This window comes from Rhamphochromis sp. 'chilingali' (assembly GCF_963969265.1).
Source record: "Rhamphochromis sp. 'chilingali' genome assembly, chromosome: 2".
Lineage (NCBI taxonomy): Eukaryota > Metazoa > Chordata > Actinopteri > Cichliformes > Cichlidae > Rhamphochromis > Rhamphochromis sp. 'chilingali'.
This window is the reverse complement of record NC_137930.1, coordinates 19,857,862-20,002,040: the sequence shown is the minus strand read 5'-3', so window position 1 is coordinate 20,002,040 and position 144,179 is coordinate 19,857,862. Positions and strand designations below refer to the sequence as shown.

The following is a 144,179-nucleotide window of genomic DNA, read 5'->3' as shown; positions in this document are numbered from 1 at the left end:
CTCTTTCGTGTCTGTCACATGAGCTCAGGGTGAACCTGCTCTCATTTCTGAACTCGACAGACTCGAGCAGTAAGAGCTATAAAAATCTCAAGTAAGCTGCGAGAATTTAACCGATGTCAAAACATCACTAGCATTTATAGAGAGATGAAAACATACATGGAATACTGTACATGTCAGTTCATGTGTCCTCATCACAGAGCTGTAATCAATAAATATAACCTTAGTGCAGTATCCTTGAGATGGCCACATTTCATTGCCTCTCCAAGCCATTATACTCCCATCCCCAGTTGTCCTGGCTGCATTTTTTTTAGTTCATGACAGACACACATCTACATGTACAACTGCACATGTGCAGTGCACTACAACCATCCTTGAATTAATTCTCCTTCTCCATCCTTCTATCAGAGCTAGATATGCATTTGATAAAGGAAGAGATTTACTGACCCCTGTAACAAAGTAATGTCAGGGAAAAGGCAAGATGGTCAAAACAACTTAGAAAATTAACTTTCTAGAAGTGAAGTCGGCAATGCTAAATTGCCTTCAGTAAAATAACTGACATGAATGTTCCAATATCAGATGGATGGTTGAATGTTTTTAAGATATTAAGAGTTCTGGTATTTTTTTTTATATATTTGGGTAACGTGATGCCAGCGAGCAGATGGTTGGACTGTGGCAGCTCATGCAGCAAAAACAGGCAAAAGAAGGATTCTTTTTCATCAGTGGACCCTTAGAACGAATGTGACATTTATAACAAAAGAGAGCTCGATGTTATTATGTTACCACTGTAACTGTACATGTAAACACAGGATTTTAATTTGGCATTCACTTTTGCAGTCAACTACTTAAAAAAAAACCCGGTGTGGGTGTTGTGTTGGTCAGAACGTGTGCTGGTTTCATAATATGGCTCATCAATATTTAAATTAGTTCTGAAGCATTAGGCACTGGGCCTGCATATCACTGATTTTATGGCACAGTTGAGACAACATGCACCACTACACCGAGCCACATTGTTGGGTGGGTGAAACTATTATCACACCCATTTCTTTTCCTGTCATGGTCATGCACTATATTTATTTGCAGCTGTAACACCGCTCACTAGTTTTCCATTCTGTTAGTTAATGATTTCATTTCCTTATAAACATGGTGTTGTGTTCTGAAGTTGCTGTGCCATATTGTGGCTAAAGCCAAAGCCTTAATACCGACCTAAAAATATAATGCAGAGGTGCAGCTATCACTAACACAGTGACCATTCTTGGCAAGGTGTAAGCACAAATGTGGGGGTATTGCCTCAGGAGGCGTTACTTCCCTGTATGTCTTGTCCGGTCTATGTCTGTTAAAAGCAATCTATGTTAACAGTACATGCTTTTCTACTGGAGGGAATCTCAGCATGTGCATATACACCAGAAAGCAAGCCTAAAGCATTAATGGTCAGTTTAAAAACATGTATTTGAAAAAAAGCTAATGCACAATAAACATATTTTCATGCATTTTTTTCTTGTTGCAATCTGTTTATCAACAATACACTACTCTTGAGCTGCTAGTCTGAAACCTTGAAGTCTCCAACCCTATTTGACAAATAATGACATATGTGACATTGTAATTAGCTAAAATGCATTTTTACCATGACTCCATGCAGTCCTGCCAAAAACTAATAATAAGTATAATAATACAGTACTTGTTTTCTGCATGACCTTTTCAGTCGCTCACATTGCTGTGGAGAACCTTTTGCCCACTCTTCGTCACAACGTTGCTTCAGCTCACTGAGGTTTGTGGGCATGCACAGAGAGCTGTGCATAAACTAATTTTAATCATGCTGAGGTCTGGACTTTGACTGGGCCATTGCAACACATTGATTCTTTTCATTTAGAGTCATTTTGTTCTGGATTTTTTTGCTGTGCTTGAGATCATTATCCTGTGTTGGCTGAACTTTAACGGTCGAGCAGATGGGTTAGAAGTCTGGTATACAGAGGAGTTCATGGACATCTCTATGACTGTGAGTGGCCCAGGTCCCGTGGCTGCGAAAAAAAAGAAAAAGCTAAAATCATCAACCCTCAAGCACAACTGTGCTGGGCAGTTTGTAGGAGGTGTTCGTGCTGATACGCTCTGTTTGGTTTTCTATCAACATGGCACTGTGTATTAGGACCAAGCATCTTCGCAATGTGTCAGTAGGACATTACTCCACAAGTCCAGTTTCTTTAGATGCAATTTTACAAACATAAACTGTGAAAAAAACCTCTTATTTTACAAAGAAGAGCTTCTGCATCCCTTCTACAGCCCTGTTATTATCATGATCATTATGATTATTACTAGAAGTGATACTGTAGTAGCAGTGATAGCTATACATGGTGTAACAGTACCAGATGGATAAACATATCTGTATCTCTAAATGACATACTAAGGAGAAGTAATGATCTATAAATGATGAATTAATCACTCGCTACTACCTTAATAATTATTAATGGTGTGACATTATGATAAAGTACTACCAGTTGTTTTTTCACATATGGAGCAACTCTCCAAAGCACCTGAAAACATACTAATAAAATAAGTGCCATTCTCTCTGAATGAAGAATTAGTACTGTGAAATGAAAGCAGTCCTGTTATCAAAGTCTAAGATACTCCATGTTAAGCAAGTTGATACGTGACTTACTTTTGCTTTCTCACTGATGATCTGTTAATGTTTAATGTTGGGGTAAGATGACACCTAACTTTGCCTGGTAGTTGCGCCCAGCACACATTAATCACAGGCTTAGTTATTTGGATGCTAGCCAACTTATTTGTTATTCTACATTTTTAAAAAATAAAAGCAATTTCAAATTAGTCTGTTTTTTTTCTTAAATCATGAGATCCACTTGGCTTAAAATGCTGAAATGATTTGCAGAATGGCCATTAACACTATATACATGTAAACAAGGTTTTCTCCCTATACTTGTCTTGTAAGCAAATGTACGCAAAAGAAATTTACTGTAAACCCGATAATATAATTACAGCCAAAACCTTTTGACAGGTTGGCACTTTGCATCATCTACTCATTTACATTTTTCCTCATCTGGTGTTTTTCTACCTATCCAGCCTTGTGTATTCTTTCAAATGTGTCCTAATGAAACATTTTTCAGTCCAATATCTCATGCAGATTACTGCTATGCTGTCCAAACTGATGTACTGCGAGATGACCTGCTGACTGCATTGGCTAATTCTGTTTCTGACCCCAGCTGACCAACTTGTCAGTCATAGACCACAGTCGACCAAGGCCCTGGCAGTTTTCTTGGCATGCTTGAGAAATGAAATGTAAGTAAGATTGTAATAATTAAACAAAGTTACTTTATCTACATGGGCGATCGTGGCTCAAGTGTTGGGAGTTCGCCTTGTAATCAGAAGTCCCGGCTTGGACAGTCTTGGTCCGTTGTGTCCTTGGGCGAGACACTTCACCCATTGCCTACTGGTGGTGGTCAGAGGGCCCGGTGGCACCAGTGTCCGGCAGCCTCGCCTCTGTCAGTGCGCCCCAGGGTGGCTGTGGCTACAATGTAGCTTGGCATCACCAGTGTGTGACTGTGTGTGTGAATGGGTGGATGACGGGATGTGTAAAGCGCTTTGGGGTCCTTAGGGACTAGTAAAGCGCTATATAAATACAGGCTGTTACATAGTTGTTGGCTATAGTTTGAGACTGCTGTGGGTCTTGCAATGCGTGACTTTGTCCTGCTGTAAGAAACTAATAACCAAAGACAAACATGGCTTATAGCAAGTTAGTGCACATCCACCATTTTATATTAAACAGAAGTATGGGCATGTGATATTAATCATCTATGTACATGAGACCAAAATCGAAGGTTTTGGTCTCATTGTTGGGTTAATGTTTCAGCTGTAGAGTTTTCCCCTTGGTCATTAACTAAGACTGCTTTACTTACGTCATCCCAACTGATCAAGTCAAACATACTGAGTTAATTTTGGGGGGGGGGCTAAAGAGACACATCCTAAAAACAAGCACCATGTTGGCTTGTAAAAAAACTACAGTTAACTAAGCAGTACATGTCTTCACTGCTGCAGAAATATAAAGTATAACTCTTCTGATAGTCTGCAGTCAGTTCAGAACACTTGAAGCCCTCAAGCCTTTTTAATAATGCATTAAACAGTGGCTTTCAGGTCAGTGCTGGGAGGCGGTGATGGTAAATACAGCATCAATATGGATAAGACTCATACAGCATTGTCACTAGAGTCTTGGCCACTTTGCCCTCTCTCTCCCACTTCAGCCACATAATCATCTCAGTCATTCAGCACCTCTCACAAACCAAAGCACATTTTCACATATACACAAACGCACACACAAAAACAAAGTAACACATGATTGCATAGAAATGACACTTTTGGTTTATCACTTATTATTACCTTTTTCACTCACATAATTTGGTTTCCTCTATGTGGACAGTGATAATTAAAATGATGTGCTGTAAAAAGGGGGGATGGAACAGGAAATGGACCTAAGTACATTTTGGAACAGTAAAGACTTTTCTGTCCTTCACTATGCATCAGAAGTGTCAAATTACAACTGAGACACACACTGAGTTTCTAACCATTCTCCATGTAGTCGCAAAGGGTAGAAAAGCTTACAAAGCTATTTGGAAAATAGTGTCGGTCAACTTTTAACTTTTAAAAATATATAAATTGGTTTAAGTACCTGCACATGTCATCTGGCTAATTTAATTATCAAAAGTAGCCAGACTCAAGGACAAGCTTGAAATTCAGAACAAGGCAAAAAGAGACAGAGAGGAGAAAGAGAGAGAAGGGATGCATACTAACAGATGACACAATGAGAAATGTGTTCTTTTTAGTCCTTGACAACCTTTCTTAAAACACAATTAAACATAGAATAAATGAATGGAAGGCATTTTGCTTCTGTACCATATCCATTACTTTAGCTGCAAAGTCTAGCTGCATGACAAAGTACAAGCACGTGAACGGTAATCTGCACTAAATCAGCTGCTAAAAGATAAATGGATGGATGACTTTTACCAGGTCAGAACAAAAACCGCTCCTTTCATCTGTTCATCAAAACAAATAGGTTGTGCACGGGATGCTATTTATCCGGGCTTACAAGCACAGGCATCCCTCGGCAGCTGAGTTCAGGTTTTCCAAGTCTGCTATGTCTCTGTTATGATATAATGCATAGTTATGGTCAAAGGTTTACATACACTCATGTCCCTGAATGTCACTGTAATTTTGGGTCTTCAATGATTTCTTTTTCCAGGGTGGAATGAATGTTCAGGACACAGCTTAAGTTTAGGATTATTTTCTAATCGATGAAGAGTAAAAAAATATACATCCAGGCTCAAATATACAGATACGTTGACCAAATGCCTTCTGGAGAAAAGTTTTATGGTTGCACGAGACATAAATGGAGCTATTTGGCCACAATGACAAGAGGTATGTTTGGAGTACTAAAGGCGAAAATAAGGCTCTCAAACCTAAGAAAACTGGACCAGCTGTTAGGCATGGTGGTGGTAACATCATGATCACAGATCAACATTTTTTTTTCATTTGATGGTCTAACATTAAGCTTCTTGAATTGCTTTTATAAAGTCCTGACTTTAACCCTTTTGAAAATGTCTGGACTCTGCTTAAAAGCTGGGTCCATATTAGGAAGCTCATTGATTTTAAGGAAGTCAAATTCAAAGTTATGCACCCAATTCTCCTTTTTTTTAAGTCACAAAGAGTTATGCTGGGCAAAAATTCCACCCTGGAAAAAGAACAGCTCAAAGAAACCAATAAAAGCCAAAACTTGTTACTTTTGACCACAAATGTTGTAAAATATAAAGTCTTCTGACCACAACTCTGTCTGCTGTATGCAGAAAAGATTCCCCTAACTTAACTTAGAAACTCACTCTGGCTAATATATAAATAAAGGATACAAAGAAATCTTGCTTGGATAAGGTGATTAAAAAAGTTTTGACACAGAAAGTAAAAATATTTCCCAGCTTGACATTTATTTGAAGAACCCAAGCAGAGTCTGTTCTCAGATCTACTGCACTTCTTTGTGGTATCAAATAAATCTCTGTGACTTGCTTGTCACCTTTGCTTGACGCTAAATGAATATCTGATCAACTCCTCGTGGTTAAAGGACATTGGGGGCTGATCTAGAGAAGATGTTGAAAAGGAAAGAGCTTGCATGGAATAAACAACACAATATGTCTGTATCTGGTGATCTTTTCTTTTTTAAACATCCAAAGGGGTAAGGTCATGCTGTGAGTCAGTCTCGTTCAACCAAGTCTTTATACACCACTCAATATACTGACAAGAAAGTTAGTGAGTGGGCTAAAATGTTATGAAATTGAGGATGTTTTATGGACACTTAGGAGCTGTTTTCACTTTCATTTATACAAGGAAAAACTTCTCAGCTGCAAAAAATAAAAAAAAGAACCAGTGAGTATACATAGTCAATGGCATTTTGTGACTTCAAGCAACTAATGGAGAAGAAAATGCTGCCAACATGAGGTGAGCAGACCCTAAGATCAAACTACCAAGGAGTCCAGGATGCTGGTGACTGTCATATCACAAGGCAGCAATGCACAATAAGCGATTCATTCCCTGTGTAGACACAACTTAAAGGGACTTCCACATGTTAATATCTTATATAAAAAACTCTCCTTTTCATGTCATCAATGTTTTCTTTGCCTGTTATTGCTTGAAAATACTAAATTTCATTCACTTTCTATGGTCTCTGGTCAGCATGTTGCTACAAATCACTTCCTGTGTTGACCTGCGTGCCTAGGCAAACCTGTAATGTATTTACCAACCTCTCATATGTCAATCACTGGTATCCTGTGCTCTCATTGGTAGTCACTTCAATTGCTGGCCTTGAAGTTGAAAAAAAAATCTCCAGACCTGCCCAAGTCCAGTTTTCACCTGTTGTTGCTTGAAGTCGCTGCTTATCATTGGCTTCTGGTTCTGGTTGCCACGTTGTTGCAAGTCACTTCCGGTGTGAATGCAACTTCTGTTCACTTTGATATGTGTGGCAAATAATAAAAGTTATAATAGAAAAGAGTAACCCAATCTCTGTAATTGCAATTGTGTATTTCCTCTCCATGAGAAAAACTAAACGAGAGGATAAATGGGTTTATTTTTAGAATTTCACAGGGAAGAGGCACTATATAACCAGAACCAGGGCCAAAGCGCTATCCAGTCTCTCATTTTATGCCTCAGGACATGCAAATAAATAACTAAACAAACAAAAAAAAGCCATGAGGTACATGCCAGGGCCTTTTTCTCCTATAGCCACTTGTCTATTCTGTGTGATTTTAAGATGATAGAAAAAAATGGATATCATTCTATACGGTAGATGAAAGAGGATACTTTGCTGAGCGATGCAATAATGGCAGACAGAACAGGCTTTGAATTGTATTGTGTGTGTTGCAGTAGAAAATGTAAGACCGATGACTCGCTGGACTCAGCATTATAGGAAAACGATGCATCCAAACGATCTCGAGCAGCTTCTATTTCATTTGTAGTTGGTGTTTATAGATGTGTCATGATGAAGGATGTCCATCACAACCATAAAGATGACCATGAACTTTGAGCAAATCTCCGTGTACTATGATCATCAAACAGAGAAACATGGAGGGAGCTGATTATGACATTACTAGCAGAGAAAATGTCTCTCAAGGAATTCAGATTCAGTAACCTCTGTGAAATGCCATTAACCTCAGGGGTAATGCAAGCTTTTAAGAGACAGATCACCACTCAGCTAGTTGTCAGGATTCAGGGACCACAGACCAGCTGTAATTTGACAACAGGGCAAATAGAAGGTTAGATAACTGAAACAACCCTTTTATCTTTGTAGGCCACTCGAGAGAGCAAAAACATCCAAAATTACATTTATCTTGCTCTACCTTTTATGCATTTGTGCCTTTTTATTGTAGACTACAAATGTCTGACTTAATTCTGTCCTCACCAGAGTATCTACAGAGTTCTGTCCTCTCAACACTTCATTAGGTGTACGTGTTCAACTGCTCATATAACACTTAGATGTAATCAACCAATACAACGGCAAGAACTCAGTGTATTTCGGCTTGCTGAAATTAAAACTGAGCATCAGAATGGAGAAGAAAGGTGATTTGGAATGTGGCATGGTTGTTAGTCCCAAGATGGGCTGGCCTGAGTAATTCAGAAAAATGCTAATCTACTGGGATTTTCCCACACAGACATTTCAAGGGTTTACAGGGAGTGAATAAAAATGTTGCATTTAGATGATAGAGTCAGAATTAAAGCAGATCTGAAAGCAAAGAAGGCTCTATCAAAGCCATAAACTATTGTTTTCAAAGTAAGCCACCAACAGAGTGCGGTGAGTTTAAGAGAGGCAAAGACAAATGGTTCACAAAAAGGACATGCGTGTATTTGCATGTATTTGTGAGACAGCAGAATGAATCCAAGTTCTCTAGATAAAATTAAGCTCTGGAATCCATAAGAAACTTTGACTTGTCTACTAAAAAACATTGATTTCTCTCCTCTGCGCTCATTCAGGTCATTGGAGCTTTGGCCAGTAGTTTACGTCAAGTGGCCCAACTGTTTCCCTCCTGTCAATAAACCACCGGGACGCCAAATCAGAATCAACAAAGCACTGATCCAGAAATAGCTCCCTCCTACGATGCTGACAGGAAGAAACTTTGCAGAACAACACGCAACCCACCCTCAAAGTAGGGGAGGGAGAGAGATCATCTGGCCTCTTTGTTATGTAAATTGACTGAATCAATATGACAAATGTACTGTGAAAGGGAAGAAATACAATGCTTTTTCATCCCCACCAGCATTCATCACAAGCCTTGGTCTTATCACCACTCCCAGCCACGTGGAAACACCTGATTAATGACTGTCACGTGCCACCTCCGTGAATCATCAGGGCACGAGTGAATGAATAGAGCATGAATTAGATGGTGACACATAGAAATAAGGCTTTAGGATATACACTTGCAAAGGAGTAGTCTGTGCTAATTAATCTACTCTTTTAGTGATGTAATTTCTATTTGAAATACACCGAGATGGCTGATTATTAGCAAAAACATTGAAAATTTAATAAAAATCATGAGCTCTTTGTTGGACTAAAACATCACTGAAACATAGGCAACATAGTCTTGACTTCAAAGGACTCTATAGCTGCGCTAATCACTTTGAAGGAAACGCTAACATCATTATTATAACATGGACGTAATGACTACACTAGCTATTTTATGGATACAGTCCTGTATACCAGCATTTCATAACGAAACGGAGCCAAGCCTGATAATGCTTTGACAAAATAGTATGGTTTACGGACAGATACTAAATTTTATCCGGAAATGTTTTTTTTTACCATATTTCAGGGAAGTCTACCCTAAAGCTGTTCAAGCATTACTCTTAAATGCAAACCTGATGGTGGCTCCAGAGTAAATGTTAGGAAGAAAACAAAGTTATTTTAAACTTTAGGAACTACTGCACTTCAATACTAAATATCAGCATGTCATTCAAAAGCGGATGCAGAAGATGAAATTCTGCAAAGATACAGTACTGTGAAAAAGTCTTGGGTCACCCCTCATTTCTTCATATTTTGCTCTCGAGGACTGTGAAAGAGAAGCGCTGATCTGACTTCCAAGGAGCCAGATTTCTTATAATGTTTAAACTAGTCCTGAGCAGTAGTTCTTTCAGAGTTTTTTCTTTGTATGTTGGCTGTTTCTTCACTCAGTTTTAGTCCAGTCCTTGTACCTGATCTGTCATGTCTTAAAGATGTCTAAGTTTAGTGGACTCTACAGCGTGACCTAAAAGAGGAAGTTTTCACAGATCACAGATTTATTTACACAAAGGAATAACTTACACAGGGAAGATCACAACAAGAAGTATTTCCAGGAATCAATGCAGGAGATTGGGCGTGAATTCATGCCTAGAGAGGAGAGGGAGATTAGTCCAGGTGAGTCTGTCAGAGGGAATTTCACAGTGCTGCTCCAGAAGTGTTTGGTAAGTGTGAGTGAGGAACAGCTTACTTTAGAGTGTCGAGGGAGAAGCTCCGGAGAGAGGCACTGGTTTTCTCGAGGTAGGTGCTGGAACATAGGAAATTTAGTGGTAGGATGGGCAGCAGGTGGGTGATACCACACAGAAAATTTGGTGGAGACTACATGCAGGAGCTGCCTCTTGACTACAGGCAGATGAGGCACATGTGTGATGGCTGAAGAGCGCTAGCCTGAGGCAAGAGTGGGAACCATGTCTTGAGGAAAGAAAGTCAGAAAGTCATGTCTTAAAGAAATAGGAAAAATGCAGCAAAAACCTGACACAGGACCAGAGAACAGCATCTGGCTGTTCAGTTGATTCATCTACTGTTCACTGAACCCTCATCAGAAATGGTTTCAATAAAAGAGTGGCTGTCAAGAAGCCATTCTTAAGGAAGGGAAACGAAAATAAAATAACCCAAGAACTGAACTGAGGACCTAATACTTATGCACTTTCATAAATAACATAAGAACAGAAAACTCTGAACTGCATTTTGCAATGTAGAAAAAGTAAAGAGACCATTAGTCAAGCTATTAGCTTTCGTTTTCACAAAGAAAAGCACCTTTGTTGATGTGGCTTTAAAAGCCACGTGGCTATCCAGTGTGTAGAGCACTCTTGATCCTTAATTTCTGGTTGAGTACATTTAAATCTGTACATCTGTACATGTCGGTTCATTCTGTGATGTAATACTTTCCTCTAATGAGACTGGAAACCATCTGATTATCACATGGCTTCTGACAGAGTCTGAAGGGCAGGCCTTGGATCATGAGGGCAAACAGATATTTTTCTCTGAACTTTTCAGCTTACTGTTCCCGAGTAAATCTTAGACTTATTTATGCACAAAATGGCAAGATACTTTTATCTGTGCAATGTTGCTTTCCTTTACTCTTCCCTCGTCTTTAGTTTAGTCTGTTTGATTTGGATAAATATATATTTAGAAATGTTATGAAAACAGAAATAAAGCTTTTTGGAACGTAAACAAGATTGCAGCAGAGTGCGGCATCACTTTGCAAAACAAAATATTTATTCTATCTTTTTTAAAATTTACAAATATGTGACCCAGTACTTTACTGCATGTGAAAATATTCACATATGAGGAAAAAGAATCCATAAACCTATGGTATGGCCCTTTAATGTAAACACTTAATTGCCCCTGACAGCAATTCAATATAGGCTCTGAGGAAGGATGCAAATCTGCACTGCAACAGCACTTCTCAAAACCTGCCGAGCTTGTGTGCAAAATAGGCCACAAAGATGTGCTTCTTACAATGATAATGATGATATTAATAGTTGAAAAAGAAAAGGCTCTAGTGGTCCAACTTAAAGCCAGATTATATCAGGATTGCATCACACGTCTGTCATGCAAAGTACGTGGCTGTCACATGATTCTGTTGACTTTAGAATAAAGGAAGAGGTTTAGAATTGTGTTTGTATGTTTGGCATACTATAGCTTGGTAGTGAATGAAGATAGTACTGTCCAGCTTTCCTGCTTCTTGAAGAAAAAGTTATAATAATATAATAAATACATATATAAATATATACAAATGCATATTACTGTTTCAGTGTATGATTTTTAATGTACATTGTAAAGTCAGCGTAACTGAGTTTTAAAAGCAGCACATGGAAAAAGTAAAAACTCAAACTTGTTACTTAAAGTTCAGTGAGCTGGTTTCAGTCATTGTGCAAATGTATCGTTTATAAGATTGGGGAAACCTGCAGTCAGCTGAGACTGAAGACGTCACTTGAATGAGTGACGAAATGTTTCTCCCACTGAAAACGCTACGTCCAGATGAACAGAATCAGGAGGTATTAAAGTTGAGAAGGAAAAAATAATTTATTATTATATTATATGATATTATTTGTATATCCCTTTCATCAGCAGTGTTGCTCATATGTCACCTGCCACTGTTGCAGGGTCAGTACCAAAGTATTTATGGGAATTAAACTTGGTTTAAATGATTCTTTTAGCTAACATATAAAATAAGAACTAGATTAAAAAGGAGAACTAACTGAAACTGGATTGTGGACTCTTGGAAATCCCATAAGCGAATATTTTATTCCCAATAGGAAATTTAAAAAACATTTCAAAAATGTTTAAATTGACGAACTGATAATATTTTAAGAAAAAATAAAGTAATTTTGACTTTGATGTCAGTATCATGTTTCAAAAAAGTTGGGATCAGGGCAGCAAAATGCTGGAAAAGTAAATGGTGCCAAAAAGAAAAACAGCTGGGGGAACTAAAACCTAAGGACTTAAGAAAACACCTAATAAATCACTATAAAAAAATAAATACTGCATTACAATTAACATATCGTCTCAGTTACAGCAGTTTCACCATATTAACCATATTAACGGAGTCGGGTGCACTAGTAATAGCACCACCGGGGGAACTAGCGGTAGTAGCAGGACCATAATAGAATTACATCTGATCCCTTTCATTTTTTATTATGGGGAGGAAAAAAATAAAATAAAAGCTTATGTTGTCTAACAGATGGGTCGGGATTCCACAGCTTAGACTTAACAGGCTGCAGAGGTCATTCGCTCCTTAATCCACAAAATTACAAATACATATTTTTTTATGGATTTGTTTTTATGGCTGGAACTCAGGCTGACATCGCCCATAGCAGTTTTACTACAGTGTGATGGATGTGCAGCTGAGTCTGCTCTATGTGTAACAACCACAACATTTTGTGGTCTATTTGAATTCTTGTCCTGATGAGAAAGCGTGCGGAGAATCACAATATCGTCATTAGTATGGTTATGGAAACTACAACAAAAAGTCAATTCATGAGGGATTTTCTTTAATCCGGATGGCTTTAACGATGGTAGGATTATTTACTGTTACGCAGGAGGCTTTAGGTGTCACATGTCTGCACGGAGTATATGGATAGGACTCTATATCAGAGGGAAACCTCTGACATCCATGTGCCCTCCAGCTGACCAGATTACATTTTGCTTCAGCGATGAATAACTGATACAGAATGAGCGGGGATTTGAGTTCATCTGTGTACACTTTGTAAGAAAATGCATACATGCGACTTTCCTGCAAACCTAAGCACCCATGTTTAGATAATGCATTTGTACAAAATGCTGACAATTTCAAAAAATAGCATCATTTTGTTTGTTGATGAATGGAAAAGTCCTTTTATTTGGAAGAATGCTTTAGACACAACACAACTGCCATGACAGACAAATGCTTCACCAGGAAAGAGGGTGAATGATGATCATGTGACAAGATTGATGAGCATACACGCAGCCCTAAATATTTTCACTTTGCAAATGAGCAAAAACTGAAATGACCTTTCATCAGTACACTGTATTAAAATTGGATGCCCTCACATGTGCCAGATTTTAAGACCAGATTCAGTTCATTCATGCTTGAACACAATGCAGACGTAATTTCCTCAGATCAGATATAATCCAACAGCATTGCGCTGTAGTTATTAATCGTTATGAGTAGTTCTCTGAAAAAAAGGCCTACTGCCTACTGGCTGCTGTGTTCATATGTAAACTGGTGATATAACACATAATGTCATGGTGCGTGGTGTAGTTACGCAGTCATATGTAATATAATCACATGACACGCTGCCTGGGTAAACACCATATGGATAAACCTTTATTTATTTATTTATGTTGGTTGGTATTCTTATGAAAGAATGACCAAGTACTGTACTATGTTTTCAAAGTACTAACGCCACTTTATGGTATTTATTTACAGTACCTCGACTCTTGATTGTTTGTTCATAGGCAAGCAAATAGAGATTTTGAGTACTATACTACAGTACCACAATAGGTATTTCTATAAACTAAGAACTTTTGCCAGCTTTCTTTGCTTCCATCTTATGAAGTGTGAGATCTGCTGCTATTCTGAGTCTATGGCTTACATTTATTCAAGTACAACTGTGGGCTGCTTAGACTTTGTTTCAATATAGCCACATCTACTACTCTCTAACAGACTTTGAGCTGAGGGTCTTTTTTACATATTACTTCCACATGCCTTTGAAAATGCATAAAAATGCATGCCACTTAAAGAAACATCCAGTGCACAATAACAATAACAATATAAGCAACAGTCTTTTCTCTCTTATTCTTCAGCCTCACAAAACTTTATTTCCATCAGTTTGGATTAATAGTTGGCCTAAAGACAAGAAAAAATGTTCAGTATTGCTGTGAGTACAGAGAAAGGGTGATCAATCACCTCGGCCTGGATCAGTAGCTGGAGCTTTTAGTGCTGACGCTTATGTTTGGCCATGTTAAGCCACAGAAGAGTGCACTTAAATGTAAGGAGAAAAAAGACAGATGAAGTGCAGTGATTTTTCTCTTGTCAATGCTGCCCTGTTCAAATGACAGCACACTACAACAGTTTTGCATCACTGCTTCTGAAAAACACTCAATGTTTAATCAGGGATATTCAGTTCGGTTTAATTTGCTGGGTGTGATGCAAACAAATCCAGTAATTATGTAACAGTTACTAGATTTGTTTGATCAGTCAGTGACTGATGCCACATCCTTAAATGATTGTGTGTTAGTGTCGATCACAAATTCAACAATAACTCGCACTCAATTATGTGTCACTGACACATAATTGAGTGCAAGCAGGTGTGACAAAATAACAAAGGGGTTGATTTTCTGCTTAGTGCAGTTTTTACTGCTATTGTCATATAAACTCTTCTCAAAGGACCAGTTTAGTTTCAAAGTCGCCATTTTGGAAAGATGTGAGTAAGGCAGGGCCTTTAAAGCAGTTATACAGTATCTGAATCTTTAGGCGACCTGAGACCTTTCAGACTGTTTGCATTTTGAGCAATGAAGTATCCAATTATCCAAAGAAAGCTTTTCATACAGTCTGCAAATTCAGGCTGTGGATTGCTGGCAACCAGAGGAAGTGCAGGCATGATTTTGAAGCTGATAGGAACTAAATTTGCAAACAGTCAATACAGCAGTTACACTAGCAGCAGTATCTTAAATTTTGGTGACCCTCAGTGACCACAATGGTGACCCTCAGTGACCACAGGGCCCTCCTTCTTAAACGGCTAATGGATGATGTGCGATGGCATCTTTGTAGAAAATATCCCTCTGGCATGTTCAGTGTGCTGTGAACTGAGCCTTTCCATATGTGTGTGTGTGTCTGTATGTGAATGTGTTCAAAGGAGCTTGCAAAGAAAAGCGTCTGGACTTCTTTAAGTTGCTTGAAGACGTTTCACCTCTCATCCGAGAAGCTTCTTCAGTTCTAAGGTCAAATGCTGGGGAGTCCCAGATTTAAACCTAGTGGGAGGACCCCCCACAGAGGGACAAAAGGACCCCCTGATGATCCTCTAATCGCCTGAGCCAAGGTGTGAAACTGGGCGTGGGTCCCAATCAGCCAGAGTTTCGGGTGTGTTCATTGTGAAACCTGGCCCCACCTTATCATGCGAATTCCTGAGATCAGATGGCCAAGGATGTGAGTGGGCGTTAAGGCGTCTGGGGAGGGAACTCAAAACTGGATTATAGATGGCAGAGAGTTGGTGTCGTAAACCACCGCCTCTGTTCTTAGATGGTCGCTCACAGTGGACATAGATGGCTTAATTCACTCCTCTTTCAAACCATCTGTCCTCTCTGTCCAAAATGTGAACATTGGCATCCTCGAAAGAGTGTCCTTTATCCTTAAGATGCAGATGGACTGCTGAGTCTTGTCCTGTGGAGGTGGCTCTTCTATGTTGTGCCATGCGCTTGTGAAGTGGCTGTTTGGTCTCTCCAATGTAGAGGTCTGGGCATTCCTCGCTACACTGTACAGCATACACCACATTGTTAAGTCTGTGTTTTGGAGTTTTGTCTTTCGGGTGAGCCAGTTTTTGTCTGAGTGTGTTGCTGGGTCTGAAATGCACCGGGATGTCATGCTTGGAGAAAACTCTCCTGAGTTTTTCTGATACACCGGCTACATAGGGGATGGCAATGTTGTTGCGTCTGTCCTTCTTATCCTCCCTCGCTGGTGTCTGGTCTTCTTTTCTGTGCCTCTTTGCTGACTTTAAGAACGCCCATTTATGTGAATGTGTATTCAGTAGCACATTCGCTGACTTCATTTCATATTAAACCCAGACTGAACCCAAACTTATTATACCCCTACTGCGAAGTTGTTTTGGACAGCTGCCATTAACTGTGACTATCCTTTACAGTACGGCCCCTTTATTACCGCAGTGACAGCAAAGCATGAAAAAGTGAAGATTCCTTTGGAGTATATAGCAAGTGCTGAGCCGCCAAGTATTAGTTCTGTTTACTGTAGTGACACACTCACATCTGGACTCTTACTCATTTCAGTTATATCTTGGCAGCCTGAATCAGCTGTGTGCTGTTGCTGATACACTCCATGCCTCCTCCAACAAATGACTTAGCAGTTCCACCTGCTTTGAAGAAGCATGTTTTTAGTGGACACTGGATTAAAAAACAAGAGTCAAGGAAACTGCTTTGCAGACAGACATCATGTTTTAAACTTAATTAATTTCACAAATGAACCCAATTTTCATGCTTTCAAACTCAAGCTCACCTTGGTCTGCTGTGTTACTAAAAGTCATGCTATGGGTCTTTTCATTGCAAGAAGGGCCAAATCACTGCATGCAAGTATGTGTGTTTGTGTGTGTGTGACTGTCTTCACACATGATCTTATTTTCTAATTAGCTAAGCCTGCTCAATAACTGTATAATGTAAAACAGTCCAGAAATGCAGTATGTTAGGTTTCCAAAGTTGATTACCACTTTTGCAATTCAATAAGAACCGTTCATCTTTTGAAATTGTCAGTAATTCAATGTGTGTGTGTGGTACTCCACTCACTCACTCTAATGCGAACAACCGAAATTAATCACTACACTTATTCTCTCTAGAGTTAAATGGGACTTTATTATACCTCAAAATTACAGATGACATCAAGATTCCTGACTGGTGAAACTCTCCTTTCTGTCTGTGTCAAGAATTTTAACTGTACAATTTGTCTAAAATAAAGAAATGATGTTGTAGTAGATGAAATTTGATGGCACAACTCAATATTTTTTAAACTGTAAGAAATAAATGTCTAAAGGTTCTGATTGCCCAAACTGTCATGTAATTATAAGTTTTCTTGTCAGCTTTGTGTATGCAATTTTCTGTTTAGTTATTGTTGCTTACTTAGTTTTACATAGTTGTCGTCCATGTCTTGTATTCAGCTGTACTTCCTCACCTGTGATTGTCTTAATTGTGTGGATCTGTGTCTCATTTGTAATCACCATTAGCTCTCAGTGTGTGAGTATATTTCTGTCATTCCTGTGTTCAGTGTTCATCCTTGCGTGCTTGTCTGCTGTTCATGGATTCTTGTGGTTTTACTTTTCTGTTTCATTTCATGGACTTCGTAAATCTGAACCCCGTCATTTTAAAGGTTTGTTTCTTTGTTTACGTTTGTCTGCCTGGGAGTCTGCATTTGCTTATACATTTTGCAGGTTATTGCTGTCTGGTAGGGCTGCCACAAACGATTATTTTGATAGTCGACTAGTCACCGATTATTTTTGCGATTAGTCGACTAATCAGATCATCATCCATTAGACGTAAAACTACAGCTTATTGCACCAGCAGCATCTGCTCTTATATAACTATCATTAGCTTACAGCTTTAAGTGTTTAAGGTCTGTGCTAACTAAAAATAAAGACAAGATGATAGTTTATTAAATTTTAATGAAATTTGCAATTGTTTCGGTGAAGTTTAATAAACTCCTTGCCATCTAAAATATAACAGGACACTGGAGTATATTCTGGAGCATCTCACACTTCTGATAATCAGCTGTCTGCTTGACGTTTATTCAGCTGTGCAAAAACTATAACTTTAATCTCAGACAAACTGATTTACTCAGGAACAAATAAAATACTAAAAAAAAGCCAAACAATAACATTTTAAGTTATCTAAGTGACTCATATATATTTAACCTGAGTAGCGAAAGACAGCGGTGGGTTTGACAACGATTTGCGGGGAGTCCGGTGTTCTCACGGCGCTAGTGAGCCTAGCCCCCGGCTCGCTAACGAGCTAGTGGGTAACAGACGTCTCCGAAAACGTCGGAGCGCTTTTGAAAATATGTGGTGTCCTGATAAACTGAGCAGATATTTGAGGTTTACACAGCTACATTCTCGCCTGAAAATATGTTAAACATTTATTTTGTGACCCAGAAAGAATAATAAGAGTAACATTAAAACTAACTAGCTGCCGCCATTGTTGGAAACTGCGCTGGGCCGCGCTATGAATTCTGGGACACAGCTGCTGCTTCTTCTTCTTCTTCTTCTTCTTCTTCTTCGGGGTTTAACGGTAGCTGGCATCCTTGTACATGCAGTGCTGCCATCTTCTGTTTCAGTCCGTTATTACACTCTTAAATCCTGCTACTTATTCCTGCGTCTTTTGGGATCTTACAAAGCTTCAAACGACGCGTCGACTATTAAATCAGTCGTCGACGATTTTGATAGTCGACGTAATCGTGACTAGTCGACAAATCGTGGCAGCCCTACTGTCTGGTGAAGGGATATTGAATGTTGTCCTTGAAGCAATTGTAAGATAATGATCTGATTGAGAGTGCTTAAGAGAAGACTCAAAAGGTGACTACAGAGAGATGACTAAAGAATATGACAGGCATTTGGCATCATAAATTAAACCAAAAGACAGTGTTTGGATAAAGATCTATGGTTAGTTCTCATTAAAATGTCAGACATTGATTACTACAAAAGATGCAAGATCACAGGAAGGAAGTCACTTCTCAGATACACATTGTTACACACTGAAGGACGACAGGGTTCATTCAGGTGCACATGAAGATTTATTGCGCTGAAACACAGCAAAACAATTCAGTGTTACTGGCAGCTTCCATTGTAATAACTGGCCTGCGTTACTTTTGTAGCATTACGTGTAATGGCCATGTATTAATCAGCCCTTAACACACAGAGAAAATGACCAGTAAACAATAGACAACATAACATGTACTGGCTGGTCTATTTCCTATAACTTTAACTAAAACCAGCTAACAGTTTCCTTTCACCTTACTGATGGAACAACACGGTTACAGAGATTAATGCAGGAGGCTAACACGACTTAGCTAGCGCACAAATGTTACTAGCATTACCCACAGATAACGTGAAACAACTCCCTTATTCGCTCACATTAAACACCATATAAACAAGAATTACACTCCAAACATGTTAAATAAGCATCGACTTTACATAAATGTATGTAGTTCTCGTATATTGCTCTCACCTGAAACACAGCAAAACAATTCAGTGTTACTGGCGGCTTCCATTGTAATAACTGGCCTGCGTTACTTTTGTGAAGGACTATTTTGCCAGTTACCCGTTTGGCTGAGCCGCCACTGCCACCTACTGGCGAAACTAAATATCGCCCTAACATCACATCAGGTGGGAGCAAATGAGCTTTTCGCTCTGTGTTATGATGCAAACTATTGTCACAACAAATAGCAAAAAAAGATGATGGGGGGGTGGGCACGAACACATAAGGAACACATCTGAGACTTGTTCTTAATGCTCAAAATACTCAGGGTGCCACAACATTACTCAAAAATTAGGGCAACACTTAAAGCAAACAAAAGTGACAACAGGTGCACGGACAGACCATAAGAAGATACAGCTCCCTAAAGGCAGCAGTTTGGCAGATGTTGGCCACAGACAATTGCTCTCTCTTTATCCTACTATGTGATTCTGCCTTTGCTTTTTGTCAACGTCCTCATCACCGCTGGTAGCACGAGACGGTACCTGCAGTGCATTTAGGTTGCAGGGTTAGCCCAGCTTAGGATGGCACGTTCATAGGTTTGTTGGGTCTTGCAATCAACAATCTTGAGAGTGTGGAGGAAAAGCCAGCCGATGCGCACAAGGAGTAACAGAACCTCACAAAAGTAGGATAGTAATGCGCATGTTAGTGACCAAACCATCATTGCCAGGCTTCATGAGTGCTGTGCTCACAGCTCACAGGTTGAATGGTATTCTCCAGAGAACACCAGAACCAGCAGATCCACTGTCCTTTTCATAGGTCAGAGCAGGTTTGAATGGTAGCCAGCAGTAATATGTGACTATTGATGCACGTCACCCTAGTGGTGCCACAGACTGAGAGGAGATCCATCAGGACGCCATTCATTCACCATCTCATCGGAAGCATGCCCCTGTTTCAGAGGTGCTTATGGTCACATGGGGGCATACACACTACTGAGCATCATTATAAGACAAAATTTAATCCATGTATGATTTCAATTTTTAGTTTCGCTTTGTGATTTTCAGCCCTCAAAGTTTTGGATAATTTTGTTTTTACTGATTGCTGTTATAGCTTTTTTTTCTTGACAAATCACACAGTATATCTGTAAAGATATCCATCTGCAATAATTGGCTCATCAAGATTCGATGCATGATTGCAGTGTTCTTTTAATTTTTTGGAGCAATTTTCCATGCAATTAGTCAGCAGACTAATATGTGTAGTTTGCGAAGCACAGTTAGACTATAAAAGCCTATGTGCTCAGTAGCTTTCAAAGTATTTGTCTTTTCAATTGAACATGTTGATGGTTCAATTTGTGCTGGTATTAGAAATTCGAATGTTGCTGTAGGTGTTGCATAATAAAAATGGCTGGAAAAGTCCTTTTTTTCTACCTCCACTGTAATTTTACCACTTTTTTCTGTAAATTCCATAATGAAAAATAAATAAACAAACACATAAATAAATGAATAACTCAGTCCCACTGACTGTAAAACTTCTCAACTTCTTAACTTTGCATAAGCTTGCATATTTCCTCAGTTTTCCTCTGTGTTACGAGGACAAGAATGGAAAACAAGGCTGCACTGAAATTGGCTTAGGAAAAAAATTCTCCATGTGTAACTGATGGAGAGATGTGTTGCGTGAAGGAGATGGCAAACACCATCTGCTTACAGTTCATCAATAGGCCTTTGAGTGCTACATTCTAGGCAACATCAGCAACGTAGAAAGCTTTCATAAAAATAAATCCGAGGTAATTTTACCACAGGGCTTCCCCCTGCGTTCTTATTTATCTCTTCTGTCTTTGTTAAGGAATCAGTTTGTGGGTAAGAGAGCATTCAAAAGGCTTTATCTGTCATTCATCATTCAATCGCTAATGCTGCGTATTAAGGGATCCATCCAGGGAGAAACGGGATATGTGTGTTTGTTTCTGCTTGTGTGTGTGTGTGTGCGTGTGTAAGAGTGCATGGGTGACTTACAAGAAACCTCTAACCTCTACCTTAAGGTCAGCACAAATGTCCAGCAGTCAGATTTGAGGTTAAATGCATGTGAAGCAAAGGTTCTTGTGAAAGGCTGAAGTGACTCACAGCACATCTGGGTACCAGAGAGAAGTAAAACAGAGCGGTTTATACAATACTGTACAAAGGTCTTGAGCCACCCATTTATATTTTGCTTAGAAAATAAGTGCAGTGATTTATTGAAACGTGCAAACATACATGGAAGTACAGTATTTGTTAAATCTAATGAGCTTGAAAGTCAAAATTGGGTATAAGCCCCTTTATTCTTCACAGCTGCACAGCCTTAACTCTCTTAGGCAAGACTTCTTGTTGCTTTACAAGATGATCCTACACGGTTTCAGTAATGTTGATGTTTGAGCTCTGGGGAGGCCAATCCATGACTGATAGTGTTCCATTGTGTGCTTTTCTGTCAAGCAGGGAGCCTGAACAAGTGGTAGAGCTAAAAGCCAAGCTTAGGAAAGCCTTCCCTGAATAAAAGCTGATTTTGGGAACAAGGTAAGATTACAAGTGCTTATAGTCTCACTGGTCTCAGAATAAAATAAACTGAGAGGGGAAATAAACAGAGGTTAACATTGTGGTTTTACCACTGATTACTGCTGTCACATTAAGTTGCAGAAGGGCAATGATGTTGTCTTGTAGTAGACGGTGTCTAGTATAACATTAATTATATGTCTGCAATTTCAGCATTTTACACAAACTCACACCAAGACTTTTTTGTCCCATTTGAAACACAGACAGACTCCACACTGTGGCCGTTTGGCTTTTCTTTTGCTACATCCTTTATTGTTGATTTCAAATCACTGCATTGTCTTTGAAAAACATTCGTAATATAATGACTCAATTCCCACTTTAGTGAACAACAGCCACCGACTTTTATTTTCTCTATATTGGATTATATAAGAGGAAACAAAATGTTTTTCCCTAAATTTAGACAAGTGCTCTTTTCTTTTAAACTTCATCTGAACCTTTTTGAGCCAGTTTCATATCTCCATATTTTATTTATTTGCCTACAGACGTGGAGCATCATCACAGCACATTGTTGCAGTGGTTAGCACTGTGCTTCACAGCAGGTTTGGGGTTTGAAACTTGCCTGCTTTCCCTTTTAGAGGTTGCATGTTCTCCCTCTGTGACTTTGATTTCCTCCCACAGTCCACAGCACATTAACTGGTTGTGGAATACACCAGGCACAGACACACGCACACACAGGTAGGTACAGCCAACTTCCACATTTATTCAAGTGTTTGTTGTTTTGACAGCTGACTCAGTCACACAGTCTGACAGCTCACGAGCCCAGCCGATCTCTCTCTTGGCCGCTCCTCCTCGTCTCACTATAAACACAGCGGAGGGAGACCATCATCAGTCCATAAACAACATCAGCTGTTCTTACCGGCCTCGCAGCGCCGCCCTGATGAGCCTTCCGCTCCACTCCTCCCCTGCAGCTGCGCCCGGGGCCACGCCTCCGCCACACTGGTGTTTCTGACACTGACTCTGGATGTGATGTAGCAGAAAAGAGCAAAGAACAAAATGAGACAGGGGCAGAACAGTAACCTTTTTACTGTAAGGCAACAGTGCCCTTTTTTGTAATTGTGCAAAACGTTCATGTTTTATCTCCTTTTCCTTATACTGACGTTTGCATCAGCAATGGAACATAAAACAAGGATGGAAGTGTTAATGATCGGGCTTTAAACTTAAAGCAAGCCTTTGAAATATTAGCTTTTGTTGAACTCAGCACTTGAAAATCTCATGCTTGCCACAGTGCTAGCAAATAGGGCTTGCAAATCTTGTTTTAATAACATTACATGTAAAAAGTTGGGATAAATTTTCTTTTAGTTAAAAGGCTCAGGCAAAAATCCAAAAAATGAACAAAGTAAACTGCATCATTCATCGCCCAGTACTTTGGTGAAATTTTATTTTAAAATTTATTTATTAGGTTGGAATGGGACTGCAGTGCTGTTCAGGGTATATTGTTAAGTTTTTACTGTGCCGACTGTCACGCTATAAATTTCGCATGCACATCTCAACGTTTGCATTCATTTTCTTGCTTGATGGTAGAAAACTGAAAAATGCAATGTGTGTGTACATGTTTAGACATCTTTGTGAGGACAGAAAATCGGCATCCCACTATACAGGGAGTGCAGAATTATTAGGCAAGTTGTGTTTTTGAGGAATAATTTTATTATTGAACAACAACCATGTTCTCAATGAACCCAAAAAACTCATTAATATCAAAGCTGAATGTTTTTGGAAGTAGTTTTTAGTTTGTTTTTAGTTTTAGCTATTTTAGGGGGATATCTGTGTGTGCAGGTGACTATTACTGTGCATAATTATTAGGCAACTTAACAAAAAACAAATATATACCCATTTCAATTATTTATTTTTACCAGTGAAACCAATATAACATCTCCACATTCACAAATATGCATTTCTGACATTCAAAAACAAATCAGCGACCAATATAGCCACCTTTCTTTGCAAGGACACTCAAAAGCCTGCCATCCATGGATTCTGTCAGTGTTTTGATCTGTTCACCATCAACATTGCGTGCAGCAGCAACCACAGCCTCCCAGACACTGTTCAGAGAGGTGTACTGTTTTCCCTCCTTGTAAATCTCACATTTGATGATGGACCACAGGTTCTCAATGGGGTTCAGATCAGGTGAACAAGGTGGCCATGTCATTAGTTTTTCTTCTTTTATACCCTTTCTTGCCAGCCATGCTGTGGAGTACTTGGACGTGTGTGATGGAGCATTGTCCTGCATGGAAATCGTGTTTTTCTTGAAGGATGCAGACTTCTTCCTGTACCACTGCTTGAAGAAGGTGTCTTCCAGAAACTGGCAGTAGGACTGGGAGTTGAGCTTGACTCCATCCTCAACCCGAAAAGGCCCCACAAGCTCATCTTTGATGATACCAGCCCAAACCAGTACTCCACCTCCACCTTGCTGGCGTCTGAGTCGGACTGGAGCTCTCTGCCCTTTACCAATCCAGCCACGGGCCCATCCATCTGGCCCATCAAGACTCACTCTCATTTCATCAGTCCATAAAACCTTAGAAAAACCAGTCTTGAGATATTTCTTGGCCCAGTCTTGACGTTTCAGCTTGTGTGTCTTGTTCAGTGGTGGTCGTCTTTCAGCCTTTCTTACCTTGGCCATGTCTCTGAGTATTGCACACCTTGTGCTTTTGGGCACTCCAGTGATGTTGCAGCTCTGAAATATGGCCAAACTGGTGGCAAGTGGCATCTTGGCAGCTGCACGCTTGACTTTTCTCAGTTCATGGGCAGTTATTTTGCGCCTTGGTTTTTCCACACGCTTCTTGTGACCCTGTTGACTATTTTGAATGAAACGCTTGATTGTTCGATGATCACGCTTCAGAAGCTTTGCAATTTTGAGACTGCTGCATCCCTCTGCAAGATATCTCACTGTTTTTGACTTTTCTGAGCCTGTCAAGTCCTTCTTTTGACCCATTTTGCCAAAGGAAAGGACGTTGCCTAATAATTATGCACACCTGATATAGGGTGTTGATGTCATTAGACCACACCCCTTCTCATTACAGAGATGCACATCACCTAATATGCTTAATTGGTAGTAGGCTTTCGAGCCTATAAAGCTTGGAGTAAGACAACATGCATGAAGAGGATGATGTGGACAAAATACTCATTTGCCTAATAATTCTGCACTCCCTATACTTGTGTTGACCATCATCACTCATGGGGACAAAATGCCTGTTCCCATGAGTCTGAAGGCTTAAAATGTGGCTTTAGTGTCAGAGTTACTATTAGGTTATGGTTAGGTTTAGGCTGAGGGTTAGGACTATACATTCATTTTTGATGGTTAGGGCCCAGGGTAAGCCACTAGGGTAAGCTTCATGTCAATCAGATGCCATCACTAAGATATGAAAATTAGTGTGTGTGTGTTTGTGTGGATTCTTTCTATGAGGCCAAAACAAAAGCAGTAGTAATTTCTATTACAGCTTGGTAATAATGGATGGAAACAAGAATGTGATGATATGGAAAGTTATTACCACTTAGTTAACAAAGTAATCCAAGTAATTACTTGCATCAAAAGTGGTTAAAACTGAGTAACATGAAACATATGCAACTAGTTAACAACAGGCTAGCAATTGAAACAAATACCATGGCTAATGTTTTGGCTTATTACCTAGAGCCATACGTGGTAGTCTTTGTGTAATAACCTTGAATCAGGGCTGAAAAATGCAAAATAGAATAAAATAATAAAATAGCTGTTTCTATCTAGGTCCATGTAAACAAGCTACTAAAACAATCTTTAAGAAGAGTGATAATTAGCTGGAAATGTATGATTGTTTCTGTGTAATAACCTAGAATCAGAATTTGAGGTCAAACCTGGACACCGGGACAGCAGAGTGGTGAGTCCAGTTCCTCAGTTTTGCTGGAGAATATGGCACCAAATTGGTCCCGTAATATTATGCAGGTCATGTAGTTTTGCTGCACAACTACTTTAAATTCATGGTTATAAATAATAAGAAGAAAAAAAATAAAAGCAATTACAATTAAAATAAAGCGACCATCTGGTGTGTGTGTGTGTGTGTGTGTAATCTGTAGCTAAATAGCAGATGCAAACAGAGACAAAACAGCAGCAGGGCAGCACTTGCATTCCAATCGTGTCCACTGTTTTGGCTCCCAGGAAGCTTTCATCCAGCAGTCCAGAACACTGTGCATCTAATCAGTGCTTGCACAAATACTGAGTAAACACAAACATACACACAGACATACACGGGCTGACTGAGCGAAATGAGCCCCGCTCAGAACACAGGAGAAATATCAGATGTGAAAGAAAGGGTAGACCACAGGACAGCGATGACCGTTCTGCGGTGACTTTGAACCGCTCTTCACCGGCGCTGTCCCCTCTTTTTTGTTTGTTTATTCTGACTTCTGTGAAGGCATGCTCAGCATTCGCCTGGATGGCAAAAACACATATTTGACCTTTGCATGGCGGCATGCGCAAACATAGCAATCAGAATGTCAACATAAGAAGACACAGCATGGCCATACTTAAACAAACATGTACTGAGATGCTGACTAGCTCCACAGTTTGTACTTGACAGGTACGTAAGTTGAGACTAGCGACATCATACAGAGTCAAAGCTGACATTTCTTAACTTCGTTCCCATAAATATTGGGTCACTTTGTTTTTTTTTAGTCATGTGTACTTCGGGAATCAGAGGGTCATTTTGCAGTGAATTGTGGAAAATGATGGGGTCATTGTCATTGTTTTTAAAATTTCCAGCAGCGTACTCCAAACTGCTCCAAACTCCAAACCATCATCATTGTAGCTGTTGTGAGCGTCTACTCCGATAGATGTGATGCAGACAGCATACAAAGTAATCTAAAAAGCATCTCTAAATGACCCCAAGCATTATGCAGCTCCTTTGCATTATATTCTGTATGAAAACAGGACAGCACTGGTTGAGCTTAATATCTGTTGGGGACTCAGTCAGGCTGTTCGCTACAGCACTCTGTGCTTCATGCTGTTGTGCCCTTGGTAGAGTTTAATAATGTAGTTTAACTGACATGGCCGTGGACTCGCTTGCTATTGGTTAAACCAAAGACTTTGATATTTAATTCCCCTGTAAATAAATTCAATCAAGTCACGGTCATACCAAGGTTAAGGCACATGTTCTCCCCGTGTAATGCTGAAACTACGGGCATCTGTCATTTATATGGATGTCACTCGCCCTGTTGTGTTTCCTTCTCTTCCCCCTTCTCCTCCTCAGGGGTGGGATTAAGCAGCTCGTGTCATTCATGAATCCTTCTGAGCAACTCCTCAAATCCCATGCCGCTTTCAAAACACAACAATGCTGAGACCAGTGTTTGCAGATAGGAGATTCAGAGCATGACCTGTGAGTAAGTGATGAGGGGCACGCCATACCATCAACTAGTCAGTCCCTGGTTTGATGCCTGACTTATTTGCACCCTTCATGTTAATCTTCCTGCTTTGTGCTGCAGCTAACCTATAAGGCAAATAAATAAATAAGAAAATTGTTATGGAATTTGGTCCTCATATTGAGTCTGATGTAAATAGGACACGTGTTGTTGTCATGGGTGTAGTCTTCTTATTTCTTAATTGAAAAGTCATGTCATGTTATTTGGCCCACGGTGTGGTTCGGAGAGTGCGCACTTGTTTGTCTCTTTGTGTTTGACAGTGACAACAACTCGGCTCCCATAATCATAAGTTTATACCACCTGTTCTTGGATAGTGCCCCAGGTATTGTTCTGTTTACACATTTGTCCACAGTGACAGCACGAGCTATTTAAACATGCATACTGACAATGACTGACTTCAGCAGCAGTGGTGGTCTGGGAGATTACATGAGAAGCGCCTTCAGGGAGCTGTCGTGATTTGGAACTAAACAAATCAGCTCAATTAAACTTGTGTGTGGGACTGTTGTAGACGGCGGCCAAACAAGCTAAACTCAATTCTGCTCAATTAGAATTGTATCTTTTGTAAGTTTATTGATGTGATCCTCCATAGAAGACCCAGTTTTTCATGCAACCCCTTGGTAAAAACTCACTGCACATCCCCTGTTACCGTGACCCTGAACTGGATAAGTGGAAGTAAGTCGACGAATGGATAGGTTATTGCTCTAAAACAGAGAAAAATAATTCATTAAATACCAGGATCACTGCAGATTAGCTTTTGTTTGTTCTACTAGATATACTACAGTTTTAATAAAATGTTATTTAGCCTGCATTAAACACTTTACAGACACATGCTGCATCTGCTTATTCCTGCTCTGTCCAGTCTGCTGCTGTAATAATGTGGAACTAATAAATCCCATCTTACATGAGCATGTATTTAGTAACTCTTCCCCTATGAATAGATACTGAGAAATCTACCTTTGTATTATGATTAGATGACCAGTAGTTTTATTTGTTGGTAATGACACAAAATGTGTTGACAGAAATGTATTCCCTGATGCTCTCAGAGCCTCTCCATCACTGCTTCATCCCTTCTGAATATTTCTCCATTTTCCACATTATCTAACACTTGTTAAAACCTGCGAATGGGCAAAAGCTCAATCGCTGTGAAAACACAACGACACGCACTCAGTTTAAATGACAATATGTTGTTTATTTTCTATATTTTCAAGGTTTATTATTTACAAACAAAATAAACAAAAAAAAAATCAAAAAGATTTTTTGACAAACACTGTTTGTCTGCATATTCTTGTAAGAAAGTTTACATTTATCTTTCTTTCGTCCGTATTAAGTAACCGACTGACAGTTCTTTTTACTCGAAGCCTTGGATTACATGAATGAGCTGAACAGTGATCATGTGAGTGGGGTTTAAGAGGACCGAGCAGCTCACCGTCGCTCCCGCCCCTCCTTCCACTACGCATATCATCAGTAAACATATGAAACCTGTGGTCGTCAAAACCAAATCAAAGATTTGGCTCGTCCTCTCTGGGCATTGTCAGTTCTTTTTGCATCTCTTGTTTTTTTTCTTCTCCAAACCAACAAAACAAGAAACAAAAATATACAAATATATGTGCTGGTTTGTTGAGAGTCTCTATACTGCTAATATGTAAGCTCATTAGTTTGTGTTATACATCACCATTAATGCCCATTCCAGTATGTTAGTTGCGATTGGTATAGTGAAAAAAAAGCACATAGTTGGGAAGCTCTCCCTCCAAAGGCAAGTATCAAAAACAGCACAAACCAACAGTGCCGCTGTCCATCTCGACTGTGAACTAGTTCCTATACACTATGGCGTATTCACGATTAAGCGCTCTTCGTTGTAAATAGAACATCTCCACCCAAATACCCGGAGATATTGCTCCCTCACTGCGACATCTAACCTAGCTGAAAGAATCTACATGTTGTTATTAGTAAGTCAGAAAGTGCAATTCAAAACAAAGACAATGACTTAAAATGTTTTGCTTTGGCCAGTTTCCTTCCACGCGTCGATATTCAACCCAAACGTCAGTGGTTAGCTACAAAGAAAGGTATAAAGGTGCTCAAATTTGTACAATGTCTCACTGGTGTCACTGCAAGTCTAAAGATTGCACTTCTTCTCTATTTATTTTTTTTTAAACTGTACATAAACCTCACTGAATATCTATATAGCTTGACTTAGAATGTTAGAAACACCTGCCTCTAAAAGTTCGTACCGGAAGTAAAGATACCAATTGGATAAACGGAGACATTTGGCCATCTTCATTGCTTACTCCTTTCTCGTCTAAAAACACTGAGACATAGAACACATAGAGTATAGTAAGGATGATTGCGTAGTAGTGTGCAGAAGTGCCCCGGACCACACCCCACCCCAATATGCACCAAGCTCACACTCATAACAAAGGATGGAACATGGCTATAGTTTAGGCACAAATACTTTAGAATGTCCATGTGAAAAGTCAATGCTTCTGTTCACACACAGATAACATCTAGGCAGACAGACAATGAACAAAAACATAATCTAACATTACATTTAACGTCAACATTTTTGAGATAGTATCTTTTTAAGTATTTGTGACAGCGCATGCTTTCGTGATGGGGTTGACTGTATTGGTACACTATCGGCACAACCTGTAGTGAAGAGCCATCTTTTAACATGGTTGCTGTGAGGGCTTAGTCACTTTAACCTGATGGGACACGGGTGCCATGGTGACTCTGACTCTGAGTAGAAATTCTGCATGGCCGAGACGTTTGATCAAGAAGACCGCATAAGCACGGCCGTCTTCTATAAGCAGGAAAACGACTGGTCGTCCTGAGATTTCGTGTAGATTTAAATATTCAAAATATTCCCTTTGACAGATATTAAAATATTGCTTGCTCGACCTTGCGTCCATGCCTCAAAGTCCTGGTCAGTTTAGAGTAGCTAAGCCCACATAATGGATTTACATGAGACAGAAACCTTAATGCAAACCAGCATTTCGTTTTTTCTGTCACTAACAGCGGTTTATAAACAGCTTTCAGTGTAAATGTCCTCCTGCACAACTGAGTGACTGAATACTTGATGTCTTGAAACTAAAACATAGGTACTAGAAATGTTGTGCTTCAACTGATATGACAGCAGTACAGTACAAATGTACACCAGGAGCTGGTTAGCTCAAAATCTAAATTGTGGTTTATATATAAAAGAAAAGGAAATATAATGGGTAAAAAAGGAAAAAGAAAGTCTAATTTTCACACCTAAGCCATACATGTTCATACCAGCTGTGTGGTAAATAATCCCTGGCAGTACTTTGGAGTTACGTTATAGAAAAGAAGCATTTGCTTTTAATAGGATGACACTGAAACGAAGTTGTGTATTGTAGGTAAATACTGTATACTGTATGTCCACTCGATGTTAAATCAGAAACTACGCTAGGACTAAGGGTAGTATACAGAGAGACAGAAAGAGAGAAGATAAGATTTATAAATGTCCTTCAATCAAGTAGTGCTAGCTATTGCATTAAGGTTTGTTTATCTCTCATAAATGATATCCAGGTTCCTGATAGAAGTAAGACATTGTTATGATAGAGAATGCACCACACAGTATCTGTAAATACTAGATCTACAAAACTATTTACAGGACACATATAGTTAATTTTTATGTCACAGTCTATTGCATAATGGTGATAATCTTTAGTTTATAAATACTATAAATATACACAGAAGTTTTAAGCAACATTAAGTAACATCTCAGCCATCAGAAATCAGAAATAGAAAACAATAACATCCATCCATATCTGTGCACACACTTCATTTTCCTCCAAAATAAACAAAGAAAGCAGCATTTCTAATATCTATTCCCTTTGGACCCATAACACTGCCATGGTTTGTGTGTGTGTGCGCCTCTGTGGGGATGTAGTGGTTTATCAGACTGTATTTTCCATCGCAGACAGCAACGGAATAGTTACAGTATTGTTATTTTGTTCTTAGGTGAGTTTCCAGGAAAATGGTTTGAGACCGATTGTGTGCTTGTTAAGATTATTGGTCGGCATTATTTGCATTTATTCTTCCACAGTGGTGCTAAAGCTGCTTAATAGGAGAAGATAAGTTTGCTCTTCTTTTAGTAGAAAATGAAAAAGTCATTGTGAGAGTCCACAATGCAAACAAGTTTTAAAAAAAAATCAAGAGCAAAAACAAACAAAAAAATTCAATGAAAAATAAAAAAACTTAATTTATATATATATATCTATATATATCTATAGATATAGATATATAATTTTTTACATTTCTCAGAAAGGAAGACTCATGTTTATACTACAGATTGAAATTGCCATTGCCAATGTTGTTGGTGTTTTTTTTGACATGGTCCCATGCACACAAACACACACATCCCCGTGCACACACGTGCACACACGCTTTCACATCTATATATACATATCTATATATGTATATATAGATATGATCAAAGAAAGGGCGTGTATCTGTATAATATACATTCTTAAGTTTAGGGAGACAAAATTGTCTAAAATATAATACATGGGTTATATATACAGCATTTCTATGAGGTTACTTTAGAAGAAAATTGGAGAGAAAGAAAACAATGCCAAAGTTCCTCATTTTGACCTCTTTTGTTCTAGCTCCATTAAAAATGATTTGAAACATATTTCTGTTTAAAAAAAGAGAGGGAGGGTAAAATGGGATCATAAATTTGATGCAAAACGCATTTTGTCTTGCTCAGTTTCTGTACTGCTGAGCACTGAATCTCTTCTAGATCCGGGAGAATCCCTGTGCTGGGTTGAGGATGAGGACGCTGCTGCCACTGCTGCTGCAGCTGCCGCTGCTGCAGCTGAGCGCACGGGAGGCAAGGCTCCTGACGACATCTGGCGGAATAAATTGACCCGCTGGGGCACAGTGGTGCGGATGCCACTCTGTAGATTCATTCCCTGGATCACCGCTGCTGTGGGTGGCACGATGGAGGCCAGGGAGTCTCCTGAGGTGGGATGCACTCTGGGCCCCAGAGATGTGTCATGTGGTAGTGATGGTTGGGAGGCTGATAAGTGTCGGATGTCTCGACTCAAGCTGCCTGATTGTAGAGCCTGCGTGCTCTTGTGGATGTCCCCCCGCTGAGGTGAAGGGACCTGCTGCTGCTGAGGTGACGCCTGCTGCTGCTGTTGCTGCGCTGCAGAGGATGTGGCTGCAGTTGGCGCAGCAGGCTGCTGAGCAAGCTGTTGCGTAGACAGAGATGGCTGGGGAATGGGTTGCTGGATAAGGGACAGCTGGGAGGCTGTGGGGGAGCCATACTGGAAGCTCCGGTTAGCCAAAGGGGTCTGCACAGGCGGGCTACACATGGCAGCTGTGAAGGAGCAGGGAGACATGATTGTGCCTTGCTGTAGTGGGGTCTGTGACAAATTTAGGGTTCCACTTTGAGTTTGGTAAAGCCCCTGTGCTGCAGCAGCAGCAACGGCAGCGGCTGGCATCATGCGGGCAGCGGAGGCATTAGCAATAGCTGAAGCGCTGTAGGTCAGGGGTACAGAGGACTGCTGCAGCTGAGTGGTGCCAAAAGCAGTGGAGAAGGGCGGCTGGGCTGGTGAGTTAATAATGGAATTTCCTGACATTGGTGTTGAGTTCATCCCGGTTACCGACTGCTTGCGGTCCACCATCATTACCATCTCCCTGTCCTGACGGATAATCTGCTTCAGCAGCTCGTTCTCCTGTGTGTTGAAAACCCCGGCGTTCAGATCCTTCTGGAACTTCTGCAGCAGCAACGAGTTCTTCTTCCCTGTTGGGGTGCAGTCAGGACACGTGAATACACACAGCCACGGTAAACTTTGGATAAACTATACTGCACCACAGGAATAAACAGGATACGGGTCAGTAAAGACGCAGCTTGTGGGTTTTAATCACACATTAGCTTCTTCCTTTGATCAAGGCCAATTCTTTAACAGAGGCATTTCACTGTATTCATTCCACATTCATTCATAAATGGGCTACTTTTAACCACACAAACTGCATCTTTACACATTCACTAAAGGCTGTTACAGTGAATAAACCTTTGAAAGACATTAAATGGAAATGACTGTGGGAAATATACAGTTTGAAGGGGTGAAGGACACGTAAGGAGACAAAGATTACTGAAAGTGTGACTTGATAGCACAGACTGTGAAGTGGCAGTGAAACACAGAAGAATACTGATGAGTTGTACCCACACATGACATGACTGATTTTAGATATTTTAGAAGAAAAGGGTCTAAGGCTTAATTTAAAGCCACGGTCTAGCTACATGGTCACATTGACATCAAAGCCATAACACATCACAAGGGCATTCTGCGTAACATCTATAGTGTGGAAACAAAGTCAAATAAGAAGAAAATATATCTTATTTTATACATTATGTATCATATACATAATGTATAAAATCTAACTTAATATTAATCATCTAACCACACAATGAATGGGATTCTCTTCAAGTTATATTTTATATTGACTAGTGCAAAGCAGTTTGTCTGCATATTTAAACAAAACACAGTATTCCTTTAATACTGTAAACAAACTGCTTTTAAAAAGTACTCCACTCATATGCACTATAAAGGGCATTTTGAGCCCACATGAAAGTCTTTCCTAGCATGTCACAGGTCTTGAACCGTAATAATAAAAGGCTTGGCAGATGGCTTTTTAAACACCAGCCACTTTTGTGGCTTTGGGAGTTTGAGTAAAAAGAAGAAGCTGTTGTAAATGGGCATATAAAGACATCTTCAAACGAGCCTGTCTTAGAAGGAATTGCCAAATCTAAAGACCTAATAAACATATTTACTTTGAGTGATAGTGTCCAAACGTCTTCATGGGAAGTGTTTCCTGTCATTACTACTGATCGTGTATTGACAAGCAGCAACGCATTGCCGGTAAAGAAGACAAAGTGGACTTTTAGTGTGCTCAGGGCTTTAGCCACAGTCAATCAATCATTCAGCCCTGTCCTTGACTGGCAGAAGATTTTTCCACTGAGTTCACCATTTGGCAGCATATGCTGGATGGCTTTCACCTCTCAAGGCTGCTGGTAAGTCATGCATTCAACTATAAGACAGGACTTTTGCTGCTGTAGCAGCTGAAAATAGATTGCTGTAATATTTTAATGCATTTTTCTCAGGATAAAGGCCTCAGTTTGATGTTTTTCTCCTCGACTGCAGCAATCTCTACAGGGTCGGGTAGCTAAAACAAGCACCACACACTAATTATAAGACTATCGTTAACTTACACGTCTGTTTTCATTGCATATTTAAAGGTGACAGGATTAAACTCTGTAGATTGGAAGGACAACACATGTTCATTGTTTGGTGTGCTTGTCACTCTGACAGAAACATCTGAACACACCAACAAGTTAGAGACAGGGGCAATAACTGGGTTTCAGGGAAACAGGGATTCTTCTGTATACCTCTGAAAAGAAAAGTATCTCATTATCAGTGTTTTGTGCACAGTTAAATAGAGTTAAAGTCAGGCAAACTTAGTTTACTGTACAGTATGTTTACTGCATATTGATACTATACAAGCTAAAAGCACTTACTTTCATTTAATTATATCTGTCATACAGACAGTTTCAAAAAATGCCAATATAGCATTTTGAGCTACACATATGCAGCAACATTTAGGTTATTTTGTTAGAAACAAATGATTTCCGTTCATTACGTGGGGAGCTGTTATTTTCCATGGTGCATCATGGCTACAGCACGTGAAATTCCCATACATTCATATATTTGCTTTACAGTTGATCCTATTGAATAATACAATTTGTAGGTATGAAGAATGATGAAAATTTTAACAATAAACATTTGTTGTGAGCTAACTTGGTTCAGCTGCCCAGACCAGGCTGAATCTACATTGCATCAATAGTTCGTTCAGCTTATATATTATTTACACTCTTTATTTGTACCTAAATAACTTTATTTACTTCATGTTGCACATTTACAGAATTACTGTCTCGCTTTGATCACAGAATTAAACTTACCCCAAAAAACAAATACATTGAGAGGATTGAGAGGCAGACATATTGTATAAGCTCGGCAAAACCTGACATATTGTGTATATTTTCCACTAATACTTTCCGGGCTAATAAATACAACTTGGTAGGAATCCATTTCTCCCTTTCTGTTTCAGCAAGGCACTTTGGGCATATTACTACTAGAACAGTAGCCCATTTCTAAACTTGAATAGAAAGGCTTTGGAAACAATATGCTTTAAAAAAAAATAAAAAGTAAAAGTAAAAACCACTCAGCTTTGACAAAATTAAAATAAATAATAGTAAAAATATCAGATAAGTCCCCAATTCCCACTATTTACATTCAATACACTAAACATAAAACAGCTTGATAGCCAACAAACATCAACCAATAAAAAACAAAACACAGAACACAATATAATGTTTACAGACATCATATATAATAGACAATGAAGACTGTATTAAAAAATGCATATCTTTGAAAGATAACTCCAGATGCATTCATGTTTTTACAGATAGATATCTATGTGTGAAAAAATTACTGTGTTGAGTCAATCTACAGGGAACTCATTCACTTGATGTACTTCCTGTAATGCCATTACACTGAAACCAAGAGGGCACACATGAGATAGTCCTCAATGAACAGCTAAACAGTTAGCTTCAGCTAACAGTTACAAAAATGACTTACATATGCTAGAAAAGCCTTTATTTTAGTTTTGGAAATATGGAGTTTATTATATGTCACAATTGAAATAAGAAAAAATACAGATTTTGCTGTACCAGTTCACTTTTTTTTCTCTTTACTAATTATAATTTGTTTTGTTATATCTATAAGAAACCAAATTTTGCCTATAAAATGTTAAATAATAAAATGTGCATACTACAAACTATATATTCTAGCAGACTTTGGTGGTCAGCAGCAGCTCAAATATCAAATGACAAAAGCTAAGAAAGGGTCTACAGCTAACATTCTATGAATTTTATGTTAGTGGGATTTGGCCTTTTACAGCGACTGAAAACTAGTATAAAATTTATTGTCTTATACCCGGTCTTTTAGCCTGACGTCATTAGCCATTTCCAGGTCCAAACTCCGCTTTAGGTCCCAAAGTCAAAGGAACACCGTGGCATCACTGAGAGTTAAAAACTGTCTAAATTCTTTTATCTGAAATAAAATGATCAGTGTGGCTGCTCTACCAGGTGTAACAATTAAGTTTAACATCCAGACATCCATGAAAACAGAATTTATGACATTTAATGGAGTTAGAAGTTAGCGGGAAGTTAGCTCGCTAGTTTCCACGTAAACATAATATACTATGTTTTGACTGAGGGATTTCTGAAAAATTCAAATGTACAGCTCTGCTATCACTTCCGAAATAAATGAAGACATGAAACTAAATATTACTGATGTTTGTGGGGTTACTGAAGTTGGGCTAGCTGGTATATAATGATGTGCTATGTGATGGCTAGCTGCACAGCTGTGGTTAGCATAATATAAACATATTAGCACAATGAAGCTGGAGAATGGAGAACAACTGAGATAACTGACCCACAATACAAGGTTAGTGATTAATTTACTGCTGCATGGGCAGGTTTTAAAAAGCGAGCTTTAAAATGAACAGTGATAATAAAAACCAAGAGGCCGGCAGTGATCACTGCCTTTTTTAGGGGCTTGTTCAGATTAAAGAGAACAAGATACAAAGCATCAAAACATGTTAAAAACACAACAGCCTTAATAAACGCAGAGTAGTCTGGACCCGGAAACAGGGTTCACACGTCATCACTTAAAGACCGGATAGACATTTCAAGTGTTTACAAAAGTTGATGACATGTTTTGTGGGCGGAGCCCAAGTGGTGGCAAGAAGTGGCAGCTGTTGTTAGCATTGTCACTAGTTAAGCTAATTTTTTACGCTAGGATCTAAATCTTTCTCCAGTTATTTTAATCATTTGCCAAGCCAGAGGCAGGGGAATGCAGAATTCCTGCAGAAAATGTGGACCAACAAATCCAATACTAACATACAGACAGAAACTGCAGTTGCAAGATTAGTATTCATTATTTTTCGGTACAAGTGCAAGGCTCATTGTAAATTTTGGTTGTTGTTACTAGCTACCACCCGGATGTATTTAAAAATGTCATGCATAACTTTAAGGTTATACACAAATGGATTGCATTACTATGTTATATTACATACTTATATTTACAGGCCTGAATATTGGTCAAAGAAGACTGTAAAGTGGCTTAATGGATTTACAACAGGACCATTGTGGACTATTTCGCAGCTGCCCTCTGTGAAAAAGAAACGTCTTTGATTTTAGAAAGTAACATGTTTTAAAGTTTAAGCCAAAAGATAACACTGACTTTCTTATGATCAGTGTCAGTTTTGAAAATTATTAAAAACCCACATACTTCAAGCCAGACAATCAGAAACAAATCTTTTCTGTCGATGATATATGAATAAATAATGAAATGGGATCTCGGCATGTAACAAAGATTGTATGTGCCATTGCATTAGTAAAGGTTTTACTAATCGGCAGACATGATTTCATTTGTGAATACACTTTGAACGAAGCATTCAAAGATTTATTAAAAATGTCTGAGCTGAGTTAATAATCCAGTTGATTATTCTGCGAAAAATCTGTTGCAAATCAAAGATGACATGTAACGCTGAATATGATATCTTTTGTTTCCTTGATTGTCTTATTTACTGACATTGACATGATGCGTTTCATCAAAAGGTTTTCAGCTTTAGTGTGGGTGAATTGAGTTATGTGTCACTGATGCTGGAGTTAAACAGTCAATGTGACTTTGAGTAAAAGTTCTTGGAGGATGAATTTGAGACTGGATCCATTTAGCAAGCTTTAATAGGTCAGTTTGCTCCTGTTCGAATACTGGAATTGGAATAAAGTGTTTACCTGTTGCCTACTCGTCGGCCAGGACACTCTTGAAAACGAGATGAGCTCGTCTCAAGACGGACTCCTGGTCAAATAATTTTTAGATAGATAAAAGATAATGTCAAATGTACAACACGTTATTGGTTTCAAAGCATGGTTACTTCTTTTTCTTTCCTTTTTAGAGCAAGACAGGCATGTAACCAAATGCAGTTCAGATATAGAAACGATACAACCAGCACAGATCATGACAAAGTGTCTTCCCTCGTATGAGACAAAACCCCCTTCATGGCTAGTCTGAAAGGATGGATCGAATCTATATCACTCTGAGAGGTGTCAGTCAGAGTGGTTAACTTTGAGTTTCCAACATTTAGTTATTGGTAGTTATTATAAAAAGGGCAAATGTAAATTAGGCCTTATTGAGGTCAAAGGGCACTCAGTATGTCGTGAAAGCCTCAGCAATGCAAAATTAACACATTTTATCAAAGAAGACTGTAAGACTTTTGAAAAAATATGGTAGTCAAAATAACACAACTTTGTCTCCTGCAAATTATGCTCATATACAACTGAATCACAATTGGTTATTAGTGCTTTATTGCAGGGAGCAGGGTAATGTAAAGTCTTTCTGTTGAGGGCTGACTGGATAGAAATACAGCCCCTTGTCTGATGTAAAATCCATAAACATAACATTACCTAAAGTGCTCAAGATAACACACAACCCCCTAACTAACACCATACCTCAAAGGCTGCTCAGCAACCATCCTCACATTTCAGTCTCTGTTCTGTTCTCCACTGTTGCTTTTATTTACAGAGCTAACATTCTTGTCGTATTAATTTTTTTTCATAAAGCAGCTTGTGTTTATGTACACTGGGTAATTTCTCTTTTTCTTAATCAAACTGAATACCTAGAATCGCGTAATTCTATTGGTATTGGTGCCAGCTACTAAATTTCTGGTACTGTGATATCCATAGTATGGGGGTGCAGTGCTTTCAAGTTCACAGTCACATCTACGTCTTGCTTGTGATCTCTAAGTTTAACTAACTACAAATGGAAAAAAACAAAATGCTAAACTCAAAACTTCAAAACGATAGTCGATCTTCTTTTTGACACACGTGTGTTGTGTGTTTTGTCAGGAATTTTAGAATAATCCAGTCATCAGTCAACATTACCCCCTCTGCCCACCCACCAGCTTATAGTTGAATATGAACATAATTCTGAGGAGCACGTGCCATGACGATGAGATACATCACTTGTTGGAGTTTGATTGATTTCAACACTACGGGATTCCAATTTTGAGTCAACATTTGGGTTACAAAGCAATTTGCAATTATTAATGTGCCTGTCTCAGGCAAAACTAAACCACAGATAGAAAGACATGACAAGGAAAAAACAGCAATATCTGACAGAAATGTAGTTACTGCAAAACTAACATGAGACAACACAGGAAAACTGTGAAGTTGCAAATTCAAGAATTTTTATTTAGTTACTTTTTCCCCCTGTTTTTAGGTGAAACTGTTTCCACGTTAAACAAATCACTAACAACATTACGGCCTCTTTTAGTAATCGATCCACAGACATAAAAAAATTGGACAAGACAAGAAGGTGGCTTTATTAGTAGAGCCAGTAGAGATACAGAGTGAGAGGATTTGGCTTTTTTTTGTTTTTTTTGCATATGTGGTACAATAAAAGCAAAGAAGCAGTGTTGCTTCAAAAAGGTAAAACATTTAACAGTCTTCATATGGGGAACATCGCCCAGGTTTTTTTTTGACAAATAGGCTGCACCTGATTAATTAACTTAATAAACCACCTTCTTTTCAGAGCAGTCATTTAGACACACCATAATATTCAAATACAGGTGTTTCTAGTGACATTAATTAGGGTTCTGTGGTATTTATGTGCAAGCCTTAATTATAGTGATGAGAAACACCTGTGTTTACCTACTGCGTAACGTCAAAATGGCTGCGTTGAAAAAAGGTGTATGGTGCCCTGATTAAATCTGTGGGCAAACCTAGCACATGCTGGAAAAGCTCTAAATGCATTGTGTTTTTAAAGAAAATAGAATTGTACTCTTCAGAGATATTACTGTCTAGATATCATGTCGTTTCTAGCTTGATAATCCTAGAGCATTATATAAGGAGTAAGAACATTCCTGCTAGGCTTTAGAGACTTTACAGTGCAGTAAAATTGAAATTCTTCTACCTAGATAGACATTGGATAACAAGATCACTACATTAATTCAGATATTCTTAGAGTAACTAATGAGATTACCCAGCCCAGCGGTTGGATCAGACTACATAGATACCACATCGTATAAAAAGTATAGTAAAATAATCTGCAGTATATTCGTTAAATATCTTTCCTGCTCCACTGTGACACAAGTGGAAAGTAATGTAACAGTGTGCCTAACTTATACATGAAGCATGCTGAGTTATTACTTTCAAGTCATTCATAATGGAATCTTATAGAAAATGTTAGAGCAGACGTAAGAACTTAACGAAGTTGGAGAATGTGCGACATTAGGATCAGTGCAACCAATTACTGCCCTGTTTGCGTTACATACATGTGCCCCTTTTTTTTAACAAGACTCTGTGTCTGAATTGTGATCACGTATTGAACTATCATCTGTCATGATTGAATTTCTCTTGAAACATTTCTCTACTAGACAGTAAAAATAATGTGATGACTGAATTAAGCTACACAAGGTCCTCGACTGGACCCGGTGAATGTGGGGGCTCTCTTGTTACCTGACCCAGCTCTTTGTTTCTTTTTATGGGGATTTTGAGAACTCTAACATGGGGCGGGGTGCTGCTCATACCCAGGAGTGCAGATGAGTGGAAAGAGGGCCAGACACACATGCATGTGAGGTTAGCTTCGATCCACTCGCTGACATCCAGTGGGGGGGTCAACACCAAACCAACGAGGGGGCGACCTGACTCCCTCCCGGACAGCGACATGCACTGCCTTCCAGTTAATCCAACCACAAAACGCTACTTTGTTTCTTTAGAAGGATTAATGCTGGTAACATCAAAATTTTCTTTAATATGTAATATTTTTTTTAAGGTAAAGAAAGAGACACGAGAAAAAAAGAAATCAATAGAGAGCATACAGGTCATGCAGCACAAGATGGCAGACACAATGCTTTTATGAGGAAAGAAGGCAAACAAATACTGATAAAGACAAGACAACAAGGCACTATGACAGGCAAGAGATCCAAACAATCAGAGAGAAATGAGGCTCGTAGGTCTTACCAATGCGGTCCAATCGGTCAATGGCGACCGTTTCAAAAGCGCGTCGCATCATTGGGTACTCTTCTAGCACCTCATTGAAATGGTCAACAGAGAGGGAGAAGAGTCGACAATAGGTGTCTGCACGCACACTCGCCGTTCGTCTGCCCTTGGTGAGCAGACAGATCTCTATAGGGCAGGTAAAGGAAAACAAAGAGGACACATGATGAAACTGTAACAGGAGTGAAATGTACAGGAAGGAATCATCCTAGTAATTACAGTACATACAGTATTCTCATATAAATGAGCCTTGAGTACAAAAGGTACAGGAGAAGAAGCTAATGTGAATGCAAATAGAATGTGAAGCCCATCAGCAGTGCTGTCACTTGCATTACGCTAAGATAATTCATCATGCTGCGGAGATATAATAGTGCAATAATATGATGCAGTACCAAGCTTTATTAAGAAAAAACAGGGCGGGCTCAATGCACCGCGTTAAGAGGACGAGACCGAAATATTTCTTACTGACATGACAAGATGTGACTAGAACAGAAGAATTCATCAGCATTGGATCATAATTAACTTTGCAGTCTTCTTCACATTAGATAACACAGCATGCTTGTCTTTATGTGTGAAATTAAACACAAGAGTACCATATACACTAAAATTACTCAGATCATCATTATTAATAGTAATTACATTTTATTATTAGCAGTAGTATACTGTAGCTATAGCATTTTTCTTGTTTTGTGTTCTTGTCATCAGTGTGGAAAGAGTACTTATACACCCATATTTTATTTACAGTTAACACGGACAACAAATGCACTACATTTTTAGTCTTTTGTGAAAAAATATGAGCTCATTTCATCTCGGGAGAAGAAACAGATCCAGACACACTGCTGTCTTTCCTGGGCCAAAACTGAGGCGAAGTGTAAAACTGTTCTGTGATCAGATGAAGTGAAATTTGAAATACTTTTTTTGAAAAGATGGATGCCACATCCTCTGAACTTAAGAGGAGAGGGAGCTTGTTATTAGCACACATCTTTGTTGATACAGAGGTCCATTAGTGCCTATGAAATTGGGTATATGGACATCTGAGAAGGCACTGTGAATGCTCAAAGGTGCAGCTGAGGTCAGAGTGTACAGGTTCGTATCATGGGCATGAATGTCGTGCTGGGGCTTCTATTTATTTCTTTTTCCCAGGTAGCTTGATTGTACTGCATACGTCTTTAATGCTTTGAAATACAAGAACAGATTTTCTCTAATTATTAGTGGGTCAAAAGTACACAGTACAGGGTATTTGGTTAAATTTCCATTTGGAAGTAGGAAGTCAACCCGATGCTTTTGGTACCCACCAGGAAGCTTACAGTGCTTAACAGTGTATATGACTGTAAAATCTGACATATACAGTGTCTGAGCTCATCCAGAAGTTGAATGTGAACAATCCTTCCCTTAATTTTCTTTCCCTGAATCTTTAACACCGCTGAACCCACACCCACATTTGTCCAGTCCACTGCACGACTTCCATCTTCATTAAATCGTTAAATGTTAACTTGTTATGGTGTGATCTTTCTGGGCTCTGCCAGGAGCTGTCATGAAAATAGAGCACAGAGAGTGCAAGATGTGTGAGCAACACTCTCAAGCTGTGCGTGCGAATAAGGTGTTAGTGCTGTTTTAATGGAAAAAGATTCACTTTCACTGGTACATCCACTAATGCAAGCAGATGCACACAGAGAGAAAAACCTGCGTCATGTTCAAGGGGATAAACAAACACAAGTAGAGTGAAGTACAAAGAGTGGTTGGTTTATCTTTAAGAAAACGCTCTGGTATACCAGTAAACTGGAGACATCTAGAGACTAATGTGCATGCTTGACACGTAGCAGCCAGTGACTCAGTTAAGAACAAAGGTGAGTTAATCAGCTGAGTGGGCGAACTGAAAATAACTTATACTCTCCAAAGTTTGACCTGCTATGGCACTGAATGAGAACGATATCATAGAGTCTTCACTAAATTCAAAAGCTTGTAAAAATGTTGGGACTCCAAGGTTTGGAGGTCTATCTCCCCCCACCACCACTTCCCCTGCCAGTGGCAGACGCCCTCAGACATCGGTGCGTTGGTGGTTCTTTGTGTCCGGGGGTGGGCGTCCAGGTACACACCGGCTCGCTCCTGGTAGCTGCTTGTTGGGGCCTGGAGCCTGGGGCTCGCTCGGGCCACTTCAGGGGTGGGGTGCCCTCGGCCTCTCGGCCTGGGGCTCGGTCTCTCTGGCACAGCTGGCTGCCGGCGGAGCTCACGGGCACGTCACTGCAACCCCTCCTGGCTTCTGCTCTGCGGCTGCTGAGTGACCCCTCATCTGGGGCTCTCCTCAGCTCTTTCTGGGACAGTGGCGCGGCTGCCCCTCTGTTGGTCTTCCTTGGTCTCTTGTGTTCTGGGGGCGTCTGGATGTCTGGACTTTTGATCTCCTCCATACCTGCTTCATGCCCTGGAGGACGGGGCTGTGGCTCCCCACACCCTCTAGCAGATCATTACATGAAGGAACCTTTTTATACAAGCGCGTCCATGCTCACAGGTGTACACACGGGTGCTCACACACACAAACTACACCCTTTTTGGCTCCTACCTCAAAGCACACTGTGCGCTGTCGATCTTACGTGCTGCACAATAATGTTTAATATTTAGTATTTACTGTTATATTCCCATATATCATCGTGATGTTGTTTATTTTTCTTCTGCTTGTTTTCTCTTTTTTCTTTCTCAACAGGTGATCCAGGTGATTGATTTATGTATTTTATGTCTGCTTATTTTGTTGGTTTTTGTTTTTTGCCCTTTATCCCCGTCCCTCTTCCCCGCTGTTTTTCTTTCCCTCTTTCTTTCTCCCCTTTCTTTTCCCCAGTCAAGTCTGTCCCGTATTTAGCAAGTGAAAATAAAATAAAATAAAGAATAAAAGGTGAATCAAATGGACCATTACGGCAAGGCTGGGTTGGTCCATTTGGTAAAGTAAATCCGTTGGGCATCTTTCTTCACCTTTAGACAATAATTCTGATGGCAAAAGAGCCAAACGGGACAAAAAACAAAGTTGGTTCTGAGCTTTTTTTCCCTCTTTTTTTTTAATTGACCTGAGTCTAGTTACCTGTAGCTTCTCCTCCAGTATAAAGGTAACGCTCTTTTTTTGGCCTAGCATCATATGTCTAACATATGTCTAAGTACAGTTAGGAACATCTGTAAGAGGACTTAGGAGTTTCTGATTATATGTGCATATGCATATGTACAGTGCTCTGGGTTTCTGTGACTTATCTATGCTAAGATGCAGGCCAGAAACACAGTTACTCAGATAAGACACTGCTTAGCTGTCTGCATTTTCTATTTCTACACTGCAGCAGGTGGGTGGAGTCAGCTGGAGACACCTGGACCCAGAGTGTGCTATGTGAAACCATAACCTGCTTCAGACCTCTTCTTCTTCTTGGGCGATCGTGGCTCAAGAGTTGGGAGTTCGCCTTGTAATTGCAAGGTTGCCGGTTCGAGCACCGGCTCAGACAGTCTCGGTCGTTGTGTCCTTGGGCAAGACACTTCACCCGTTGCCTACTGGTGGTGCCAGTGTCCGGCAGCTTCGCCTCTGTCAGTGCACCCCAGGGAGGCTGTGGCTACAATGTAGCTTGCCATCACCAGTGTGTGAATGGATGGATGACTGGATATGTAAAGCGCTTTGGGGTCCTTAGGGACTAGTAAAGCGCTATATAAATATTTACCATTTCTTCATTTTCTGCCTCTCAGCTTTTCCATCACAATGTAAATCAGTTATGATTGGCTTTCATCTGCCATCTCTCTTTCTCTTTTCTCATGGCTTCATACTAAACTTCCATACTAGTATGTTGACAGTATTGTGTAAGCTGCTATAGTTTTTTAAATGTTGTTTGACATTAGGCACACATGAGCCTGTCTTTTCTGAACAAACTTTGTCTCCATTAACATCCTCAGCCCCCCACAGCACAGTTGTAAGTTTAATACCATTTTCTGGAGCCTCAGCGTGCACACGTGGCATTCCTAGGTATGTTTTTTGTGTGTGTGTAAGTTAGAGTCCAGTTAACACTTCCAGTGATGCGGTTTGACACGTGTCTGTTGCCTTGTCACAAAGCATCACTGTTGAACCCTGGGGCATTGCGGATAATTTGTCAACACTTTTTGTGTCACACACTCGAGGCAACGAGCTCTTCTTCCCTCGTCTCTACTTACGGCGGGTGCTGTGGAAATGTCTCATATGACATTAAAGACATTAAAGCCGAATCTGGATTTAAATCTCCTGTCGGTCATTGTCCCTGCACTGTGGTCTCTTTAGTACCTCGGCCTCACAGAGCTGTGTGACGCCAATGTGTACGCTCATTCACCACGCTCACCTGTGATTACTATGATATCTCTTTAGCATGCAGGTGAGTCACTGACCATTGTCAGAGGTGCTTTGTGACCTACTGTTCTCAAAGATGTCCTACTCATTACTATGGTAATAGTTTCCTGTGTCTGGGCTCAGTTTTGTAACTCGCTCTCTCCATCTCTGAAGCTGTCTCAGTCCCCCTCGCTGATTTTTCATTCTGGCCACGATCTGGCCTGGTTGTAAGGGGAGTGTAAATCATCTGAGAAAAGGGGGTAGAGTGAGATGCCGGGCATAGCCAGCTGCTCCCAACGCAAGGCTAATGCCAAACAAATACGAAATAAAAATACCAACAGGGCAGAAGGCAGCAGCTCTGGTGGGGCTGTTCACCCCTTTTTATTGGGTGAACAATTTACAGTGCATCCCTAATTTAATTTATTACATGACTCATTAAATGTTAGTGTATTTTCTTAATTAATATTTTCATTTTTATAATTAGGCTTATATTAGATGCTGATCGTTCACTGTGAACCCTCCATCTTTTTGAAATACTAACTAAACTTGGGGGTGGGCAATCTGATGATCGTACGAGGTCAGTCTTCATAAGAACTGCTTCATCTTAATACTGACTGAACAGTTTGCTATTTGCTACTTATTTCTATTGTACTTTAGGCGAAAGCTCAAATGGTTACTCACACAACTATGTAGCATTATCATTAATTAAAAATGCTAATCACAATCTGTTTCCAGCTTCCTAATTTGTTTTCTTAATTTTCAATTAATGTTTTTTCTTTTTTGAAAATTAATATTTTCTTAGGTGTTTGTGCTGACTGTAGCACAACGCTAGGCTCTAGGGTGTAGAAAAAAAACCCCATCCTATTAACATCCTTTTATTAGAGCCTAGTTGGCCAAAGGCGTTATCCTGACATTTCACCTTAGTTTCATAAACATGATCTGCTTGCTCTGTGTCACTGAGCAAAATGTCTCTGAGTTACAGCCTCAGAGGATACAAAGCCTGAATATGACACATATGCACTTCCAGCAAATCACCACATTACTTAATGCAGAGTTTAAAGCCACCCATATGTGAAACTACATATCTGAAGCAGGTATCTTTTCTAACTGATGTATGTCAGTACTCCTGTGTTTTGAACAAGCAAGGGGAGGAAAAAAAAGTCGATGCATTTCTTTCTTTTCTTTTTTTTTTTTGATTCGCTTCATTCCATGGCTCGCCTCTGAGACGTGAACTGCATGGAACAGACACACCAAAGTGAAGGTATTCTTAGACTCGTCAGCCTCCTTCCATAGTGGGGATGAACTCAGGAGATAAAATATGCAAGAACCTCTAAAATAGGAAACTTTGCTTTGCTTTCTCAGAGATACGACAATGTCTGCCTGCGGATTTTGTCGGAGTAAACAAAGTGCAATGAAATTACATTTGACATTTAAAAAATTAATGATATCTGGAACGCTTTGGATGGGGAGTGGGAACCGTGCCGAGAGAAAGAGAGAGGAAGAAGCAGAGCACAGCAGAGGACAGAACTGGGAAACTGCTCCTTGTTTTACACCGTGGCAAGTGAATGCAGCGGGAACATATAGATAGGGTGAGAGGAGTTCATGCTCATGTATGTGCGCCTAAGTGTGTGTGTGTGTGTGTGTGTGTGTGTGTGTGTGTGTGTGTGTGTGTGTGTGTGTGTGTGAGGATGAGGGAGGGACCTCTGTGTGTCCTAAGGGATGCCTGATCCACGCCTTGGCCCACTCCAGCAACCAGATGAGAGGTTACGTAACAGCGAAAGCTGACTAACATCCAACAGTGGTTAATGAGAATCTACATTTACAATAACTTAATTTCAAAAAGCATTAAAGGCCTCAGGCTAGTCTCATATATATGGTATAACTCTAAGAACACAGTGTGCATTGATGTAAGAAGCACAGTGGAATATGTAGCTAACATTTGGATTTTAATGTGAAAACAAATCAAAATAAGCAACTGAAGTTCAATTTCCAGTGTTTATAGTTACATTTCTTACCTCCAAAATAGGATCCATCAGTCAGCTTCATCTCCTTGTTGAACTTGGTGATGACACTTGCAACGCCATGTTGAATAAAGTACATCTTTTTCCCCACTGTGCCTTCCCTGATAATGTAATCGTTGGGCTGGAAAACTTCAAACTTCAACTTGCTCAGCATCCCCGTCACAAAGTTGGGGTCCGCATTGGCAAACAGAGGCATGGTGGCCACAAGCTTGCGGCAGTTGAAGTTGACAATTTCCTGGTGGAGGGGGGAAAAAAAGAAAAGAGAAAAGTGTTGATTTAACAGATGAGATCATGCCATCAATAATTCAGTTATTTCAACCCAAAAGTGAAAAATGAGCTTCAGTTCGGCAGCCTGACACAGAACACCACCTCAAATCTTTCATCTCTGCCGCCTTCACAGTATCTGCAAACATAAATGAATTGGAATGCATATTGCTGCTTTATCCCTAATGCTCCTAAAGCACTTTCCATTTCTCCTGCGAAGAAACTTTTTGGCACGCAATTCATATCCTGATGAGTTTGCCCTCTGGTGCCGGCTGCAGGCCATCTCTCTGGCCCATCCTGTCCCCTCAGACCCAGCAGCAGATTAGGAGCTTGTTGTCTGTTTACCCACACATCTCTGTTGCTGTGCAGATGGAAAGCTGGGGCACTTGGCATCTGCAGCGATGTGTTGTTGACCCCACATGAGGGATAACTCCCCTCCCCTGACAACAGGACATTAACAGAAAGATAACCAATCTCTGAAATGCTTGCTGGCTCCACGAGGGCAAAAAATATGTTAACTAAGCTTCAGAAGCCGGTGTCAGGTAAAGCCACGGCTCCGACCTCAATCAAGCACCAGAACTAATGAATACGATAGTAAGCACTTTTCATGCACAGTCAGGATTCCTCATGGGAAAACAATGTTTGGCTATGCCTATTTAAAGATTTGTCATATGGCAGAGAATAAAAGGCAGTGAGACAGAGGCGAGGAAGGGAGCAGGGGGGAGAGACAGAGCAGCAAAACAGTCTGCCTATTAGGCTGTGTGGACTCTGGTTTAGCATATTTTAGCCGATTAGCTTCAAACTTCATCTAGTTCAACTGTATTGAATCCCTATACATGCTTCAGATGTTCTTGTTTTACGACAGTCTGAAAGTCACCTTAGAAAAACGTTGATCACAACGTGTTTTTTCTTCTTCTTTTAATATTATTTTTGTCAAGGTTACTTTGTCCTTGTTTTCCTTCGTGTTCATCTTTGCTCGTCTACATTGTACATCAGGTTGTCAGCTACCAGAGATAATCAATGTAATACTGTTTTTAGGAGCTCACAATCAATTATTGGATGTTGCAGTGTCCTTGAATGCAACACATTTTTTTTTCTTTAAAGCGAAGTCTGCCCGTGCTCAATATGTTGATGGATCGCCTGTCTTAGGATGATCTTTACAGTTCACCAAATGAATAAGTTAAAACCAGCAGGGAAATTTGGAAAAGCTCTGCAGATGTAGAAATATTCTGACATAAATGTAAAAATGTATATAGTGGTGGAATCATCTTACATAGGATATACATCTTTTGTTTTTGTAACCCAAGTGAAGTCCGTACAAAATCTGGAGTTCGTTTAAGCCTACAGCAGCAGTAGCAGCATAATTGTTTTGCAGACTTGTGATAACTGGCTTGCCACAATCAGTTATAAGTATGCTTTAACTGATTCGGCATTCTTACCATAGCCTGAGTGGTGCGAAGTGGAGCTAATTCAGTTCCCAAATTGACCTCTAAGTCAGGACCCCACAGATTGTCCATACAATCAGAACCACTTAGGTTTCAGTCTGTCTGAAAGTGTCCTGGCTTTACTGATGATGGTCAGGTTTACAGCCACATTAATTGATTTTCGTTAAATGAGCTGTGGAAAAGCTCTACATTGTTGCTCTTTATCTCCCCAAATTTAACCTCAGCAATTTACCCAATCTCCTACCGAGCTGTTCACTCTGGGTAAAATATACTATACCGTATTTTAAACAGAAGAAGGCAGTGGTCATACCACAATGACAAACAGGACAATAGTTGATATGACTAGACCTTTCTATTTTTAGACTGGAAATTTATTCAAAATATGCTGAGAAAAAAGAAACAAACAAAAAACCCCAAACTTAGTAAGAGCTATAATCTGCTGGTCAGAAGATCCTGAGTGAAAGGGACATTCAGGTACTTTCGGCTAAAAAAACAGCTCACAGAAAGAGATTAATCAAACTAAGTCATTCCGATTATTTCACCAGTTTTTACGTCATCCAAGCATGCCAATGTAGTGGCCTTCAGCAGTTCATCAGAGCACTCAGTGGAATGGAAATCTATGGGAGAAGTTTGCTCCCTCCCACAAAATACTTAATCATCTGGTTTATTACAGCTGAACAGCAAAACATAATTGTACTGTTGCTCTGACAAATGCACACAGATGAGGTGCACAACAGCTTAAACTGTGCGGTGCCCAGCAGACCTAGTGATTATTGTGATAAAGATGTAGGTAAGCTTAATTATTGTTTTTCTTATAGCGTGGTATTTGTTTAAGTGTCTATTAAAGTAATAAAGGGTTATATTACTCTACCAGCAGTAAAGTGACCTACTTTGGTGATGGGAGATCAAATAAAGCGCATACTTTTAGAAACAGAGAGGAAACAGGCTGCACACCTGACATGGGGGAAACCACGGCGCCTCAGTTGTTGGATAGACTGATTAGAACAGAAGTGCAGTCAGCTGACACTAAGTCAAAGCTGCCAAATTACAGATGACGAATCAGACGAACACTGTCTTGTAATGTAATAAAGCTTAGTCAAGTTTTGGTGTCTAATTAGGTTTTCATATTAAAAAATCTCCAGTAATTATCAAATTTATTAGACCGACACTCAGATTGAGGCATATGCCATGAGTGCCTTAAATGAACAGTACTAGTAATCACACATATCATTTTGTTAGCTTCTGTAATGGTTCATCAACCAGTAGATGCAGCTATTTATTTGAAATTGTAATATATAATGTTTCACAAAAAAAGATAAAAAAAAAAAAGTAGTAAAGCCCTTTATTATTTTTGAGATGCCAAATTACAATCATTTACTTACATTCCTGAACAGGAAAATGAGTTTTGGTGATTCAGTGTTATAACTGATTAATTACAAAAAGAAGTTTAAATATGTACAAAAATTTTTTCCACGTAGTTTGTTATATAGTACAACACTAAATGTTACATTTTGTCAAACGAAGCTAAAAATAATTTATTCAATCTGGTTAAATTAAATTTACTCGACTGGTACTCATTCAGTTTATACCAATTAATAATTCATTAATTAAAGAAATAAACCTTGTTCAAAATAATTGCTTCATGGTTTTTGATGATGAAGAATCTGTACTCAATCTAGGCATAAAAATGTGAATTTTGGCAGATTTCTCAAATATTTTAATATTTTTCTAAGATATATGTGTATTATTTCTTGATTGTATAACAGGTGGTCTAACTATTTTTTTTAGCACTGTACATAAAATTACAACAAAATGTAAGACTTACTGAAATTGCTCTGATGTGACCATGTTTGCTATTATCGATCTCTCTCAGTTTAAGCTGGATTTAACCTTTGCTTAGTGCACATATTGAACTAAGCCCATGTTTTACTGTCCCTTTAAATCCCTGCACCTTTCTTGTAAGTGCTTGGGACTATGCAGCAACTCTGCACACCGTAGCATTCATCTCTTGAGCATATAACTTTGCAAGGTGACTTAATGGGGCTTTATGAGAGCTGGTCAGGATTCCTACACTACATTTATCCTACATTCACTTCTTACTCCGCTGCTCCCTAATATCCCTTTGCATAATTACACATGTAATGTGCTTATGGGGGAGGTCGTCCAAGGACCAAAACTGGTGCTTGACGTCACAGTAACCTTTATTGCTCTGTCTCATTACCTCTGTGGCAGTTGTTTAACAGCTCTGTAAATCACAAGCTCTTGGAGTTTATCACAAGTGAAAGAGAGGCACAGGAGGTGCTTCTGTAGGAAATGTTTTCCTATTTTGACTTTCAGCCAGTCAAGTTTCACCTGGGGAGACTCCGTTTTGCTCTTTTTCTTCCTGACCTTGTAAGATGAGATGACAGGTGTTTCAGTTTAATGTGCTGCACCCAAATAAAGATTCACTGCTTATGTTCAGAAAAAAATAAAAATAGATCTAACTTATGTTCCAAAACTAAGACATTGTGACACCTACCTTTCAGTGTCTATTTTTTTTATTAAGGTTCCAAAAATAAAATCAGAGCGTTCGAAAGGAAAAATCTGCAGATTTCTAAATGTTACTCAAGAAGAGAGCTTCTAAAATGTTGTGTCACCTCTTTGAGGGGGTCGTTAAGTTCACTCAGGATGTTTTCCTCATCAAAGATTTTCCCTTGGTAGCGGTGCTCATAGTAGTCATGGATTTTCTGTCTCATGTCTGCTGGAAGCTTGTGGAAGGACATGTATTGCTCCACTTGCTTATACTAGAAGAGACAAAGAAAAACAGTCATCACTTAACAGCTTAACATGTAAAAAAAAAAAAAATCAGATATCTTAAAGCAGCCCCAGTAAAGTCTTGAGTTTTATATTTATTTGGAAATCGCACCTTTAATAAACAGCAAAGCAACAAAAATGTGGTCTACACAGAGTGCATATTTGTGTCTCTGTATTGAGGACAAGGCGTGCTCTCACACAGTCACAGTGCCATGTCCTGGTTCTGCGTGTGGGGAGGGAGAGGCAGAACAAGAGAGGCAGGTGGTGAAGAAAGTAGGAACGAGTACAGGCCCGGGGCTATGTCAGACCAAGGTAGCAGCAGATTATCTCACCGATGCAGGAAGCCCAGTGCTAATAGGCAACCGAGCTATGCTGCAATGTGAACAAGCGAGGCATACCTAGTATCCAGGAGCATAAGAGGATATTGGGTAATTTTCAAAGAAGAATTCTCCTTTTGACCGCGTTATATATCATCATAGGGTCTTTACCTTATAATATAGAGCATCGTGAGGTGACAGGTGTTGTGATTTATTGCTATCCTCTTTCCTTTCCTGTCTTTGTTTTTTCTTGTTTACATTAAAATGTCATTTTTGAGCACCTTAAACTGCTCAAGTTTCATCATTACAATCAACTTAATTTTCACCTACTATCACATTAATATGCAAATAATGTTAAAATAATAATTTTCAAATAATTTGCATTGGTTTTTGGGTTGTTTAATAACTGAGAAGAGAACTGTCTGCACTTTAAATACAGTTCTGACAAATAAGAATATATTTCAAGTCCTTAGATTTAGCTGGACATACAGTGAATAAATCATTTTGAGATGCTACGAATTATAAAAAGTAGAATTTCTTTTTTAAAAAAGTATAATGGTGTGACATTAAAAAGGAGCGAGGAGGGAGTCTGTACACTTGCCATCTCTGTTTTTCTGGCTAACTAAGATAAAAGATCCCGTTTCTACATCCTGTTTCCAGTAATTAACTAAAAATTAGCAGGAGTGTAACGCCCAGCTGCATTATCCTGCAGGCAAGTACTGACCCACAAGAACACAGAAAAAACTTTGGCTCATTTATTTAGAGTAGTCGGCAAGCACGGCCAAAGCCCCAACACCTGAAAATGAACCTCAACAAAGAGAATAGAGGTGAGAGCCAGCAGCAGCTGCGAGGCTGGTAGGACAGTTCAGTTTGAGAGGCTTTGACCAATGTGACGCAGGCAGCCCCATAAAACGATATTTGTTAGCGAGAGGAGCCACTCGAGTCCCAGTGCCTCCCTCATTGATTTCTCACCCGGCTGCAGAAAGGTGATAAGGGACCAGAGCTTTGTTTGCGGGAAATTGATTTATTTTGAGTTCACACAGCTGAAGTCAGAAGGTGTCTGCAGGGGCTCAACCGGTCCATTTCGACTCAGGTGGTCAGGGTGGGGCACAGAGTAAGGCAATGGGGGCACATTTTAGGCTCGATATGGGGCCTTCAGCTTTAACGTCACATTATCTTTTCATTATGACTAATTTCCATTCTCATATTAATTCAGATGTGTAATTTTATTGGTTAATTACTTTCTAAAGGAGCAATTTAGATAAATGCTGACTACATTCCTCATTATCCCACCTCATCCATTTCTCTCTTTATCCCCCCTCTCTCTCTCACTCTCGTTCTCTCTCTAGAAATAGTCAGGGCCCAGTCAGACTAACACCCACACTGGGATGTGCCACTTGGCAGAACCCACTTCTTTCCTGGCTGATGGCACTCCTGGGGCATTCCTGTGGATCTAATTTAACCCAGGCGCACTGCAATTTGCAAAGTTAAACATCACCCATAAATATATGTTTAGCAGCATTATGTAAAATGATGAAACCTCCTCTGTTGCAGAATGTGTCCTAAGACGTGAAGGACAGTTTAAAGAGGGCAGGCAATTAGTGCAAAGACTTGAAATGCTTCATCCACTTTGTATGTGCTCAACGCTTCTTTTATTGAGCAGGAATTGATCTGATACCCGTCTGTGTCACGCAGAGGACGATGCATTTAATTGCAACCCCATTTGTAGTGCTTGCATGACATAAATGTAATTGCAAGATGCTGTGTTTGACATCTGATGGGTGCACGGTCACAGTATTCCTTTACAGAATCATTTATGTTTCAGAAACTTGTTTTGAAACTATTTAATTATCTTTGCAATATTTCAGAGGAGGGAGGTAGTTACATTAGCTTTGCAATGAACCTCAGACCGAAATATGAAATGTGGGACATCTTGGACATATCTTAAAGAGCAACTCAGCTGCACTGTGGCAGCACCAGGGCTTGACAGCAGACATGTCTCTATATCATACATACTTTAAACCCTCATTTCCTTCCCTCTCCTCCCACTATCTCTGTTTCCTCTCTTCTCTATAGCTTTTGCTTGGTCTGTTTTTTCTTTTCTCCTAGTCTGGATAAAATTAGTTTTTGAGTTTTTGGAAATTAAGTAGAACCTATCAACAACAATCACTTTACTTTCTTACTGCTCATCATGTTCTTGTCATAAACATCCTCCGGCCTCAGATAACTTATAACCTCGCATCCCCATCCATCTCTCCATCCATGTTTCCAACCCTCCAGCTGTGGCAGTGATAGATGTAATGGCTAGAGGCTCAGCACCCTGAACCCATCCCTGCTGCTCTGCAGCCTGCTCCACTGATATGCACAGCCATGCAGCAAATCAGCCCCTGCTGAACCTGGCTCCACACTGGAGCTCCGTTACCATGAACATGGCATTCGCGGCCCCGAAGCTGTCAGTTCGATTCCTGGGGTGACGTTAGAGGGACAGAAAGGGATGTAGATTAAAAATAGTGTGTGATGTACATCTGCTTTGGAGCAACTGAGCTGGAGATGTGCCACTAATTCAAACAGTGACTTGGCACGGCTCGCTTGTTTGCTGAGGGCAACCTGCCGTCATGATTTTTAAAAATTTTTTTGCTATGCTGTGAATATAACTCATAATTATATCTGCATATTAATGATCAGTCAGCATACCATTAATTTTTTTTATTATAGCCCTTTTATTTGCTGTCTTGTTCTTCGAATCTGTTTCATCTGATCTGATTTATGTGTCAAACAACACTTTGTATTGATAATGATAAATGTGCATTTTACTAATTTGTGCGGATTTGTGATAACACTTTTGCAAAGACAATAGAAACTGCAGTTTTAATTTCAAGTTTTAGGTGACATGTAAGATTGCAATGTGGTGCCAAAACGCACCGAGGGGGATGTTCCTCTAGATTGGACTGACCATGAGGACAGCTGGCAAGGTCGGGCCATCACACTTGAATAAACCGACAATGGCTAAATGATTTTATAAGCAAGGTGTAAATTAACGAAGAGGTATTTTAGCACGTCCTGTAATAGCCAAGGTGACTTTACCAATGCTCTGATAAGAATTATGACTACATCTCTGGAAGGATAAATAATGTGTGCTTTGTACCTCTGTCCAGTCGTGCCTCTGTGTGTGCGTTTGTGTGGATATGTTCTGATAAACTCAATAGGGATGTAAGCTGCTGGAGGGCTCGCTTAGTGGATGGATATGATCAACATTCATTGAATTCAGGAAGTCAAAAAGTGTGCTGTTAAACCACATGAAATTTTTTATAGATTATTAAAAGATGAATAATTACATGGCGGGAAAAATCAAAGTAATTGGTAATAATATTTTTAACTTCCTGACCCATTATAACCCATTTTCATAATATAATTTTAAAAAATGATGAAAACTTAAAGGGAAAACATCAGTTTTATTTCTTATATTCTAAATTAATCTGTTTAATTGCTTTCTATTTAAATAATATCTAAATAATTTTTCTGAAATCATAGACAAATACTGAAAAATTGTCTTAAATAACAAACTGAACAACTTGTATATGAAGATTTATTGTCTTTAGTTATTTAATTATTGCCACTTCTGATATCTCTTGACACGGAAAAGTAGCAAATGCTTAAAATAAAAAATATACTGAAATGCAGGAATTAGACTCCATTACTGGGTGAAAAATGGCTTGAAGAATAAACCCTGCATTAAACACTGTTAAAGACTTAATTTCTGAGTAATTGTTTCAGCTCTCACACACACAGCATGTCATAGTAAATAAGAATGTACTAAGACAAGATAATTAGCGCTTTCTGTTAATCGCATTTCAGCTGACTCACTGTCTTTATATCATATTTGGAAAAAAAAACTATTTCCTTTGGGAAGAAAAGGAGTGTCTTACAAAATCAGTGTGACCTGATGTAACTGTTCTTACATCATCCTGTAAGTTAAAGATTAAGTTATCTTAATCCTAAACTTGTTTGTGGATGAAGACATACCATAGAGGACTAATCCCCACGCCCAATAGTGTGGTATGTACAATGCGTTCTGCAGCATAAGCACAGGCAAAGTTTGGGAGTTAAACTCTGCTTCTTGCGTGCAAACACAAAGCGCATCAGTCATGGCTGGGTGTTCTGGGAATTGCCCAGGTCCCACAGCGGGATCACAGATGGTGGCTCAGTTGAAATGCTGGATAATCATCCTCTACGTGAAAAAAAAGAAAGAAGATATAATGATGTAATAGGAACTGAAGGAAAAGGGAAAAATAAAATGTGTCCACTGGCAGCATACAGACAGTGAGGTGGCTGCTTATGTCATAGACCTCATCACCCTGTTGACCTTAAGAGATCTGCTTGGGGGTAGGTAGGAAATCCTCTTTCCTAGTCATCGCTGCGGATATATTTAGATTTATATTGTGGGAGCTCAACCTATTGGTCCACAGTGTAATTGAGGGCTAATTTATTTAAATCCAGCTCCAATGAGCAGGACTTTACAGAGTCACAAAAAAAGAAAAAAATCACATTAATACTTTGAGACCATCTCAGTAGTACTTAGCTTAACTTACCTTTAAACAACAAACCATTAAAGATGTGTACGCATACATCATACCATGTATCATACCCAGTGTTCTTTTAAATCTCAGGAATTTAATATTGTGTGTGCCACTGCAGGACTCTTACCTTCTCTTGGTACTGCCTCCGTGAGGAATCCAGTGATTGGATTAGAGCTGTAGCATGGCCAACAAACATGGCGTAGCACGTGGCTCCTACAATCATACTCAGCATGGTGACCCAAAGGTCAGACATGCTGACGGGTGCCCGGGCACCATAACCGATGCACAGCATGTGGCTCATGGCTTTGAAGAGGGCATAGGAGTACTGCTTACCCCAAGAAACGTTCTGAAAGAACCAGAGGGGAAGAAAAAGGGAAGGAGAGACAGAGGAGGTTTGGGGGGAGTTACTGCCAAGCAAGACAAGGAAGAAAGGCTCCGCGGCAGATAAAAATGGAACAACAGACTTTCCTTTGATGGATCACTAACACTCAGCCAACATAATCTTCATGCTTCTGAACCTTATGGGTTTACTGAATGAATGAACTTTCTACCTTTTTACCTTCTCTCTCTGTTTGCATCTACTTTATTCATTTTACAGATTATCAAAGGGTGAGAAGCGGTTCAGCTTTGCAAAGGTTAAAAAAAACAGCTTCTAAACTATGTATCCAGTATCCAGACTATACGGACAAAAGTACTGGGTCACTTACACATTACACCCAAAGGAGCTGCCCTGCCATAGAAATGCTTCTCATGAAGCTCCTGGTGCACTTTTGTGCTGATGTTAATGCCAGAAGATTAACCCTGCTGTGGTTTCTAAACACTTCCACTTTGCAAAAATACCACGTGCAGTTGGCTGTGGAATTTCTACAAGGGAAGAAATTTCACAAACTGACTTGTTGCGATGGTGGCATCCTGTTTGTATTACCTCACCCAAATTCAGTGACCTCTTTAAATGACTCATTCCTTCACAAATGTGACGGCAGACCGCACTGAATCTACTTGATTTTATACCCCCATGGCAATAGGAGTAAAAACACCTGAAGTCAAAGATTAAGAGATTTGGCCCAGTATTTTTGTCCATATAGTGCAACTTGGGTTCATGGGTCCACTGTTATCCGATAATGTGTCCAGAAGGGTTTTTGAGGAGCCACATAATTCAGACTAAGTAGTTTGGAAAGAACTTGCTTGGTGGATGAAGACTGGTGATAAAAGTTTAAATGCATGGAAGCAGAACTTTAAATGGTCATCGTTAGTTTTAGAAAATATGCTTTAATATCATGCAGGTAACCAGTCTATATGCAGAGCAAAAGATGGACATCAGCTATTGATTGACTGATTAATTGAGTGCTTTCTTTCTTTCTTTAAAACTTGTAAATAAAGAGCCAACCTAACTGGCAGTGTTAGGATAGTCACTGACTATTTCTTTTAAAAGTCTTTTTTTTAGTATGAAATCTTATCAGGAGTCGCTTTCAACAGAGATTTATGCAGAGCCTCTTAAATTTTAGTAATCCACATTATCAGGTAGTAGCACAATGCAAGGACATGGCTTGAAAGGCCTTTCATTTGCATTTCAGATTTCCCTCATTTCTGTTTTTCCTGCTTTTTTTTTTAGTCTCAGCATGTCTAATGTGAAAGTATGCCTTTTCCCTCTGGAGATGGGCAAAATCTCTAGTGGGCAACTAAGCGAGCCCATTGCAGTTACTGCATGTCTGTGAAACTCAGTAATCCACTATCTAGAGACAAATGTGACAGACTGCCTGGTACAAAGCTTGTGCTCACAGACATTTTGCTGACACCCCGAAAAGCTTCACCTCCTGCAAAGATGAAGTGCTGAGGAAGCACTCCATGCAGAATACCTATCACACACAGCAGAACAGCTAGTGATAGAAATAGGAAACTTAGATAGTCTCTTTTTTTCCCCATTTGCCTCAGATCCATGTGTCACATGCCATCATGCCCATTTAGTCCCCTTTGCCATGCCATTGCCTGATCTGCTTGAGTCCACTCAGTTATTCAAGTGGGAATTAGTGAATCCCACTTGAATTTGATGACAGATGCACATTTATAGCAAATCATTAGCCCTGGATGACTCATCAGTTCTTATGTCAACACAGATTAGTTGTTTCTTCCAGAACCGATTACAGGATTTGTTATCAATTACAGCGTGTTCAATTTTTATAACATGATACTCAACAGGATAATCAATAAAATATGGTGTGTGTGTGTGTGTGTGTGTGTGTGTGTGTGTGTGTGTGTGTGTGTGTGTGTGTGTGTGTGTGTGTGTGTGTGTGTGTGTGTGTGTGTGTGTGTGTGTGTTAAACCATTGAAATATTACCTTTAGGGTCAAATATTCTATCCATCCATTCATCCATCCATCCATCCACCTAACTCCTTACCCCACTTAGGGATGTAGGAAGCTGGTGCCATCCCAGCTGCGAAAGCTCTGGCAGGTCAGCAGTCCATGACAGGGATCGTGGCTTTCATTGTACTGGAAATATCTGCAGCTAGCATTTCAGCACAAGCACCCGTCCACTGTAGCACACAACACATACACACAATAATGTATTTCCACACAGAGAACAAAGTCACCCAACCATATACCTGGAACTAATGCAGTTTGGGTCCTAGATGTTCTTTCACACGTGTATATTTCACATGGTGGGTGAGTGTTTATTCAGCAACGACGGGCTGTGTTTGTGTTGACATATTTGTATGCATGGAAAAACAGAGGCATGGTTTTGCCAGATGATATCACAAAGTCCGAAATGACTCACTGCACCTTTTGCTGTTTTTCTCTGCATGTAAACTGCTCCAACAAAGAAATCTCTGCAGAGCTTTGGGCATTAAGGGCCTGGGGACTAACCTCACAGTTTCTGTCTGTTCAACTTCGCTGTCCATCCTTATTTCCCATCAATGTTTGTACATAAACCTCTCCAAAATAGCAGAATTAGCTTTATCATCCTCTTGCTTACATTAATCCGCCTACCTAATCAGATTGAAACAGTGGTCTATCACTTGTAACGCACAATTAATTAGGAGTCAAACAATCATGAATGACCTGTAGACAATTTGTAAAATGAATAAAAATGTTTCTTCATATGAGGCAAACTGATCAGCTGAGCTCACATTTATTATATCACGAGGTATAATAACTGCGAATATTTCCTTCTCCCATGTCCAAAGACATATAATAATGAGCAAATAACTCAGGCAGTCAAACGTGGCATTAAATTTATTCCACAGCTGCTTTGTGGAATATACTGATAACATTGGTAAGTTGGCTCTGACAGTGCAGTGTCAGTGAATCTTTAATAAAAAAAAAAGAAGCATGGATCACATGACCAACTTTAGTGATTCCTTAAGCCAAATTTTCACTCTTTCTTTATCTTAAACAGACTGATAGAGACTGAATTGTTCAGAAGTAGCTCAGTTCTGAGTTGACATTTCACTGTAACATTAAAGCAGTGGGGATAATAGCTGCGTGCTTGGGGCACTGCAGGTTATGGAGCTTGTTATGAAGGATTATTGTGAGTCCTCCAAATGTGGAACTGATCGTCACGATCGTTTCCAGCTGCCCATTGTTACGATTTGACATCTGGGAGACACAGAAGCAAAATATCCAAAGGCGGCTTTACCAGGCAGAGGCAGAGAGAAAATTCTCTCCTAACAAATGGAGCAAAGCCCACAAGTTAGTTCAGGCAGTCAGGCTTTAGCCGAACTGCGTCATACACACTCCTCGTTCTCCTCGTGTCGTACACCAAACACAACCTGCCAATTTGCTGGTCTATCTAAGCTGCAAAATTTCCCATCTTTCCCTCTGACACGTCAGTGCTGCTGCAGCCCTGCATCGCTGTCTGCTGTCTCAACCCCTCCATTACCCCAGCATCCCAGCAACCACCTTGTAAGCTGCCCCCCGTTTCTATACGTGACATATTTACGGGAAGTGATGAGCTCGGATCCCAGACGCCAAACTCTATTATGTTCTGCTGCTGTGATAAATAATATCAAACATGAGCTGTCTCACTGAAGTGATACTGTGGTAATGATGTCTGCAAAGTGGACTTTACAGGAGCTTTTTATCGAACATAACAAAACCAACAGCATCACCGCTTTTCACTTCGCTGTTCTTCACTCACTGCTGTTCCTCAGTGTGATTGCTTAAATTTGCATTTTGACTGCCATCACGGCATGTGAGTCACAGCTCTGGGGCAGTGCGCTATGATTACAGCAGGCACTCATGCTCAGCACCCATTTTTTTGTCTGATTAGGTTGGTCACAAAAGGACAGATACATGCACACTTTTATCTAATGCATAAAGAGTGATGAGAACTAGAAATCTCCAGGGCTGGTTCTGTACAGCCTTCCTTTGGGAAGAGTGAGTCATTTCACTCTCAGTGCAGAAAAAGCAGTTTCTAGTTGCTTTCCTATAGTTCACAATGTACAGCCCCCTTGATATAGATTTTGCCAACACAACAAATGTATTCATTTCCTCTAACATTATTCTAAATATAATTAAGCTCTGTTTTTTAGCAGGAAAACACATCAGACACTGCATATTCATCTTTCAGCAGCCCCGTAAGAACAGCAGCGCAGGTTCAGACTTCATTACCACACACATTAAAGCGATCCCAATTCCGCACTATTGTTTAAGCACCAGCAACTTCAAAGTATCTATAATTTAACTGTGCTCGTTGTTTTGACAGCACGCTTGCAACCACTTGCTTGCATTTTAATTAATTAGTCACAGAATCAGCAGTCCTCTCTCTCAAGATGAAACCGGCTACGTGACCAGGAAGGCGGCTGATGATTCACCATTATCCTCGTGTTCAGTGCGACCCAGAGGCTTTGGTTGTTGTTGATACTGACAAACTATGAGACTAACAGGATGTAATGCCTTGCTGCAAAGAACACAATTTTGCAAAAAAAGAGAACAGTCCGAGGACAAATGACAGCAATTAAACTTATTTTTCATCTGGACTCCCAAAGATTTGCACTGATACTTAGTTTCACTGCAGCACAAATTATACTCAATAGAGTGTGTAGCAAGATCTGGTTGCCCTGTAAATATGTTTTAGTTTTATTTAACATTTTATTTTTTTTGTTTGCGCCTGTGCGTGTCTGCAGAGAAAATAAGTGAATGAGCAAATTTGCCTCAACTGATTAATTTAATCACTGATTAACTCCCTAAACCCAACAAACAGTCCTTGAATGGCAAAAAAAAAAGAAGCAATGCGCAATATTCATTTTTCAATTGCATAATCAAACTGCAAGCTGTTCTCCCTGGGAGCGCACAGAAGGCACGGCGGCCTTTAAACACAGATGACAGAGTAAAGGGATGTGCAGGCCTGCATCGACACCAAAAAAAGCGCGCCCAGTGATGTATCTCACTGTGTGCGTTGTCATTGTCTCGTGAGCTTTTATGTTCATCACCTGTAGCAGTACTAATGGACTTCATCTCTCTACAGAAGTTTTTTTATGCACTGGCACCAGTAATGTGGCCCGAGACATATCTTCAGATTCATCTGTGTGTAACTCTGTTTGCTCCTTTCTTGTAAACGCACAATCACTTCAAAGGTTTGAGGGAATTTCCTCATATTTTGGCATTTTGGCAAACTTTAACTTCAGCTCAACCAATCAGATATGTGGTAGTCAAGGGTCAAGGTCACTGTGGCAAGAAAAAAAAACATGTTTTTAACCGTGAAGCCACAATTCAAATGCTAATCATGACCATATTGTATATAACAGTCAAATAGTATGAAATTATGAAGTGATAAGCTGAGAGGGTCTGCTGTGGCGACCCCTAGAGGCAGCAGCTGAAAGAAGAGGCAGCAGATTATTATATCTAATAGGTCAAAGATCAATTCTGGACAATCATGGATCTAAAGTGCAACTTTACTGACTGGCAGTGGTACACGTGCCATTTCTTTTCTTCTTTCTTTTTTAACATTTTCGTGGCAGAAGTCTTCTCAGAGGTTACAGACAAAAAAGCCTTTGGATATCTGAAACTTGGCAATATTTGGCATTCTTGCTTAAACTGGGAACTATTAACCAATTATCAAGATAGTTCCAATTTATAAATGTTTGCTTTTGCGATTTTCCACCCAATCTTTACGATGAATGAGGTACGGTGATTTTTCTTTGTCTTCTCACAAGGCTCTCCTCACAACAGAACTTTATTTTTTAAGATCCCACAACAGCCTCTGAAAGCTCAGCAGCTGTGGTCCAAATACCCTCACACAAGCTTGATTAAACCATCCTACTGTATCAGTTGACAAATAGCACACAATTCTTTCAGCTAACAAAAAATGATTACCAACGAGAGCCAAAAAAAGAATCCAAAAACAAGCTGTTCGCATAGGGACTGAAGCAGTCTTGCATTTTCCTTCCATAAGCCCAATGTGTATGTTGAGGGGAAGTGTGATGTGAAAGAAGGGAAGAGGGTGACACATCTGATTAATTCATAAATTCAGGACTGAGCCCGCCTTTTGAAAGTGACTCATTCAGGGAGATTGAGAAGAAATGGAAGGAAATGAAGTGGGTGGTCCATGGATAAAAGGAGCCAGGAAGGGTGACTGATACTGAAGGGCAGTTGTGCATGGTTAGCCAGGCGTTTCTGTCCTTTTTTCCCTTTTCCCCCTTGTGTCTACCTACAGTATATCCACCTGTCTTTTGGCCTCTAGCTCTCTCTGAGACAGGAGCCCTCAGCAGGGCTACTGCTGTCTCTCTCTTGATATGAGCTTGGCCAGGAACAGTAGGCACACACATACACTCACAAATGCTCCACCACATGCATCTTTAAGCTGTACAACAGCCTATCCAATACCACAGCCCACCACCTTCCAACATGAGCCAACATAGTGACAGCAGCATTATCTTGTTTGGTGATTAAGTAAATGCAGCCTCTAAAGAGTAAGAAGCTACTCTCAGACCATTAGTCAGGAAGATAACAGGCCTAGACTGTGCACAGCACCACTCAGCAGTATCTGCAGCCCTTGCTGCCCTCACTCTTCTACTCACAGCTGGAGACTGAAAGCACGGAGCCAACAACAGAAAAAAATATGATGCAATATATGGCTTTAAAGCTCTCCTTTTTTGGACAGAGACAAAGACAAACCTCTTGATGACAACGTTTAACTGTATTGTTTATTTATACCTGCAGCAAACACAGCAAACGGAGGAAAAGATACCTTATCCTGATTTTCAACTTGTGAATGCTAATGCATTGCGATGGTGTGAGAAGAGGAATCCCATATGCGAGCTGGCCTTATCACTTTGGATTTGCCAGACAGCAGTCAGTGCACAGGCTTGCACTTCTGCACAGATCCACAGGGAAGAGATTCTGCAAATTGCCCATTCTGCCACATCACCATCAGTAACACTATGCTCATGTGCAGATATCTACAGTACCACTGGCTTAAACAGATTTTACCTCTAAAATGCCTCGTGGTTTTCTTTGTGAGTTATTTTTAGGATCGCCCCCTCATAAAACAGAGAAGAAAAAAATCTTAAAGCTATCCAGAAAATTATGAATTTTGAACTTAAATCCAAATATACTTCCACAGTTTCACGTTCTTTGTGGCTTTCTGTCATTGGAGTGTGCATAGCCTTCTCTTCTAAGATTTCAGCATTCTTAGCCTTGTCGTTTAGAAATTTGACAAAGAGTAACAATTATCATGTGTAGGACACCTGCTTTTGGTTAAATGTAAAAGCAAACATAATACTGGCACTCACTGATGAACTCATATGCTCCTTAATGTTTTTTTAAAGGGCAAGATGAATTTGGTTCAGCTGTAAGCGGCTCAGCGGGATAAAAATTGCCCTCATTACTTACAGACAAATACATATTTGATGACCCAAACTAGATTTGCAAATTTGTATGAATATTTGTAAATAATATACAGCACTGTGCAGAATTCAGACGACCCCTTTATTTCTTTATAATTTGTTTCTTTAAAAGTGCTCTTCGACAATAGGTCTCCACGCTTTGGAGACCTATTGTCTCCAAAACTGCTTTTTCCCTGAGTATTTGTGCATGGCCATTTTAAAGCGATTTTTCCATTTGTTCTGTTTGTTAAGCCATCTGAGACTGACTGCAAGAGGAGGTCAGGAGAGAGGTACAACAGTGGTGTTGGAGATCTGATGGAAGCGATGGAATTAATGCAGAAAAGTACCATCAGATTTTGAGCTTGTTTGCAATATCATGCATAAAGCATCTGATTGACAGTGGCTTCATTTATAGAAAGACAATGATCCCAAACACGGTGCTGATACAGTATAAAAGCATATCAGAATGGGAAAACACAAGATGGATTGGTCTCCCTAGAGCTCAGACATTACTGAAGCAGTGTGGGATCATCATAACAGAGAACAGAACAAAAAGGTAGTTAATATCCAAAGAAGAGCTTCAAGAAGCCTGGATATCTATTCCTGAAGAAATATCAAGAAAGCTGCCTGAGAGAGTTTAGGATGTGTCAATTCACCAGCAAGTAGCTAACCCATCAGAGAAAGTGTAAAACAAACATACAAAGCCATCTTTGCAATGTTTTAGCTACATACAAGTGAATACAGCTTGGAGAAAGGGTTTCGTGTCATAACAGCTCACCCACAGGCTTCTAGCACTGATTTATGCCTTATTTGTTTTAGAGGCAATTTTTGCAGGCTGCAGCTATAGCCACACGGGGGGCACCAAATTAGGCTTGTACACCATCTCCCTTTGATATTGATTTGCATAGAAGGAGGATGTACCAGCTTTATTCTCAGTAAGATCAGCAACACGCAGCGTGCATGCAAGGAGATGTTTATCATTAAGTTTTACAGCGACAAGTAATTATGAACCCAGAGTGTTGCTGTTTAAAAGGAAGTTTAAGAATCTGGGTTACTGAGGAGATGTTCGCCCGTAGTTACCATTAACAAGGATGAATTGTGACAGTTCTGTGGGAAATTACATCAGTGCAAATTCCTTTGGTGCGAACAGAGATGGATAATGTCTGTTTGGATGAATAACACATGCTAGCTGGTATCAAACGCACTTGGGCAACTCGTTGCCTCCAAGTAAAGATGAGAGCTGTGACGTTTATAAAAGCTGACATTTGCACCTCCGGTATGATGCCTCTAAACAGTTCGTGCGCTCGTGCAGCACAGAAATGTTTGTCACAGAAAGAGGGAGAGGAGACGGCAAAAGAGCTCCGCGGGGGAGTATTTACAATCAGCATTACCCAGGAGGTCTGCACGCGCTCACATCAGTCCAAAACGGGCAAGCACAGTCCGCTTGACCTCAACTCAAGAGGAGAAGAGGGAAGATGAAAGATACAGAAAAAGTCCAAACGAGGGGACAGTCCCCAAAGAAATCAAACATAAGCTGTGTTGACACTGTCCAGTTGTCCAGCTTTCTACTGTACACAGGGGACATACTGGCTTACATTTTTCATACACTGATACACGTAACTAGAAAGATTACGTCAGCGTGTATATTGTGAATTTTCACCTAGGGCCGCAAGACACTCCACAATCACCACTCACTCTACTGTTACATTTACAGTCACAATCAGTAATACAAAAAACAGTAATACACAAAGTAACGTGTAACATTATGCTACATTTTTACAGTCGTGAAAAGGAAAGCTTTCATTGCTGCGAAAATCACTTGAAGTGCAGCAATAACTTGAAGTGATTGTTTCCGTATGGCTTTGTTAGTCTCTCGCATCGCTGTGGAGGATATTTGGCCCATGCTCCTTAATGACGTTGTTTCAGTTCATTGAGGTTTGCATGTATTTGTTTATGCAACATAAACAAATACAGCAACCATGCTTGCTGTATTCCCTGTCCCTGGTTTAAACTGGTTGCAGTATGACGGCAATAACCAGACTGTGAGAAATACAGATCAGATCGTTGCAAAGAAGAAATGAAATACATGTGTCTTTTTTTATTCGTTTGTTTTTTAACAATGACAACTAATATGTTTAACACGTGTTAGTGAACACAAAGTATTTTCCACATACAGAGACAAGTATTACTGGGGATATTTAAAAAGCAAACAAACAAAAAAAACAGCAACCTTTTTTAGTTATTTACTGTTTTGTACATCCAATTTCTATTTCATATGTGGGATGGTAATCTTAACACATAGGACTCTTACAATGACATATAGTGTCCCTGTCCTATCTCTGATATTAGTCTGACAAATACAGAAATTCTCGTCTTTTCATCTGAAGCTGAATAGCTGGGTAGGATAGGTCTTAATAAGAAAGACTTAAAAGGAAGAGGAAGCGGGTTTGAGTGACACTTAAGATGAGATATTTTGTGTTATTGTGATAGGATAATAGTTATATTAATTCTCAAAGAGAAACTTTCTATTACTAGGAGGGCTAACAATGATGTTGAGGTGACAGATGCCACTGCTGCAACTTTCACTTTGAACCTATTTTGGAACTATAACATGACCAGACATTGTGAAAAGACCACCAGCTGACGATTAATAATACTACTACTACTACTAATAATACATTTCATTTAAAAATAGCACCTTTCAGAGCACCCAAGGACACTGTACAACAAATACACAATATACACAATAATAAGAGTAACAGATAAAAGTTAAAAGCATGCAGAGGTTTAAACATAAGCAATTTTAAACAGGTGAGTTTTAAGGGTGGACTTAAAAAAAACACCTTATTCAAGGTATTGCAATAGCTTGAAGTCTAGACTTCAAGCTATTGCAATACCTTGAATCCTTTCTTTTTCAGCCATTCTGTTGTAGTTGGTGCTTTGCATGGACAGATGGCATCACATCTGACTCTAGAATACTTTTGGTATACAAAGGACTTCACAGTCAACTCAGTGACTGGAGGATACCCAGGTCCTGTAGCTGCAAAACAAGCCCAAACCATCACCCTTTCAGCACCGTGCCTGACAATTGGTATGAGGTGTTTGAGCTGATGTGCTGTGTTTGGCTTTACAACAAATATGGCGCTGTGCATTATCAAACATCTTTCACCTTGTCTTGATAAGATGAAGCTTTGCAAACCTAAGCCATACTGCCGTGTTCTTTTTAGAGACAAGAAGCTTCCTCCTGGCAACTTTTACCATGCTAACTGAGGCCTGTGGAGTTTACTTACCTAGTGAAGCAGTAAAGGTGTGCTGAGGTTTTCACAGGACTGTGAAAACTTTATTTTTCACATGACTGTTTATAAAGTCTATGGGTGGTAATTTAAAGAAATACCAAAGAGGCCAAATCACTGTCAAAAAAGACTAATGTTTCGCTTTGCTGCCCATTTTTTTAACAATGTTTTGCTTTATTTCTATAATCTCTCTCTGTTACAATCTAATGTAATTTTAGGACTAACTAGAGCTGTGCTACAAAAATCTGCAAAAATATATTTGTGTCTCTGTCCTCATGTTGTTTACATACATAATAAAACAGAGTGCTATCTATTTTTGTGGGCCATGTACAGGTGTGGTATTAGCATGATGTAGCAAGTGTATTTTAACGGGGGAAAACAAGGTGGACACATTTCAGTGCTACGAGAAAAGGCCCTTTCAACAAACCCCTGCACTTTTAAATTGTTAGCTGGCTACATCTGATCACATCTGTTCATTTATGGTTTTGATTAAAAAATAAGATTTAGAAAACTGCTGTATAGGAATGAGATTGTTTCCATAGGCTTGACATGTGGCAGGTGTTAAAAAGCGAGTCTGCTGTACAGCTTTTATACAGTAAAAATCCAAAAATAACAAACAAAAGAGAAGAGTGTGTAATACTTACAACCATACCGTTTAGGGACACCCAGCAGTCAGGGGGGAAGTCTTGGAGCAGAGGCACCAGATACTGCAGACAGCCATCCCAGTGACACAGAAGCAGCATCATACCTATCAAATTAAATATTCTTACCACTGCACTAGCCAGGTCATAGGTCATATGGAAAATCTGCCAAAGAGAAAGACAGAAGAAAGGAGAGATAGAGACCTCATCAGCATCTGCTTGGTTGTGCAAAAGCATTTATTCAAACTCTGACATTCGTAAGCCAAATGCAAGCACGGCATTATGAAGAAATATAAACTTCAGTAAGCAACACAGACACAGCGGCCCAGATTTAGATCTGTAAGAGTCTCAAACGTTGGATGCACTGGTATTTCAGGGACACAAAAAGATAAAAAAAAAAGATTAAAAACACTTAAAACGCTCACAAAAGTACAAAGTCACCTTTGAAGCTGAGGGCACAGTGTGCCTGTCTGTCCTCCAAAGTGTTTGGGTGCCTCAGCGTCTGTGTGTGCCTGCACGCGTGTGTGCGCATGTATCTCTGCACTCACAGATGTTGAGCTGCTCATAACTGAACACGGCTGCTTTCCAAAAAAAATAACCTGACCAATAGAGGAGACACATAGAGCTAGAGTAGGTAGCACAGAGCAAGTGAAGTGAATGATGAGGGGAAGTGCAAACTTCTGGAATAATTAGCCCGTAAGTGTGTTTCAATGCTGTGAGCTGGAAAAGGTGTCGGTGCTGGTGTGGCTGTTTAATCAGAGCCCGAAAGTTTCAGAATAGAAAGTCATCAGCGGGGTGAGTAAGCATGTCTGCGGCGCAAAGCGGTTTCATTTACGTCGGATCTGGCCGAAGAGAATTGACTCACGCCTGGTTGGCTGTGGCTTTAATTCAGAGTTTCTCATTAGCATCAGAAACCCATTACTTATTTCCAGGTTAGTTATTCCATAATCTTCCTCACACCGAAGCTCAATCTCTCCTCCCGCCAGCCCCCTGGTTCGTTTTGCATAATAAACCTGCCCCATTCGCCAGTTTGTTGAATTGAGACATTTCAGGTAATTACCATCTATTTTAAGTTCATGTCTTTCCATTCCCCATACATTACCTGTTCTACCTATTATACATATAGTCGCTTCGCTTGTTTTTTAAATGAGAACTGATGAACTTTTTGTTTCGGGGGTTTCCTTTTACTGACAAATGTTTACATTTGTATATAATACAAGAAATCAAGGATTTTCAGGTAAGTAAACATATATGTACAACACACACCAGTATCTTTATCTCTATATCTAAAACCTTGGTCATTTATGGTCTTTTTCTGTCCTTGTGTGCACCTAAACACTAACAAAAACACTACTACTACTGCATATAATTTAGTTCCAAATAAGCCCAAATAAGATCTGCAAGAGCATGGACTTCAGGCTGTGCTGATATGAACCAGTTTTGCCATTTGTATGCAAAATCATCTGTTAAACCCCCACCACCACCAAACCCCAGGTGTTTTAGAGGCTCTTTTAATCTTCCTCTCTCCACCCCGGTCTATTGTGACTGCCCTGTAACCTTTCTGAATAAAGGACAGTGTCCGCACATAGAACAGAGGAGAGAACAAGAGGCTGAGCTGGTGCTCAGATCCCTCTATGGTTCAACTCATCCATGGGGAGATATAGTGCACTGCCATGAAAGGCTAAAATTAGCCACTAGCTTACAGGACGGCTGTCTCAGTGCACCCAGTGTCTCTTCTGCTGCCTATATCTGTACTCTTATTTTAGCAGAATTCGCTCTCCCTCTGTTATGTGCGCATGCATATTTACATATAGCCTGATGACATAATAAGGAAAGCGACAGAGCATAAGGTAGCCGTGAAGTGATAAAGGTATCTATTTCTGGAGGTGCATGCTCCTGAAGGATTGCAACAAGACTAGAAAACAGGAAGTAGTGGGCCCTGTTTGAATTGCAAATGACTCATAGGCAGAAATAGGAAAAGGCTGATCACTCTGTCTCCACTTTCTTTTTTCAGTTAATACATAAGCAAAAGAGTGAAAAATAAGGATGAAGTTTTTTGGGTACATTTCTATGACGCGTGAGGGTTACAGGGAGGTCTCACAAATTCCCAGGGACAGTCTCACTTTGCTGGGAAGCCTCTGTGACCTTTGGGTCACGCTGAGTCAGAGAGGCTAGAGAGGAAATGATGTAGATGCTCATTAACACAATGTGGAGTTTATTTGGGTTTGCATTGCAGCGGCATCACTTTGAAAAGCCTGCAAGCAGCAGGAGGTAGCCACAAGGCAGGAGTGGGGTTTTTTTGTTTTGTTTTTTTCAAATAGGGTTTTAAAGAAGAGGCTGCAGGTGTAGATCGCTGGTCAGGTCACCAGATTACAAAGGATAACCTTCACTGTGATGTGCAGATATGTAAGTGTCATGGTCCTGGGCCGTGTTGGCCCAGTATTCTTAGTTCTCTTGTATTTTTGTATTTAGTTCCCTGTTTAGGTTCTGTTTCCTGAGTTGCCCTGTTATGTTGTTCCCTGTGTGCTTTCCCTTTGTGACTCTCACCCCCTGTGTGCCCCTCTATGTATTCATGAGCCCTTGTCCCCTTTCGTGTTTTATTCCATGTTTTCCCCAGCCTGTTATGTTTGTGTTCTCCCCGTGCTCTCTCCTCCTGTCTGAACCTCTGTGTACTTCCTGTTTGACTCTGCCCGTCTCCCGTCAGTGTTATGTTCACCCCGCCCTGTCTCGTTATGGTTATCTGTGTCAGCTGTGTTCCCCGTGTGTTCCCACTTTCCTCGTTAACCCTCTGTGTATTTCTGTCTGCGTCTTCCTCTGTTCGGCGTCGCGTTCTCCCTCATGTTGTGTGTTATTCTCCCCGTGGTTCCTGGTACAGCTCATGTTTAGTTTTTCCAGTTTAGTTCAGTACTGTTTTGTGTTTCACCTTTAAGCCAGCATTAAAACTGTGATCTTTAAGTTTATCCCCGTGTCTGTGAGTCTGCATCTTGGGTCCTTCTCCTGCCTGCCACACAACGAATCATGACAGTAAGGATAAATTTGAACTGTGTGAGATGGTTCACTGAAGCGCACTCTGCTAATACAAACACAATGTCTCCATATTGCCTTTACAGAGTGTTTCTCATAATTAAAAGAAAGCATTTGCACATACTCGATCATCCAACTTCTCTTTTGAGAATTAACTGTGTTGGACAGCCTCTTTCTTTCTTTTTTTTGTGGTAATCTGTTGTTTTATCTCACTGTAAGGCTTCTAAGAAAACATGAATTGTATCAAATTGGGCAAAGGAAGGAATGCGGAGAGTGTAGGTCCGAATTTACATCTGTTTGACTCAAGCAGACAAAGAAAACACACAACTTGCAAAGCTTTCATGTAGCACACAGCCGGCCCCTTGCTCAGGATATGTGTCACAACTAAGAACCATGCGCTTCAATTTGCTAATATGCACCTACTCGATCACCCATCAGCAACGTTCTGTTTCGTGCAGTCAGCAGTGTGTCTGAGCATCCCGCTGATGGAGAGGAATGATTAATATATGCCTGTGTTCTGTTCAACGTTTACTGTAAGGGAAATCAATCCAGATCTAAAAATAAAAGCAACAGAGTTCTGACAACAGCTGAACAGCTGGTCAAATAAATAAAAAAGTGACTACTGCTGAGGACTTTACTGTATGGCACGAGTTATAAAATGTACTATGCAATCGTTTATCATTGTGGCAAGAAGCAAATTGATCCTTTTACTAAACTCTTTAAAAATGCTTCAGACCAGCATTTAAAAAGTCTAAATTTCTTCTTAATTTTGATAAATCAGCCAGTGCAGAGTGGTTACAGATTGTTAGCTCAAGGCTCAGTGTCTGCCATTTAAGAGATAAGTCTGTTTTCACAAAGACTCGAAGCCTATAGTGTAGGTTTGTTTTCAGTACTGGCCATTTATTTCTATTTTGTTTGTGTCTTGCCCTGCTAGAGGTTTTTTCCTGTTAAAAGAGAGGTTTTTTTTCCCACTTCCGCCAAGTGGCTGCTCATAAGGTGTCCTCTGATTGTTCATGTTTTCCCTCCATTATTGTAGGGTCTTTACCTTACAATCTAAAGTTCTGATTTGGCACTATATAAATAAAATTTAACTGAATGTAAAATGTTTGAAAAATGTTGCTCCAATAGCAACATTAATATAAAGTTTATTCTGTGGTTTAAGACAGTTTTTGCAGTTCGGTGGCAGTGAATCGCTCTGAGATAAACATTTGAAACCAAATTTAGACTCAAATCTGTCATATGACAGATCCGAGTTCATTTTGAGCAACTATAACGTTTTCATAAACCTCGTGCACAGGAAAGGTAGAGCTGACACAGAGCCAAAAGCATATCCAATGCTCTTGTTTGGCTTTGGCAAAATATAGGCTTGGAATTAAATGCATCAAGCTCAAATTTGACTGGGAATTAGGGCATAGGTCAGCATAATCCTGTAATACATTGGAGAAAAACAGCCAAGATTTGATATGATAGTGATAGAAAGTCACACGCTAGCTCTGTCAAGCCAGTAGGTCGCTCATGCACTTGGTCTTTCCGCATCCTTTTGATGGGTTGTTAGAACAGAGCAGAGAACATTTTGAAACTTTGCAGGTATATTTTTATGTAAAGCAGCATGCTGATACATAATACTGCAGGGATTAAAATTCAAATCAATGTTGCCCACAAGGTATGGCACGAAGAGTTTTTGCTTATACAACTGCGAGCTGTCTGGTGGATGTATGCACTGTAGGCAGACATTTTGAATCCTATGCACAGAGAAGGGAGCATGCAAGAGAATTACTCATCACCAAGCATCAAGCTGTGGGCCTGAAACACGCAATTACAAACTGTTCTTTATGCATCTTCAAATTGGACATGAGTGACCTCTGTTTGAGGTTAGCGAGGATTAGCATGGGACTAATTTGAGGAGATTAAATCCACCACTGGCTATTAGATTGAAGGATAACAAAACTGCTTCCAGGAAAATCTGGAATTCTCCTGCTTAGCATCATCTTGTAAATCTCCTGCTGGCTCTCTTTTGGTTTTGCTTAATCACGAAATTACAGTTGAACTTGGATTCTAAAAAATCATACCGGGACGTAATGAGAATTCACTGGGAATTTGCAAGTTTCCTGTTTTCTTTTACTGCCTTTCCTCCTCTGAAGGCTAAAAAGCTTTTGCCCGCTGTACTTGGTCTACTTAAAAAAAGGCAACAGCATGTAAGGCTAAATGAGCAACATTCTATATTTTCTATGGCAAAAAAACATTTCAATGCCGGTCTGTCTCTTTCTGAAAGAAAAGCAGCCTGCTGGAAGTAATCATAAATCCCATCACTGAAATGTGCAATGTGTAATCACATTGGTGTAAGTATAGTTCAGCAATAAATAAATATAAACAGAGCTGGCATTATTTCAGAGCTTCAGGCAACATACTGTATGTGCTGGGACGCTAATCAGTCAGCAGATCTGCTTATCATACAGACTGGGATACTGTGTAAGAGGAGAGGAAAAGCCTTTCTAGCAATGTTGTGCTTGTAACTTGGTTCTTGCCAAATCATGCGTGCAAGTACATAGGCTGCATAAAAAGCTCTGAATCTCAATGCAGAGGAACATTTAGGTAATGAGGCCCAGCAGTAATTAGGAGACAGAGACTTAATTAAGAGCCACATAGTGATCAATAGGATCTTAACACAGGCAGAAAACAAGCGATGATCTATTAATATAGTAAAGGACCCCCTAAACCATCATTGCTTCTTCATCGCAGGCTCTCATGCATGCATTTAAAACTAAAAAAATAGCAGCATTATCAGTAAAATTTATATAAACTGTTGAAGGTAAAAAGTAGCATTAAATAGAAATTCACCAAATAACCTGGTAGGTTGTTTAAGTAGTTGTTATTTCCAACTGATGCATGCAGTTCATCTCTAAGCTATCAGTAAAGACAATAGACAAAAGATTATTAAAAAAAAATCACAGCCTCAGTTACTCTTCCAGATATCGATTTAGTTGTTATGAAAACAAAATATTTTCACCATACGGACTCATCCCACACAGGCCCTGACACACTTAGAGAAGCCGAAGTGTTTCACATAAAAACAAGTCTCAAGAATCATATTGAACTGTATGATTTTAGAGCAGAACTGCAGTAATAACTGCACACGCAGACGTTTGCAGCTAAAACAGTGACACCGTGAATCAGAATTGTCTCCAATTTGAACAGGCCACTGATATTTTTTCCTCTTCTGGAATCACAAATGTTCTCTTTTTATTCCTGTGCACCCACTCTGATATGATTTCTGCAACATATTTCATCTACCAATGCTTGAATGTACCCTCATGACCTCAGCAGATGCAAATTTCTGAGCATCAAATACAACTGCTAACGTGCCTCAAATATCACCAGTGAATGTGTGAAAGCGAAGGGCTCAAACTGGATGTGTGATATCGCAGAAGATCCTGATGCTCTTCCTCACCTCGCAGCTTAACTACCAGCCAATCAGTGGACACATTTAACTAGACAACTCTTCCCCTCGGAACTTGTCGATCACATCTTTCAGTCCAAGGAGATCTTCCTCACGGGAACGCTGCTGATCATCTGCTCTGCTTTCCAGCGTTTCTGTGTCCGTCAGCATTATTCTCTTGTTCTTCCACTAAGCACATCACACTTCACCGCAAGCCGAGCTACTTTGCCCGCTGTCTCACCCGCTCTGCGTCTATTTTGGTCGTGTGAGCGTGATAACCTTAACACTTCTGTTCTGCCTTAATCTGCGCTCTACCATTCACAGATGCATTGGCAGAGGCAGCGTCCTCCGGGGCAGAAGCTCACAGACCCGCAGGGATCAAATTTATGATCTTCTCTGCGTGGACAGCATTGGTGATCCACTCTGTGTGCTAAGCCTTTTTTTTACTGTAATTATATAGACATCAGTCCCAGAGTCTGTAGGGATTCACGTATGCAGTTAATGCATGCGCATTCTTCTAGAAATTTCCTGCAGGGCTTATATTAGCCTGCTCTGCGCAGGACAGGTATGGTGCATTAGGACAACAAGTAAATGTATTTATGGATGAATGTTCTATTGATTTGTACCTGTAACCTGAGCAGTGGTAACAAAATAACATCAGCTCAGGTCTAATAAATCATGTACACAAACACAAGCAGTACTTATAGCTCGGACAGCAGCACCAGTGCATTTATAACTCAGTGCACTCGGTGCAATGAGAAAATTGCTGGGAAGTGAAAGAGGCATGTGTGGACATATTGTCCAAAACATGTTAGTGCCCTCAAGAATAACCGTTTTCCCACATGACCCATTTTTAACGTCATCTGTTCGGTTATGCAAGTCTGTTGACAGTTTCACTGCATCATTATAGGAATCATCATTACGAAGTAAGGCTGAGGGAGGGAAGAAGGAAAAAAGAAAAAGAAAAACGAGCTGTGAGCGGACAATGAGCTGACAGAGAAGCGTGCATCTTTCACACAACAATCCCAGGCCAGAAATAAAAGAAGAAAATACTAATGCTGACATAGTATTACTCTGTTTTGACATTGACCAGGACTTTTTCTCATTCAAATTATCCCAAGGAGCAACTCTCCAGAAATGAAAGCGCACAATGCAGCAATGAAAGAAGAAGCTCAGTAGAGGAGCATTTAAACCTCATATCCTCTGTATGTATGTGCACAGCATAAAGTAGGGTTTACTGCGATTCATTTATGGTTTTTTTAACACTGTTATACAAGAACGTGGGCGGGCTTAATTTTATTAAATTGTTTTATTGCTTCAGAAAAAATAAACTTTTTTTAAAGGAGAAACTACAAAATGATTGTGCAGTCAAATATAGTTCCTGAAAGCAGTGAAAATAGAAATATCTGAATTGACAGATCAGACTTTTAAGAAAAAATCTAATTTAGTCAAGACAATCTGAGCATCTCCGTAGATCTGTATTAATAAAGGCTAGACTGAAAAAGAAAGAAAGAAAGAGGACTGCAAGTTTTTCCTTTGTGCAAATGTCACAGCAGCGCAGTGAAAGAGAGACAGAGAGAGTGCTGTAGTCTGAGTTGTGGTTGTACTAAGAAGGTAGTCAGGGAAGATTAGTGCTCATGTGAGAGCAGGAGGGATTTGACTGGATTGCACAGGGTGACCCGCTGTGCTCATGTAAATATCAGCAAGATGGACGGTATCACAGTGTGCATCGAGGTCACACCCGTCCCGATACACTTGGGGATGGAGGGGTGGAGATTGCCTGGTGATGCAATTTTAGACTGATTTTTATATATTTCTTTTTAATCATCATAATCAAAGTTGCAGCTGAAGCTTGGTTAAAAAAAATATGATGGCATTAACAGTGTGTGTCTTTTCGGGATGATTGTTTTAGGAAGAGAAAAACATAAAAGAGGAAATCAGGAAATGGAAGAGTGAATGCATACACCCTTGAGGGCAGTCTGATGTTATAATTACTCATCTGACTAGCAGTGGAGCAGCATCATACTAACTAGTTCCACATATCTCTTGACTGCATGACTACAGCTGACATGCTACATATAGTCCTGTCCATACTGTAGCCATGGATTTGTTTACCGTCATAGTGGTTCCTCCATGTATGTGCTTAGATTCACATAAACAGCTGGATTTCAGCACATGAGCACATCATCATGACAGATGGATGAAGGGTGCTTCGCTAAGTTGATCCACCGCAACATTAGCTCTTGGGAAGTGAAACCCTAATGCCTCAGTAGTTAGTAATCAATTAATTTGCACACAAAGCATCATTACAGGATGTCTGCAATGAGTGTCGGTGCTTGCCTTTAAACAATCAAGGGATCGTTACGCTCCTCATGCAGAATCAGTCAATAACAAACAGGTTTATAGTGATTGGTCAATTATTCAATAAGTTGGTTGATAAGGACGAATATTCTCAAACCATTTTGTCAATCAACCACTTATTTTTCAAGCTGAACCTTTGATGGTTCAGGTTTTGTTTGATTTTTAGTCATGAAGGCTTAGATCACAGAACAGGAATTTTTCTTTTTGTTACTTTTGTTTCTGGAGAAAATTCTCAAAAGAGCATCAAATAAAATGAACATTTTTGCAGTCGAGTGGATCGTAAAAAACCCAAACAACTGCAGCTAATGACACTCTTCCTCTTGCCGATGCAACACTTGCAATATCAGTGTGTGTGTGTATATATATATATATATTAGGGGTGCAACGATACTCGTATTGATATTGAACCGTTCGATACAGTGCTTTCGGTTCAGTACGTATATGTATCGAACAATACAAATTTTTAATTTATTTTATCAACTTTCCTTCTGACGATGCTGTCTGTGTTGAGCGCTCAGTGGATCTGCGCTCGACAGTGCAGCCTAGGCGGAGTAGTCGAACGCAGATTCACTGAGCGCAGGGCAAGCTAGCCAGACAGAAGCTAAGCTCCTTGCAACATGGCAAATTGAACCTCCCCCACCCTCATTCAGATCTGGCGTTTGGAACTATTTTGGTTTTCATGTGACGTATGACCCTGAAGGTAAGCGCGTCATGGACTAAAGTAAAACAGTATGTTGGATGTGCCACGCAATGCTCAATTACATTGGTGGGAACTAGTGTGTTAGCGCAGTTAGCTCGTTAACGTGTTGGCGGTCCAGCCCCATGCACGGGGCTCGTTAACTTGCCGTGTTGTGGCGTTAACGTCATTTCAACGAGATTAACGCTGACAGCACTAGTGGGAACACAATGAATATGACTGCACATTTACTCCAAAATCACCGATGGGCAAAGACAAGTGGAAGCAGACAAAAACAACAAGCAGGCATGCTACAAACTTTACCAGAGTCATTTAGACAGCTGTTAGCACAGGATTCTCCTTATGGGGACCTGATATGTTTAAAATGCTGCTGAGAGTATACCCCAGAAGAAGCGTATAGTATAGCTTTATTTTGGAAAGAGCCATTTCTCTGTAATAAACTCTCTTTTCCAAAGATGAGTGATTTCTCGATCAGATAGATTTTTTTTATTACTTTGTTGTTTCAGCAATATTACATTTAAAAACTGTACTTTTGAGTTAAAATATATATTTATAATTTTAATAAATGACAAATTAAAAAGGCATGAACATTTTTTTTGTATCGAAAAAATATCGAACCGTGACACCAAAGTATCGAACCGAACCGTGAATTTTGTGTATCGTTGCACCCCTAGTATATATATATATATGTGTGTATATATGTTGCTGAAACAAAAAAGTAATAAAAAATATATATATATCTCAGGGCTCGCAAAATTTCAAAATCCCTGGTAGCCCTTCGGGCAGGGACTCTTCAGTTTTTGGTAGCCCAAAATAAATTTAAGTAGCCCGAATAAAAAAGAGAGCAATTTTTTGATTGATGTTTTGTTTCCTTTACAATATTATACATTAAAGTATAACATTGTATAATTATATAATATTAACTTCTTATCTTGTGCGCGTTTTTTATTTTGACAGCGAATGCGCACCTGCGGACCACTTATGTGCACCCCTGGTTATTTAGCTCGTCATATTGCAGCCACAGAAATTCTTTTGTCCATGAAACCATAAAGCTGCACTTTCTTTTTGCCTTATAGTCTGATTTGTCATAACTTTTCCGTTTTGTGATCACTTCTTGGTCCCCATGTTTGAAACAACCACAAGAAGCACAAGTTGATTGCACGCGGTCACACTTGGTCATAGCACCGTCTCCAACCACTGTTTTCCAGTGTGTGACTATAGCATTACGTACCAGGCATCTCGTCTTTCACTGTGACCCTGGATATGTCACCAAGATACTTCCTACATGCACAGCTACAACACTACCAACCAGTACTCAAAGTATTCTACTGTATTCCTTACACCGATCACTTGCGCCTCTGTTACAGTATTCCAGTAAAAATACAAACCTATACATTAATTGCAAACCAAGAAAATGGAGCTAACATGTGTGTTTTTCAACAGCCACCAGTAGGGCTGGGCGATATATCGAGTTTTTTTAAAATATCGATATATTTTCATACGAGATATAAGATGTGACAATATCGTTTATATCGATATAGTCTATGTTACGTTATAATTATACTTGTGGAGCCGCAGGTTTGCCTCTCTTTCGTCCACTTTTGTCTCTACGCAACGTTACTCGGCCTCGCCTCTCCTTCACTGAACACAACTCCGCCTCCCCCATAGCTTTACCTGCAGGCAATGACAAGATGAAAGCGGAAAATCTCCGTTAGCGAGTTACCGCGGATCGTCCCGTGCGTGGGGCTGGACGGCGTCAACGTGTTAGCGAGCTAACCACGCTAACGAGCTAACCGCGCTAACGACATGCAGCCCGGAGGAGCTGCACGGCCTAAAATCCTTTCATTTTCTCAAAACTCGACAGTGCGCCTTATGTATGAATTCTGGTTGTGCTTACTGACCGCGAACCGATTTTATGTGGTACACAGCGCTCAGCAATCTGTCAAAAAATGTTTTAATATGACTTTGCTAAGCTACGGAGCTGCACTGCTTGATGGATTGTCGGAGGATTACGGCTACCGGGGAGGAGCCTCGCGGAGTGATACGTACTGTGCTTCAACGTAATATTACCGTACTGTGTGTGTATAAGGACCACAAATGGCACCTGTTCAGAGACGTGGTGCAGCTGTGAAATCTGTCTCTTTGTTATTATGCTCAGCGTCTATTAGTTTACATTTTGACTGCACAATTGTGAGCTTTTTGTTATGCACAAAAACAAGATTGTTTTCTTTTATTTATGGACCATGATTATTTAATAAATGCTGATAATTTATTTTTAAGTAATTTCTTCATGTACATCTACGCTGTATGTAAATAAAAGTGCCCGTGTGACATCTGGGACACAGTGTGACTAAGAACTCTCTTTTTGTTCTTAACTTATGGCTTTATAAAAAAAAAAATCGAGATATATATCTTATATCGCCATCCAGCTAAAAAATATCGAGATATGAATTTTGGGTCATATCGCCCAGCCCTAGCCACCAGGATCTTTTTCTGTTCTTAAGTAGTGTTTATGTCTGAACATATGAAAAAAGCAAGTGAAAATGAAACAAAACAATGAGTGACAAGAAAAACGTAACTGTTCACATACAAACCTTGAACCCTTGTACCTGTGCCTGAAAAAATGGACTTTGTTGCCCTTATAGAAACACTGGAGACACTGTAGTATGGCTTACAGCACATGAAGTGCGTTAGGCTGCAGAGACAATCAACCAGCATAGATCATTTGGAGGATTCTTGATGTGTCATGTGACAACTTTCTGTACTGTGCGCACACTGCAGAGGGAAACTAGTCTCCATGAGGGGATATCCCATGGGAAAGGACAGAAGATCAAAGCTGCTTTCGCTGACAGCTTTTTTCTACTCAGAACTCTAGAGAGGGGTAACAGAAATCAGGACTTCTTTTTTGCTAAATACTGAAATACGATGTGTTTTCAAAAACAAAATTATGATAAAAATAAGCCACAGTTGTTGGGATAAAAAGCATCTCTATTTCACTGCTCTGGTGCTGCTGTAACTATTATAAGAAGAGTATGGTGTTTAAGGTGATTGGAAGTATTAATTACTATGAATTATAACCAGAAACAGCTGGTAGTTTGAAAATAATACACACGTGATTCTGTTTCCTGTCGCTTTCAGTCTTGCCGTCTTTACTGTGCAGACATGTCCGTTCATATCTTATATCAAATAAAAGGCTGAGCTGAGAGACGGACTGGCAGCAACAGTAAGAGATGAAAAGAGTCAGAGTATGCAATAAGCAGAAGTACTCCCGACGGAGCAGTATAAAACATTTTGAACATCGTGCACAGCTTACAATGACACCACGATACAAAGCGACCTGTAAAACCAGCCAGCAGTTGTTGGTTAAGAGATGTTGACGTGCAGTATGAAATACAGATACATTTATTATGGATATTCCAGATTCAACACGTATGGTCATCCCCATTTTCAGTTTGTCTTATACCCCAGTGAGATAAGCGAGCTTGTGCACTATCAGCACCCAGACAGGCTGTCCTTGAGCCTCTGGAGGAGCAAAATGAAGGACACCAAACAGAAGACACAAAGGTCATCATGCTCCAGAAGGCTCGTCTGGGCCTGCATCTATCAGGCATTCCTTAAATTGCGACAACCAAAAAGGTCATTCAGCTACAAAATAGCCATAACAGAAAGTATATAATATTACAATTCACACAAAAGTAGATTTTATTACAACACTTGGAAAACTGACACCAACACACGTCGCTGTTAAGTATCAGTCAAATATCTGTAGGGGCTATTAACGGCCCATATTGTGCCTTTTAACTAATATTCATCTGTGGTATTGCAGTAATTGCAGCACATTATTAGTTTTACACATTACAAAATGCTACAGATCCTGAAAGCAAAACATGTGCAGTGTGTCTTTTTTTCCTGTTTCCATTCCTGCAATCCCAACTGGTCACAGCACAGCACACAGTGTCCCTCCCTGGATCTGGTTCTGCCAGAGTTCTTCCTGTTAAAAGGGAGTTTTTCCTTCCCAATGTCGCCAATTACTTGTTCAGAATGTGTTGTCGATAACTGTGGTTTTTCTCTGTCTTTCTCTTTACCTTACAATATAAAGCACCTCGAGGTGACTGTTTTGTAATTTGGTGCTCTATAAATAAAACTGAATTAAATTTTCAGTGTGATGGTTCATTATTTTGATTCAGTTTTCTGCCCTATTTGCAACTCATCTAACTTCACTGCTTCCTAGGCCCCCTCTCCCTCCTGCTGTTCTGTTTATGAGCTGCACAAACTCATTATTTGATACTGCAGGAATAGGGATGGCTATCGAAACCCGGTTCTTGTTGAGAACCGGTTCCCACAGTTTCAATTCCTTGGAATTGTTTGCCATTTTTGCAAACGATTCCCTTATCGATTCCAGTCGCCCTGAATGACGTCACCGCATTGCGGAGAGAAGATATAAAACAAAGTTCTAAGCTAATCGACCTTAGTGTTCTCTTTTTTTAAAAAGAATTGATAAGAGAATCGATAAAGAATCGAATCGTTAAACAGAATCGAAAATGGAATCGGAATCCATCCATCCCATCCATTCGCTTCCGCTTATCCTTTTCAGGGTCGCGGGGGGCGCTGGAGCCTATCCCAGCTGTCATAGGGCGAGAGGCAGGGTACACCCTGGACAGGTCGCCAGTCTGTCGCAGGATCGAAAATGGAATCGGAATCGTGAAAACCTTATCAATACCCACCCATATGCAGGAATGACACCTTGTGTATTTTTTATTTACAGAACCCATGTGTTGAAACCACATATTTGCCATAATCCCTCTGTTTTTATATGTATGCTGTTAAATATGTTATATATGTTATGTATGTTGCAGCATATTGTATTCTAACCAAACCTCTGACTGATTCAATGAATCTTAGCTCTGCCGCAGAGCACTATACATTTGTCTGCTTTCAAATCATTGAGCCTGACAATTAACTCTGTACTCTAAACCATATGGTCTAGCAATTTACTGGAAACAGTCTACTACAGTTAACAAGACCAACTAACAACAGAAGGAGTAATGAGAGACTTGGCAAAGGGGAAATTGGTTAAATCTGCAGGGAACAAGGAGGAAAACGTTCTTTCAAGCGGTGCAATCTGGGATTTTCCACCCTATGGGCCAAGAGCGAGCTTCCCTCTGTGAGCTGAGCAAGAACACAGTTCAAGGCACATTACATTCAACGTCAGAGCTTTGTCTTAAAACAGAGAGGACAAGAACACAGACAGCATGGAGGGGGAAGAAGCACTGTCCTTCATTTTTGTTTGCTTGACAAAATTGGACTGGAGGAGTCCATTAGGCTATTGTGTGGGACTTGACTTGCTTGTTTGTGTGTGTATTTGTGTGTGAGAAAATGGGAAGAAAGAGACGAAGCTAAGAAGATCCCTGTCTGTGCAAGGGAAGATCATTTAACATGTTTAATGTCTGAAGGGCTCAAGCTCTCATTTAAGCGAGTAGAAGGCCCTCTGCACACAAAATATGAAACGTGTGACAGGCACATTGTCACACATGAAAACACGTGACAGAGCTCTTTTGCAGCCTGCAGCCTACGACACCCACACACAACACAAAACAAGTCTGCTTCGCCTCCAGAAACCTAGCATGCTCTGCAGTACAAGGTGGAGTTCACTTGTGTGTTTATGCCAGTGAAAAACAAAATGTGTGGATCCTTCAATAGCAAGACACCCATCCACATGCTATGGAACACGGTTTGATTTGGATAGTCCAAATAAGCATGTGAAAACACTGTAGGCAAGAATTCATAGAAGACTGAGAAGAGTGTTCTCTGGCTAAATGGTTATCAACACTGGACCGAAAATATGCACATGGTTTAGAGTCGTATCCAATATTGTTTGTTCAAGCACTTAATTTAGCTAGCTTTATTATAACCAGACTTGGGAATTGTATGGCCCCGAGCTACATCTGGTCCATTTGGTTATCCCTGACCGGCCTGCATGAGGTCAATGGCAATTAAACAAAATAAGTGTAGTTTTCTCATTTCAGCCAGCAAACCCTCTTTGATAACTCCTCCTCACAGAATGGGTTACTATTTGGGTTATTTCAAAGGGAAATGCTCTTTTTTTAATCAATTATAAAATAATAATAATAATAATAAACTTTATTTATAAAGCACACTTAAAAACCAAGGGTATGCCAAGGTGCTTAACAAGTAAAATAGAGTATATGAGGAGGATAATAGAAATAGGACCAAAGCAAGTACTAAATATGCAAGCAGATAACTGTCACTAATACATAGGAAAGCAACAGGTACAGAGCAAACAAGAATTTAAATGAGCATAAAAGTGCGTGATATAAAATCATAAAAGAAATATTAACTAGAGGGAAAGGCAAGATTGAATAAGTGGGTTTTTAATCGTGATTTGAACAGTGCAATGGAATCAGATGCGCGGAGGTCGAGAGGAAGGGTGTTCCACAGTACCGGGGCAGCCAGAGCAAACGCACGGTCACCCCGAGACTTCAGTCGAGATCTGGGTTGGGTCAGAAGTAGTTGAGTGGCAGATCTGAGTGTTCTAGCAGGAGTATGTGGTTTGAGAAGTTCACTAAGATAACTTGGCGCTAATTTATTAATAGTTTTGAAAGTAAGAAGTAATATTTTAAATAAAAGCAGGTTTGTGCAAGCGGATGCAGCTTCACTGTATTTGAATTAGCACAAACTTTAATGAGATATCTCGGTTTGCTAACCGTGAAGGTTGTTATTCATTTAATGCAGAATGCAGAAGTTTTTAATAAGATATAGACTGAAGACTGAGATAAAGCAGTGTGCTTAGTTTGTGGATGACAATTTAAATCACTCTTGGGACTAAACATGCAGAGCAGAGTTAAAACTTGGCTAATGCAGAGCAAGAACGTACAGTTAAACCTTTACTAGCAAAGCTGCAACAAGGACTTTTTACCAAGTTTCACACATCCAGGGACACAGCAGTCAAGACCAGCTCTGTGATTTCCCATAACAACAATAAGCAGTAAGCATTTCACTGATGGGGAGTTTTCCAAAGTGTAATGCGCTAACATACCCCGCAAAAAAAGAAGCATTTGAGAACCTGCCCCTCTCCAGGCGAATCATAACAACGTGGCTCTAGGATATCAGTCTCTTTTTAAAAATCTTTTTAAAAAATTCTTGATTTTATTTGAAAAGGGACCGTGTACAATATTAACATAGATGTTGCCACTTGAAGCATTGTACCAGCGTTAGCTTAAATTTAAAATCCTTCAGCTTCAATTTTACCTTTTTCTACTTGGCTCTGGATGAGATCTGGGGTTTCCATGACAGCTCAGTGACTCCTCTTTGTACGTGGGATAACCAAAGAGTTTATTAAGGAGCTGGAAGCAATGCATGCCGTGAAAGAGACCACGAGAGGGAGTTCATGGAGTTAACAGCATGTTTGCTGGGGCTAGTGATAAAATGTTGGCGCACTTGCTCCGCTGATTTCACATTTCAGTCACTTAAATGTAGCATATTTTCTTACCAGTGGCAGTTTATAAAGAGATAAAATTGATATTGAGCAGAACTGAATTAATCTCACTGGTACCTTACTCCACAATCTAAGTTTCCCAAATGAGTTACCCACCCCTCATAAACACAGCATTTGGATTTACAGGATGTAGCTATTTCATGTTTATGTTGCCTTTCTTCATTTGCATTAATGCTGCAAATGCTTTATGGTCTATGTTTTTAATTCAATTCATAAAAACAATAGCACTGCCATTTTTATGTAATTAGTCATCAATTTAGCCAAAGTCTGCAGAGTCCATCGGCAACATGACTTTATTCTGACCATGGAAAATGCATAACAGAAGATTGAGCTAAAAGAGCCACTGTTAAGAAAAGAGAAAGCATTAAAGCATATGTTTCAAGAGGCCGAACCCTAGATCCAAGCAGTCCCTAGACTCTCATGTAACAATATCCTAATGCAGACTAGAAATGTCCAGTCAAAATGTCATGGTGCAGTCCAATGGTGCAGTCACAATGAGCATCAGTTTTATCAAAGCTGCAATACGTGAATCTTCTGTTTTCAAATGTCTGTTAAGCTAATGCATTCATCAATATCTTCAGGGGCCTGATCAACTAGCCTCACAGCACATCTCCTCCTTTACTTCACACACAAGCTGTTTCTTAGCTGCTGGCTCAGTTTGATAAATGACATGCACAGAAAACTATGATGCACCATATAAAGTATGCTGTCAAAGTCTTCCTGTCCTGCAGTGTCCTCGACCGAACCTATAAGCAAGAGCAGAGTGTTTTTGTGCTTTGAAAATCAATGCCCCCTGTTCATCTTGGGACATTAAATATAAACAACCAGCTGTGCAGCCTTGGCAATGTTTGCTTCTTGAGTTAGCCCAACAGAAAATCTGGGCTAGCTCACACCTGCGCCACAGTTGGAACATGTTCACGGTTCAACTTCCGCCGCCTCAACTTTCAGTGGTGCTGTCACTTTTAAAGCTTTAATGCTGTTAAATTCATCTCTATAAACAACACTATTGTGCACGTTTTCCTATTTTTTATTTGCAGTGATCCTATCCATGCTATTGGTTCATCAGCATTAAGTATTATAAAAATACTGTACACTGTAGCAATAGTTAGTACAGCATCCATACATCAGAATCCTTCACAGGTATGAAATACACATATAAAAATGAACACATTTGGTAGATATGACACAATCTCACAACAATTCCCAGACTCTCACATCACATCAAGCACTTGTACATCGTCATCAGCCAGTACCTTTGCTCTTTCACAGAGGAGAGAACCGCAGCTGTCCCTCGCCACTATTGCCTGCGCGTCCTGTAACTAAGAGGATGTAATTTTCCTCCAGTAAACACTGTCATAAAAGGATTGTATATCTTCTTTATAGATTCATGTTGTCTTTATTTAAGATAGTTGCTGACAAACTGGCAGACGATGTATCTTATCAGAAGTACTAAAAAACACATTACTGCATCCAGTTTAATTTCTCGTTCACCTTGCATAATCGTTCATCTGTAACTACAGAAAAAAACAGGGTCAGTACAATAATTGTTGTATATAGCATTTGTATTCTATTTTTATCCTATTGTATATATTATTTTATTTTATTCTATTGTATATAGTATTTTATTTTATGCTATTCTATTGTGTACAGTTGTTTACAGTATCTTATCCTTATTGTATTCCAGTGTTCTCTCATTTTTGCTATATAACTTTGCACTGTCCATTTTCTGCTGTGACAAAACAAATTTCCCACGTGTGGGACTAGTAAAGGTTATCTTATCTTATCTTATAAACAAGCGAACAAAGTATTAGAATGGAAAGCTATAACCCCCACCGCCCCACCCCCGGTGCTTTCCTCTATTTGTTTCCTCTCTTTTTCTCTTTATGATCTCTCTTTTAACCTCACAACAAATGAGTCAGCGCTTTATGATTCAGCACACTTTCAGTGTGTGTGCGTGCGATTATGCACCTGTGTCCCTGCATGACACCAGGGCAGAGACCTTAAGGCACCGAATACTTGGCATTGCCTATTCTGAGACAGGTGAATCGGGTCCACGGGACTCTGCAAACACAGTCCCACTAATCTGCTTTGGCACCAAACTATTTGTTGCTATCGTGGCAGACTACAGTACACAATGGCTCACAGAACACTACGGCCTTTTTCACCTTACTGTTTCAGTACCTCGTGTCAGTTTCTATTCATCACTAAGAAGGTTATATCTTAATTTTCAGTGCCTGTAGCACTTAGTTCAATATTCAGCTGTTTATAAAGAATCCTTTATCTAGCAAAGATGCCTTCTTTTTTTATGTTTCATATGTTTATTTGGAGATATTAAACACATTTAATCAAATAAATTGGCTAATATTTAATTTTTGAAAGTTAAGCTGTTTTCTGACTTAATACTTGGCATGGCTGTTTGTTTGTGAGCCTGTGTTTAATTTACTGTGCATTATTTGAAGTGAGCTACAGACAGAGGTCCGATGATCTGCTCTGGCTTTAATTTAGCATACCGATCAAACTGAAACATAAGCCACTGATGTAAACACAAACTGACAAACATCAGTGCGTTCACATATTTTGTCTGACGATGGCAGGGTATAAAAGGGCATGCTGTCAGGCTGTCATACAAATAGCATGGGATATTTCAGTGGAGACCAAATATAGCCAGGGAAATGTAGTTAAAGCCTCTTCTTCAGTGAACTGGACACTCGGGTCAGTTGGCTCACATTTTCTCCCATTTCAGATCAATTTACCGACAGTGAATTAAGCACCTTTGCTTAGGACGACATCTCTATCCCTACAGGCAGATTCTAATTAATCAGATCACTTGCATCACGTTCTGCAGTCATCTGTAGCAGATACTACTGTTTTTGTTTTTAAAGTATGCAACTAAAAAGCCTGAACCAGCAGTGTTTGCAGATAAAGTGCATTATTAATAATACCAGGTTAAATGTTTTTAGAAGGCAAATAAAAGGACAATTTGACTTATTCAGTAACACGGATACTCACAGAAACAGGTTGTACTATTAGTCTGTGACTACAGTGACGACAAAGTGAAGGTGCACATGGGAGCTGACGCTTCCTACAAGCAGCTGGTTAGTGTCTCAGCACTTGGACGCCATCAGCCAACAGATCAAAGTAACAGAAGAGGAGAGGGAGAGGCTTGAAGGCAGCTCAGGGCAGCAAAGTCAACGCTGGTCATGACATATGTGGATGCTCAGCACACACGTGTCAACAGCAGCAATCCAGATGCATTACTAGCAAGTACTGAAAACATAGATACTACTATATAGTCTCCACTGTACCGTACACCACGACCCATCCTTTACTTATCCAGGTAAAAAGTATCACTGAGATTAAAATCTCTTTTCCAAGAGAGACCTGGCCAAAGAGGGCAGCAAAAGGTACGACAAATACAACACATACAAGTTGGGGGGTTTGTGCTAAAACTGAAGCCTATTTAACCACAGATGTAATGGTTATTTAATATCTTAGGTCACATAACAGCAACAGGAGTAGTGGCAGTTTTGTTTTCATAATACAACCAACAACAGTTTTTTATTCTATTTTAAATGTACAATAAACAATAAATATTGTATGACAGATGTTTGGGGGTTTTTTTTGTTTTTGTTTTTGTCTGGTACCCTCAAAAAGGGTACAGTTCCCCTTGGGGGATGGTATGTTGCCACAAGCCCAACCTGAGCCCTCCTGCTTGAGCTGGGATCTGGCGGGAGGCCTGGTGACTGTGATAAGCCAGATGTGGCACTGGGAGCTCTGGGGATTTTCTACAGCAGTTTAAAAATGTTATCCTTTTAGTCTCCTTTTACATTTTCATTAAATAAAACAAACTAAAACCAGCATTGAATAGGATAGTATATAAATCATTTCCCTGTAATACACGTCATTAAGATCTGTCTGACATTAGCACATATCCAAAGGTGCCAACATTCTGAGAGAGCAAAAAACAAAAAAAAAAACCACTACTGTGACTTTAAGGTCATTGGGATAATTAGCTCTGTGTCTGTGAGGGCATGAAGTAATAAGAGAAACATAAGAGAAGCAGGGTTAGAAATGAATAGGAGCAGGGGGCAAAATGCCCTTGAAAGTTAAAACAAAAAAAAAAAATCACATGAAATTAGGTGTAAAATAACCAGATAACTCTTCTCATTTCTCAGTTGTTAAATTGTTAATAATTACACGTAATTCCCTAATGAGGCACTATAGTTGAGAGGTAAGCTAGATGACTTGTAGTTTTCCCAATCCTCTGTTTATGGGAAATAACGACCTGTAGGATTTCTTAACATCATGAATGGCACAGTGCTGAATCAACCAATCACGTGGCAGCGCCTCAGTGCATTTAGGCACGTGGACAAAAGCAGAGCAGAAAGTTACATTTTTAGCTCTGCACTTTTTAGCACTTATGTGCAGAGATGGGCAGTAACGCGTTACTGTAATCCGATTACTTTTTCCAAGTAACAAGTAAAGTAAGGGATTAATATTGCAAAAAAGTAATTCGATTACTGTTACTTTCCAGTAAGCATGCCGCGTTACTGCGTTACTAAACCGTGATTTTATGAGAGTGTCTCATGACAAGGATGTACGAGTGGACAATATGGAGTGCAGGAGAGATTAATCTTCAAATCTTAGCAAGCACCGAGCACGCTGCCACAGGAATGTAACAAAGTAATAAATTAACTAATTCATTTTGAAAATAAGTAATCAGTAAAGTAATGGGATTACTTTCTTAGAAAAGTAATTAGTAACTAATTCCTATTTCAAGTAACTTGACCAACACTGCTGATGTGAATGTATGAAAGATCAGTAGTTACTTTCACATGTGTAAAAAGTGCACAAGCTTCCCTTTGGTTGGTCCCCACTCAGATTGTTTGAGCACACAGAATTTACTGCTCTACGTGACCTTCACGCTGTACACTGCAATTTCCCTAAGTACTGCACATTGTAATAATTATGTTTGCACATGCACATGATGAATGATTTAGAAAACACACAGAGAACCAGACAACTGGATACAGTACAAACAGCAGCATGCACTCTTGAACAAGTAGACGTCTTTTCAGCTACCAAGTCTTAATATCTGTTGCCATGAAACACTAGTAATGGTATTTTTTTTTTACTATTTTTTATTAATTTTCTTCCATCTTTATTACATTTCCAAACTGGCACAGGCAGAGTCATCGAAGTGGAGTTTATAATGTCTTTCTAATGACTGGCAGTTGTGCGAGTTGTTAAATAAGACACGTCAGGTCCTGACTGGGTCCTAATACTGTAGCTGTTCAACTGTTTTACTGCAACCATAATACCCGATATCCACCAAAACTGCCTGTATCAGGATCCTTCTTGCCACAAGCACTTTTAATAAAGGAAAGTGGAGTATTTACTGACAAATTACACAGCTAAATCATTCAGACATACCTGCAGGTGACTCCAAAGACTCATTTTTTATATATTAGATACAGTTTCAGTATCGATCACGCTAAATGGGAAAATTCCGCTCTGAACTAAAAATGAAGATTTTAGGAGGGTAACAACCCTAAAGAATAAGAATAGGTTTTCTCTGATAGAGACCGTGACTAGGACATTAGCAGTGATGGAAAAGTGAAAAAAGACTGAATGGCCAGCCAGCACTGGTGAAATAACAGCCTCCTTTACTCCACAGATGGAGGGAGAAGATGGTGACAGAGTGAAGAGGGCGGGAGGGAGCAAAGACCAGATGAAGGAATGACGGATGGACATACAGTTTGGAGGATGACTTATTGTAGAAACTGACTGAATAACTAGTTGGGTCCATCCCACGGCTGACGTAACGAACGTTCACAGCTTGAAAATCTTTGCAATGGCAGGAGACTACATTCGTCCCTCCATTAAAGCTCTAATCCTGCATCCCACACCTAACATGTTACGACAGCTTGGAATGTTTCCACCGAGTGCCTTTTCTTCCCCTCTCGCATCTCCAGTGGATGTGTTTGTTTCGCCGTTGTTTTATTATTCGGTGTGCTCGTTTAATATGGTTACAGCGAAATAAGTAAATTGATGCAAGCTTCATATACTAAACTATCTTCTTAAGTGCACAGGGGTTGGACATGTCTTAAAGAAAGACAACATGCCGAAGGAGGACATGCCGTGCGAGGGAGAGGGTGAGAAAAGGCATGCAACTGGGGGGAAGGGGGCGAACCAGAGGGAAAGAAGGAGCCACGGAGTTTGATAAGCAGCGAAACGATTGGAGGCAAAGACGAATGACGTGAGAGAGATGAACTGAGAGTAGCGCAGGCCTGTAAGCTGTGCTGTTGCAGCCAGGCATTATGACACATCCCTGTGTACTTTGTACTGCACTGGCTGCCTGCATCCTCACTGCAGATTCTCATTAACCTTGCAGCACTGAATATTTATGCTTCTGTCCTGGTCCAACGTTGTCTCATCCTCCCAATGTATACAAGTCTGCAAACTACGCTGAACCTCACAATCAGCTTCCCACATAGTGTACATACCAAGATAATAACACCAAGCAACCACCATCTATAGTGCGCTCACTTTCAGAGTGTGTTGTGTGACGTATGTGTGCTCGTATGTGTGTGTGAGAATCCTGAACCAGAGACCATATTCAGCAAAGCTTTAATAATGCTTTACTGAAGCATGAATAATGGTTTTGTTTTTCAAATGCCACATTACACAGTAAGGATAATAAAAAATTTTTAAAGCACACACTGACAGAAAGCTATAAGCTACCATAAACACTTTAAAAGTCAGCTGCCTCGCTGGTACTTAAGCAGAAAGATGATCTTTTTCTGTATTATAAAAGTTCACTGATCCGTAGTATGGGTACCAGGAATCAGGCACAGTTCTGACTGGAGCTTATGTTTACACGGGCACAACAGCAGCTTTTATATAAAAGCCAGATGTGGCCACCGTGATGTCATCGATTGGTTTATAGCAGGGGTGTAAAATATATAGCCTGCGGGCCAGAATTGGACGCGCAAAGACTCTAATCCGGCCCACTGGAAAGCTTTGGAAATGTGAAGGGCAGGATCAATTTTGGACTTCTAACTGTATTCATTCATTAGTTTTACAGCTTTCCCTCAGATAAAGACCTCCCCCATGGATATAGATACTACACCAAAGTAATTAATAACACAAAAGTTCCTTTTCACTTTCTTATATACAATATTGTGTAATAAAGATGGGCTGAAGCTAGCAAATGAGACACTAGATTAATTAAGAATGTGCTTACCGAACTGTTAAATGACACATGAACAAGCAGCGTCATCTGCTCTCTACAACCTTCCCGTATACCTTCATACAAATTTACTCCACTTTTCAAACCTGGAGGCTGCATCCATCTTTTACATACAGTCCATGCACATAGCACATTATGCCTTGTTGCACTCCTCTTGCTGCTGATATATTTTTAATACACTCCGTGCATATCAAACAATCTAAAACAGCATGGCTAACAGCACGTGTAACAATAAGGGAGGAACGTGTCCCTGACGCTTTGCTGCAAGGACATTTAAAATAAGAGGGAGTCAAGCTGATTAAAAATGACAGCGTTATGTTCACCTATTTACATTTTAACTACGAAATCGTACACACAGTAATGACTTTGGCCGTGATATCTAAACTGGATCCACTAGCTGAAATGACAGGGTCACGATGACGTGTAATTACTTAGTCCTTAGGAGAAGGATGAGAACACTGGATTCAGGTTGGAAAAAGTCTGAGACATGCAGTGACTCAATAGTGGGTAAGTAATGCATCACTCTCTGTTATGTCCTTTGGGTATAACCTTGTGATATTTACACAAAATCCACTACAGTTAAACTATTAAGAAGGTTGCTCACTATGCCTCAGATTCATCTTTTTACACTGGAGACCACTGGAATGGTAAACTGTTAAATGTGTTCCCAAAACGTTGATTCTGTTCATCTGGACGTAGTGATTTCAGTGGCGAAACGTTTCATCACTCATCCAACTTCTCCAGTCTCTGGTCAGGCTTTACCTCTGAAAACGCTACGTCTAGATGAACAGAATCAGCTGTTTGGGATTTCCTTACCTGGTTGACGTGTTGTATTTTTCTCCTAATAAAAGCATCTGCTCTGATTTCACATTTCAAATTAATTTCACACATCAGTGAACTGAAACTGATTACACTAGTTACCTACAGATAAGTAGATAACTCCCAAGCAAGGACCCCACCCAATCACAGTAAGAGACCACACAACTTTGTTAATTTATGTGACAAAGACAAATATATACGCACCTCCTCCCACTGATGTATGTATCTGATGAGTCGGGACAGTCTTAGCAGACGCAGAAGACTGAGGATCTTGGTGAAGCGGACGATTCGCAGGGCGCGAGCTGTTTTATATACCTCTGAGTCAAAGCCTTTCTCCACTATCAAAAATATATAATCCACTGGAATGGAGGAAAGGAAGTCCACGACGAACCAGCTCTTCAGGTAATTCATCTTGATGACTTTGGGATCTAGGATGATCTCTGAGCTCTCCTCATTGACGATCCCCGTTCTGAAGTTCATGACCAGGTCCACCAGGAAGATGGTGTCCGAAGCCACGTTGAAGACCAGCCAGGTGGTGGTAGTCTGCTCTGAGAAGAAGGTTATTCCCACAGGAATGATGATTAGATTCCCCATCATCATGATGAGCATTATCAAGTCCCAGTAGAACCTGTGGAAAAACCGAAACAAATGAGTAATGCAAGCGATAAAACATGCTGTAGCCACAAAACTGAAGTCCACAGGGGAAAAGAAATCATGCTTCTTTTCTGCTTATTCTGCTGATATTGTTTATATGTATAATTCTGTTTATCCCAGTGCACTGCATACGGTCAGAGGTGACTGTTCACTCTGTCACTACATGTCTTATGAAAAGGAAGAACAGTCCCAGAAAAGAGGAGCACTGCACAATGTTGATTTATAAAGCTCTGCTTAAAAAAATGCCCGATCACTCTGCTCTCTTCTGACATTTAAATACGGTATTTACCGTGTCAGGTCACATGACTTTCTAACATTAGCTGGGCCTCTTATTCAATCTGAACTTGCTCAAATACTCTGCTGCCTACAAATAAGATACGCTTCAAGAGCACGAAGCTACATCCCGTTCTTTTATTAGAACATTTAAAAGGTTACGTATCAGCGATAACTCAATTCACTCTGAGGGAAAGTGTGAAACAAGTTTCATTACGATAGCTATAACGCCAGTTTGCTCCAACTCCAACTTCATGTGGGAAGCAGAGAGGTAAGGGGATTATAAAAGTCAGTAGTAGTCACCTTCTGACATCAGTCACTGCCTATGAAACTCTTCACTGCAGCCTATCCAGTGCTTCAGCCTGCAAAGGTACACAGCCTGAAAGATCTTACGTTGCCACTTCTGCTATCAGCAGATAACATGCAACATCTAAACAGCCGACAATATTAGATAATCTTTCAGCTCAGATCTGGAAAGGCTCATACATGCAAGCTTAAGATCTCGCTCCGAGAAGTATATACTTGAGTTCGTACCAAAACTCTCGGGCTCAAAGTTAATTACGATTCAAGGACATCCAGTAATGTACTGCTATCACTTACTATATGTATTCAGGGCCCTTTAGACTGAGACCCTCTCCATCCTTCCTGGCTGTGTTAATGTCCCTGCCCTCTGCCTTTCGATGAACAGAGCCAGAAGTAATTCATCAGCACCCTGCTCTTTTCACAAAGTGTTCTGGGCCCTGAGTAAAGGCCAGACAACCATGAATGAAAATAGATGCTTTCAGCAATCCTATCTCACTCTAAAAACTCTCCGCTGACGTTATCCCCGCTCCGTGCCTGCCTCTGCTCTGCCTTGCTGACCATCACGTTGTTGTTGAAGGTAGAAATGAACTGGCTGGCCGGATGCCTGTCTGGCAGACTTGCCACCCAGTAATGGATCTGTTTCAATAAATTAAGCCGAGGCCTTGGCTTTATAAATACCCACAGATCACATGTCTGATAACTGTCTTCTCTTCAACTAAACATTGAGGTGGCTGATAAGGTCCACAATAGGTATTTTTACCCCAGCAGATATTGAACTGCTGAGCTCGTTGAGTTCATGCTAAACCATGATGCAAACTGAGTCCTCTCAGGTCAGCACAATAACAACAAAGTTACGCAACAAGTACAATGCGCACTAGAACCGAGCTATAGCATTATGAGTAATAAGAGCATTTAAAAAAAACATACGAAAGCTGTGCTTTTATACGCTTTTTAGCACGTGTGTCATTATATCAACCTTTCAATAAGCTGATGCTTATTGACCTGATACGTCATGTTGTGTGTGACTTTTTTTTCTTGTAATTGTTTATACTGTATTTCAGTGTTAAAGAAGAGGCTGCCATGACTAATCTTTTTCAACTTTAATCTAAGGGGATCAAGGATTGTATAATATCAATGAACACAAACATTTATAGCTGAAAAAAAAAAAGAGAGAACAACGGTAGAGCAAAAATAGTTAAATAATAAATAATACACAAAAATGTGAGTTCAAGATGTACAGTCTGTTAATTTGGAGATTAAAAAAAACTAGTCCCTGTGAACTAAGATGTTTTATTTTCCTGCTTTCAGCAAACAGATTTTAATATCAGAATTTAAGTTGAATCACTTTTTGAATTTGGATGTTTTCCACTCATGTTGACAGAGTTCCCACATCTCTAACATATTTATATTTCTATTGTGACTTTTGTGGGTGGTATTTATACTGTACATGACCTCTAAGACACCCACATATCTGTTGAATTAAACATTGTGCTTCACTTCTCAAATAAAAGAAGCATTAAGCAACCTTGAAATATTCGTCATCAGAAGAATACAAGAAATCTGTCAAAGGGAGTGAAACCCCAATGCTACTAGAGTTTACATGTAACTCATCACATACCAAAGTCAAAAACAACAGAGTATGTAACTTCAAAGGTACCATAGTCTAACTGTATTCTGCTTCTGTAATAAAGTACTCATTTTAAGTTAAGTTATCAGACTGAAATAATGAAAATACTAATTTGGAAGTTTAAATGCTAAAAACATTTTTTTATTTATGGTAACACCAACGCAGGTGTGCTCCTTTTGGTTTTACTGACCTAGTCACAGAGGCAGCTCTGATACTGCATTAAGCTTAAGCTTTTGGTCTAATGTGCCACTTCTAAGAAAGCACCGCAACTAAACCAGTAAGGGAGTGCAGTGCACTTAACTGTAACTGCGGCACCAACACTAGCAATGGATTCCAGCTAAAGTACTCCACTTCCACATTCACCCGGTGCTGTCGGAGTACAGCCTCCCCTTCCAGCCCATTTCAGCACTCAAGTCCCGTCCCAGCTATGGATTCACATCCAGATGAAATGTGTACTCTGCTAATCATCTTTTATCCCGAGTTTACAATCAATTTTAAAAAGCTTGGTCTGAATGCTATAACACGCTGCTGTTGTGACTGTTTAAAATGGGAGACATTTCCCAAACACTGTAAGATCTGCAGCAACGGAGAAACTGTGGCGCTCTGGTCACTCACGCAGCATGAACTAGCAAAAAAGCGTATGCGATTTGAGTGTATCGCTGAAAAAATACTTTGAGACAATATGTTCCACTTATAACAAGAGCTGGAAGCTACAGAACCCCAAAGGGGGAAGCAGTGAGCCTCTAATAATCCAGCTGAGGCAGATTAATCACAAGAAAGTTAAAAAAAATCTTCCTTGAATCAAGCCAGCACATTTTGTCTTGTAGGTTTCCTTCTTACAACAAGTGATCCATCATGATCAATGCCAGACCCACTCCTGCCAAGCAACACAATGAAGTCCACATGATCCTACTCAGCACAACCAGTCTACAGTGTAGCAGGTACACTGTGCTACAGCATGGCACATCCTCAGACAGAGAGAAAAACAAAGACTTTGGGTTAAAAAAAAAAGGATGTCAGAGTCATCTACGAATGTCGAGATGAGTAAAACAGAACATGTGGGAAAAGATTTGTTCAAGCTTGATTAAATACTCTAAACTAGCTTTACTCGCCTCTTTCTTCTTTTTAATAAGGCTGTTAAATTAGGAATAAATAAATTAGGGGTAGTAAAGCTACACTGTAAAATTTCTGCCTCTAACCACTCAGAAGAATGCAGGTTTTAGAGTATAGACTATCTGAAAGAAACACAGTTGACTCTACAATTCATTCTGTTAATTAAAAGAACTGCAACATGAGAATTTACTTTGAAAAGGCTTAAAACCTGCACAACGTCTTTGAACAACAGCATATGGAGCATGACAAAGCCACCTTTAGCAAAACCAGAGGTGCGCGAGGCCGTGCATGGGCCCTCTCAAAAATCTATTAATAATGAATATTACTAACCTGCCATAAATCTTTAAGCAGCTACTGTGTACAAAGAATATGTTGAATATTGAGTTTCAACCCTCGACAAAGCAATATAAAGCCCGTGTGAATGCTTGGTGTCATTCATGGTCTGTACTTACGTAATGCTTTTCATTAAAGATAGTGTTTTGTGTCTTTTGTTTTTGCTCACATAACATTAAGATGAGAGTATGTAACAGTATAAGATTAACGAACAAGTGACGAAGACTTCTTAGCAAAAAGAAGAAAAAAATGAGAGAGGAAGATTTGCTTCCAAGAAATAGTACATGGAGCCACGTGCAACAAAGAAGCAGCCTTGTCTCTTCCACCACAAACTGGGCACAAACTGGGATGAAAACCTCAAGGTAGCACTTTCAAGCCAGGAGGCGGTCTCAGCGGCCTAGAAGGGGGTCGTTTCATTGCACTGTCTGGAGGACAAGAGCGTCTTCTGAAAAACAGCCCTCTGGAAAATGTCATGAGGAAGTAACCTTAGGGGGCCTCTGCCAGCGTGAGTGAGACAAACATTTTCTAATAGTGCAGAAAGAAGAAGGCCCAGTCTGCTTGAGCAATCACACATATGTTCTCATTACAGAGCCTTTTTTTCCTGCTGATTTTCATTGTAATCCCCACTGTATTTTTTGAAATTCCTCAAATATAACAAATGCAGCCCATTCACTTTGGGACCACTAATTAATCTCTTGACTCACTAACAGCTGTGGAACAGGTATCCATTTCACTGAACTGCTCTGGTCATACCCTTTGGCTATCTTTTGGAGGGGGTCAATCTTCTTACATAATTGAGTCTGTTAAGCTCGTTGACTGTTGTGTTGTGCTAATCCTTGCCTACCATCATTGTCCATCTGTGTCTGCAGAGGGGCAAACGCATACCAGTGTCTTTGTGTGGCTGAGGCTATGATAGCCTAGTTATCTTTATTCTTATGCATGGAAGGGCGGGGGGGATCTTGCAAGGGGTGGGGCATGAAGATTTATAGAGTTTAGCGCTACCGTGAGTACCATGTGGTATCTCATTAATCACAACAAATGTATGTAAAAAAAAATCAGCAGCAAAAGAAAGCCTTGCAGAAAAAGGGAGCGCTGCATTTTTGCAGCCTGCTCTAAGTTCAGGACCATGGACAGCTCTAAGCTCAAGGCACTGGGAGCCGAGGGGGGGACGACAACGTGCCCCGACACGTTACGTGTTGCGACAACGGAAAACGGGGATGATATTCACCACCAAGCTGTGCCAGGTGACACTGGTGCAGAGGGTGGACCAAATGAGATGCTTAATTGGTGAAGAGGTAAACTGTAAACACGCAGCTCGTGTGTGCGTGTGTGTGTGTGTGTGTGTGTGTGTGTGTGTGTGTGTGTGTGTGTGTGTGTGTGTGTGTGTGTGTGTGAGAGAGAGAGAGAGAGAGAGGGGGGGTGAGCACGTACCGCCTTTACCTGGATTCATTTGTTTACTGTGTATGGAAATGTAAGCAAATTGGAGGCAGCTGGTCTGAAACTCAAACTCTCTGCTGCAATAAAGCCAGAGAGCTGGTGCAGCAGAGAGGAAAAATAAATAAATTACACAAACCAAAGACCAAATCCAAATTATCAACCACTATGACATTTAGTGGGTGCCGAGGAAGGAAGTGTGGCACGATCCTTCTGCGGTTCCTTTGAAACAAACACATTCCATCACATTTCCTCATTCAAGTCAGTTTTTAAAAAATGCATGTAAAAACTCTCTGATAAGACTCGAAGATCAGATTTTTTTGTTACTAATTAATTCAAAACACGGCCATCTTCTCCTTAATCGTCTCCCTGCACGATTTTACCGCATTCTGTGCATTTTTTCCCTTTATGCACGCAGGCCCATCGGCTCACATCCGCCTACAAAGAAATGTTTACAACCGCCGATGGTGCAATGGCACTGTCACGTTGTGTCCAGGTACGGTCGCCCCTATACGAGCAGGGAATGTGTCGCAATGAGAAGCTGCCACTGCGCCGCTGGTGTGAAGCAGTCAGGAGGGCTGAGCTCTGTGTGTGTTCTCCAATCATGACATTCACCATCCTTTATCCAAGGACGTTTCACTGATACACCTTTAGCCTTAATGCGTCCCTCCCTTTTCTCTTATAATAATAATAACACTAAAAATGCCGCAATGAAACACACAGACACACACACACACAATCACTGAGCACATTTTGACAGAAGCCCTCCTCCCCTCCCCTACAGCGGAAGCCTGATTGCCTAAATACAGAGGTAGATTAGCGTATGCGCTTTGGGCCAGGTTGTGTGTGAGAGAGTGGCGATAACAAGTGGAGGCTATAGCTTGCAGACCTTAGGGTGACAGTGAGGGTGGATAAAATAAAGGGGAGGGGGAGGGGGGTTTGAGCAGGTGTCTATTCCAGCCCTTACCTAAAATCGCTATATGGATGAATGATCCAGTATCCGGCCGTCTGAACCCTTTCTTGCTCTTTCTCCACAGCTTTCTGGCTGCCGAACATACGCAAGGAGAACTTATTGACTCCGGGCTGCATCATGGCCCCAAATTGCCTCTGCATAAAACCATATTGCCTGGACGCCCCCTCCAGATCATCAAAACCAACCATGGTCTCTTCCCGCTCCCCCTTGAAGCCCACTGAGTTGCCATGGTCCTTCATGTTCTGGCTCCCCGTGTTATTTTTCTGTATCGAGTCTTGCCTCTGAAAAACATTATTCCCATCCGCCTTCTCCTCCTTGTTGCTGGAGAACGAATTCGATTTGTCTTCCATGGCGCTCTTAGTTTTCCCGTTTTCTGGGGGGTTTTCTTCTGTTTTCTCTCTGAGACTACGCGTTCCCTCTCCGGCTCGAGAGAGAGAGAGGGAGGGGGGGGGGAGCGAGAGGACGCGCCGCGAGCTCTCCTGTTTCTTTTGATGTCCTTCAAACTGTTCGGCTCCTCTGCCTTCAACGCGAGTGCTGCAAACTGAGACAGAGTGGCCGAGAACCCGGTGGATCAGGTTTCTTGGGTTACCGCCATCTACCGACGGCCCCCGGCTTCTGCCGTCCAAAGCCTGTGCCTCATCTCACTTCGCACGACACTGCGGTTTAACTGGCACATGCTCTTGCACCTTATTTACATAATGTGGCTGACGATACCCCCCACCTCCGTCTCCAGTCCCCTCCTTTGCCAACAGTTTCACACACGGCAGGGGGAAGCCGCTGCTGTAGAAGAAAAAACACACGTATGACAAGTTAATGAGGGCTGGTTTTATTATTTTATTTCTTAATAAACCGATATAGATTAGGTGCTTCCTGTGGTTCGCCTGGCACCTGGTTTGCTTCCTGCTGAGAAGTTACAGTAGAAGCCAACTGGATGAAACAGATTGTAAAGTAGGTGCCACCGGCCACATTAAAATACAAGTTAAACATCTTGTGGATATCGCAGTTTTTAAGGTGTTGCAGAACTTGATCCAACATTTCCTGTAACTACCTGCTGCAGTTTGCTTTATTTAAAAACTTGACGTACAGGCTGCGTAGAAACCAGAGCTTTTATATGCTCCACAAAGAGATGATCTGCTCTATGTAGGAGAATTCTGTAGTGAATTAGGTAACGTCTGAATTAATGAGCGCATTCTGACATATTGTGCAAATTAAGGGATGACCAACTGTTCCACTCATGCTGTTTCCAAAAGGTGTTTTCTCTAATTATGCGAACCGTGGTTCGCTCTCCTAGAATTAGGTCTCTATCCAGAATAAATCTCAAGGATTGCAGGTAAAGATGGGATGAGGAATAGACAAGAAAGAAGATGGACCAAAGAAAGGATGTGAGTCTGAGTTCTGGAATTACATTGCAGTGGGAAAATAATAGAATAAAGTGCAGAAATAATTTTTGTGAAGGATTGTAAAGACTGGAGGCTGTAGCCAGTAGATGGAGCAATACAGAAACTACAGAAGCAGCCAACCAATTAAAAGGAATTCTGATCAGCTAATCGTACTCTAATCGGAATTAGGTTTTGTTTGTTTGTTTGTTTGTTTGTTTGTTTTTACATCCAAATTTATGATACATTTCTTTATTATTTGCAAAGCAAGCTATCAAGTTTGGAAAATGTTCATGTTTTGTCACTTTTTCTGACATTGTTAAGACCGAATCATTAAATAATTGATCAAAAGAATATTTGGGTTATTCATTAATAAAAGGAAATAGTGAGTAGTTGTGGTTTTATAGGTTGCTCGCTTGGGAGTGTGGATGAAGAGAAGCAGAAAGAGTGAGAGAGCACAGGGAGTGGCTTCCCCCTTAATGGCATAATTGCAGGTCAGCCTGTCACACAAACCATCTGCCATGGAAACGCTATTTAGACATTACTGCTAAGAGTCAGGATATTTTGTGAAGGATGAAATTTTGCCTTATGCGTGGGAAAATCTAGTGCTGTGATTTTCATGTCAGACTCACAGCATGAAATGAGATTTTCTTAATTTCCACACTATCAATAGGTCTAAGAATGAGAGATATTTCAGAATAAACACACACATACAGATGGGCAAACAAATACATCCATTTATTTTCATATTTATACTCAGGTACTGTGTACATATGTGTACGTGTGTGTGTGTCCATTTATGTACATTTTTGACCGGGTGCAGAACTGTTAGGAAAAAAAGGTACTCCTGTAAGTATAAGAATGACTGGTTATGAGACACTGGCCATTATACACTGGTCATGCTATAAATGCATTAAAGCTATTTTCACATGGCTCCAGTCCCCAATTGCATTGTTCACTATACCAGGATCATTAATTACCATGAACATAATATAAAACAGGCTTCTGATGGTATTAACTGGTAATACAGTTTTATTAGATTCATGAGAAATCATGGTTTAGGTTAAAGTTACTAAACTGCTACTGTTACTGTTCAGAAATGGTCACATTAGAAGGTTATCAAGGCAGCGTGCCTCTGTGTTGCATTCAGTGTACGTTCTCTTGTCTTTCTATTTTTTGGGGGATGTTTTTTGTTGGTATTTTCTGTTTTACTTTGAAATTTGTCTCCAGTATCTAACTTAAATATTGTTTGTTTGTTTTTTGGGGGGGGTTTTTGGCCTGTACCTGTGTCTCATATCCCCAAGTTGTCTCCACTTCCGTGATTACCCTGTGTGTACGAATAGTCCTTTCCATCTGTTTTAATCTCCTTGTGTTCTTTACTTTCTCTGATTCGCTTTTCGGCTTTTGATTTGTTCTTCCTACTCGGGATTCTCTCTTGGACTTGGCTTTAGATATAGTTTTCAACCTGCTGCTGCTCAGTCCTGCACTTGAGCATGTTAACCCAGTAGCCTAAACAAAGCCCCTGTTGACTACCCAAAAGAATATAAATCAATTAAAGTACCTCTAACTTTAAAAAACAAACTAGAAAAACTGGACTTATACATGAAGGTGCTTATATTAATAACCCAAAATACACACAGTGAGCACCTGTTCTCTGGGCAAACATGTCTTGTTGGAGCCAGAGGTCAGAGGAGAATGGTTGATTCAAGTCAATAAACAGGAAGAGCAGCTCTCTAAGAACAACACATCAAATCTTGAAGCAGGTGGGCTACAGCAGCAGAACACCACTAAAGGGTCACCAATTCATACAAAAGAAGTTTGGAAAAATGTTACTTGATTTAAGCAGTCTAAATTTCTAATGACATTCAGATGGTAGAGTCAGAATTTGGTGTAAACAACATGAATCCGTGGATCCATCCAGGTTCAGGGTGCTCAAATTATGGTGCAGGCTATATTTTCTTGGCACTTTTTGGGTACCTTACCAAATGAGCATTCTTAAAACTCCTTTAGCCTACCTGAGTATTGTTGCTGACCATGTCCATCTCTTTATGAACACTGTGTACCCATCCTCTGTTACTTTTGATTTGATTGGGTGTAATTAAGATTTTGAATGCAAACATTTTCTGAACAGAATATACTCTAATGAAAAAATGTTTGTTTTGCTGAAGGAAAAATACATTTTTAACCTTTTTTTTAATTCTAAATAAACTTGCTTGATATTTTTAAAGAATTTATTGGACAGTTACTTAGATAGCACTCTAACTACGCTTTCTACAGGCACACAATACTTTGTGCTATGAGCCATTTTGGCACATAGACTAGAGGAGCCAGGGCTTGAACCAACAACCCTCCAAGTGACAGACCTCTTGCTCTACTGCCTGAGCCACTGCTGTCCAATTAAGTGTGGTTGTCAGGAGCATTTCGTATCACCTGAAACTGTACTTTTTTACACAACGTGGCATTGTATACCCAAGCTGAACCCACGCAGCCAGTCCTTTCCTGTCAATACAAAAAAACAAAACACTAAATCTCACAGCTGGCTGTGTATATCACTAGAGGACAATAGCTCAGATATTTTGCATGTTTGGTAGTGGATTATTATGCAATGATCCAAATGTTATCATAATTGAAACAGACATCCCTTAATTTTTTGTTCATTTTCTCTCTCAGCTGGGTTAGTGTTGGATTGGATTAGCTGGCATGCCAACTGTTTCTACTACACAACGCTTGTGTAACTACACAGTTAATGGGACAGGGAGGGGTACTGCTAGAGAAAAATGTTGCATAAGATTTATGGCTTAAAGTAATACTGATATTGAACAAGTGGAAATCACAGATGGCACATTCACATGTCAGAGAATAAATACAACACAAATAACTTTAGCGGGTGGAGACTGTGGATCATGGAGGAACACATTCATCTGGGAGTAAACCTTTGTTTGGGTTTGTCCAAACCTCATGATTAATTCACGGCATCATCCTGCCTCCAAATCTGTCCGATAATTCAGCCAGAGGAGAATTGGTGAGCGGGGTAAAAACGAATTATTCTGAGATTTTATTTGACTCTTCTTTACACATCTAATCATGTTTAGGTAAAAAAAAAAAAAAGTCACACATATTGAATATGAACAGATCAATAGTAAGATTTCCATCCTCGTATGGAAATTTGTTTTAAACACTTTAACATACAGTATGTTGCAGTTTAAGCTGCGAGTTTAATCTGATCCTAGTGGGATCTAATCCAGCTTTATAATATTATGATGAATACCCAGAGAATTGTGTACTTAATATCCCGCTTCCTACATTGTAAAATGTGTTTGTGATTCTTCTGATTGTCTCAGTGGCCTTTTTGAAATTGCATTGTGTGTCTAAGATTACATCCAGTTTTACACTGATAGATATGAAACCTTACATACCCCTGCACTGTCAGTCATTGCTTTTGCCAACAACAGCATCACCCCTCTGCAGGATAGTGAAACTGTGTTCCTCCTTGGACCTGTATTATATGTAAAACCAGATTTCCTACAAACAGGAATTGTTTCTGCTCAAATCATTTTGTTTTAAGGTTTAGCAGACACCTGTCACATAGGAATACATGAACTCTAGTCTTACCATTTCCATTGTATTCAAATTCTTGTCCACTGAATAATAACCTGTGGATGTAAATGCTGTAAATCACCTATTGTAGTCTCACTGAAACATCTGAGAGACCAAGCTTAATAACTAACACAAATTAAAAAAACACAAATCTTCCACCTCTTGGGCCAGACGTGAGTACTAATTCACTTGTCCTCGTTGGACGCTTGTCCCATGGCTGACTACTTTAATTAAACCGTGATTGGGGCTGGGAAGATGGTAGTGTTGTAATAAGATTGAAAGCTTTGGTCTGTCTCCAGCTGAGACTATCAGGGTATCATGGACCTCCGGGATGAGACTGAGGCATTGGAAAGGGACCAGCGGAGGCCAATGTTGACTTAATCAGCGAACTGACTTGTACAAACAAATGAGAGCATTAGGAAGCTCAATCAGCAAGATGAATGTGATAAAAAAAATGATCGGTTATTGGTTTACAATCATCAGAATGAGCTGGCCAATTTGTGGAATGTCAAAAAGCAATGGACAATTCTAATGTCCAAAAGAAGCTACACTTACTTACTTTTTAATTGTGAGCTATAAACCAACATGTCAACCACCATTTTTAAAATATTCTTACTATGAAAAAAATCTATAAATAATAAAATTGTAGAAAAGAATTAAAATTGAAATAATTGCAGGATCATTATTATCATTATGCATTAGCTTGATGTAGTGCAGCAGTATGCCATAGGTGGGGTGTGACTTCATCTTTCATAGTGGGATAAATGCTGTAATGCTGAAATGTCTGTTACTGCAGCTTAGTTACATTTACATCACTGAGCTCTTGACAATATGCAACCTTTAGACATACAACATGAATTAATAATCATTTAGTGCATATAAATGCAACAAAATTAGTTAATTATCAGCATTTTTACCTATTAATATTATTTTGTTATGTTTGCACCTTCTGCCACAATCACCTGTTGCAGTGAATATAATTTGTAAGTATGCAGGATTTCATTCAGAAACTGAATGCACAGTTATGTCTTTATAAGACATTCTTATTTCTATATATTTACTACTCTGGTCATTTCAGTTAATTACCTGAACTACTCTACCTTGGTTACTTGTTCCTACTCTCCTCATAAGGCCTACAGGTATGTGTACCAGCCATCCAGATCCACTCTGTGTCAGACTGCTGTAGTGCACTCAGCTCTAGCAATCCAGCATACTCAGATGGCTTCGATTTTATTTTTCCCTTTCTCTGTTATCTCTGCCTATACTTACAGTTTTAATTGCTTTGTGCATTTGGTCCAGTATGTTTTTACTTGTGATGCCTCTGTAGCATGAATATAATATATATTTATAATTGAAACTATATTGCATATCATATCAAATAAATATCTGTATTAGTCTGATGTCGAATATCCAGCAGAATATGGAAATGACATGCTTTATGCAACACACACTACTGTTTATCTGGCATAACTTAAACATCAAGAAAGCAGCTCCACATGTTCTGAACTAAAAACTTTATATGTTATAAGAATATAAATCGATCATGCAAAATCACTATGATAATTTAAAAAAAATAAAATAATAATAATTTATTTCTTAAATTTCTTCAAGAAATTTCTGTTTTATTTGGCATTTCATTTGGTGAGTGTAGTTACACCGACACTCTCACTTAAAATGTACCTCGTAAAAACAAAAGAATAAAACAAGCTGAAGCTTTTCAAAGGAGCTTGCAAAGAAAAGCGTCTGGACTTCTTTAAGTTACTTGAAGACGTTTCACCTCTCATCCGAGAAGCTTCTTCAGTTCTAAGGTCAAATGGTGGAGAGTCCCAGATATAAACCTAGTGGGAGGACCCCCCACAGAGGGACAAAAGGACCCCCTGATGATCCTCTAATCCCCTGAGCCAAGGTGTGAAACTGGGTGTGGGTCCCAATCAGCCAGAGTTTCGGGTGAGTTCATTGTGAAACCTGGCCCCACCTTATCATGCGAATTCCTGAGGTCAGATGGCCCAGGATGTGAGTGGGCGTTAAGGCGTCTGGGGAGGGATCTCAAAACTGGATTATAGATGGCAGAGAGTTGGTGTCGTAAACCATCGCCTCTGTTCTTAGATGGTCGCTCACAGTGGACATAGATGGCTTCTTTCACTCCTCTTTCAAACCATCTGTCCTCTCTGTCCAAAATGTGAACATTGGCATCCTCGAAAGAGTGTCCTTTATCCTTTATCCTTGGAGGGTTGTGTCCAAAGCAACTGTTCTTTTCTTGCCTTCTTCCCAGCTTCCCAACACTACCAAAAGGAAGCCAAACACTGTCACCCTTTACAACAAAACAAAGTGTGGCGTGGATGTGATGGACCAGATGGTTCGGGAGTACACTGTCTGCAGAGGAACACGGCGCTGGCCAGTTGCCGTGTTTTACAACATGATTGACATGGCAGCACTGAATGCACATGTGCTGTATCAAGCATGCACCGGGACGAAGGAAAGACGGGTGGACTTCCTGGTGGAGCTTGCAAGAGAGTTGGCTCACTCTCATGTAGCTGGGAAGAAGGCAAGAAAAGAACAGTTGCTTTGGACACAACCCTCCACACCTAGCCCTGGAAAAAGAGCCATGTGTCAGGTCAAACACAAATGCAAGAACAATCATGCCACTGTGCGATGTGTTCACTGCTACAGATACACATGTGGTAAATGCAGACTACAGATACCATGGCAGTGCCAGGATTGTGAGTGATTGCTGAAAATGTTGAAATGTACTCACTCACTTTTTATTATTATTTGTAAATATGTGTACAAATGGTTGGTTTTTTTGTACTGTTTTTATCAATAAATCTCAGCAACAAAGGAAATACACCCATGTGTGTTGATTTCTCCCTAAGATGGCAAACTGAAACACTCCAAGTTGGTGACTTTTGGAGATTTATTTCCCTGGATGATTGAAAATGCATCAAGACGAACACAAAAGGAAGTTCACAGCTTTTAGCAGCTCCCCCACCCCCTCATTCACACACCCCCACTCCCCTCCAAAATTCCCAGATAACAACCTAATTTACATATGAATGACTAGACAATTTAGCTTCCACTTGGCTGAAGCTAAAGCCTAGCTAAAAGCCTACCAGCCATTTGGCTGGAAGGCGGGTTTTAAAGGTAGAAAGGTAGAAGGCTGGGCACTGCTGCTCTCGGGGGACTCTAAGTGTTAAAGAAGTCCAGACACTTTTCTTTGCAAGCTCCTTTGACTACGATGACCTGGATGACTGAGAACCTTCACAGACAAGCTGAAGCTTTAGCCTGCAACTCTTTTGTCAATAATTTATTCTTTCTGCTTAATTCAAATGATTAATTATCATTATCACATGACCACATTATTAAGCACTAGAAATTTCTGCCTGCCATGGATTGATTGTAGGTTCAAGTGGTTTTATTGTTTTTTCGTTCTTTACAACATTCAACTTCTAAGCAGGTTGTGCGTTTTCAGTAAAATAGAAAATAGAATGAATTCACTTTGTCAAGTTTAAATGGTGTAATACTGCAGTCGATTGGTGGTCATAGTCAAATGTCCTTTTTCTCCACATTTATTTCTTATTCCAAAATAGCATGAACATTTACAGCACGTGCTATTAAATAAGCAAGCACAGAATTAAGACACAGCAGACAACAGGCCACCCTGAGCTCGCTGCCTAACGTGCTTATCCAAGCTCTTATAGAAACCCAAGCTGATCCTCATTTTTTATCTACCTTATTTCAGTGGGAAACAACGCTCCCAAGAACAACTCAAACAGTAGTGACAGTATTCTTTCTGTTGTATTTCTGTTGCATGCATTCCATTTTTACAAAGCTTTATTTTCATACATGCCTATTTTGTTCAGTCATACTGTATTTGTAGCACATAACTGCAAAAGTCTTTTTAAAGCACACTTTTTTTTTTTTAAATCACAGCTTTTAAGTGGCATTCCCACTAGTTTAATTCTTGCCAACCTTTTTCAAGAAAGTGGACAAAGTCCAGCGTACCATATGGTGCAGGTCAGTTGAAGTGACGCACTTAACGACACCTTTGCCCCGGGCACACATATGCCTAGACAGTGGATCAGGTGTTGATGCACCATTGACAGCCTTTCTCTGCCTAATTCCAGATTTGTGGCATGCACAGTGTCCACTTGCTAAGCGTAGTAATCCCAAGGATTGGCAAGTATTTTTAGTAATGGATTTACTGACGTCCGTTGATCCCTTGATGGGTGGCGTCTTTCACAACAGTTATGAAGTGAGCCACCAAGCCTTGCTGAGTAAAGTGTTTAACATTAACCACATCTGTGTGTGCTGTGTGAGTGTGTGTGTGTTTGGACTTTTTGTACAGCCAGCCAAAGTGCTTGAACAAGTGAGAAATTGAATCATTTTTTCCCTGTGAATTACAGAAAGTGACAATTTTTTTCTCTCTGCTAGCTTAATGTGATCTGATAGATATCTCATCACACTAACCAGTTTATTCCTTCACAACAGAAGTTGGTAATTACTACACTATTACAACAGGTTTGTTACATTTAAAAAATAATCCTCGAAAAATGTATACATTGACCTTCACGTATACATTTCAAGACAAAAGTGTCTGCAAAGCGCTTCTGCTAAACACACGTTTCTGTTCCAAGAAATAAAACAGAACAACTCAGGGTCTTCATCCCTCTGAATCTTTGGAGACAACTTTTTCTTAGAGAACAAAAAAATAAAACAAAAACTTTTATGTTGGCAGCATTTCGGATTGAAAGTGTCTTTACTGCTGTTTTATATGTTAATATAAGAAGCATCTTATCACTGTCTCTCTGCCTGTCTGCCTCAGAGCTTTTATTATCTGCTCCATTAGTGAGGGTGAATATGTGTTCTATATGTGCCTCTCGTTTCTCTCTGCAGCACCTGTCGGATGCATTGAGTTTACCACGCAGAGCAAATTCTGGAAATATTCAACAGAATTTAAAGTGTCTATTCGATTTATTTTTTTTCCTAACTGTCTCTGTCATTAGCTTTGATTTCATGCATTTTTCTTGTGCACCATGTGTAGACACTTGAAGACAAACATCCTTAACAGTAACAGATGGGCTGTATATTAATAGAATGTTCTTTTCAGATGAATAAATAATCTTCTCCAGTTTTAGAACCTCGTATCATCAGAAATGTGTGTACACGTGTCAGTTGTGCAGAAACCACAGAGTAAAACAATGGATGAGTGCTAGCTGCCTGAGTATGAGAGGAATCTAAATGTTAATTATGGCTCCAAAAAGTCAAATCGCCTAAATGTTGAAAGCCAGAGATTTTAGAGGCTGTTGGGAAAAGCTCATAGTAATCCATGATGATCTGAAGTGCTCCAGCTACCAGACAGCGCAGACCATAGCCAGCTGCAGACAGACAAATGTGCGTCTGTGTGTGTGCACGCTTGTGTGTCTGTCTGCATTTAGGGCAGGAACAAGAGGAGGGAATTACTTTAGATGAATTCAGAACGTTTTAGGGTAAGAGGATACGATGTATTCCTGGTCCCGGGCTCGGGAAATGAAGTGAAGGGTTACCCTGCAGAGCATAGCAATACGTAACCTGTGACGTCATTACTTCCCTCATCCATCCTTCACCTTATCCCTCATTTTTCCTGTTTAAACACTGCGCCTCCCCACCTCCCTACAAGTGACGATAGCCCTCACTTATTTCTGCATTTTTGATCCTCCTATTTCCTCTTTATCAGACCGCCCCAAACCCCTATATATCTCACTCAGTTCTCTCAGTTTTCCCATTCTGAAATGGTTATGAGGCTTCCTGGTGTTTTGGCGTGCTGCTTCAGCAGAACAGCAAGGTTAAATCTCCCAGAAGAAAGAGGGTCCCCGCGGCTCTGCTCGTTACCACATACAGTGCGCTCACCTTGAGAGTTGCTGGGTTCAGGGTTGATTAAATGGTTCACATACAAAAAGGGTAAACAAAAAGCAATATAGCAAATGTCTTTGTGTGGTCAGAATTTCAGTGTAAAATCAACACACGAATGTGTCAGGAGTGCAAAAGCCCCTCACACTTGCTAACATGAAAGTATCATTTTTAGCGTGGAGAATCTTGCTGCACATGGACAAAAAGAGTTGAACTCGTGTCACAGAGGCAAAAATCTCTTAATCTCTGAAATTTGATAATCTCAACGTGTCCCCAGCAAACTGTAAAAATCAAATGATCACATATCCAAATAACATTTATGTTTATCTAAGGTGTACCACCACTGTGACAGTTCCTGATCACAGTTTTGAGATATGTCACCAGCCCTATCGTCAGAGATTCTAAGTCGTCCACTCTATCTTGTACCTCCAAGATCATCAGTGCCTTTTTTCAGCTATTTTTCTGACTGTGGCACATTACAAAACAGTGACGTCAAACTCTTGATGCTGTAGCTTTTCCACACATGAGTCAAGCCTTTTTCTTCTACTCTGCTTCTGTTCAGACTCAGAGATAACAAAACAGTTACAATGCTAACCTAAGAAGGCCAACTTTTCTAAAGACATATAAGCCCAATAGATAATAGGCTTCTTATCAATTTCTATCCTGCTGTATTATTTTTAAAATGAAAACGTACACAGCGCTTATTTAAAAAATCTGCTGATAAATTGCTAAGGAGTCTGAACATTACTGGGCTTTGGAGCCGGCGTTCCTGTCCTGGACTTCATTTTTGTCATTTTTCCTGGCTTTAGTAATAAACCACATGCTTGGAGGTTTCCACATCTTGCACTCCCTGTTAGTATTGATGTCGGCGCTAGTCTTAAATGGTTATTTCCTGTTTTGCTTGTTTGTTTGTTGTCTTCTTTACTTTTATATCTTGTGTTAGTTTTTTTTCCTGCTTCCAGCTGATTGTCCTGACTGTCTTCTCCTGTGTGTGGTTGCTGTCTGTTATGTTCCTCATGTGCTACCTTTGTGGTTTTTGAGATTATTGTTTGTTTTACTTTACAACAAAGAGAGTTCAGAATACCCAGGGTATCTTTCCATTATCTGGATTCATTTATCCTAATATTGGCAACTGGAATAAATGGTCACACAGAACTGGTTATCAACCATCACCAATGGGCACATGAGTATCAAAACTAGACCATGGAGCAATGGAAGAAGGTGGTATGGTCTGAGGAATCAAGTTTTCTTTAACATCACATGGACGACCCGGTGCGTCACTTACCTGTGCAACACCTGGCATCACAACAGACTGTAGCAAGAAGGCAAGCCAGCGGAAGCAGTGTGATGCTTTGGACAATGTTATGCTGGGAAACTTTGGGTGCTGCCATCCATGTGAATGTTCTATTAAAAAAGGCTACCAAGCATTGTTGCACCCTTTCATTAAAAAAGTATTACTTGATTGCTGTGGTATCTTTCAGCAGGATAACTCACCATGTGACAAAGCAAAACTGGTTCAGAAATGGCATAATGACAAGTTCAAGGTCTTGATTTGACCTCCAGATTCTCCAGATCTTATTCCAATTGAGTATCTGTGCGATGTGCTAGACAAAGAAATCGGATCCCAGGAGGCCCAAACTTGCAACTTCCGGGACTTAAAGGATCTGTTGCTAACATTTTGGCACCTGGTACCACGTGGACTCTAGTGTAGTCCATGCTTCAGTGGTTCAAGGCTGTTTTGGCTGTAAGAGGCAGAACAACACAATATTTAGCAGGTGGCTGTAATGTTAAGCCTAATCAGTGTATATTTATTACTGGTGCTCCTCAGGGAAACACAAAGGAGGGTCCATAACTCTTTAGACCTTCTTCCCTCTGCAGAAGTTCAAGGGATCTTCCAGGAGTGGTGACACTATTATCCAGAGAATTGATTGGTCAGTGCCCACGGTCATTGATTGGTTAGCAGGCGGTGATTTCATACCTGCAAATCTCTAATCTGCAACTTAATCTACTCTGGAGCAGGGTAAGTTCACAGCACAAGTTACCATGGTGATATGTCCCGGTAAGACATGAATCACCTTCTTAGTAAAAAAAAAAAAAAGATGTATGGGGAGCTGTTATTTACAGAGGACGAAAAAAAATACAGAAAAATATCAAGTGTGTAAACGCAGCCTGAAAGCAGAACACAGTCGCTCCAAATAAATCCGTTACGTGGGATGAAAATCGCTGTGTGATAGTTGAATATCAACGGCAATGAATAAATGTATACGCACTTCAAGCACTTGGATATTCATCAAATTTAGCCTACTTCTTATTAAACATCAGGCATACACAAAGACTTCAGATTCTGTTAGAAAAATTTAGACCTTCCTTTTTGGAGACTTGATTACTCCTGGGTGATGATTTCATAGCTGATGATCTCATGCATGACCACATGCAAATTGGATGTATGCTAAGCTTGTAAAGCAAATAGGCAATCATTTTGACTGGTGTTATCATTTTCTAGTACTTTGTTAAATCAAGACTAAATAGCTGGAGGTATTCTTAAAGTGCAATGTTTCCAAGTTTTAACATGCTTCTCTAATCTTGTGGAAATCCTACAGTTTACGTGTTTGTTTCAGTTTGCTTTTAAAATGCTTATCAGATTTGGTTAAAACCCGAGTAAACATTAATAACATCAGTTACTGTGGCTGAGCCAGTTCCAAGGCAGTGCTGCCGTGTGTGCAGGGCGCATCAGTTTGGTCATTACTGTTACCTGTGCTTCTTCCTGCTCTGACACGTCAAAAGGGCCATTGTAAGAAAGGTCTATTAAACATGAGAACACGTGCAGTATTAAGAGGTACTGACAGAAACAGAGACGGGAAATCCTCAAAGATCATTAAAAGTCACTTCAGAATTTTCGTGCTGAATTATGAGAGGGAAAAATTGATTTGAGTGTCTCATGTGGCTAGCTGACTGTGTACAGCATAATTGATTTCCAATGCCTTTCCTGTATCAGCACGCTGGAGCAGGCTCACTGATATGTTGTATTAGCAACAAATCAATAGCGCATACACCAAAAAGAGGTCTAGGTCAAGGCTTTAAATCCAGATTTAAGCACAGTTTGAATAAATAATCAGTTTAAATAGTGATTCATCAGCATTCGTGTAGCAACAGAGAAATGTGTTTGGGGGCTTTTTGTTTTTTTTTAACAAATATGCATCAGTACTACTCAATATAAATCAATGAAAACATTCTCACCTTTACAGATTGGGCTATTTTACTTCCATGAAACCAGATGATACTAAAAAATACTGTAAAAATATCATTTTTGATGTTTGTGTTTTGCTACATTTTGTTGAGTTATCATTCACTTTACTTCATACTTATTCAAATTCTACAAGCATGTTAAATATAGTTTCACAGACCTTGTAATTCAAAACAAAAAATGTTCTCTGTCAGTTTAATGGTGGTGTCTGTTTTTTAACACAAAAATTCTCCAATCATAAGGAATTTTACAATTAAACTGTTTTTTTAATTTTGTTTTTTCCACTTTAGTGGCATTTATACACAGCAAATCCAGCATGTCCAAATTAACACTGTCAGATTTGATTTCAACACTATTAAAGTGTCTATATGGGTCCACACCAGAGAGTGTTAATTTAACTCTTTTTGGAGAGTTGGTACGTTAACTCTGATTTAGTGTTAAACACCAAATCTGTCTGGAGTTGATAATTTAACACTTGGTGTTAAGAGTTTATATATTAACTCTCAAAGAGTATTTTAGTTTAACTACGTAAGAGTTATCTTCTAATTCATTCTTAAAAGCGGGAATTTTACTGTTCTGAACTTCTAGAAATTTCTTTTGGAAATAAACATTTACTAAAAAGATGCAATGGTTTTTGAAAAACATTTATTCTGAACTGTGCACCACAATTTTAAAACATTTTCTGAAAGATGAAACATGTTCTCACTTTCATTAGAATTTTGTTTATCAAAAGGTCTGACATGGTAAATGCAAATAACAGCATTCTCATCACTTATTTCTTTAATACAATATGCATGTCCTTCATTCATCCCTTTGTGGAACTTCAACGCACTTCTGCTCTCCCCCATATTCCATCTTCACAAGCATATCCTGTGCGGAGATCGAATAAAAATTAGTTGACACTAATTAATGGCACAAATAATCCAGTAAACAATTGCAGCACAGTAAAAAAAAAAAAAAAAAAAAAGGAATCCTCTTTGAGCCATTACTTGTGTAAAGTATTGTCCCAAAAGACAAAGACACAGGCAACAGGTAATACTGAACTAAATGTAAAACCGCAACCTTTTTCATTTTTACCTAAACCGTGTGCACAAAACTCTGGAGGGATCTATGCTACCGTAGAATCGAGTCAGGACGTCTGCTACTGCTGTTTGCTCGTGTTTTTTTGTTTGTTTTTTATGGGCGATCGTTTTCAGGCTTCAAGTAGCACCATTATACCAACATTTCACATTCTAGACATTGTTTTAGGTATATTTGACCAAAAGTTTGACTGAAAATTCACATGCAAGCTTTTTTTCAAGGCTGTGGCATTTGCCCGCAAACAATACCTTTCAGCTAGCTAAAACAGAATATTATGCTATCAGCGAGCAACATGGCTAATGCCTTTCACACAGCTTTGTCTCAACTCCAAAGAGCCACAGAAGTAAAAGCTCATAATAATAATTGAAACAATCTTTGAAAAAATGACTTACCAAGCATGGCAAACAACTCAAATATGTAGAGCAAAATGTTCTGAAACGGCTTCACTTCAGCTTCGATTGGAGCCGTGCTGGGGGCGGAGTCTGTGAATTCACTCTGTTGGTGTCATAGCCCCTGTAGGAGTTCAGAGTTAAGAGGTCAAGAGTTAATGTTTCCATTTTAACACCTCCAGATTTGACAGAGAAACGCTCATTTTTAACACTCGATTTTAACTACTATCATTTTACACCTCAGAGTTACATTAAAAGAATGTGACTCTGCTTAGAGTAAAATTAACTCTACTTTTGCAAGGAGACTATTAACACCAAAAAATTTAACACTTTTGAATTTGCTGTGTACCCATCACTTTCCAGTTTATTTTTATGCAAGTATTTTTTTACAGTGTTCTGTTAATATATTAAACATCATTCTTCTTTTTCTGGATCTGTATGTTCTGATTTATTATTTAAGCATATATTCCTAAAATGAGCTCTAATAGTTCAAGAAGATAAAATATTTAATTCATCTAGTGTTTATATTTCAGGTCTGACCAAGAATGCAGACTGATATATACTTAAAAAACACCGCATTTGCATATTTGAATATAAAATTTTAGAAAGTTCTCATACAAATCAGAATGTTAGTAATTTACCACAAATCACAGGTTATTATAATGTACAGGATAAAAGTTATGTTTTATTGTCACTGATTGGCCATCCTGCACAAAATCGTCAGAGACTTCAATGAGGCGTGCAAACAGTTACTCTATCTCCAAGACAAATCAGTGTTAGGATGCCTGGGTCGTTGACCCAGGGTATTTGAGTTTATTATATTATTTATACTTTTTAGTCTTTGGTTTCTTTGAGTTCTGTCTTATGGTTTATGTCTCTGTCTTCTTTAGTTGCTCTGTCTCCCCTATCACCTGCATCCCCTTGTCTAGTTCGCGTCTATGTGTATCCTTAGTTCCTATATCCCCGTGTTCAGTCAGTGTTTGTGTCTGCCCTGGTCCCACGTCTCTGTTCCCTCTGTAGTGCCTGCATGTGAGTATGTGTTATGTGTTTCCTGTTTTACTTTGAAGGTCTCTGTCTTATCTCAGTGTGTTCAGTTTACGCTTCCTTTTGTCTCGTCAGTTCTGATTTGCCCCAGCTGTGTTTCCCTCCTGTTATTCATTCCCTGATTGCTCCTTCTGTGTATTTAAGCCCTGTGTTTCTCTGTGTCCGTGTCGCGATCTACCGGTTTCCTAGCTGTGTGTTCTGTCATTCCTCCAGTTTAAGTTTGTTTTGAGTTTTTTCAGTTATGTTATATTTTGAGTACCAAATTAAAGCCTTTTTGAGTTCACGACTGTCCCCGGAGTCTGCACCTTGGGTCCTATTCCTATCTGCACACAGCCACACCTAACAATCAGTGTCTTTAATCTCAATTTGTAAATTGATCACTGTGTGCACTTTCCACTAAAATATGGCCAATATTGTAGGTTCAGTGATTTGTGTGGACATGGATGATTGACACTTCACCATCACATAAATTTATCAGTACCACACTAAAAACTGTCTTAATGTAAGTAATCGACAGGGAATGTTTCACTGTAAGAACAGTTTGTGACATGTTTGTGTTATTCACCTTCAGTGTCCCATCCCATTAATACAGAGACCATACTTTGCAGTAATTGACCTATATTTAAAACTTTAATGGAAAGTAAATTACAGATTTGATCGAGTCCACTTCAACAATTTGCCAAAATGTCTTTCCTCACCTTCTATTTCTGAGGAACTCCACCAGTAACCAAACAAGCAACATCTGGAGCCCTGTGTTCAGTTTCTTCTTGACCCAGCCGTATAAAAACAATAATACTGAAGGCAAAATTTCCCTGCCGCTCATTTTATTTGTGGATTTTGTTTGCTGGGGAAAATAGTAATATTTAGGTCTGCAGAAGCACAAATTGATCCAGTGTGATGTGTAGTTTTTAAAGTATGCTTATGTTTTACCTACCATGGTATAACGTGTAATGCTGGTGCATTTAAATGCCTTGAATTACCACAGCTATCGAAACCAGTTAATTATTTACTCTGTTGTCTGTCTACCAGAAAGTGAGATAAGAGCCTCCTGGCCACAGCCTAGTGTATTAAAGCCCTGATGTTTAATTGACCATCAGGAATCAGGTTTTTAAACTGCGTGTAGTCCCTGTTCAAACAGCCACCCTGATTAAACCTTTGTTTTCTTTGAGACTCTTTTATCTGAGTTTTTTTGTGATGATCAATTTTCTGTAGCGTGCTGATGAATGACCACAGGGCTGTGATTCTGATTTGTAGGAGCAGCAAGACAAAGATTTTCCTGCTTGAGTACCCACTGTCATCATGGAAGACACTCATACACTTAAGGTACGTCCACGTTACGGAAGAAGAGATAAAAACATTTATATGCAGTAAAAACAAGGAAGGAGAATAACACGCATATTAAATATGTTCTTTTTTGTAAAGGTGCATAACAGCTGTGTTCTGTTTTTTCATTTATCATTAGGATCATTGGGACGAAAAAAGAGGCCCAGGTCAGAGCTTTAAATCTATGTTTAAGTCCTTTGAGCTCATCCTTATGAATAATTAAAAAGCCAACAATGGCAAGGTGCCCCAATTCGATCCCAAGCTAATGAATCTATCACTAATGACTCACTTAGCTCCCCAGACTTGACATGAGCAGACCTGACATCTACCCAGCAACACTTTAGCACTACTCTGTTGGATTGAAGTGTTAGTTTTAGGTGTCAAAACTCCTTTTTTTCTTGTCTCGTCTACTGCGACTCGCATTTCTCCAGAGCATGTGACAGGCAAAGCACAGTTATTAGTCTGTTGTTGTAACTGCTTGTGTTATTCAAGGAACTGACTAATAGCAGACCTAGGGTTAGATTGATATGTTTTTACTGCATTTTAATCCCCGCTCTCTTTGGGTGGATTTAACTGATTGTTGTATTTCTCACTCTTAGAGGAGTGTAATTTGACTGGTGGTAATTGCCGGTCTTATTTTAGTGGCTTTTTGTCTGTGTTTTTAAAGTATTTCTTATCAGTGTCTTTGTTTTACCCAGCACGTAATTCATGTGAGTATTGTGAGTCACTGAAATTACTGAAGCAGCAAGTAAGTCTTTTACTTTAAAAATCCCAATAATTTCCAAATTTAAGTGCAGTGTTAGGACATATGGTTATCTTAGGAACAATAGGTAGTTATGGGAAATATGTCTATTTTTAATGAACAAAGACTAATTTGCTTTAAAATGTCAAAGGTGAGGGTGGCACTATAGGGGACCTCATGTCAGACATGGTGGTATTGGAGCTTCGGTAATTGGTCACGCCAGAAGACACTTCCTGTAGTGAAATACAGAGTGAGGTTTCGAGATGGTGTAAAGATGAGTCACACACATGGTTTTTACTTATGTCCAGAAGTGTTTGAGTTTATTCATGCTTGGGGGTTAAAGTGGATACTCCAGAACCTTCATCAAATATGCCTTTAAATCTGATCTGTGGACGATTACATGAAACTGTTGGATGAGTTCATTTTTCATGTGCTGTCACCTAGCGTTGCTTCCAGCTGACAGCATGGAGTAAAAAGGAAATAATGACATCCCACGGTTCTGCTTACACCCTCACCACATATTTCCTTCTTATCCCTGTGATGCACTCATGGTGTAAATAAAACTGTGGTCGTGGAAATTCAGCATCCCGCCAGCGCTTCACAAGAGTAATGAGCAGTTACTCACAAACATCTGCTCAGATCTTGTCAAATTGAGTCGGTGAAATCCACAAAGAGCAGTGAATCTCACAGCAGAAGAAGCACAGATCAACTGATCGCATCCTCACATGAAGAAACATCAAAAACTGGACCTCACAACACAAATTATTCTGACTTATTTCTATGTTTTTTCCCAAGCTGCATTGCAACACTTTATCTCAGGGTTCCCTGACCTGCTAAATCCCAATTTAACCCTAGATGAAGAAAGACACATTGGCTTCCAAAGTTAGATAGGTTTCAAAGTTCAATCTGTAAACTTATTTTAAGAGTCTACAGAAATTAAAAAAACAAAAACAAAGTTAAAAATCTCAAAAAACCAAGGAAAAATGCAAGTTCAGTAAAACCAATGTGTTCACTCCACTCCACATTGAATCGACCACTCTTACTGAAAATGCCAAGTGTCAGAGGTATAAGTACCACTAGAGTAAGCTTAAACCATGCACAGAAAAGGGGGCATTAATATAAAATCCATTACTATAACATCCTCCTGTCAGATCTGGGATACAATGTTTAAATCTAAATAAAAACTAGGGGTGCAACGATACACAAAATTCACGGTTCGGTTCGGTACTTTGGTGTCACGGTTCGATATTTTTTCGATACAAAATAAAATGTTCATGCCTTTTTAATTTGTCATTTATTAAAATTATAAATATATATTTTAACTCAAAAGTACAGTTTTTAAATTTAACCCTAACCCTTGTGCGTGTTTTTTATTTTGACAGCGAATGCGCACCTGCGGACCACTTATGTGCATCCCTGGTTATTTAGCTCATCATATTGCAGCCACAGAAATTATTTTGTCCATGAAACCATAAAGCTGCACTTTCTTTTTGCCTTATAGTCTGATTTGTCATAACTTTTCCATTTTGTGGTAAGCTTTTCTTTGGCTGTCACTTCTTCACCCTGACCTGTCTTATTTGGCTCAGCAGAACTGAGATGCTTTTACACGCGCACTCACATAAGCTCAGCGATTCTCTGCACGATCAACCTCTCACATGTTTAAGCTTGCTGCGGGAGATTTCACTTGTCATGTTTGCATAGTAAGCTAACGATTAATAACACAATGTCAGAGGAATTGGTGCGCAAATTATCATTACTCACCAATCAGTGCTGTCGCTCTCTATACACAGTTCGCGCGATTGCAAAGTGAAAGCAAAAAAACAAGTGCAAATTCAAACGCGATTTCAATATGTCACATATTGACAGTGGCTCACCGATGCCAATGACATAATTACCCAGCTACATTTCCGAAAGAATGCAAAAGCATTGACATATATTTTTCCTTCCTACAATAGCCCGACGGGCAGGGAAGAGATAGATTTTGGTAGCCCAACTGGAAAAATCTCTAGCCCCAGGACGTCGGGCTAGCGATTTTGCGAGCCCTGTATCTATTTGAGGAATCACTCATCTTTGGAAAAGAGAGTTTATTACAGAGAAATGTCTCTTTCCAAAATAAAAGCTATACTATCCGCTTCTTCTGGGGTATATTCTCAGCAGCATATTAAACATATCAGGTCCCCATAAGGCGAATCCTGTGCTAACAGCTGTCTAAATGACTCGGCTAAAGTTAGTAGCATGCTTGTTGTTTTTGTCTTAGCACTAGGATGATGTCGGCGTAAATGTGCAGTCATATTCGTTGTGTTCCTACTAGTGCTTTCAGGTTAATCTCGTTAAAATGACCTTAACGCCACAACACGGCAAATCTCCGTTAACGAGCTACCCCTGATAGCCCCGTGCATGGGGCTAGACAGCCAACACATTAACGAGCTAACTGCGCTAACACGCTAGCTCCCACCCATGTAATTGAGCATTGTGTGGTACATCCAACATACTGTTTTACTTTAGTCCATGAGCGCTTACCTTCAGGGTCATACGTCACATGAAAACCAAAATACCGTATTTCCCGGACTACAAAGCGCACCTGAATATTAGCCGCACAAGCTAAAATCAGGGGAAAATCCTGTTTTGTACATACATTAGCCGCACCTGACCAAAAGCCGCAGGTGTTTCAATGTTGACTTATCATATGTAAGAGAATATGCACAAAGCGAATTGTCAGGAAAGAGATGGCTGTTTGGAGACATCCTTTTTATTAATATTTTGAAAAACAAGTTATGGGTACATATTTGCACATGTGCTGTGCTTCATAAACGAGTAACAAATGTAGTACATAACAGTAACCTACAGCACACCAGAAAAATAGATTCAGACTACCTTTTAGGCTCAGGTGCAGTGACACAGCTTTAACAAGAAGAAAAGTCAGTCATTCACCACCATCTTCCTGCGCACTAAAACTACCAAAGTCCTCTTCTCCAGTGTCGGAAACGAACAGGCTCAGGATGGCTTCGTCATCCACTCTCAGCTTCTTTCCTTCGTTGTCACTTTCAAAACCAAAGAAATCCTCATTGTCAGTGTCGGAGTCGAACACCCTCTGAAGGGCCGTGGCGGTGTCCTCCTCTCCATCATGCAGCAGTCCAGCCCTTCGAAATCCGTTGGTGATCGTGGATGTTTTCACACTTTTCCACGCTGTCAGAATCCACCGGTGGAGTTGAGCACAACTTGCTTTTCGCAAGTTTATCGCCGCTCGTCATCCACGACTCCCGCTGAACGCGTAGCGCTACTTTGAAGTTTGTTTTTCGCGCTACTTGTACGGCACTATGTTGCCTGGCGGATGGACATGTGACCAACATACCACTCTTGAACCCCGATCCTTCCGCCAGGCAACGTAGTGCCGTACAACAGCGGAACAAACAAAACAAATCGTCTTACGATATGACAAAAATCATGGACAATCTATAGAAAAGCCGCACCTGACTAAAAGCCGCAGGGTTCAAAGTTGGTGCAAAAAGTAGCGGCTTATGGCCCGACAATTACGGTAATTCCAAACGCCAGATCTGAATGAGGGTGGGGGAGGTTTAATTTGCCATGTTGCAAGGAGAGCTTAACTTCTGTCTCGCTAGCTTGCCCTGCGCTCTTCCTTCTGACTATGCTGTCTGTGTGGAGCGCTCAGTGGATCTGCGCATCGTCAGAAGGAAAGTTGATAAAATAAATTACAAATGTTGTATTGTTCGATACATATGCGTACCGAACCGAAAGCACTGTATCGAACGGTTCAATATCGATACGAATATTGTTGCACCCCTAATAAAAACTAGAGATGGACCGATCCGATATTACGTATCGGTATCGGTCCGATACTGACCTAAATTACTGGATCGGATATCGGAGAAAAATAAAAAATGTAATCCGATCCATTAAATATCACGAAAGCACCTCACAAAACTTGCAACAAGCCGTAACTCACCTCAGAACGTTAGCACGTCGAGCAGTATGCATCACGTGATAGAGAGGCTGTGGCATGCGGGACCTGTCCTGGATAGCATGTGGAGTTTTGCTAGCAACCCGGCATTTCATCTCCGACAAAGTTATCCCCGAGAGAAGTAAAGCAAGTGTGTAAGTCCATCTCTGAATGTTTGTAAAGCATTCCTGCGTTAAGCTTAACGAGCGACTGCCTCTCGCTCTCCGGCTGCTACTTCAATCATGAAACTGCTTAATGATCAGCTGATCGGCTTTTCTGTCACGAGTCCGTGTCTCTAGTTTGCTTTTGGCCCACTTTGCACCAGAAAGAGGAAACCAGCGGCTGAACAACAGCAGCACGTTTAAGCTTGATCAGCTGTTGTTAGAATGTATTTAATATTACTTTCTACTCGAGGATCTTTTTCTACGTAGCTGACGCTGGTAACTGTGCAGGGGCGCATCTAGCAAAGTTTAGCCAGGGGGGCCGATAGGGCATTAACAGGGAAAAGGGGGCACAAAGACATACTTTTCTTTCTTATTCTCATTTAAAATGTCTCGCTTTTAATTATTTAATATTTATCTGAATCTTACACCCAAAGTTTTAATCTGATGTAAAATGTATAGAAGTCCATTACTGTATATAGTAACTGTTAAGTCTAATATACCCTAGTAAGCTATAGTACTTTTTCCTTTGGGAAGGTACCATCTGTGCAGTCTGCAATTTTGTTGAAGAAAGATGTTGAATCTATTTAATATTTCTTGAAAAAGAATTGATTTCTGTGTATTTTTTTTCACACTGCATCAAATTAAGGTTGATTACGGCGATTAAGCATCATGAGGTGGAGCGTGAGGGGTGGTTCCCTATTTTTTATTTATTTATTTTTGTTGTTGCTGGGAGTTGGAACCCTATTAGTTAGGTTGCTTAATATTTATGCTAAGTACTCTTTAAAATACCAGAATAGGGAGGATGGTGTAGGTTTAAGTTTATTAGATTGATCAGTATTGCTGAACTATGAAATATTTTTTTTTTGCATACAGGTATAACAGAATAGCTTTAGTGTAGTTGTTGTTTTAAACTTGAGTATGAACTTATACAAAATGCAGCAAGATATTTAAAAAACAGTTTTGTTGATTAAAAAACACTATATCGGATTCATATCGGTATCGGCAGATAGCCAAATTTATGATATCGGTATCGGTATCGGACATAAAAAAGTGGTATCGTGCCATCTCTAATAAAAACATAAAACAACACAGAAATCCAGGCTAGATAATCGGTGCTGATAATTTACTATCAGCACCGATTGTCCTCATTAGATGTGCATGCGATTGTGCTTGTTTGCTCAGATTTAGTATAAATTTCCATGACAAAAAAATAACAGGTGAATCTTAAGGACTTTTATGTTAGAGTATTCTGCTGCCATTGTTTGTGGTCCTCTTGTCCCGTCAGAGGCAGGATTATGCAAATTGCATGGATCACATTTATTACTTGATAAAAAAGACTATGTGTGACAATATTATCAATAATTAATGTTCTGTCCTTATTGTGCGTCCCTTTGCCCAACTTGACAGACAGCTAACGGTTTCAATGAACATTGGAGGCGGAAGTAAGTTTAAGGCTTTTTACTTCGTCAGTAGTTCAATGATTGACATCCTTTTCTTCCCGTAAAACTAAAAACAAACACAAAATAAATGTCACAAGATGTCTTTTCCTCTTTACACACACTTCTAGGATATGAACTATACTGTTATATAGTATGTGTAATCAACAGCGACTCAGTATTGATCACAATACAACTTAGAGAGTTTAGCTTCCTCAAAGATAAACATAGCACATGAAATAACTGGTTCCTAAACAGATCTATGTAATAGAAATGCACCAAATAAACTTGTAAACATGTTATACATTAATACTCACAAGCAATAACTCTCCAAGGCAGAAACGTTTTAAAGAGCAACAACATATCCTGCAGGCTAACAAGCGACCAGCTTCCTGTTTCTTCTACCCACAGGAACACAGAAAAACCCCACCAAAATAAAAGCAGGTGAGAATTCCCATTATGACCAGCAGAGGGTGCTGAAGAGAAAGAACCTATGCATGTCATAACAATTAACAAAGGCAGAAACCAAATGATACTATTCTAGATCTAGAGACACTCCACCCAGCAAATAACAGTTCTTGTATAAATGTTGGTTTTTAACTGTGGCCTCGAACTCTAGGCCCTCAAGTACATTCAAGATGATTTTCCACTACCTGAGCATAAAGTCGGCATAAATAAATGCTGGGTACAGACATCAGAGTGCCGGATCAGGCAAAACACTCGGATGCTGTTTTTCAGGAGTTGCTCACAAAACCGGAACTACTTGGTCCACAAATACTGACATTGCATTTGAAAGAAGAGCTCCATCTCCACTCCTCATTTGAGGCTGCGCAGTTTAAGTTGTTTTGCTCCACCCGCATTTTCTAAGATAATCTGCCATGTAAACATTTCGACGAAGACAATTATATCAGTAATTTGCTTCTAAAGTCTGAAACAGCCCATGTAAGTACAGTTTACACACTTCACCATGTAGATAATTTTATATTCATGGCAATAAGACTCAGGATTTCAGTGTGTGTAACTGTAATTTATGTTACTACATTTATTTGGCATCTTTAGTCACTACTTATTCCTCCATATTATGACTTTGACATGCAAAATGTATTTGGGATATGATGCAATCCTTCTATATATAAAACACATTTTTTTAGAGGAGTGAAACTGTAATGCTTGCAAAAATACCAACGTTATGTAATTTCATTTTGTTTCTTTTAGTATTTTTAATAATTTGTATGTTTGGCCTGTTTGAAAGTTTGTGAAACCATTTGTGCTTTTAATCAAGTCTTGTAAAATCCCATTTCCTGGACTATCTGTGAGCTGCAAAACAGTTACACAAAATGTTAAACAAGCTACTTAGCCAAGGACAGAACTGACCCATTAAGCTGAAGCATGATCTTCCTGAAAGCCCAGAAGGTCACCAGTTGCTTGACAGAGAAATAACCAATCACAGCAGAATAGGGCATCCCTGCAGCTGATCCAATCTAGCACCAACCCTGTAATAAGCTGCTTGGACAAATGACCTATGGGGTCATTCTTTAGCATGGCAACAAAGCTGTCAGTCTACGTTTGCAACACTGGGTGGGTTATGAAAATTGCTTTAATCTTTTCACTGGTATAAAACTATTGCCATTTTGATAATTAATCTCCCTGGCTTTAGAGGGAAAGTCTACGCCTAAACTCACTAATGAATATCTGTCTCTGTTGCCCTCGTTAGGGCTGATCATACACAAGCCTGCAGGGTTTGGACCAAACCTTTAGTAAATATAATTACCTACTCTACAAATATGCAGACACTTGCATCACTGGGAAACTATTGTGGCTTCTATTCTAAAGAATCTGACCATTTAGTTCTTGCACTATCAAAACAGAGCTTAGTTGTCACCCTTTTGTGGCTGGTGGATCGTACGTAGGGTAGCAGATGTTCTTTTTTTTTTTAGCTTATTATCCATTGCTTTCATTTACAAGCTTGTAATAAATCTGCTTTGCAGGGTCAGACTTCTAAGCCAGTCCACCCACTATACCACATAGCCATGCATCACATGTGAAAGAGCTTTGACAAAAAGCTATCAGTTACTACATAAAGGCTCCAGCTGAGAGGACACAAACTGTCACTGTATATTACAGTAAGCAGTTACAGGAAGCTGGCAGCACCCAGGCCATAAGGGAGCTTTCAAGAAAATGAGGCTATACAGCTAGAGCATACAGTCACTGAGCTGATCTCAGTGTTTTCCCTTTTATGGACATCAAACCATAAGGTGAAATGCTGAAAATCTCCTTTTTTCGCCCTTGGTACTCTCAACGGTTTCTTAGAAGGTAATTCTAAAGTGTCACTAATCGACAAAGGTACAAGAGACACGTGCCTCAGACTGTTTTCTGTGTGCTTTTCCAGCCATACGAAAGGACCCCAAGCAGAAACGCTGCGATGATCAAATCCGCCGAGTGCAGCAGCAACAGCAGTGCGGAACATGTGACTAAGAGTCCACCACACAGAGAGCGAGCTATATGGTGATTGATCTGCCCAAACATCGCCTTAATTGAAAACGCTATTCCAGCTAGGCACATTGGCTTGACACAAACATACGCACATGCACAGACTCATATGAATAAAAATAAACACTATACGCGACAAGTCTTACATGCACACAATTTCTTTTGTAATTTCTTTGTTTGTTTCACTGTTGGTCTGCTGTTTTGTTCTTTGGTTGGTTTTTTACATGTTGCCTTTTGAAAAATTCCTTTCTACAGCAACACTAAAAGCCTATCTACAGCATAATCTGACTATCATATTAACAACATAGGCAGCATAACACGTGGCAAACAGCTGGTACTGCTCCCGGTCCACCCCCGTTCTCCTGGCACCATCCTTCCTCCAGGAGGTCATCCCTGTGCATTTCCCTCGATTCATCTCATTACGCAATTCTGTCTTTTTTATTATTTTTTTTCATTGCTATAAATATACTTTACAGTGATTCTGGGTTTTTACCCAACACAGATGTCACATCTGACGCTTCCGTTTTTTAATGTCTGCCATCAATGCAGCGGGTGCCAAAGAACAAATCTTCTTCAAAAGCCTCTCCATGGATTTTATATGAAGCTGGAATTATATATTAAAATACAAAGGGTTACATTTATTAGTTAAAGATAAAAATATAAACTGATAAACAGACATATATGATGGTTCATGTATGGTCAGAATTATGAATCAGAACATGCACTGCATTCGCAAAGAATCAGAAATCATGTAGGCATTTCATCTTTTTTGGAACTTATTGCCTCAGATGTGCAGAACTGTAAATCACTTTAATGATGAATGAGAGATCCTTTGCTGCTACCTATGGGCTCAGCTGTGTCCTCCTTATATGTTAAGGATGTTAATACATGAGGAAACCACATCACTCTTTAAATCCGCATTTTTGCTTTGTTATAACAGTGCTAACCCATGTCCCGTCAAACCAGCAGAGTGCAGTCTGGGTGTGAAGCGGAGTTGTTCGTGATTCTTCTGGAAAGGTAGTCAGAAGCGCTCGAGTTTACCAGCAACACCTCTTTCTGTCTGCAAACCGGGATGTGTTTACAAGTGCACGCACCGGGCATCTGACACTTTGTGTGTAACACAAGAGCAGTGTGTACAACACTCGCACCAGCACTGTAGGATAAGATTTGATCACAGACACCTCAAGTGCAAAGAGAGGACAATCCACCTGAGCTGAGACTAAATCTCTGGGATTATTTCCACTAACAAACCAGTGCTTTATGCATCATACTTGCATGACTCCCTTATTCACACGTGATTGGTAATGTGCCTTGAAAAATTTGATTCTCGCACACAGCAAACTAATAAAATCAGTATTTGTTTGTTCTTTATCTCTCTTTATAAAGAAGAATATCTCTGGCACAGAGAGACTTAGTTGTATTTGCAGACTTTAGACTATAGATCAGGCTCAGTTTGTTGCATGATTAATATTGCAGTTTAACCAAGTAGCTGGAGATAAATCACAGGCCCTGCTTAAAATATAATCTTCATGCCTTTGATGTCAGCACAAATGTATACAAAGACTTTTATGTAGGTCAGGTTCATAAACTGTAGCTTCATGAATATGTAACGTACAGTATAAGATCAGAGGAAGGTGGATGATACCTGGAGTGACAACACTGAATTATTTAGCAGCGACTTTTTAAAAAAAAAAAGCTGTCAGCAATCGATCGGAAGGCCACACATGGATGTCATCGGGTCCGTCTAGCAACATCTAGCAATATTCACTGGAGAGCAACAAGTCTCAGCAACCTTCCTCAGCTTGTCATCACGATTAGACTAATAGAGCTTACGCTGGACATTAAGTCACATACGGGACAGTTTTAAAGTTTTATTTAGCTGTTTTCTGGTTAAAGATAGCAGAGATTCATATTTTGGGTGAAATTGGACCTTGCACATCATTGCTTTAGTTACACTTGCATATAAAGGGACAGGACCAACATGTCAAATCAGTGTTTCGTGTGTGTTTTTTGGAGCAGGCAGCATGTTTACAGTGACTGAAGAAGGAAAGCATCTCTGGTGGTGCAGATTTTAAAGGACTATGAATCACAAGAAAGGCTGTCACACAGCTATTTTTGTCTGCGTGATTACCCTGCAGACACTGTCTGGTGGCTGGTGTAGGCTGCCACACAGCCCAGTATATACGCGCACGAATGCATGCCTGTTAGTGTGTGGCATGCTGGCTGTGGGTCTGTGATATATGTGCATTATAGCAGGTGCCACGTTTACACTGTATGATACAGACCTACTTTCTTTGGTATTTTGAGCTCACGGGGAACGTAACTTGGTCCTTTTTGTCCTGTGTCATCATTTTTCTGTCCCAATTCTACAGCATGCAAACATTGTATATACTCCTGTGTGGTTGTGGTGGAGATTTAATGAGGTTATGTTGTCCCAGAAACACATATATATGTGTAATGCCTGGTTTAAAAAATTACAATTGATTTGCAATTAAAACTTCAATTTTGTTAAAGTATCCAGATAACTAAACAAAAGCACAAAAATGGATTACTTGTATTTCATCCCACCGCTTGTACATGTGGAAGTGTGTTTACATAAACTTTACAAAAATAGCCCAGCTTAAAGCAGCCTGTACATTTGTATATCTCTTTTTTTTTGTCTAATAATCATGGTCAAGCCCTTCCGATAGCAACTTAGCCAGATGGCAAACACCAGATGTTCATGATTACTGAGAATACAAAATGATTCCCGATTTCAACATCATTAGCAAATAAAAGGGAGGGCGAGGGGTTGAAAGAAATTTCTGTTCCTGCAAAGGTCTCTTGCCCAGATGTTGTTGCGTAATAACTCATTGAAAATGAAAGCTCTGTTGTTTAGTATTGGCTTCCAACCTCTGGAAGCAGCCAGCCAGCTTTGGCTGTATGAAGCCAGGCTGATGCCCACAGGAGGTAAAGCCCCAGCCATCGTTGATGAACTGTCTGTGAGCCAAAGGATGGATGGACTCTCCGCTGCGCAATGTTTGTAAGCCAGAGATATTAGACAACTAGCTGCAGCTACACAGACATTTAGCAGAGCTGACGTATCATAACATGGATTTAAATGAAAGAGGATACACTGAGCCTCAGAGGGTATTTTGTGTCAGTTACATGCAGGATCTCCCTTTTGTGATAGGGATGAGGATGTCAAACTGCAGTCACAATGAAATGAGTAAGTTGTGTGGGGGGAGTTTTTTAGGCACCTTTGTGAAAATAAAAAGGTAAATAACTTGATTATTTACACTGCTTAATTCATATAATTCATAGCACTTTATTCAGAAAGACACAACAGGAGGCACTATTCGCAGTTTTATATCCTCTATCCTTTAGTTCTACATCCATAATTGCTCATGTCCTGGTGGTGTTTGGCTTCAGGCAACGCTGTCCTCTAAAATGTTATTTCTATATGAGAAAACTCCATTTTCAATAGGAGGTAAAATTATATTTTAAAAAAGATCAAGTCACTTTTAAAAGCCTGGAGGTAATACTTAATGTATTTGAAATGAGATCTGCTGTCACTGCAGCTGTTGGCCAAAGTGGTGGGGCAGTCTCATTTTCAGATGAGATTATTTGTCTGATGACGCTCATGGGGAAATTAGATTGAAGCCAGCGTAGTGGTACTGAGAAATGTTGAGAGGCTCGCAGTGTAAGAGCAGACGCACTCAAGGTTATTAGGGGAAAAAAATCAAAGGACCGATGGTGGTGAAGATGTGGCGTGCCAGAATCATCGTCTTAGTCGACTATTTCCTCTGTGTCACTAAAGGACGAGATGCAGAAAAGGCTGAAAAAGCCTGAGAACATAAAGTTTCATTGAATTTGCTTTTCAGCATCTGTTAGGCAAGACCAAAGTGCTGGACTGATAGAATGATACTGCTATTCACACCAAACCAGCACTTTAAAAATAGCCATTTAAAATCTACTTAACCCAATGAATTAAACAGCTACACTTGATACCTGTTTTAGAGTCGTATTTTGGTTCATTCCAGAAAGGTTCAGTAGTACGAGGAGATTGTGTTGCCCCTTCAGACACTGTTGAATTATTAATCGGAGCAGTCTCACCAGGTTCCCACCTTGTGTCACTTAAATCCTCCTTAAGTTCCCTGACACACCTTGGCTTGTCACTCCGCAGGCCATTCGAGGGAAACTGCCATAAAAAGGGCGTTTTCATGAGAGCACCAACTCCTCAGTCGACAGCAGTAAATATTAGCTAGTTGATTAGCTGAATTAAGCTAGCAGCCTAGTTGATTCCTACCTGTTAGCCAAAGTGGCTACACCCCAAATAATGTTTCACTCTACTCCTCTATTCCTTAAATTTAAAAGGGTTTTCTATAAAACAAACCCACCACCCTGGATAAATTATCTCTCGAGACCACATATATTTTGCTATCAGACTGTAAAGACTCTAAACCTTTGGTCCACAGTAAATTTGGCAGTTTAGCATGGATGCTGCCTCAATTGGCTAAATAACTGCAGTTTTTGGGACACAACAAGTTTGGGAAACATTGTTGAGCATGTTATCGCATTTAATGCAAACTTCATAACGTGTCCAATATGTTTACAGACAAATGTTAAAGATGACAAGCTGCAAATTAACCCATGCCGATTCAACGAATGCTACAATTTATCAGGATAAGTGGGTGGGCCCTTAGATCTGGTCTTGTGTCTCCTGCAGGTTCTCAACGGCACTGGGCTTTTGATAAAAGGTCAGCACTTTGGACTGTGTCATGTTGTTGAGTTGTTCTGTTTCTATAAATCAGAGTGTGTATTTGACTGACTTTACATCCCCTAAACTATTTACACACAAGCGCATATCTTTCCATGCTTTTGGTGAAGTTTGTTTCCCATCTTTAGGCTAAACTACACCAGCTCATGCTGGCTGTAACTTTATGACAAAGGTCAGGAGCAGCATTATTTGTCTAACTAAGAATGGTCCAGGTAATGGGTGTATTTGCAAAATACACAGCTACTGCACAGATGCAGTATTTATCAAATCATGGGTCTGAAATGACAGATAACACCTTTGTGCATGTGTTCAGTTCCTTCCTGTCACCTATTTGGCACATATCACAACATCCCGACTGTAATTTGGCAACCAGACAAGTACACACACATGACATCACTGATTGAAACCGTACCAGAGTCTTAAGTATCTCAGAGGGACACGGGTCACACCTTGTCTGTCCTGTCCTGTAATGAGAGAAGAGAGGGTGTCAGCCTGTACACTCAAACAAGCCCAGGCACACGTCACATCAGCACATTAACTCAGCGATTCATTGACCCGCACCCAAGTGCCCTTGTTTTCAAAGCAGCCCTCCATTCATTCACTACCGAGATGAAATGGGCTTCTCTGATTTTGGAGGGGAACAGGAGGGGGTGTTAGTGGGTGGAGGATCAGATGACCAGTCACTCCTGTTTTGCTTCAGTGAGACTATATAGGTCACACCAGCCTTTGACTAATTAAAAATTCAGGATGGGTACCTGCTCTGTTCTCCAGAGGCATGATTTTTTTTATTATAAATGAAAATAAAATCTATTAAACATCCTTTGCCACCTCAGTCTAACAGAGCAGAAAATATGATGTGTACACATAACTTGGTTAAGCTTCAAAATTACTGTTAACGTGTCTCACACACTTGCACTAAAAACACTGTGAAAAGACACATAAAAAGGTAATGATAAAGTTACCTCCCAGTTTTGGTGGTCCTCTGATGTCTTTTGTACATCAACTATTTTGTAAAAAAGAAAACAAAGAAAAATAATGATTTTAGTATATTAATTTTGTCTTAAGCCACCCACCATGAACGCTGCTAGCTTCCTTGTAATTCCTTTGAGTAGACTTCAATAATACTTCTCCAGGCTTCCTGGAGGACATTCAAAGCTCTTCTTTTGATGTTGGCTGCCTCTTGTTCATTCCCTGTAAATATGAACTGCTTCAGTAATGTTGAGGTGCAGACTCTGTCTATCCAAGGTGTGCACACTGGTGAAGTGTTTGGGATCGTGCTGAAAAATGTAGTTGCCAGTTGCCAATCGGGTGCTTTCCAGGTGTTTCACAATGTAATGGTGCTTTTTTGCATTCATAAAATCCACCATATCCCAAACACCACTAGCTAAAATGCAGTCCCAAACCGTGACACAGTCTCTACCGGGTTTTACAGTTGGTTGTAAACACTCACTGTTGTACCTCTCTCTAGATTAGACTGAGAGTGAGTGAAAAAGCAGCCAAAGTCCAAAGAAAAATTCAAAAAGATCTTCAGAAACCCAGGAGAACTATTACTCAAGAACACTTTAAAAATTACAAGGTCTGGTTCCTGGGAAGCAAACAGATAGAAAAACCTCAGCACAGTCTGTAAAATTGCTGAACTGTTTGTTTAAAGTAGTTTAAAGGGTCAAATATCCACACAACAGCTAATCTGTGGTGGTGCACTGGTTTAAGCAAATGGCTTCTATTTTTAAGGCATATGAAGTGCATGGTTGGCGGCAGTGACAGTAAAGGGAGAAATGCAAGACAAATCTCTCTGTTTCCAAATTGCTATTTTCATAATGCAGTTTTTTAAACTGTAGTTTTGCCTCTGTGCACCACCAGTGTGGATTTGAAATCAAACAATCGATTTGTGGATGACAGAGTTGGCAGAGTAAAAGAAAAAAAAAAACAGTCTTGGCTTCCCTTTTGTGATTTGCGATGGATGAAAAATGTGGCTAAATTGGGAGATATCCAAGGGTTCCTTTTGAAACTCGGCGTACATGTTTTGTTTGCACCTGGGCGGAAACAAATGTAGGTGACCTAATTAGAGCGGTGACATGCAAGCGGTTCTTTCTTTTTAAATAATTTCATGATGCAGACTAAATCCATCTGCACTTATGGCTAGTAGGGAAAAAAAGGTTTGACCATAACTAGAAGTGCATGAATCCACAGAGCTCTGTGTGCTACTGCTGCTCAGGTTTGAAAAGGTCTGTCACTGGAGTCATTTTAGCTCATCCAGGTTGTCATCTATTTGTACTGATCAAATTAGCAGAAACACAGTGACAGATATTAGCTAACAGTGATAATGCATCATCAGCTATGCAGGATCTGTGTTAGTGTGTGTGTGTTAATGATCTCCCCTGATTCGAATTGATTTCTTGAACTTGGTAGATGCAGTGGGAAGTGCAACAATCAGACTGCCCTCCAGTGGTGATAGGCAGTACTGCATGTCTACAATGTTTGATTAAGAACATTTAGAAAAAACACGACAACCACTAAAACCACCTTTCCAATCTTGTGTTGCTCCACCTTATCATACCTAAAAGATATCAGAAGCAATTTATATGAAGTGGATGGGGGAACACTGTCCTGCATTTGCAAAGTTTAGCCGGGTTATCTAAGCAAGGAACCAGTTTCCAATTATGTCACATCACCTGCCAGTAGTTCTCATGTTTTAGCTTTTTGGTTTATAACATATAGTAAGATAAATTGTTTCTTTCGGCACAGAGTTCAGAGTACCTTTCATATCCAGATAATCCCCTTTTGGCTAAGATTACATTGTTCCAGCTTGTAATTCCAGACAGGATATGTTCATTTGTGATTACTTGTCTAATGTCCTTTTGGGTTTCCCTAAATGACCCCGGCCTCTACAACCATCTGCAAAGAGAATTAAATACAAAATACCTGAAATGACATCTACCTCCACACAGGAATATCCATTAGAGTACTACAACTGCAGCAAATCTGTGAAACAAGTCCTTGGTGCTTTTTTGGTTTTTGTTTTTTTCCTGCCCTGCCTTCTCAAATTTGCGGACCTGTTATGTTGATAGATGGCGCTTTTATTTATATCTGGCGAGGCTTCTCATGAGAAACGCTCCCCCTCTCAGCTGCAGGGCTGCTGACTTGAATTGTGCCTTATTGGCCACACAGCACACAGGGAAAACAGATGGGTAATAAGGTCAGAGCAGACGTACCTCACACCAGCACAGATTGCAGACGCACCAGCTGTGCTGACTCAGGACAACATTAGACCCAAGGGAACCGGATTAAGATCTCTTTTTTTTGTACAATCGGGAAGCTGTTGCTTTCTCTGTTATTTTTTTTCTCAAGTAGAGGTTAATGCAAATGAAAATGAAAGAAATGACCATATTTTTTCAATCTGTTTTTTATTCTCGTATGCAGTCCCACATTAACGCATTATTTTCTGCAAAGGTGGAAGAATTCAGATCACGCACATCTGTCAGCTATTTTCTGCTTTTTTACTTTTGAATTCTGAGAGTCATGAAGTCTGCTTCCCCTTGAGTTATTCATCCATCTCCAATCTGACCTATAGTGACTTGTCTCTGTTATGTCTTGCAGTCTAATATCTATCCTGTCTACATCAATCTAATACCTACCTGTCCAAATTTTGGACTTGTTTCAGGGCACTGTGGCCAGTTTGCTTGAAGAAGCAGACTGACTCAGCCTAGTAAACATGCAACAAACAATACCTGGACCTACCATACCTGGGCTGTGGTGTGCTTTGTCCATAAACCTTGCCAACACTTTTAAAAGGAACCATTACACTTTCATTCCCAGCTGTTTGTTTGTTTTTAATTCTTGGACTTTTTAATGAAGCAGCTTTGGTGATGCTGCTCAATCAACCAACTGTCTGTGTTCACAGCCAAGGCTGTGTGCCTGTGATGACCAAATTAGGGATATCTACTCTCACTGACATCATACGGACCAAACATTTAAAAATTGAAAAATAAAGAGGTTCGGGCATGTTGAGCTCAATTGTTTGAAACTGTGGGCGGGTTTAATATGACCATCCGCTAGCGCACCAGTAAATGTGAGAGCAATCAGTAATTTTGTGTTTCTTTTGAGTTACTTGTGTTTTAGCTTGCAATAGAAATGACTGCAGGAAATAGCACACATTTTAGTATTCTAGCTCCCCCATTGGCATTTATTGTTTACTTCACATCATCTTTATCCCAGAGATTATTCTGTCCTAAGAAAAACTGGTTCATCACGCAGACACAGATGCACCATCCTCTATAGTGGCACTGTTTTTCTCACTATTTATTACAAATGGCCAGAGATCAGCGTGCTTACAGTTAGTATTGTGAGAATCTAGCTGAAAACACAGTTTAAGTCACTAACTTGTCTGGACTCTTGTCTTGTTGTAATGACCGAACCAGTTTGATGCCATTGATATTTGGGCCTTACACAGAAAAATTTTTTTCTGTGTGATAAACAGTTAAAGAAGATTTTTATAAAAATATTTTTAGGTGCATCATTTTCAGCAGAAACCCTCACTGGAACTACTTTTTGTTTCTTATTGTACTTTTTTAATGCCCCATAATTCTTCACAGGATTTGTTTGTTTTAGAGAAAGTTGACTGACTACACTTGAAACTGTGTTTTCAGCTAGATTCTGTTACAAATGTGTAGCTTTATTCAGAGCTTTGGAGTTCTTCTTGTAACGGGCGGTGGAAATTGTTTCTCAATTCTGTTTAAAAAATGAAGTTTGTTATCCTAATCTAATAATCTAATCTGATTAAACACATCGGTCTCAGTGCAGTTTAGCAGAGCTGTCAGTCAGTTACCTTGGAATAGGTTACATAACTCACAATCACAATCATGCATGTATGTATTTGTATCCATTTATTTATTTGTACTTGATTTATATTGCATTGGCATATGTAGATATTTACTGCTACCAAAGAGGTTTGGTTTTTGGTGGCATTCGCGTGCATGCGTAACACTCTGCCTGTAAACAGCTCCAAAGGTTTTGGATGAATTGTGATAAAACGTAAACCTGTAGGGATTTAAAGCTATTAAAATTCGACTTGCATCCACAAACGTTCAATGTCAGTTAAATTATTTATTGATTAAAAATTTACCCAAAAAAGCCTTATAACTTAAAGTTTGGTGGGTATTGTCAACATATAGAAAGTACTGTTTAAAGATTTAAAATATCATCTCACATTTGACCTCTGACCTTTTCTTCAACGTCAATAAATTGATCTGAAGCTCAAAGTGATAATATTCCCATATAGAGCTTTTTACAGGGAATATATGGGGATTCTAAATACCACTTTACTCTGGACCTCTGATTTTCTCTTAAAGATCAAACTTTCAGAAAATGTCTTTTTATCTTTAAAACTATTTTTAAAATTCTATCGCAAATGGTATATGTCAATTCTACACATCACATTATATTTTGCATCTACATTTAACATTTGTACTGATCTCCAAACTTTTTAAAGTGCATTTAAAGACAACAAAGATAAACAAACATAAGACACTAAACCAAACCAGTGGTAACCAGTGTAAACCAGTTTGTTTTCACTTAATTAATACATCATATGTGCATTTCAAAATCTGAATCTGTACATTTGATCTTTTGTTTTTTATTCCTACATTACTTCAACTTGAAAATGTTATTTAGACAACATATTCCTTATTTAAACACTCTTTATTTTACAGTTTTACTGATTACAGTATGTTTCAGAGGTCAATAAATTATTACACATTTTCAAACAACAGGCACCTTAACTCCTTAACTGTGGCTTATTCACGTAGATTTTTAAAAAAAATCTTACTGTTTTCCCTGTAGTAGTTTTGATTCAGAATAAGCACTGCAATAATTACAACATCTGTCACAGCTGGAAAAGAAACTCAAATCTACGCATATCTTTAAATTAACCAACATATAAACATCACAACCGTATAAGTCTGGTGAATAAAAATCTGTGTTCAGTGCATAATGTGCATGGCATCGGAGAAAAACATTCACCACCCCGTTGGAGTCTGGAGCTTTCTGCTTCAGTCCTCGGTGTCAGAGCTGTCTGCTGGGTCGGTGTTGTGAGTCAGCATGTAGTTGTCCATGTCAATGGAGGGGCAGTTGTGAAGGGAGTAACGCAGGCGCTCGGCGAGGATGGCCTGGCTCGTGTAAGGGGGCAGGCGAAGAAGGAAGAAACAGGTCTGAGCGGTTGGAAGTCCGTTGATGGGCTAAATATGAGCAGCAGAGAGAAAAAAAAAAGCAAACCTTAATAATCTTACTCTTGGTATTTGTTCATGTAACCAGCTTCGTCACCTGGTTGTGATCTCCTTACCCTGTCCACCTTGATGATCTGGAACTTCTGCGGGATATCAGTCAGGTTGGAGGGCAGCCTGGACCTGCCAGAGACGAAGCGTAGGAAAAGCACCCGCTCCTCATTCGTGAACTCCTCCAAGCTCTGCCAGAGCCAGCAAATGAGCTGGTGGCTCTCGGTGATATCGCGGTAACGCACCAGCTTCTTTAGCATCTCGACGGAGACTTCTGGCAGGCCGCAGACCAGCTGCTCGAGCTGCTGTGCCGTCAGCAGGGAGACAAGGGGCAACGGGATGATGGTAGACATGCCCTCTCTCACTGCTGCCACCTGGACATAACAGAACAAGCTCAGCTTTGATACTTCTGAGGGACGAGAACAACAAGAACAACAAACAGGGTGAGCAGCGAGCACTAATGGAAGCTGGCGGGCAGACCGGGGCACAAAAAATGAAGCAGAATTAAACTAAAATGAAACAAGCAAACACAAATAAACTGAACTGAAACAAAAATGTACTAAATAAATGAAATACAAAACTCTACTCAAAAGTTTTTGTAACATGAAACATTTACTCTTAACTATAGGCATAAAATAAGCGACCTGATCAGTATGATTGCAGGCTGCATGCTCAGATACATTTTTTTCATGTTAACACTTGACTACATTTTTGCCAGTCACAGCCAAATCATCCCACAACACTTCAAACCTGGGAATCCATCTCATGCAGTCTGTATTCCAGAGCTCTCTCCACATATTCAGTCCGGTTGCCAAAGGTCAGAGAGATGTTTTGACCTCCGGGAACTACAGGTACCAGCCTTCCATCTGCACTGTGGGCCATGAATGAATCCAGTGGGATCATCTTCAGAGGGAGATAACACAGAGGAATAATAATGGGAATAAGGTGAAGGGTTGAGAAATAAAGGACTTGGGAAAAAAACACAAAGCTCAGGAGGAAGGCGTAAAGGAAACATTAATATTAATTCATTCTGCAATAACCCAGTTCACACAATATCTTACCACATGGAAATTGTCCTCAGTGATTTCACTGTTTTCGAGGTGAAGGATGCCTTGGAGGTTGCGGTAGGTGAGCAGGTCCACCTCCTCCAAGTCAGCTCCCCCGAGTGGCATCGAGCAAAGCTGCTTCCACACCCAAGGAGCCAGATGAAGGTCCAGAGGTTTCTTAGTGCGCATGGCCACTGCCATCAAGATACCCAAGAAGCGAAACTGGACCATGTGATCATCCGAGTGCGCCGCTGGATTAAGCAGGAACCTGTGAAGATACTCAGTTAGTACAAGAGGCTGTGTGTTCTGTTACACTTCTAAAACACTCAGAAATGTTTTTATTTTTTTTATTTTAAATGTGCACCTGTCAGTGTTACTGCCCACATCTGCAAAGCTATTGGGAGTATGAATCAGAAGATCCACCACACCAGACTCCAGCTCCTGGTGTAAACACATTACCATTTATCAGTTAAAGTAAAGAACGTTCCAGCCTGCATTATTAGCAATCGCTGATGTTAATGTGCGGCTTTCATCCCCACCTGGCACATCTCGGTGATGGTATCATCAAACACTCCGCCAGCATCGTCAGCTCCCTCTCCTACCAGCTTGACCTTCCAGGCTCGTGACGGCAGCCGCAGCTCCAGAGGATTCAGGCTCACCACTTGTTTTGCGATCTGCACGAAGATGGGTTTGCTCGAACGCCCTCTGCAGAGGAGTAAGAGTGAGGGAATATGACGTTTTAATGGGCACACAGAACAAGTAACAGGTCAAAACAACAAAGGTGCCAAACAAAAGCCCTGAAATTCCATTATTAATCCTGGCCGGCCAATTGGAAACACAGCAAGCTGTTCTGGCCAAGTCCTGTTTTTCCACCAGCTGGCTCCTGAAGACATTCACATGCTGCCAACACGCTGAATGTCATGGTCATTCTTACCTTGTGGAAAGCCGTTTTACAGTGATCTGAGGCCCATATGTTTTGCCCTGGGTCATTGTTCTGCCAATCGAGCGCACAAGAGGCAGAGTGTTGACCTTGGGTGATAGAAGGCCTCTGAGCTCCCCTCGTATAATGGCTGTTGTTCCTGAATTATAGCGCGAAGTGGACACCTGCATATAAGGATGGAAGGGACAATAAAAAGGAACAGATGCACAATTATTGCCAGGAAGTATTTATTACTCTTTTAACACATTAAAAAAGAGCAAAAAAGGGGATTACAGGTACCGGATTTTTGGTGTCCAGGTTGAGCAGCCTCCAGGATTTGTACATGAGATCAGAAAAGTGGTAGAGTACCCTGAGGCGCATGCTGAGAACATCAGGGCTACAGTCTTTCAGAGTGGTGTACTGGGGAGGGACTGACTGTGGAAAGCCTAACTGGAAATTTCCAGAGCCACCTGGAGATAAAAGTAAAACATGCAGTACCAGGTGTGTTTCCATTCATCCATCATAGTGTGTGCAATGTAACGCCGTATGTGTCTGTACCTGAGTTCTTCATCGAGGTAGAGGGGGTGGTCCACGCCGAACTGTGGCAGCGGCCAGCAGAGATCTGCCTGATGTTTTTACCCTGGAGGGCTGCGACAAGCGTGGGCTCTTTCACTGAGTTGGTGTGCCCGAGGCCAAGCTGGAACACACGCATTAAAACACAACATGGCAAGATGTTAAAATCTGCAATGTAAGCACAGCCTGTCATTTTCAGAGCACGCCGATTACCTGTCCATTGCTGTTGCAGCCCCAGGCATAGACGTCTCCAGTGGAGGACATGGCGAGCACATGGTCAGAGCCCACAGCAATGTCTTCTATAAACAGTCCTTCCAGGGACGGCACCACCTGGGGGCAGGATTTGTTCTTTAGCATGGAGTCCGGCAGGCCAATCGCACGCTCTGAAAAAAGTAATGCAATTTTTTTTTGTAAGTTTTAGTTTCCTTGGTAGCAGGAAGTTTAAATTTTTTTTGATGTACGCTCAATCATTCAGGTAAGGAAGCATTTTCAGTCTCCCACTGAAAACATCCAGATGCACAGAATCAACTTTTGGGGATTTAGGGAAGCTTGCAAAGAATATTTCAACCAATAATGCAAACACTGTTGGGTTTACATAACATGTTTGAATTTGACAGTAAAATGTACCTTGACCAAATGTGTAGACATGTCCATCACAGGCCAAGGCCACAGAGAACTGAGTTCCACAACAGACCTTCTTAATTCTCTTATTGCAAAGTTGCTCAACTTTCTACAAACAGGAAAAAAAATAACACAAACATAAACTTTTTGTCCTTCCAGGATTCCTAAAAGTGAATCTTTGGTAGCGCTGACCTACCTGAGGGTAGTATTTTGCTGTGGAAGAACCAGTTCCCAATTTACCATGATCTCCATCTCCAAATGCCCACACAACCATGCCATCAAGAGACACCACCAAAGTGTGACTGAGACCACATGACACCTGAGAAACGTAACCAAAGTTTGATTTTTTTCAGTATAAAAATTGACATTTAAAGTCTTTTACATTCAAAGCCAATGCTGTCCATGATTTACCTGTCCAACATGATATCCCTCTAGTGCAGCCACCCTTTCAGGTAGCATTTTGTTAGATGTCGACCTTTGACCCAGACGGCCAGATTCACCACTACCGAAGGTGAACAACTTCCCATCTGCTGTAACCACAGCAGAATGCTTGAAGCCACAAGCGAGCTAACAAAGCAAAGCTGTGTTTAATTCATCTATGACAACAAATATTTGTGTTTAAATTCACTCAGTCAGTGAACTTTGAAAATATTCATTTTTTTAAAGCTACAAAGTAAGAAGCACTGCAATCAAACAGTGGCTGCATTTAATAAAATACAATAAACTCATGATTAGCTTTATTGAAAAAAACATTAAAATATCACATGACAAGTTTGGTGCAAAGACTTCCTCGATACCTGAACGACCTCTTCTCCTTGCAACGCCTCTATCTGTTTGGGTCTCCTCTGTCTTTCACTGCTGCCATGACCCAGTTTTCCAAAATCTCCGTCTCCCCAGCTGAATACCTCCCCAGTCTCAGTCAGGGCCATCGAGTGTCCGTCTGACCCACAAGATGTCGCCAGCTGTGTCACCACGTACCCTGCCCACAGACAAGTGTAAATTAGACTGATACAAATTAGAGGAAATTAACAGTTAAGCCTAATTACAAGCGAATACATCCAACTGCAGTACTACAAGGAAACTAGTTTTCCTTCCAATCTCTTGAGGACAAAAAACCCCGAACAAAAAACCAAAACACTGAGAGATTCAAAAGCAGACCAGCGCCGACTGGTTCTTACCCCCTTTGGGAATACTTTACCTTGAAAAACAGAGATAATAGTTGGAACATAGAGATCATCAGAATTCCCTTGGCCCAGTCTGCCATATTGTCCTTCTCCTACAGCCAGTACAGTCCCATTGGACTGGAGCAGAAAGGTACAGTTCTGACCACACACAACCTGAAAGACAGTTGAATCGCCCAAAAAAGTGAAGTAGCATTATAAAAGAGCAGCAATCAGGAACAAAGACTGCACCCTGAGTGAAACAGTACCTGCTGTGTCTGTAACAGAGAGGGTGCCAGTGTAGGCATCATAAGATTGGTTCCCATTCCAGCCAGCTGCCCGAAACGTCCATTGCCCCACAGATACACCTCAGTCTTTCCCCCATGTTGCCAATCCTTAGAGACACAGGAGGGCACACAGCACTTTCAGTCAATCGAACAGCCTAATGTTTGTCTTTTTCGTTTCCTTCACACCTGAATTGTTTTTAAGAATGGCACAACTATTACCTCCGGTCTACTGGTGGCCCACGACATCAGCTGCTCATCCATCCTGAAACTCCACTTGCTATTGTCCTAAAGGACAAAGGAGAGCATAAAGTTGCAAGAAGTCAATACAAGAGAGACTATAATATAATAGAGACAAAGCAACAGCATCAAACAGAATGTCCCTGCTCACCAGTGCCTTGGCAATTTTATTGTCCTGCACATCCTGAAATGCTGAAACAATGAAGGCTTCAGGGAAGGCAGTGCCACTGGCTATAGCCTCAGCGCTGCGCACTGTGGTGGCGTAAGTGACTAGCCAGGTCCACTCTGGAGGGCAGGAGTGAGCATCGGGGTAAGTGTGGTGTGGCGGGTGTGGGTAACAGCACAGGTGTTTCTCCAAGTACAACCCAACTGTCAAGGAGGCCAGGCTCTGCAAGAAGGCACTGTGGACGAGCTGGTCGCCAGCTCCCACATGGGTCTGCAGAGAAGACATTCGAAGTCATGTCTCAGTTGCAGAACATGAAACAGCTCCAATATAGCTTCAACATGCAGTTTAAATAAATTACCCGCTCATAGTTGTACTGCTGCTGCAGCAGCAGGGGCAGCCTCTCCAGGAAGACAGCCAAACAAGGTGCCCGATTTAGACCCGAAACGTTTTGGCTTCTGAGGACCATACGACAGGAAGCTAGCACGTGATTTTGGTTGATCCAGTCAGGGGTGCAGCAGATCAACAAAACATCCTGGGAAATGACAGAACAGATATTTTTACCCAAGCAGTACTGAGGGAATTAAAATGATTATAGATGTTAACGTTATTATAAATATAGAAATAAATGAGATATACTAGCCACACATTAGGGCTTTGAGGGATTCATATTACCTTTGACCTTCCAAAACAGGCAGCAACCCCCATGTTTGGTATCCACGTAGTGCTGACAGCTGAACCCAAACCGGTAACAGTTTGTAGCACCGAACCATCCTGTAACAAGCAGAAAGAAACAC

The 144,179-nt window shown here is 40.0% G+C and overlaps 2 protein-coding genes and 1 long non-coding RNA gene across 7 annotated transcripts in view; all 3 read right to left on the bottom strand.

Moving 5' to 3' along the window:
* The window catches only part of LOC308392104, a 22,434-nt gene extending 3,165 nt beyond the window's left edge, over positions 1–19,269 (bottom strand). Inside the window, exons 1-3 of the long non-coding RNA XR_013970757.1 lie at positions 19,235–19,269; positions 10,002–10,058; positions 9,836–9,901 (exon numbers count right to left, since the gene is read on the bottom strand). This is a non-coding gene — a long non-coding RNA (uncharacterized lncRNA). The remainder of the gene's footprint in view (positions 1–9,835; positions 9,902–10,001; positions 10,059–19,234) is intronic.
* Positions 19,270–28,386: 9,117 nt separating this feature from the next.
* hcn1 (hyperpolarization activated cyclic nucleotide-gated potassium channel 1) lies at positions 28,387–101,204 on the bottom strand. Its single transcript, XM_080873846.1, has 8 exons — positions 100,614–101,204; positions 94,114–94,537; positions 68,808–68,969; positions 57,174–57,392; positions 51,996–52,142; positions 47,645–47,885; positions 41,279–41,443; positions 28,387–32,935 (listed from the first exon to the last, which is right to left on the bottom strand). Exons 1-8 carry the CDS (start codon positions 100,967–100,969, stop codon positions 31,857–31,859), a joined length of 2,793 nt encoding a protein of 930 aa, XP_080729972.1. The 5' UTR covers positions 100,970–101,204; the 3' UTR covers positions 28,387–31,856.
* A 35,780-nt stretch (positions 101,205–136,984) lies between these two features.
* LOC308412931 (putative E3 ubiquitin-protein ligase HERC1) overlaps positions 136,985–144,179 on the bottom strand; it is a 43,728-nt gene continuing 36,533 nt past the window's right edge. For all 5 annotated transcript variants that reach the window (XM_080907636.1, XM_080907638.1, XM_080907639.1 and 2 more), the window contains exons 61-80: positions 144,058–144,156; positions 143,744–143,917; positions 143,371–143,655; positions 143,202–143,267; positions 142,965–143,090; positions 142,734–142,872; positions 142,333–142,514; positions 141,947–142,102; positions 141,732–141,854; positions 141,542–141,644; positions 141,128–141,297; positions 140,900–141,038; positions 140,642–140,811; positions 140,357–140,526; positions 139,962–140,127; positions 139,787–139,863; positions 139,438–139,690; positions 139,127–139,279; positions 138,445–138,750; positions 136,985–138,340 (exon numbers count right to left, since the gene is read on the bottom strand). In XM_080907636.1, the coding sequence (XP_080763762.1) occupies positions 138,155–138,340; positions 138,445–138,750; positions 139,127–139,279; positions 139,438–139,690; positions 139,787–139,863; positions 139,962–140,127; positions 140,357–140,526; positions 140,642–140,811; positions 140,900–141,038; positions 141,128–141,297; positions 141,542–141,644; positions 141,732–141,854; positions 141,947–142,102; positions 142,333–142,514; positions 142,734–142,872; positions 142,965–143,090; positions 143,202–143,267; positions 143,371–143,655; positions 143,744–143,917; positions 144,058–144,156 (3,243 nt within the window). In that variant the 3' untranslated portion in view covers positions 136,985–138,154. The remainder of the gene's footprint in view (positions 138,341–138,444; positions 138,751–139,126; positions 139,280–139,437; positions 139,691–139,786; positions 139,864–139,961; positions 140,128–140,356; positions 140,527–140,641; positions 140,812–140,899; positions 141,039–141,127; positions 141,298–141,541; positions 141,645–141,731; positions 141,855–141,946; positions 142,103–142,332; positions 142,515–142,733; positions 142,873–142,964; positions 143,091–143,201; positions 143,268–143,370; positions 143,656–143,743; positions 143,918–144,057; positions 144,157–144,179) is intronic.

Bases quoted from the DNA above. Each gene is read 5' to 3' on its own strand.
- hcn1 (XM_080873846.1), bottom strand. From the start codon at position 100,969: ATGGAAGACAAATCGAATTCGTTCTCCAGCAACAAGGAGGAGAAGGCG. The intron at 47,886-51,995 runs GTGACACAACAT...CCCCTCCACCAG, and splicing joins TTAACGACCCCCTCAAAGAG to GAAATTGTCAACTTCAACTG. The intron at 32,936-41,278 runs GTAAGACCTACG...GCACCCCAACAG, and splicing joins TGACCGATTGGACCGCATTG to GGAAGAAGAACTCGTTGCTG.